The sequence below is a fragment of the Lithobates pipiens genome, unplaced genomic scaffold, assembly GCF_037356315.1.
Source record: "Lithobates pipiens isolate NorthernLeopardFrog02 unplaced genomic scaffold, aLitPip1_a1.2 Scaffold_10, whole genome shotgun sequence".
Taxonomy (NCBI): Eukaryota; Metazoa; Chordata; class Amphibia; order Anura; family Ranidae; genus Lithobates; species Lithobates pipiens.
The window spans coordinates 77771551-77915729 of record NW_027507686.1 but is presented as its reverse complement, the minus strand read 5'-3'; the positions used below and the strand labels follow the sequence as shown (position 1 = coordinate 77915729).

General features: G+C 44.2%; 1 pseudogene across 1 annotated transcript; it reads left to right on the top strand.

Moving 5' to 3' along the window:
* Positions 1–58974: 58974 nt before the first annotated feature.
* LOC143933056 (cathepsin W-like) lies at positions 58975–140131 on the top strand (annotated as a pseudogene). The gene is made up of 11 exons (XR_013262988.1): positions 58975–59055; positions 59205–59259; positions 83930–84043; positions 84146–84288; positions 93004–93096; positions 94341–94421; positions 110956–111075; positions 120707–120771; positions 125741–125828; positions 135599–135660; positions 137967–140131. The product of XR_013262988.1 is annotated as a cathepsin W-like (transcript).
* The last annotated feature ends 4048 nt before the right edge of the window (positions 140132–144179 follow it).

The window sequence follows — 144179 nt, the reverse complement described above, 5'->3', positions numbered from 1 at the left end:
CGAACGCGGACCGCGGACGCGGCCGATAGTTCGCGAACCGTAACGTTCGCGGCGGGCCCCATTGACTTCAATGGGAGGCGAACTTTGCAAACCTACAGGTCAAATTTGCAGCCACAAAACAATTACTAGCTGTGCAAACATAGTCCCACCACATGGCCAATGACATAACACATGTATGAGGTGAATCTGGGATCGACAACTACAAGCATTCTTTTTTTATATGTGAAATTGTTGTGACAATTCAGGACTATGGAGCGCATGAAGGCAATGGAGGAGAGGGAAGGTCAGGGTAGGCAAAGAAGAGGGTGTAGGAGATGATCACCAGCAGCGTGACATACAGCAATGACACCTGCACCGTGATAGAGTCATCTGACAACAGCACCGTGATAGAGAGCACTGACATCAGCAGCGTGACATACAGCAATGACACCTGCACCATGATAGAGTGATCTGACACCAGCACCGTGATAGAGAGCACTGACATAAGCAGCGTGACATAAAGCACTAACACCTGCACCGTGATATACAGCACTGACAGCAGCACCGTGCAGCAGCACCGTGATAGAGAGCATGGACATCAGCAGCGTGACATACAGCAATGACACCTGCACCGTGATAGAGTCATCTGACAACAGCACCGTGATAGAGAGCACTGACATCAGCAGCGTGACATTAAGCACTCACACCAGCACCGTGATATACAGCGCTGACACCAGCACCGTGATAGAGAGTACTGACATCAGCAGCGTGACATACAGCAATGACACCTGCACCGTGATAGAGTCATCTGACACCAGCACCGTGATAGAGAGCACTGACATCAGCAGCGTGACATTAAGCACTCACACCAGCAGCGTGACATAAAGCACTCACACCAGCACCGTGATATACAGCACTGACACCAGCACCGTGATAGAGAGCACTGACATCAGCAGCGTGACATTAAGCACTCACACCAGCAGCGTGACATAAAGCACTCACACCAGCACCGTGATATACAGCACTGACACCAGCACCGTGATATACAGCACTGACACCTGCACCGTAAGCAGCCCCAGGAGGAAGTCAGCATAGCACAGGGATGGTGGGAGCCCCTCATAATGAGCATAGCACAGGGATGGTGGGAGCCCCTCATAATGAGCATAGCACAGGCATGGTGGGAGCCCCTCATAATATGCACAGCAGAGGTACAGCCCCAGGAGGAAGTCAGCACAGCACAGGGATGGTGGGAGCCCCTCATAATAAGCAGCCCCAGTAGAAATATGACACCGCTCAACCTCTTCAAACAGGAGGGTACGGGCATATATTACGGTGTGCTTTTTTTGGACAAGGAAGTGAGCCAAATGAAGAAAGAAGGTCTGTGTGCTGGTTTAAAAAAATTGTTTATACTACTACTGGTCACATGTGTTAAATTCCTCCGAGATCCATGCCTCATTCATTTTTAGACATGTGAGGTAGTTAACACTGTCGTGAGCTAGGCAAGTACGCTTATCAGTCACAATCCCCCCTGCTGCGCTGAACGTCCTTTCGGACAGGACACTGGACGAGGGGCAAGCCAACAGTTCGATTGCAAATTGGGCAAGCTCTGGCCAGAGGTCAAGCCTGCCCACCCAGTAGTCCAGGGGTTCATCACTCCTCAGAGCGTCCACATCGGCCGGTAACCCGATGTAGTCGGACACCTGACGATCTAGGCGTTCCCTGATGCTGGATCCGGATGACACCTGTCGATGGGTCGGCTGAAAGAATGACCTCATATCCGAAGTCACCAACACATCTTCAAACCGGCCTCTTCTTGCAGGCGCTGTTGGATTGGTACCCGCAACTCCTTCTCTGGGAGTGGGAATTGCTCCTCTGCCAGCGCATGCAAAAGCAGAATGCAGCATTTCTCAAAGCAAGGCCTGTAAGTGCTCCATTCTGACAGCCCTCTGTGACGGCGGTAACATTTCCGCCATTTTGTGTTTGTACCAGGGGTCTAAGTACGTTGCCACCCAGTACTGGTCCTTGACCCTTATGCTTTTTATACGGGGGTCCCTATTAAAACACTGGAGCATGAAGGCCCCCATTTGCATTAAATTGGAAGCAGTGTGGTGGCCTGGCTCCTGCTTATCATCCAGGGTAATGTTGTCCTCTTCATTCTCCTCTCCCCATCCACGCACAACAACAGGGATCCCAGAAAGGTTTAAATCATGCTCTTCTTGCTCCTCCTCATCCGCCCCGGCACCATCCTCCTCTGACTCCTCTTCAGACTCCTGTTGTTCACTTGTCTCAGATAGAGTAGCCCCCCCTGGGAATTCATCCAGCATTGAGTCTTCCTCATCTTCCCGCTCCTGCTCCTCCACAGCTTGATCAATGACACGACGCAATGCACGCTCCATAAAGAAGGCATAAGGTACCATGTCACTGATAGCACCATGGCTGCGACTGACCAGTTTGGTGATCTCCTCAAATGGCCGCAGAAGTCTGCATGCGTCGCGCATGAGCAGCCACATTTTTCCATCAACGTTGTTTTATTTGTCTTATACTGATTGACACATTGTTTTGGCATTTCTATTTGTTATCTGATGGTTGATGCACCATTTTTTAGCACTAGTGCCTAGGGTGTTTGTGATATTTTTCTCCCCCGGTGTTTTTTTCATTTTATTAATTTACACGGATTGCACATTGCACTTTAGTGCCACCTATTTTTCCATGGTTTTATTTATCTATTTTTACTTTAGGTACATTTATTTGTCATATTAGGTAGTGACATAATTTGTTGGAATCACATATATATATTTTGAAGTGGTAGGGAGATTTTTGGGGGATTTTTCTCTCTCCCCCTAGGATCACCTTGCTGTATTTAGCTTGCTTGTTTGCACACTTTGCACATAGCACTTTAGGCCTTTTAGGTGGAATATTGATTCCAGCGCAACACTACTAATTAGTATTTATTTATATTGGTGACTGACCAAGTTTAAGTGTTTGCAGCTGTTTTCATTTAGGCACATTCCACTTAGTATCCATATTTGCTATTCTCAGAAATCAACATACTAGTTCTCAGAAATATGAGTATACTCAATTCCAGTAGTGAGTTGGCTCTATCTAATTATATATGTAGCTTCCTGCTGTCAAGTAAGACATGAATGTAAAAAAAAATACATATAGGTGAAACAAAGTCATTAGTACACTTCTGGTTTATTGTGTAGCTAGGTATAAATGGCAGGATTGTTTTAGGCATTAAGGGCAAAATTATTTTATGTTGAAGTAGTGTATAGTGATGGACGAAACTTCCGACGGGACGTTTCGCGAACGCGGACCGCGGACGCGGCCGATAGTTCGCGAACCGTAACGTTCGCGGCGGGCCCCATTGACTTCAATGGGAGGCGAACTTTGCAAACCTACAGGTCAAATTTGCAGCCACAAAACAATTACTAGCTGTGCAAACATAGTCCCACCACATGGCCAATGACATAACACATGTATGAGGTGAATCTGGGATCGACAACTACAAGCATTCTTTTTTTATATGTGAAATTGTTGTGACAATTCAGGACTATGGAGCGCATGAAGGCAATGGAGGAGAGGGAAGGTCAGGGTAGGCAAAGAAGAGGGTGTAGGAGATGATCACCAGCAGCGTGACATACAGCAATGACACCTGCACTGTGATAGAGTCATCTGACAACAGCACCGTGATAGAGAGCACTGACATCAGCAGCGTGACATACAGCAATGACACCTGCACCATGATAGAGTGATCTGACACCAGCACCGTGATAGAGAGCACTGACATAAGCAGCGTGACATAAAGCACTAACACCTGCACCGTGATATACAGCACTGACAGCAGCACCGTGATAGAGAGCATGGACATCAGCAGCGTGACATACAGCAATGACACCTGCACCGTGATAGAGTCATCTGACAACAGCACCGTGATAGAGAGCACTGACATCAGCAGCGTGACATAAAGCACTAACACCAGCACCGTGATATACAGCGCTGACACCAGCACCGTGATAGAGAGTACTGACATCAGCAGCGTGACATACAGCAATGACACCTGCACCGTGATAGAGTCATCTGACACCAGCACCGTGATAGAGAGCACTGACATCAGCAGCGTGACATTAAGCACTCACACCAGCAGCGTGACATAAAGCACTCACACCAGCACCGTGATATACAGCACTGACACCAGCACCGTGATAGAGAGCACTGACATCAGCAGCGTGACATTAAGCACTCACACCAGCAGCGTGACATAAAGCACTCACACCAGCACCGTGATATACAGCACTGACACCAGCACCGTGATATACAGCACTGACACCTGCACCGTAAATAGCCCCAGGAGGAAGTCAGCATAGCACAGGGATGGTGGGAGCCCCTCATAATGAGAATAGCACAGGGATGGTGGGAGCCCCTCATAATGAGCATAGCACAGGGATGGTGGGAGCCCCTCATAATGAGCATAGCACAGGCATGGTGGGAGCCCCTCATAATATGCACAGCAGAGGTACAGCCCCAGGAGGAAGTCAGCACAGCACAGGGATGGTGGGAGCCCCTCATAATAAGCAGCCCCAGTAGAAATATGACACCGCTCAACCTCTTCAAACAGGAGGGTACGGGCATATATTACGGTGTGCTTTTTTTGGACAAGGAAGTGAGCCAAATGAAGAAAGAAGGTCTGCGTGCTGGTTTAAAAAAATTGTTTATACTACTACTGGTCACATGTGTTAAATTCCTCCGAGATCCATGCCTCATTCATTTTTAGAAATGTGAGGTAGTTAACACTGTCGTGAGCTAGGCAAGTACGCTTATCAGTCACAATCCCCCCTGCTGCGCTGAACGTCCTTTCGGACAGGACACTGGACGAGGGGCAAGCCAACAGTTCGATTGCAAATTGGGCAAGCTCTGGCCAGAGGTCAAGCCTGCCCACCCAGTAGTCCAGGGGTTCATCACTCCTCAGAGCGTCCACATCGGCCGGTAACCCGATGTAGTCGGACACCTGACGGTCTAGGCGTTCCCTGATGCTGGATCCGGATGACACCTGTCGATGGGTCGGCTGAAAGAATGACCTCATATCCGAAGTCACCAACACATCTTCAAACCAGCCTCTTCTTGCAGGCGCTGTTGGATTGGTACCCGCAACTCCTTCTCTGGGAGTGGGAATTGCTCCTCTGCCAGCGCATGCAAAAGCAGAATGCAGCATTTCTCAAAGCAAGGCCTGTAAGTGCTCCATTCTGACAGCCCTCTGTGACGGCGGTAACATTTCCGCCATTTTGTGTTTGTACCAGGGGTCTAAGTACGTTGCCACCCAGTACTGGTCCTTGACCCTTATGCTTTTTATACGGGGGTCCCTATTAAAACACTGGAGCATGAAGGCCCCCATTTGCATTAAATTGGAAGCGGTGTGGTGGCCTGGCTCCTGCTTATCATCCAGGGTAATGTTGTCCTCTTCATTCTCCTCTCCCCATCCACGCACAACAACAGGGATCCCAGAAAGGTTTAAAGCATGCTCTTCTTGCTCCTCCTCATCCGCCCCGGCACCATCCTCCTCTGACTCCTCTTCAGACTCCTGTTGTTCACTTGTCTCAGATAGAGTAGCCCCCCCGGGAATTCATCCAGCATTGAGTCTTCCTCATCTTCCCGCTCCTGCTCCTCCACAGCTTGATCAATGACACGACGCAATGCACGCTCCATAAAGAAGGCATAAGGTACCATGTCACTGATAGCGCCATGGCTGCGACTGACCAGTTTGGTGATCTCCTCAAATGGCCGCAGAAGTCTGCATGCGTCGCGCATGAGCAGCCACTGGCGCAGTGAAAAAAAACCCAGCTCCCCAGAACCTGTTCTGCCGCCGAGTTCATACAGGTAGACGTTAACTGCACGTTTCTGCTGGAGCAGCCTATCAAGCATATAGAACGTTGAGTTCCATCGCGTCGAGCAATCGCAAATAAGACGTCTGACCGGCAGATTGTGTCGCCGCTGAATGTCAGCAAGGCGAGCCATGGCCGTGTAAGATCTTCTGAAATGGGCTGAGATTTTCCTTGCCTGCCGCAAGATGTCCTGGACCGCAGGGTCTTTGACAACGAATCGCTGCACGACGAAGTTTAAGACGTGTGCCATGCATGGCACGTGCGTAATTTTGCCCTGTTTCAATGCGCTAAGCAGATTGGCACCGTTGTCACACACCACTTTACCAACTGTCAAATTGAGCGGTGTTAGCCACTGATCTGCCTGTGAACGCAAAGCTGAAAGGAGTGCCGGGCCAGTGTGGCGCTTGGCTTCCAGGCACAACAGACGCAGCATGGCATGGCAACGTCTCACCTGGTATGTTGAATAGGTTCTGGGGAGCTTGGGCGGCGCAGCAGAAGAGACGCTAGCAGCGGAAAAGGAGGAGTCAGCCGAGGAGGAGAGGGAGGAGGATGGAGTAGGAGGAGGAGGAGAAGAAGAGCCAGGCCTGCATGCAATCCATGGCGGTAAAACCAAATCTACACGGGTGCCACGGGTTATATGCTTGACGGCCGTCAGAAGGTTCACCCAGTGGGCAGTAAAAGTGATATACCTTCCCTGCCCGTGTTTGCTAGACCACGTGTCTGTGGTCAGATGTATCTTGGCACCGACACTGTGTGCCAGGGATACATTCACTTGCCGCTGAACATGGCCATATAGCTCTGGGATGCCCTTCTCTGAGAAATACTTTCTTCCTGGGACCTTCCATTGTGGTGTTCCAATGGCCACAAATTTGCGAAAGGCCTCCGAGTCCACCAGTTTATATGGCAGTAGTTGGCGGGCTATGAGTTCTGACAAGCCAGCCGTCAACCGTTGGGCAAGAGGGTTATCCGGCGTCATCATTTTTTTACGCTCGAACATTAGGCCCACAGAAGCCTGCCTTTTTGCAGAAAAACGTGAGCTTGGCGTGATGGAAGGTGGAGTGGAGGACAATTGTGAGGAGAGAGGAGAAGGAGAAGTAGAAGACGAGGCTGGACGGTGAGAGCCTTGAGTGTGGCTTTGTGTGTTCCGTTGCTCCCACTGGGCTCGGTGATGGCTGCTCATGTGCCTTCTTAAGGCAGTTGTCCCTAGGTGAGTGTTGGGCTTACCGCGACTAATGCGTTGACTGCAAAGATTGCAGATGGCAAAGCTATTGTCAGTAGCGGACACGTTAAAAAAAGCCCACACTGCGGAGCCATGTGTCGGTGTCCTGGGAGCGCCAGATGTGACCGTACATGGTCGATGACTCGCTCCTGATACTTTTGCAGTCTGCTTTGTCCCTCCTGTGCAATGTAAGTTATTCCTGTTTCTCCTCCCTATCTGCTGGTCCATATCTCCCTCTGAACTCCCCTCCTCTTCCTCTCTTGTGGGCACCCACGTGACATCACTAGACACGTCATCATCGACGTCACCTTCCCCACCTCTATAAGTAGAGATCTCGGAGTAGGCAGCAACACCGGGGGCCAACCTCCTCCTTTGGCTGATCTGGGTAGTGGTTGTTGCTACCTCCTCTTCCTGATCCAATACCAAGAGTGGCTGCGCATCAGAAATGTCTTGATATGGATCGGAAAATAATTCCTGTGACTCAAGCGGAAGGTATGTGGTGGTGGTGGTGGTGTTGTTGGTGGTAGTGTCTTTGGGGGTGCACATAGCAGAGAGTGAAGAAGAGGGTGCAGATCGAGAGGATGAGGAGGGTGCAGAAGAGTAAGGCTGAGTGAGCCACTCAACCAAGTCTGGTGCGTCCTTTAAAGTAATTGAACGCACCTTCTGCAACTTCCCACTTTGGCTCAAGCCTGTTGCTCCTGCCCTACCCCTACCACCTGCGGAAGGGCCTGCCTCTTCCTCTGCCTGTCATTTTTTAAATGACCCTGTGACAAAACTCTCAGTCCCTATACTGATAAAGGACTGCTGCAGTATAGGGCAGCAGTCAGACTCAGCAGTAGTGCACCTCAACCCTATGTATTGTGGACCTATACCAGTCCTTAAGGAATAGCAGACTATACCTCACTCAACCCTATGTACTGTAGTACCCTAGACCTTACCAGTCCTTATAAGGACCTATGTGGAACAAGTAGGTTGTGAATGATTAGCAGACTGTACCTCAGTCCCTATACTGATAAAGGACTACTGCAGCAGTAGGGCAGCAGTCAGCAGTAGTGCACCTCAACCCTATGTTTTGTGGACCTATACCAGTCCTTAAGGAATAGCAGACTGTACCTCACTCAACCCTATGTACTGTAGTACCCTATACCTTACCAGTCCTTATAAGGACCTTTGTGGAACAAGTAGGTTGTGAATGATTAGCAGACTGTACATCAGTCCCTATACTGATAAAGGACTACTGCAGCAGTAAGGCAGCAGTCAACAGTAGTGCACCTCAACCCTATGTATTGTGGACCTATACCAGTCCTTAACCACTTCAATACAGGGCACTTTCGCCCCCTTCCTTCCCAGCCCAATTTTCAGCTTTCATCGCTCTAGCGCTTTCAGTGACAATTGCGTGGTCATGCTACACTGTGCCCAAATTACATTTTTATCATTTTGTTCGCACAAATAGAGCTTTATTTTGGTGTTATTTATTCACGACTCCGTTTTTTATTTTTTGCGATATAAGCGCAAAAAAATTGGAAATTTGAAAAAAAAACAATATTTTATTTTTTCTATTTTAAAAGGAATCCAATAAAATCTAATTTTGTCACAAATTTAAGCCAAAATGTATTCTGCTACATGTTTTTGGTAAAAAAAAATCCGTTAAGTGTATAATAATTGGTTTGTGTGATCACGGACATATGTACGCAAATTATCATGTACATATGTGGGCAGCTGATCACGTACATATGTGTGTAGATAATCATTGGGACATGTGATTTTAGTGGGACATATGTGGGGGACATGTTTTTATTATTAGGGACATGTGTTTTTATTATTTGGGGACATGTATGTTTTGGGGACATGTGTGTTTTGGGGACATATGTGGGGACATTGTGTTTATACTGTGTGGTGTGTTGTGTGTTTACACTAGACTGATGATCAGTGAGCAAAAAGCTGTAAAAAACAGCTCATACTCACTGATCATCAGCCGGCTGCAGCGATCTGCTCTCCTCTCCTCAGCGATGACTTGTGTGTGAGGAGAGGAGGAGCCGATTGCCTAGCAACCGGCTATTTGTTTACATCACATGATGGCCGTGATTGGACACGGCCGTCATGTGATCAGGAGGGCCAATCACAGAGCCCTCCTGCCGATCTGAGATGCGCCGTGTCCGGGTGACACGAGCACATCGGGATCACGCCGCTGCGAGGGCACGCGCGCGCGTGATCCCGCTCCTTCTGAAGGACGTTCCTGAACGTCCTATCAGAAGTAGACGGCTCCCACCCGGCTGTATATGTGCATTGGCCAGGTGGGAAGTGGTTAAGGAATAGCAGACTGTACCTCACTCAACCCTATGTACTGTAGTACCCTATACCTTACCAGTCCTTATAAAGGACCTTTGTGGAACAAGTAGGTTGTGAATGATTAGCAGACTGTACCTCAGTCCCTATACTGATAAAGGACTACTGCAGCAGTAGGGCAGCGGTCAGCAGTAGTGCACCTCAACCCTATGTATTGTGGACCTATACCAGTCCTTATAGAATGGCAGACTGTACCTCACTCAACCCTATGTACTGTAGTACCCTAGACCTTACCAGTCCTTATAAGGACTTTTGTGGAACAAGTAGGTTGTGAATGATTAGCAGACTGTACCTCAGTCCCTATACTGATAAAGGACTACTGCAGCAGACGGGCAGCAGTCAAGTATAATATTCTTTCTATATTTGGAAGAAAGAATATTATACGTGTACAAGCCTATTACCATACCAGTCCTGAAAAGAACCTTTGTGGACCTAATAGTAACAGCTACTGATTAAACTGACTGTCCCTCACTGCCTCACACACAGCTTCCTGCCTGCCCCTATTTAAACTGACAAAACAGAGGCTGCTGGAACAATAACTTGAATAGCACTTTTGTGGACCTAATAGTAACAGCTAATGATTAAACTGACTGTCCCTGCAGCACACAGCGTCCTGTCCATTTCTCTACACTGACAAAAGACACTCAGGCTGCTGCAACAATGACTTGAATAGCAATGCCTCAAACCTATATCCTGAACTACACCTAACACCTATACCATGATACCAGTCCTTAAAAGAACTTTTGTGGACCTAATAGATAGCGATTTGGGTCACTGAATTCTCTCCCTGCTCCACACAGCAACCTCTCCCTATAGTGACAGAAGAAAGAATGTAAAATGGCCGCCGGATCGGGTCTATTTATAAGTTAGGGGGAATGTCCAAGTGTCCATGTGCTGTAATGTCTCAATTGGCTGTCCTGTACCCCATGATGGATGTGTCATCATAGGTCAAAGTTCTTTTACACAGTAAACACGGAAGTCCGCCGGGCGAACGGCGGCAATAGTCCACCGATCGTGCGAAACGACCGCCGGGCGAACCGTTCGGCCATCCCTAGTAGTGTACATGTAGGCATTTCATGGAGAGTAAGCATGCTGCAGGATATTGAAAAGTGGCACTTCCTGGGGCCTGAATACATTTGTATTACTTTACAGAGTTCCCTGATATCCCAAAAAGATGGTTTGTTTTATGGACCACACCTATCAAAGTCACGCTGTCACCCACCCTCCCCTCTCAACCCTTGTTCCTACAGTGGTATCCAGTGATTCTACAATTTATTTGTCACAGTTTACTTTATGGCCAACTTTGAGAAAAGTTGGCTCCAGTGAGACCATTTGGTAGTTTAAAAATGTGTTTATTGAACATTGGTTTAAAAAATGTACTCTTGTATAGGCAGTTGGCCAGTGTGCCATTCCACTCTGTTTGGGGTGTAACAAGTGTGAGTTTATCTCTCTTTTTTCTTGGTTTTCAGAAGGTATTTTTATCTTGTGGTTTAGGTGTGAATTCATGATTCATAATCTTATCTTTCTGTTTTTTTTCGATTCATGCCCTTGCCCATACTATTAACAGAACTATCATGCAGTAGATTTTATCAATAATTTTTTTTTTCTCACATTAGCTTTCCATTTATTTGAAATGTGGAGGAGAAATTGACATTTCAGGCATATATAAAAAAGTAACAAAAATTCCTTTATTTATACATATCGAAGACACACTAATCCAACAATACAAGGACATAACACGTTAAAAAAAGGATGTACAAAGAACCCATGAGTTGACCCAGACAAACAAGGCAAAATCACTAAAGAATACTTCCTGTGGGGTATTGATATTAATTCAAGACAAAAACTCCCACTGGGATGTGACAAATTGCTGGGGTGTTCATGGGTCCCGGTGATGATAAAAACATAGATGGATGCTTGACATGTTTTGCGATTACATACTATCGCTTCCTCAGGAGCGTCTGTTTGATTGAAAAGAAGATCTTTTTAAGAAACTATAAACTACAATGTAATTGTCACATTGCATTCCGTTTATAGTATTTTTTGTTTGTGTTCCAGCACTACAAGCCTTTTACCGTCAATACTTTCTGTTGTCAAAACAATTAAAGGGGTTGTAAACCCAGAGTGGAATGTTTTTTTCTCTGGAGTTACGCTTTAAGTTCTTGCTTTTTGATGTAGAAAAATAAAGCATGATCAATTACATGATAATCTTATAAATACAAACTTTGCATTATTGAAAAGTATCATTGATTATACAAAACAAGGTTAATATAAGTTGTTGCTCAAACATTTGTTTTTAAACATTAAAAGTGAAACTTTTTATAGTGTGTGAGTCTTTACTTGAGATTTATCCGCTTTCTGCCCATTCCATGAGGTTGGTGATTGCTGTCTCCAACAGATAAATGGAGGGTATTGATGTAATTAATGCCACTCTTGACTCAACTGATATATACAGTATATAGTGGTGTCCTTAAAGGTCTCTATGGTGAACTGTCCATGTGGGGGCTAAATGAAGACCCCTAAACTCATGTTCATTGATTATGTAATAATTTACCTCTTTCCTCTGATTCTGCAGGCAATGGAACTTGTGGAGTTAACATTTCACCTTGTGGAAAGATCACAGATCATCTGCTGTAAGGCAAGGTCACTAGCTGGTGTTTCATGTTGTAGGATCTTTGGAAGCATGAGTTGAGACTCCTGACCAGGGCCAATTCTTCCTGCAGACCTGGATACTTCATGTGAAATATTTGCACAGTTAAGTTTAGAAGACGGGCAAAGTATATTAGGAGTATTAGGAGTAGGCAAGCAATACACCATGATGTCAACAAATTCATCCAATGAACCGTGTGAAAGTGTGCAGTGTCCTTGATCATGGGTGCTTCACATGTCTAGCATTTCTGTAAATTTTCAAGCCATGGCAAAAAAAAAGTTTTCCCTATTTTTTTCCCAGGAAATATTAAAGTTTTTGGAAATTTTTAAAAAAATTCAGCGTGGAGTATTTTTACAAATTCAAAGTCAATTTGTAACATTGAGAAGGTGAAATGCAGTGTACATAAACGTATTATGCTTGAAATAAGAGTTCAGCATATTCAGTAAATAAATTACATTTTTAATAGTTTTTTTTATTACAAATATAATAACACGAACTGTATATGTTAAGAACATTTCACCTATACATGTGAACAGGTAACCACTTGCCTTTCGCTCATAATAATAATAATAATAAATAATAATTTATAAGCTTCCTGCCAATATGCATTTTCAGTTATTGACAATCCTTATCCAGAAAGCATACTGTATATTGCTTTTGCAAGAGTGTGATCAATTTTATCCTGATTTTCAGGTGTAATTTTCTCTATAAATGAAGGGATTGTGCATTTTTGGGAGGCCGTGGTTTGCAATACTTCCTAGATGCTGCTGGTGAAGAAACACTATGGGGCTGATTTACTAAGATGAATTCGCTGCGCAGGTTCATACCTTAATTTGTGCACTAGATAAATTATTAAGTGAGCGTATGAACCAGCGCACGCATTAACGCAACAGATAATATGCAGGCCAGTGGCGGCGGGTGAAGTTTTAGGATGGGGGGGCGCCAGACCCTGCCCTTCCTTTTTTTACCCCTCCCACTTGGTGAAAATGGGCGTGGTTTCAGTGAAATAGCAGGCGTGGCTCTAAGGTGGTTTGGTTAGTGTCTGAGATAAACGAGGTACGGAGGGAGAGGGAGAGAGGGATGGAGGGACAGCAGGGACAGATCACAAAAATAGAAATATGTGTATTCTAGAAAGTTTAACAATCAGCAGATAAAGATATTCCAAACATCTGGTGTTAACACTTCAATCATCCCGGCACCATGTTATGGTGTCAGGATGATTGAAGCTCATTATTTCTATTATAGCATTGTAATATAAAATAAAATCATTCAAATCACCATAATGCAGAATGAGTGAGAGCCCTGAGCATGTCACTAGACATGTCGCCTGCCATCAGGTGTCCCCAACGAAGTCCCTCCTTACATGCAGCCTGTGTCCCACCAAATGCAGCCTTTGTCATCACCAAATTGCAGCAGCCTGTGTCACCATCAAATTGCAGCAGCATGTGTCACCATCAATTGCAACAGCATGTGTCACCATCAATTACAGCAGCATGTGTCACCACCAGATTGCAGCAGCAGGTGTCACCATCAATTGCAGCAGCACGTGTCACCATCAATTGCAGCAGCACGTGTCACCACCAAATTGCAGCAGCATGTGTCACCACCAAATTGCAGCAGCATGTGTCACCATCAAATTGCAGCAGCATGTGTCACCACCAAATTGCAGCAGCATGTGTCCCACCAAATTGCAGCAGCATGTGTCACCATCAATTTCAGCAGCATGTGTCACCATCAATTTCAGCAGCATGTGTCACCACCAAATTGCAGCAACATGTGTCACACCAAGTTGCAGCAGAATGTGTCACCAAGTTGCAGCAGCATGTGTCCTACCAAGTCGCAGCAGCATGTGTCCTACCAAGTCGCAGCAGCATGTGTCCCACCAAGTCGCAGCAGCATGTGTCCCACCAAGTCCCAGCAGCATGTGTCCCACCAAGTTGCAGCAGCATGTGTCCCACCAAGTTGCAGCAGCATGTGTCACCAAGTTGCAGCAGCATGTGTCCCACCAAGTCACAGCAGCATGTGTCACCAAGTTGCAGCAGCATGTGTCCCACCAAGTCGCAGCAGCATGTGTCCCACCAAGTTGCAGCAGCATCATGTGTCACCAAGTTGCAGCAGCATCATGTGTCACCAAGTTGCAGCAGCATCATGTTTTACCAAGTTGCAGCAGCATGTGTCCCACCAAGTTGCAGCAGCATGTGTCCCACCAAGTTGCAGCAGCATGTGTCACCAAGTTGCAGCATCATGTGTCACCAAGTTGCAGCAGCATGTGTCCCACCAAGCTGCAGCAGCATGTGTCCCACCAAGTTGCAGCAGAATGTGTCACCAAGTTAGAGCAGCATGTGTCACCAAGTTAGAGCATCATGTGTCACCAAGTTGCAGCAGCATCATGTGTCACCAAGTTGCAGCAGCATCATGTGTCACCAAGTTGCAGCAGCATCATGTTTTACCAAGTTGCAGCAGCATGTGTCCCACCAAGTTGCAGCAGCATGTGTCCCACCAAGTTGCAGCAGCATGTGTCACCAAGTTGCAGCATCATGTGTCACCAAGTTGCAGCAGCATGTGTCCCACCAAGCTGCAGCAGCATGTGTCCCACCAAGTTGCAGCAGAATGTGTCACCAAGTTAGAGCAGCATGTGTCACCAAGTTAGAGCAGCATGTGTCACCAAGTTGCAGCAGAATGTGTCACCAAGTTGCAGCAGAATGTGTCACCACGTTAGAGCAGCATGTGTCACCAAGTTGTAGCAGAATGTGTCACCAAGTTAGAGCAGCATGTGTCACCAAGTTGCAGCAGAATGTGTCACCAAGTTAGAGCAGCGTGTGTCACCAATTTGCAGCAGAATTTGTCACCAAGTTGCAGCAGAATGTGCCACCAAGTTGCAGCAGCATGTGTCCCACCAATTTGCAGCAGCCTCACATCAAACCCCCCTTACTTACCTTGCAGTGTGTTGTCCACTCCAGCAATGTCTCCTCATACTTCCTGGTTCCTCTCTCCTGGGCGCATTTGTAGAGAGAAAACAGGAAGTCATCATCTCAGATGTCAATCAAACCGCCCGGTCGTAGTAATATATAATACGAACGGGCAGAAGCTACTCAGTGCTTCACAACGCCCCGCAAGGCGGGCTAAGCGCCCGCAAATGAAGTGCCACGTCTGCAATCTCGTGAGTGCATAGACGTGGCACTTCCCATAGGTGCAATATGTCCGGCGTCCGAACACAGTACACTTAAGGACTTTTTTTCCTCTTCTTCTTGCTCCGGTGTTCTCGACCGGCATCTTCCTCCACGGCGTCTCTTCATCCTCGCTTCGTTCTCGGGCCGCTCCGCCCAATGAGAGGCTCCCGCTGTGTGACGCTTCTCTTCTTCTGACACTTATATAACGTAACCGTGCGTCAGAGGGGGCGGGGTCACCGGGTGGCCTTGCCCTCCGTTATATAAGAACTGACAGAAGAAGAGAAGCGCCACACAGCGGGAGCCTCCCATTGCGCGGAGCGGGCCAAGAACGATGCCAGGAAGAACAGATGCCGTGGAGAAAGGTGCCGGATGAGAACACCAAAGCAAGAAGCAGAGGATCGGAGGAAGAAGAAGATGGAGGAAGAAACCGAAGGATGAAGTAAAGAAAAAAGAAGAAGACCAGAAGAAAGAAGATGTAAGAAGAAAAATTTAATAAAGGAATTGTCAAAAACTGTCTCTTGTCATTTTTAACACTTTTGTCACACAGGGGGGAGGCCGGGATCTGGGGGTTCCCTTGTTAAAGGGACCTTCCAGATTCCGATAAGCCCCCCGCCCGCAGACCCCCACAACCACCGGCCAGGGTTGTGGGGATGAGGCCCTTGTCCTCAACAACATGGGGACAAGGTGCTTTGGGGAGCTACCCCCAAAGCACCATGAGGGCATGTGGCCTGGTACAGTTCAGGAGGGGGGGCGCTCTCTCATCCCCCCTCTTTTCCTGCGGCCTGTCAGGTTGCATGCTCGGATAAGGGTCTGGTATGGATTTTGAGGGGGACCCCACGCCATTTTTTTTTGGCGCGGGGTTCCCCTTAATATCCATACCAGACCTGAAGGGCCTGGTATGGAATTTCGGGGGACATTTTTTTTTCTTAATTTTTTTTCTTTTCTTAATGCCAACATGACCTGTGGGCAAATAGCCTTAAAAAAACCCATAGAAGTGAACCAGCGGAAAAAAATAAAAATAAATCAAGTTGAGAGGTGCGCCTGTTAAACTTATGCAAATGCATCTACATGGCTTGACATTTTCTAACATTTTGCCGGCGCAGTGAACCAAAGCACTTGAACATGCGCAAATGCCACTTGCGCATGCGCAGTGCATGACTTGACCTCATGCAGTTCCAAGTGTATTTGCAGGCGCAGCACCTTGTTCACAGAAAGATACTTTTCCGTTCTATTTTGGGCATATTTGTTACTTGGACAGTTATAACTATACTTCCTCACATCACACACATCACCCCCATAATATTGGCACTTCCACCTTCTTTTAATTCTGAGTTGAATAATGCGAGTGCCAGGTCTATAACGGCGCACCTATCACCGCCTCCCGTGCGCCGGCATGTTGATAGTAAATGGGGAATTGCGCTGTTACAGGAGCAAATGCTTTGTGAATACGAAAACAACCGTTGCGCATTTGTTTGCCGCAACTCATGGCGCAAAGCGTTTGTAATTCAGCCCCTTTGTGCTGATCCAGAAGCAGCAGAAAGAGTATTTCTGGAATGAGAACTCTGGAGGGAAAGTTACTTGCACTTTCATTCTGGTCCTCATAATTTCATTCCATAAAATATTTTTAATGAATTTAGGGTACCCCTGGCATGAAGGGTGTGATTTGTCATCCTTGAAGCATTTGAAAAATAATATTTCTTCTCAAAATATTTACAAATTGTAGCTTTGCTCTCAGTAGAAATCTTTCCAAATTCTAGATGATGGCCTCATCATTTTACTGACTGGAGGAAAAGAAAAAACAATTTACTGACCAGACTATAGGTAAATATTATGCTGTGATGATGGAGAACATAAATGGTAATCATGTAAAGCAGTGGCGGCTGGTGCTCAAAATTGTTTTTTTTTAGGGGGGGAGGCGCAAACTGAAAAATTTAACTTTAAGTAATGCAGGGCTGTAATAGCTATTTATCAGGTGATTATGTATCATTACTGCTAGGTAAAACTGTGGCCATCAATTGCAGCCTCACTATGCCCGTTATGAGGGGTTCCCACCATTCCTGTACTGCGTTCCCAGGTTTGTACACCTGCTGTGCTCATTGTGAGGGGTTCCCACCATCCCTGTGCCAAATTCCAGGGTCTGTACACCTGCGGTGCCCATTATGAAGGGTTTCCACCATCCCTGTACTGAGTTCTCGGGTCTGTACACCCACTGTGCCCATTATGAGGGTTCCCACCATCCCTGTACTAAGTTTCCGGGTCTGTACATCTACTGTGCCCACTATGAGGGTTCCCACCATCACTGTGCCAAGTTCCCAGATCTGTAATCTGATGTGCCTATCATGAGGGGTTCCCACCATCCCTGTGCTGAGTTCCCGGGTCTGTAAGCTGATGTGCCCATTATGAGGGGTTCCCACCATCCCTGTGCTGAGTTCCCTGGTCTGTAACCTGCTGTGCTCATTATGAGGGGTTCCCACCATCCCTGTGCCAAATTCCAGGATCTGTACACCTGTGGTGCCCATTATGAGGGGTTCCCACCATCCCTGTACTGAGTTCCCGGGTCTGTACACCTACTGTGCCCATTATGAGGGGTTCATTTTGTTTATTGAAAATCTTACAAACAACAACTTATATACAATAAAACCATAATAAATAAATAAAACATATTTACTAAATAATTGAATATGACTATACAAAACAAGAACATAATAAATGGTGCAAACCAAAATGCGTACAACATAATCCCTACGGGAGAGCCAGACTAAGGGCCGGTTCACACTGCGGGCGATTCGAGGCGACACCGACTTGCCTCGCCGCGACCTGCCGCGACCTCAGCGGCGACTTGCAAATGACTTCTGTATAGAAGTCAATGCAAGTCGCCCCGAGGTCACCCAAAAGTAGTACAGGAACCTTTTTTCTGAGTCGGAGCGACTCGAGTCGCTCCTCTCAGAACGGTTCCATTGTACAGAACGGGGGCGACTTGTCAGATCGCGGCGAGGCAAGTCGTGTCGCCTCGCATCGCCCGCAGTGTGAACCGGCCCTTAGGAACATCACCGTCACCATGCATGAAGCCTTTTATAAAAACAGAGTGGGAACTGCCATTAGGGTAGCTGAGGCAGACGTTTCTTAGCCTGACTACTCCCTCTGCCTGGAGAATCAGCATGCTTCGTTGCACCCTTGCACTCATTATCCATAGAGGACGCTGAACTGAACGAGTCCCAATCATCAACATCATCTGACAGGACCTTAAACTTATTTTCTAAAGGCAGAACCTTAGGACTTAAGGTAACTGTACCTCTTTTTTTCCTTCCTTTTATCCTCCAACCACTCCATATCATCCTTGGACAAAACGGAGTCAACAGCCTCCCCACACCTATCCTCCCCTTCACCATCCTCCCCACTCCTCTGCACCCCATGACCCGTAACAGAGACCCTGCAGTGTCGGGGAGGGGGACTGGCACCGCACTTAATGCACCTGCCTCAGCACCTCTTGCTGCCTCTGCAATTTTAGAAGACATAGACACAGAAGGATTGGACACATTCTTAGCAACTGAAACCTTACCTACAGACTGAGGAGACACATACACATTGGGTAATGGCACAGAATGGGGAGACAAAGACACATTGGGTATTGGCACAGACTGGGGCACCACAGACTGGGGAGACACAGACACATTGGGTATTGACACAGACTGGGAAGACAGAGACACATTGAGTATTGGCACAGACACATTGGGTATTGGCACAGACTGGGGAGACACAGACACATTGGGTATTGGCACAGACTGGGGAGACACAGACACATTGGGTATTGGCACAGACTGGGGAGACACAGACACATTGGGTATTGGCACAGACTGGGGAGACACAGACACATTGGGTATTGGCAGGGATCAAGTCCTGGGGAAAAAAGTGTGGGAACTCCCACCCAAGATCCACTTCCCCACCAAAAAAAGTAAAAAAATGATACGCTCATATGCACGAATGCTTCAAAAGTGATATTTTTCATCCAGTTTTTGTATTGTGTGTATGAAGCTTAACTGTTAGTACATAAAATAAATAAAAAAATCCTCAATAAACATAAATACGGTAATTCTCTGAATAATCCGCATTCATTCAATTGTGCTTCCATGCAAATGTGAACATCATGTTCTGATCTTTATTGGGGAATGTTATTTGTATATAGAGTGTTTATGTGGTGAGTTTACACTTTTCATTGAACAGAGTTTGGATAACACAGGGTTAAATGGAAAGGTCATAAATTAACTGCACATTATCTGGACAGAATCCTTGGAGAGATAGTGATGTGTTCCTGCTTAGGAGATGTATGTTAGCTTGGGGGGCTGCAAACTCTGCAGGGCTCCAACACACACTCGCTGCTATTCCAACCCTTCACATATTTCCACATAAACTTTGCCAAGTATTGTGCTCAGCTTACCACCCCAAACTGATGTTCCTCCCTTAGCTCAACTCTCTCCCTGCATGTCCTGTGAGCAGAATAGCTGATCTACCCATCAGCTAGCTGTGAATGACAGGTAGATTGAAGCGGAAGCTGTCATTGGGCCCCCTACTGACAATGCCTGAATGGTCAGACATTGACCATTCAGGTGCACTTACTATTGCAAGCTGTGTCAGCAGCTGCTGGTGTAGCACCTACCACACAGCTCTCATACTTCAAAGTCTTGCAGGAGACAGCTGCTAACGGGAACTGAGTTCCTGTTGTGGAAAAAGTACAGGAACTCTGTTCCCATGCGTTCCAGCAGGACTTGAGCCCTGGGTATTGGCAAAGACACTGATGGACTCACAGGCCCTCCAGCTGCTGAGCTCTGAGCATCCTCCATGTCCAGACGAAAAATAACTCTCATGAGCTCCGGCTTGTTGTGCATTGCCTCAGGACACTGACTGTAAGGATGTCCCACCGCATTGCACAGATTAGATCTTATAGTATTACAGTCCTTTGCCAAATGCCCTATACCCTGACACAGAGAGCACTTCATCACTGGACAGGAGGATGCAAGATGCCCTTTTATCTCCACAGTTGTTGCAGAGCTTTGGCTGGCCTGGGTAGAAGATGGTCAGCCTGTCCCTCCTCAGGAAAGCTGAGGATGGCAGATGCTGGACAACATTGTCAATGACCTTAAGGCCTCATGCACACGGACGTTTTTACAGCCGCTTTTTTGAGCGTTTTTTGCAGCTTAAAAACGCCTGTCCATGTTAGTCTATGGCTTCATGCCCACCTAGTTTTTGAGCTGCAAATGGCATAGGCGTTTTTAAGCTGTAAAAAAAAAAACAGGACCAGTGCGTTCCGTGGTGCGGAGTTAGAGCTGTAAGAATGCGAATCGCGGGAAAACGCGCAAAACCGCGCACAAACGCGTAACATATTTTCTTTGTTTTCTGAGTGCTATAGCCAAGAGATGTGTTTCTTTAAAAACGCTACTTAACGCTAACGTTAAAAAACGTGCAAAAACGCACAAAAACGCCAATGCAAAACGCGGTAAAAATCACGTTTTTAACGCCGATTTTTCCAGGCGTCGGAGCTAGCTTTGCAGCCAGTTTTTTAAAACGTCTGTGTGCATGAGCACTTAATTTTAGCTGCACAGACCATACCCCTGTCCATATTCCCCGATCGTCCAAAATCTTTTTTAGGGGCCTCAGGACGTCCCCATACCTCAACCATACAGTTAAATCCCCTTGTGGTATGAATTCATTACGGACAAGAATTGTCACCATTTTAATGAGGGGCTGGCGTGATATAAGCTTGGGGATGAGCCCTTTCCAGTCCGGCAGGCCCCTACACACGTGTTCATACTTCTCCCAAAATATTTCTAAAGACTCCGGATGGATAAAGGACAAATCATACTCATAGGAACCTGCCGGACTGATCAGGGCGAAGATATCTGCAGGCCTAAGCCCCATCTGCAGGATTTTATCCACCACTGTCCTCCTATGTGGGGGGTTTCCATCGCCTTCCCATTTTAACTGGACAACATTCCTCCTTTTAAACAGGGAGGAAGATAGAACGTTCCCATGCTCCTTCTCTGCTTGCTCCCCCTTCCCAGAACCTGTGGCAGCAACACTAGCATAAGTTTTTCTTCCACCACCAGCATTTGCAGTCTTGTCCTTGGACACATTAAAACCTGCTGGCAGAGAGTCTGAATCAGCTGGGATAGCAGTCTACTGATTAGCAGAGGCAGAAGCCACCCTCCCCCCCCACCAACACTAAGCTTCAATCCTGGGATCCATCACAGACTTGGCTGCTGTAGACTCCTGGAGAGTTGTAACACTACTGCCCCCAGCATCTCCTCCACCAGAGGTTCTGTTTCGGCAGTCCTCCCGGGGAAAGGAGGTCTTCCGGTTTCGTCCGGGGACCACTTGTTGAGTCTGGTACCTCAGTCCCCGTCTGGAGCCTAACGCCCCGGGGGATCAGGGTATGGTCCTTCTTTTGGAGGACATCAGGCACCTGTCTGCACTTTTTAGTGTTCACTCTTTATGTGTGTGCACTTTTTTTATGCACCGGGTGGAAGTTTTTTGGGTGTGTTTGCACGCCATGGGCTTTTTCAATAAAAAATTCACAGGAACAGCTGCTGTGCCTGGTCCAGGCAAAGTCTCTGTATTGTCCATGGACCTCTCTGCAGACTGAAGCTGACAGTTATTAGCAGATGTTATTGCTTGCTGTATATTGTCTATGGGTCTGGGCTGACTGTCTGTAGTACTACAACCCTCAGCAGGCCCTTGTCATTAAAATTCACACCATCCTGCACACACACTCTACCTGCACCTGCTCTCTCTACATGTCTTTCTTCCACAGGGCTAGGAAAGGTGTCCATCTTCTCCTTACCATCCTGGGGAGCTGAATCTGGAGTGGACTCCAGTCTATTGATCAAATCCAGCATGTCAGAACCTTCAATCTCCTGCTCAGATGTTCCACATTGCTGGGGAGGGAAGGGGACAGACACCTCCGCCATTGAGGGCTCAGCAGATGTCTGAGGTGTTGCAGAGCTGGGCTCATCCTCCGGGCCCACTTTCTCACTCTCTGCTGAGTCTGTCGATACCGGTATCTCCTCATTGATGAGGTCACTTTCCATGCAGGAAGCGGCTCCTCTCCTCATGCGATTAAATCGCTCCTCATTCCTATATTTTTCTTTAATTATGCCACTATTATCCTTCAGAGAGCTCACCAACTCCTTCTGCTTCTTAACAGCTTGCTCCAAGTCTTTTAACTCAGGCCTCAGAGCCGGCCTCTTCTTGCTGTATAATTTGGCACAAACTTGTTTTTTCTTCCTAAATTCAGCCATCAAAATCAACAATTTCTCCTCTTCTTTCTCAATCCGCCAGTACCTGCATCGCCTCACTGGTTGGGTCACCTTCCATGCAGGAAGCGGCTACTCTTCTCATGCGATTAAATCGCTCCTCATTCCTATATTTTTCTTTAAATATGCCACTGTTCTCCTTCAGAGAGCTCAGGAGCAAAGGAACTAGCAACCTCACACCTCACTGTCAAGGAGCGGAATGGCAGTTTTCCACCATCCCTGTGCTGAGTTCCCCAGTCTGTACACCTACTGTACCCATTATGAGGGATCCCAACATCCCTGTGTCAAGTTTCCAGGTCTGTAACGTGATGTGCCTATTATGAGGGGTTCCCACCATCCCTGTACTGAGTTCCCGGGTCTGTAAGCTGATGTGCCCATTATGAGGGGTTCCCACCATCCCTGTACTGAGTTCCCGGGTCTGTAAGCTGATGTGCCCATTATGAGGGGTTCCCACCATCTCTGTGCCAAGTTCCTAGGTCTGTAACCTGATGTGCCTATTATAAGGAGTTCCCACCATCCCTGTGCCAAGTTCCCGGGTCTGTAACCCGATGTGCCTATTATGGGGGTTCCCACCATCCCTGTGCCAAGTTCCCGGGTCTGTAACATGATGTGCCTATTATGGGGGGTTTCCACCATCCATATGCTGAGTTCTTCTTTACAAGTGTGGTCTCAGATCTCGGCATTCCTCTTTAGGGGACCAATCACTGACTGACACCCTTTCCTTCCGAGATTACTTTTGATCTCTTCCAGACTGTTGAGCAGCTCAGTACATTCTCTGCACTCATTTAAGGTTTAGATCAGGAGTGTCCAAACTTTTTTCAAAGAGGGCCAGATTTGATGAAGTGAACGTGCTTGAGGGCCGATTATTTTGCCTGATATTCTTTGAACCAAAATTAAAATCCGGTCTAAGTGTGTCCGTCCGAGCAGTAATACACAGCCCAACAAGAATTCTCTTGCCTTTGTCACGCTCATTCCCGACACACACACGAATGCTCTGCTCTTTAGAGGTACCATTAATTCTTAATGGTACCCCACACATTGCAAAACATGGCGTGCTTTTGGTGCAGTGCAATTTAAAAAAAAAAAAAAAAAGCTTGACTTCTTTCCCTGCATTTTTGTGGGTAGGACAACCATTCATTGAAATGAATGGGCTGCCCTCCACACAGCACGCAGCCACACAGATGTGAACCATGTCAGGTTGGAGGGGCAGTAAAAGCACATAGTTACCGTATATACTCGAGTATAGGCCGACCCGAATATAAGCCGAGGCCCCCAATTTACCCCCAAAAAAACTGGCAAACTTATTGACTCGTGTATAAGCCGAGGGTGAGACATGCCTGTCCATCCCTGTGTGTGTGTCCGTCCATCCCTGTGTGTCCGTCCATCCCTGTGTGTCCGTCCATCCATCCCTGTGTGTGTGTGTGTCCATCCATCCATCCATCCCTGTGTGTGTGTGTCTCCATCCATCCATCCATCCATCCCTGTGTGTGTGTGTCTCCATCCATCCATCCCTGTGTGTGTGTGTCTCCATCCATCCCTGTGTGTGTGTGTATCCATCCGTGTGTGTGTGTGTGTGTGTGTGTGTGTGTGTGTGTCCAGCCTACCTGTGTCCCGAGCCTTTGTCCCGAGCCTCCGTCCCGTGCCTTGCCTCCTTGCCTCCGTCCCGTGCCGTGCCTTGCATCCGTCCCGTGTCGTGCCTTGCCTTGCCTCCGTCCCGTCCCGTCCCGTCCCGTCCCGTCCCGTGCCGTGCCGTGCCTTGCCTTGCCTCCGTCCCGTGCCCTCTTCGTCGGCGGCCATTGTAAAATTCAAAAGCTGCGCCGCCGCCTTCGCCTGTGATAGGCGGAACACTGAATTTCCCAGCAGCCTGTGTTCCGCCTATCACGGACATCGTATCATCCTCGTCCGTAGTACGAGGATGATACGATGTCCGTGATAGGCGGAACACAGGCTGCTGGGAAATTCAGTGTTCCGCCTATCACAGGCGAAGGCGGAGCCGGAGGCGCGGCTTTTGAATTACAGAATGGCCGCTGTCTGTCTGCTCGACACGCTGATCGAGCGGGCAGACAGCGATGACTCGAGTATAAGCCGAGGGGGGCACTTTCAGCCTCAAAAAAGAGGCTGAAAATCTCGGCTTATACTCGAGTATATACGGTAAGCTGTTTTTACTACCCCCAACTTCTCCCCCTTTAGCCGCAGAGGGAGCAGCTGGGGGTGTACACATGCTATGGTTGCAGCTGGAGGTATACCCAGGGTGAATGGGCCTGCACTGCAACTACTCCGCAACTGTGTGGATTGCACAGTTGCGGTATAGGGATGCTGCATTTACAGGCTTAAAACAGGTGGTGAGGAGGCAACATAATGCCTCTTTACTGCCTTTCAAATGCCTCTGAAAAGCGATCTGTGTATGGATTGCTTTTCAGAGGGGCAGCAGTCCTGGCTGCTATCACATACAAGCCCTACAAAAGCAGTTCTGATGGTACAAGAATGGGGGGGGTCCGGATTAAAAGTAACATACACACAGACACATACACACACATGTAGGCACACACACATACAGACAAATGCACACACACACATACAGACATACATACACATACAGACACACGCATACACATACATACAGATGCATACAGACATATGCATACACATACATACAGGCACGTGCATACACATACAGGCACATGCATACACATACATACATACAGACACATACATACAAGCACACACACACACACACACATATGAATAAAGCCCTTTTATCACTAATTTAGCTTGTAGCATAGTACTGTACCTTTCCAGCTTCCTCATTCAGCCGGGTACTGCACTGTAGGGGGAAGCAGGGAGCACAGCACACTCCTCTACACTTTACTTTTACTTTAGAAGCTGACGGAGCTTCTGATACTCTCACAGTGTCGGCCGGGGATCGGGCTCATCTGACAGCCCTGATCCCGCGGCACACTGGTTGAAGAGGCTGGTTAGATAGCTAGGCAGGCCAACCGGCCTGTGGGCCAGACTTTGGACATGATACACAAATAACGTCTTTTGACGCTGGAATGAGCAGACTATATCCGATCAAATTCAGATCATATTGGAGTGTCAATATAAATATTGAGTCTCTAGTGCAGCTGCCAGCCACTTAGGAAGAAATGGGTAAAACAAAAAATAAATAAAAGCAGTGCTCTAAAAACCTATATAACAAATGTCCAAATCAATATGTTCTGACAAATAGATTTATTAAATACTTGAAAAAGAGTATTGAATCTAAAATCATATATAGTTATCCATAAGACCAATCTTCTCAACATGCTACACCAGTCATTGTGTAAAAGAAAACACTTTAACATCAATTGCATACGATACCGTCTCCCGGGTGTCTCTTGTTTGTAGCCTCTGTGTCTAAGATGGTGTCTCAATCACGATATGAGTGATGACTTATGACTAAGCACCTAGAAGGGACCACCTATATTACCCATACCACCTGATTGCTGGAAGTATTATCTGCTGTCTACCTTACAGCAGTGAGGTAAGGTAGTCATTGCACCTTTTTATATTTTTTATTATTTTTCTTTACTTGATGCACTTTATGGATTGAATCATAATTTTTGATCCTTATCACAAATATTTTAGTTTGGCTATATTTATGGACACTGGATGCACTTTACTGTTTATTGTCACTTGATGCACTTTAGTCTAAAATGATCCAACCATCATATTGTATGTGATTGGATACTATTTAGATGGCACTTATTCACTGTTTGGAACTACTAGTTTAATCAGCCACATGCAGCTATTTCATAATTATTCGTGTATTATATATTAAGATATATATCTATATTTAAAAATTTATTTTTTGTGTGGAGCGCAACACCATTCAACACACATACAGCATATCTATTTAGGGGAGGGTTTGAGCCCCTGTTGGTGTTTTGCTGCAAACATAATTTCTTTCTTTATTTGTTTAAACATTGTGGCGCGAGGATAATTTATAGCTATTAGCCGGAAAAGAGGCTGTTTTTTTCAGGCAGCCTTAAACGGAGGTTCCCTTTTGAGACGGATGCAGGATGCGGTTCACTCAGGGACCCCATGGACAAGAGGGGAGATGTACTGCTTAAGAGGGCTTTGGATGCCTCTTCAATTGGGCTTAAACCAGCCCTAGCAGCCACCTATGTGGCCAGGAATTTATAGTGTTGGCTTCACAATTGCAGTCGCATATTTCAGCGGGCACTTCCAGGCAACAACTGTTGAAGTCCTTCCCGTTACTGTTCAAGGCAGTGGGGTTTTTGCCCGACGCCTCTGCAGAGTCAGTCAAATTAGCCACTAGGTCTGCTGCGTTAGTGAATGCAGCCAGAAGGGCCGTATGGCTTAAGACCTGGACGGGGGACGCAGCTTCGAAATTAAGGCTGTGCGGATTACCTTTTTCAGGGGACCACTTGTTCGGGCCTGGCCTGCAAGAGGCATTAGAGTGCACGCAGGATAAGAAGAAAGCTTTCGTAGAGAAGAAAAGGAAGGCTGAAGGAAAGCGTTTTTTTTCCAAGCTCTAGGCAGCAGAACCTGCAGAAAAAGGGAGGTTCGCCCCAAAAAACATTGGTCGGGTCACAAGGGGAGGGGCAGAGGAGGAATCTTATTCAATCCTTCTTAACCCTCCTCTAAAACCTAGTGACTCCTGTGTCCCGGTGGGGGGAAGGCAGGGGAAGTTCCCCCTACAATGGGTTGCTTCAACCGAAAGTCCGTTCATACGAGATGTAATAAGGAACGGCTACAGGTTGGAGTTTGGTTCAGTTCCTCTACCGAATTTTCAGGAAACCAGGTTACCAAGGGACCAAGAGAAGGCGAAGGCTCTGGGTCTTCTTTTGGGAGACTTGGTAGACCAAGAGGTACTGGTACAGGTACCCCTGGAGGAACGAAGCTTGGGGGTTTACTCCCACGTCTTTGTGGTAAAGAAGCCTTCAGTTAAATTCAAGTTGATCCTGAATCTTCGCCCACAGGTTCATGAAATACCAACGGTTCCGGATGGAGTCAATCTTTTCGGTAACCAAGTTTATGTTTCGGGGTTGTTACATGGCCACGGTGGACCTCAGGGATGCATATTTTCACATCCCGATTCATCTGGAGTCCCAGAGGTTTCTTAGGTTAGCAGTCCAGACAAGCACAGGAGTGGTACACCTCCAGTTCTGAGCTCTTCCTTTCAGGCTCTCGGCCTCACCAAGGATCTTTATGAAGGTACTGGCAGAGGCGCTGGCTCCGTTAAGGCTCAGGGCTATAACAGTGATTCCATATCTGGACGATCTACTGTTTATAGCCTAGTCGGCCCAACAGCTGGAGAAAGACGTGCAGGAGGCATTGGTTTCCTGCGTTCACTGGGGTGGTTGATCAACCAGGAAAAATCCCAGTTGACCCCCTCACAGTAGGTCCTGTATCTAAGATACAGGATCTCTTCAGTGGAGATGAGGGTGTTTCTTCCGGCGTAGAAGATCAGGAAGTTAGAGCAGGCGGTAGCCCAGCTTCAATCAGGTCGGGAAGCCCAGATCAGGGAGGTTATAAGAGTCCTGGCGCTGATGACATCATGTTTTCCAGCGGTGGCCTGGGCAAGGCATCATCAGCGCCCATTGCAGAGCCTTATTCTCCATTATTGGGACGGCAAGGAGCAGAGCCTGGATCAGGTTATACCCCTATCCTCCATCGTCAGGAGGTCTCTGTGGTGGTGGCGGGCCCAGGTCAACCTGGACAAGGGTCTTCCCTGGTCTCGACAGGCCGTGGTGGTGATCACGACTGATGCCAGTGCGTTTGGTTGGGGTGCCCACCTAGAGGGCGTCTCAGGGGACCTGGTCGAAAGTGGAGGCAGGTCGTTCCTCAAACCAGAAGGAGCTTCTGGTGATTTTGAAAGCGATAGAAGCCTTCCAGTTCCAGATACAGGGCAAGGATCTGCAGGTTTGGTCAGCAGTAGCTTATCTGAACAAGCAGGGGGGAACCAGAAGCCTCGCGCTGCAGGCTATTGCAGACAGAATTTTCTGTTGGGCCGAGAGGAACTTGTCCACGATATCAGCGATTCATCTAAAGGGCGCTCAGAATTCGCTGGCCGATTTTCTCAGTTTGCAGAAGGTAGGCCAGGACGAGTGGTCCCTCAACAGGGAGGTGTTCGAGGAGATTGTGGCATGCTGGGAACGGCCAGAAATAGACCTATTTGCAGCAGAAGGCAACAGGAAGGTGACACAGTTTTTTTCCATTCACCCGCAGGATCAGGCCAGGGGGATAGATGCCTTTGCCAATCCATGGCAATTCAGTCTGTGTTATGCCTTCCCTCCTGTAAGGATGGTTGCGGAGGTTCTGCAGAAGTTCCTGACGGAAGCTACGGACCTCATCTTAGTGGCTCCTTTTTGGCCAAGGAGACCCTGGTTTGCCAGTCTGAAGAGGTTGTCCGTTCACCCTCCGCTGTTGCTTCCGGTCAGTCACATGGGTTGATGTCACATGGCGACAGTCCCAGCATCCTTCGGGACTGTGACATCATAAGGGGGCGGGGTCACCATGTGACATGAACCCATGTGACATCCACCGAAGACCCCGCCCCTTATCCCTATATAAGTCGCCGTGTGCCCGTTCCCTGTCATTGTGAGCGGAGGACTCGGCGAGGCAACATCTGAAGAAGAAGAAGAGAAGAACAGAAGAACGGAAGGCGGCGGCGACAGAAGACCGAAGAGGGGGACAAGACCCCCGAAGTCGGAAGAAGAGGGCGGCGGCGAGGAAGAAAGCCGGACTCCTCCGCTAGCAAAAGAGCTACAAGAAGATAGCGGAGGAGTCCGGCAAGAAGACCCCCGAAGACGGAAGACCCCCGGAGCTGTGCAATAAAGTATTTTATCTCGTGTGTTGTGTTTTTTTTTTACATTTTTTTTTTACAGGTGAATGGGTAGGGGTACATTGTACCCCATACTCATTCACATAGGGTGGGGGGCCGGTATCCGGGGGCCCCCTTATTAAAGGGGGCTCCCGGATTCCGATAAGCTCCCTGCCAGCAGACCCCGACAACCAACGGCCAGGGTTGTCGGGAAGAGGCCCTTGTCCTCATCAACATGGGGACAATGTGCTTTGGGGTGGGGGGGCCGCGCGGCCCCCCTTCCCCAAGGCACCCCCCATGTTGAGGGCACGGCCTGGTACGGCTCAGGAGGGGGGGGCGCTCGCTCGCCCCCCCTCTCCTGGCCGGCCGGGTAGCGTGCTCGGACAAGGGTCTGTTGTGGACTTGGGCGGGACCCCCACACCGATTTTTTTCGGCGTTGGGTTTCCCCTTTAAGTCCATACCAGGCGACGGGGCCGGCGACGTCTCCTTCGCGGGCCCCGCCTACCTGGAGACGCGCTCGAAATGAGCGGACTTTCCTCCGCGTGTGTGGGCGAGTCCGTTCATTTCAAAAGTAGGGCGGATAGTACGGCGGACTTAGTACGCCGTATTAGTCCGCTGAAAAAGTGCCATGTGTGGGCAAGTAGCCCGTTCGGAAAGTCCGACTGACAGTCTGGCGGGAAGTCCGCCAGACTAAGTACGTCAGACAGACGGCTACGTGTGTACGCGGCTTTATAAATAAATGTCAACAAACATCCACTTCTTCAGCGGGTGGTCCACTACAAGATAAAAGTGGTCCCTGCAGCAGATTCGCCACAAAATCACTTTTATCGGTGGCGGGAGAGGGCCCCCCTTCCCACCGCGATCTGGTGCCTTTCGCCGCTTACCGGAGCTGTCGCCAGCAGCAGAGGCGATCGCGTCCTCTCAATGGCTCAGTATGGAGACGAGTGAGGGGAAGATGGCCCCCACCCGTCTCCATACAATTGTTGGGCAGAAGGGATGTCAAAACGTCGCTTCCGCCCATAGCTCTTAAAGGGACAATTTTTTTGTGTGATTTTTTTTAAATTACAATTTTTTCTTTTCTTTTTTTTTTTTTATGCATTTTAAATATGAGATCTGAGGACTTTTTGACCTCAGATCTCATATTTAAGAGGACCTGCCATGTTTTTTTTTCTATTACAAGGGATGTTTACATTCCTTGTAATAGGAATAAAAGTGACATTTTTTTTTTTAAACAGTGTAAAAATAAAAGATAAAATAAATAGTAATAATACATTTTTTTTTAAACGTGCACAGTCCCACCGAGCTCACGTGCAGAAGCGAACGCATACTTTTGTAGCGTCCGCATATGAAAATTTTGTTCAAACCACACATGTGAGGGATCACCGCAATCGGTAGAGTGAGAGCAATAATTCTAGCCCTAGACCTCCTCCGTAACGCCAAACATGCAACCTGTAGAATTTTTTAAACGTCGTCTATGGAGATTTTTAAGGGTAAGCTTTTGTCGCCATTCCACGAGCGGGCACAATTTTGAAGCATGACATGTTGGGTATCAATTTACTCGGCATAACATTATCTTTCACAATATAAAAAAATTGGGTTAATTTTACTGCTTTCTTATTTTTTTTATTCAAAAAAGTGAATTTAGAGAGTAGCAAAACTTTAAAGCGATATTAAACCCAAAACCAAAAGGTAATATTTAACAGCTTACAAATCATTAAATTTGGTGGCTGCATTAAGTTTTCTTTTTAAGCCTTTTTTCCTTCTGTTTTTACTTGGTGATCTGGCCAGTAACACATGTATTAGATTGCCCCTACTCGGGGGGTAGGAGTAGGAGTATAGGGGCACATTTTGACAGCAGCTTGTCAGTCTGGGGGGGTGTTAGACATACCAGCAGATTTAAATACACCAACAAATTAAAGCTAAACTCCAGCTATTTTACAAACTTGTTTTTCCTTTTGGGATAAAGGTTTTACATAAATAAATAAAAGCTGACCATTGTAAGCATCCCTGTTAGTGTTACATGGCTTGTCTAATCTCTGTAACTGATACAACAGCGAGAGAGCTTGTCCTTTTTGAAAAAAAATAGACCTACTGGCAGGATCACCGGCTGAAAATGGAAGAAAGAAAGCCTAAAAAAAAAACAAATGCCTTCCTAACTTCAGCATTGTCTCTGTCCACTGGATTCAGTAGGGCATCTCCCACATTTTGGATCTATACAGGGGCAACGCCCTCAAAACTTTCCTCACATTATGTGTGGAATATGCACTTCCACAAACTAAACAATTCAATAATGGACGCATGGCATCTCTACTACTGTACATAAAACTCCTGATATCAAATGTAGAGTACCTTCGAAGATAGCTCGATTTCTCAGACCCAGTACTAGTTCAACAGGGGGATATCTCTCTGTTCTATGTTACTATCAATAACAAGGCGATATTCTCCAAATCTCCCTAATTTCAAGCTTGGGAAAGAGATCTCGAGCTATCTTTTACACCAGACCAATGGCAGAAAGCACTATCCACGACTTATGCAGCAACTAAATGTGTTGGGCTATGTCAATGAACACACAAGCTCATACAGATTGGCAACTTATACCACAACTTCTGGCCTTGTAGTAAACTCTCTAAGCTATAAGCAGTCTTTGAAATGATCTAAAAAAATCCCAGGCTTTAAGTTTAACCTCTCACCAAGCCTGGCGATTTTGAACATGGAGGACATCCCTCCGAATTTTAGAACAGTTATAACTCATGTTCTCCTTTCCACTAGACTTTGTATTGCCAGATTATGGAAATCACAATCTGTACCTTCAATAACTGAGATATCCAATGAATCCAAATACATTATAGCAATGAAGTTTGATTTGTACACACACAAGGCAGATGAGACTGTCAGTGATCTTTGGTTTCCCTTGACGACCTGGTATTCAAAGAACAACCTGGTCCTGTAATGTCGTTCAAGTATCCATTTCGATAAGTATGCTCCAGTATCTTATCTTCCCAGCTGCGTTTAAACAATGAATAGTCTATCATTTATTTCTCATGCTCATTGTATATCACTGTTATTGTTCTACTTACAGTTAGGGCCATAAATATTTGGACAGTGACACAATTTTCGCAAGTTGGGCTCTGCATGCCACCGCATTGGATTTGAAATGAAACCTCTACAACAGAATTCAAGTGCAGATTGTAACGTTTAATTTGAAGGGTTGAGCAAAAATACCTGATAGAAAATGTAGGAATTGTACACATTTCTTTACAAACACTCCACATTTTAGGAGCTCAAAAGTAATTGGACAAATAAACATAACCCAAACAAAATATTTATTTATTCAATATTTTGTTGCAAATCCTTTGGAGGCAATCACTGCCTTAAGTCTGGAACCCATGGACATCACCAAACGCTGGGTTTCCTCCTTCTTAATGCTTTGCCAGGCCTTTCCAGCCGCAGCCTTCAGGTCTTGCTTGTTTGTGGGTCTTTCCGTCTTAAGTCTGGATTTGAGCAAGTGAAATGCATGCTCAATTGGGTTAAGATCTGGTGATTGACTTGGCCATTGCAGAATGTTCCACTTTTTTGCACTCATGAACTCCTGGGTAGCTTTGGCTGTATGCTTGGGGTCATTGTCCATCTGTACTATGAAGCGCCGTCCGATCAACTTTGCACCATTTGGCTGAATCTGGGCTGAAAGTATATCCCGGTACACTTCAGAATTCATCCGGCTACTCTTGTCTGCTGTTATGTCATCAATAAACACAAGTGACCCAGTGCCATTGAAAGCCATGCATGCCCATGCCATCACGTTGCCTCCACCATGTTTTACAGAGGATGTGGTGTGCCTTGGATCATGTGCCGTTCCCTTTCTTCTCCAAACTTTTTTCTTCCCATCATTCTGGTACAGGTTGATCTTTGTCTCATCTGTCCATAGAATACTTTTCCAGAACTGAGCTGGCTTCTTGAGGTGTTTTTGGCCAAATTTAACTCTGACCTGTCTATTTTTGGAATTGATGAATGGTTTGCATCTACATGTGAACCCTTTGTATTTACTTTCATGGAGTCTTCTCTTTACTGTTGACTTAGAGACAGATACACCTACTTCCCTGAGAGTGTTCTGGACTTCAGTTGATGTTGTGAACGGGTTCTTCTTCACCAAAGAAAGTATGCGGCGATCATCCACCACTGTTGTCTTCCGTGGACGCCCAGCCCTTTTTGAGTTCCCAAGCTCACCAGTCAATTCCTTTTTTCTCAGAATGTACCCGACTGTTGATTTTGCTACTCCAAGCATGTCTGCTATCTCTCTGATGGATTTTTTCTTTTTTTTCAGCCTCAGGATGTTCTGCTTCACCTCAATTGAGAGTTCCTTTGACCGCATGTTGTCTGGTCACAGCAACAGCTTCCAAATGCAAAACCACACACCTGGAATCAACCCCAGACCTTTTAACTACTTCATTGATTACAGGTTAACGAGGGAGACGCCTTCAGAGTTAATTGCAGCCCTTAGAGTCCATTGTCCAATTACTTTTGGTCCCTTGAAAAAGAGGAGGCTATGCATTACAGAGCTATGATTCCTAAACCCTTTCTCCGATTTGGATGTGGAAACTCTCATATTGCAGCTGGGAGTGTGCACTTTCAGCCCATATTATATATATAATTGTATTTCTGAACATGTTTTTGTAAACAGCTAAAATAACAAAACTTGTGTCACTGTCCAAATATTTATGGCCCTAACTGTATAACTTGTTTGTATTTTGTTACTATGTTAATTGAAATTAAGCCAGGGTCTGGCTGCGTTGCTTCCTACCCTAAGACACAGTTTAATCCCAGTGGGGTGTGTGGGGATGGGGGGGTGGCGCTCCTGCCATTAGACTATTATTGACACTGCATCCAATGGTTGAGTTCTATTATGATTCTTGTTTTCTCATTGTAACCACATTAGTAACCATTCATTATATGTTTTATTTTATCACAGAAAGTACCAAACTTTTTCTTTTATATATATAGATCTTTGTACTCTTCATTATGAAAAAAACTCAATAATTGGTAAGCTGCAATATAATAAATGTTTGCTTTTTGGTTTATTACCACTTTATTGCAGCCCTGTAAACATTAGTACACCATCAAATGTATCTTTAAGGGCAAACGGTGTAGGCTCCTGAATCAACCTGGCACCTTTTGCAGTCTCTATACAGCAGGGCTAGAGGGTATGAGTAAGAAGTAGTACAAGTGGCCAATCTGTTCATGTTCTGAGAAGAAGCTTGCTGATAGGAAGAGAAAGCAGAGTGACTGAGAGATGAGCTCATCACAGTGCTGTGTCTCCATTCACAGTCTAATTAAAGAGTTTATATTCATTATATATGTAGCACCCTCTAGTGTGTGTGCTATATGTAGCATAGGTTGGCAGACTGTACCTCACTCAACCCTATGTACTGTAGTACCCTAGACCTTACCAGTCCTTATAAGGACTTTTGTGGAACAAGTAGGTTGTGAATGATTAGCAGACTGTACCTCAGTCCCTATACTGATAAAGGACTACTGCAGCAGACGGGCAGCAGTCAAGTATAATATTCTTTCTATATTTGGAAGAAAGAATATTATACGTGTACAAGCCTATTACCATACCAGTCCTGAAAAGAACCTTTGTGGACCTAATAGTAACAGCTACTGATTAAACTGACTGTCCCTCACTGCCTCACACACAGCTTCCTGCCTGCCCCTATTTAAACTGACAAAACAGAGGCTGCTGGAACAATAACTTGAATAGCACTTTTGTGGACCTAATAGTAACAGCTAATGATTAAACTGACTGTCCCTGCAGCACACAGCGTCCTGTCCATTTCTCTACACTGACAAAAGACACTCAGGCTGCTGCAACAATGACTTGAATAGCAGTGCCTCAAACCTATATCCTGAACTACACCTAACACCTATACCATGATACCAGTCCTTAAAAGAACTTTTGTGGACCTAATAGATAGCGATTTGGGTCACTGAATTCTCTCCCTGCTCCACACAGCAACCTCTCCCTATAGTGACAGAAGAAAGAATGTAAAATGGCCGCCGGATCGGGTCTATTTATAAGTTAGGGGGAATGTCCAAGTGTCCATGTGCTGTAATGTCTCAATTGGCTGTCCTGTACCCTATGATGGATGTGTCATCATAGGTCAAAGTTCTTTTACACAGTAAACACGGAAGTCCGCCGGGCGAACGGTGGCAATAGTCCACCGATCGTGCGAAACGACCGCCGGGCGAACCGTTCGGCCATCCCTAGTAGTGTACATGTAGGCATTTCATGGAGAGTAAGCATGCTGTAGGATATTGAAAAGTGGCACTTCCTGGGGCCTGAATACATTTGTATTACTTTACAGAGTTCCCTGATATCCCAAAAAGATGGTTTGTTTTATGGACCACACCTATCAAAGTCACGCTGTCACCCACCCTCCCCTCTCAACCCTTGTTCCTACAGTGGTATCCAGTGATTCTACAATTTATTTGTCACAGTTTACTTTATGGCCAACTTTGAGAAAAGTTGGCTCCAGTGAGACCCTTTGGTAGTTTAAAAATGTGTTTATTGAACATTGGTTTAAAAAATGTACTCTTGTATAGGCAGTTGGCCAGTGTGCCATTCCACTCTGTTTGGGGTGTAACAAGTGTGAGTTTATCTCTCTTTTTTCTTGGTTTTCAGAAGGTATTTTTATCTTGTGGTTTAGGTGTGAATTCCTGATTCATAATCTTATCTTTCTGTTTTTTTTCGATTCATGCCCTTGCCCATACTATTAACAGAACTATCATGCAGTAGATTTTATCAATAATTTTTTTTTTTTCACATTAGCTTTCCATTTATTTGAAATGTGGAGGAGAAATTGACATTTCAGGCATATATAAAAAAAGTAACAAAAATTCCTTTATTTATACATATCGAAGACACACTAATCCAACAATACAAGGACATAACACGTTAAAAAAAGGATGTACAAAGAACCCATGAGTTGACCCAGACAAACAAGGCAAAATCACTAAAGAATACTTCCTGTGGGGTATTGATATTAATTCAAGACAAAAACTCCCACTGGGATGTGACATAAATTGCTGGGGTGTTCATGGGTCCCGGTGATGATAAAAACATAGATGGATGCTTGACATGTTTTGCGATTACATACTATCGCTTCCTCAGGAGCGTCTGTTTGATTGAAAAGAAGATCTTTTTAAGAAACTATAAACTACAATGTAATTGTCACATTGCATTCCGTTTATAGTATTTTTTGTTTGTGTTCCAGCACTACAAGCCTTTTACCGTCAATACTTTCTGTTGTCAAAACAATTAAAGGGGTTGTAAACCCAGAGGGGAATGTTTTTTTCTCTGGAGTTACGCTTTAAGTTCTTGCTTTTTGATGTAGAAAAATAAAGCATGATCAATTACATGATAATCTTATAAATACAAACTTTGCATTATTGAAAAGTATCATTGATTATACAAAACAAGGTTAATATAAGTTGTTGCTCAAACATTTGTTTTTAAACATTAAAAGTGAAACTTTTTATAGTGTGTGAGTCTTTACTTGAGATTTATCCGCTTTCTGCCCATTCCATGAGGTTGGTGATTGCTGTCTCCAACAGATAAATGGAGGGTATTGATGTAATTAATGCCACTCTTGACTCAACTGATATATACAGTATATAGTGGTGTCCTTAAAGGTCTCCATGGTGAACTGTCCATGTGGGGGCTAAATGAAGACCCCTAAACTCATGTTCATTGATTATGTAATAATTTACCTCTTTCCTCTGATTCTGCAGGCAATGGAACTTGTGGAGTTAACATTTCACCTTGTGGAAAGATCACAGATCATCTGCTGTAAGGCAAGGTCACTAGCTGGTGTTTCATGTTGTAGGATCTTTGGAAGCATGAGTTGAGACTCCTGACCAGGGCCAATTCTTCCTGCAGACCTGGATACTTCATGTGAAATCTTTGCAGTTAAGTTTAGAAGATGGGCAAAGTATATTAAGTCTCCCAGGAGTAGGCAAGCAATACACCATGATTGTTGTCAACAAATTCATCCAATGAACCGTGTGAAAGTGTGCAGTGTCCTTGATCATGGGTGCTTCACATGTCTAGCATTTCTGTAAATTTTCAAGCCATGGCAAAAAAAAAGTTTTCCCTATTTTTTTCCCAGGAAATATTAAAGTTTTTGGAAATTTTTAAAAAATTCAGCGTGGAGTATTTTTACAAATTCAAAGTCAATTTGTAACATTGAGAAGGTGAAATGCAGTGTACATAAACGTATTATGCTTGAAATAAGAGTTCAGCATATTCAGTAAATAAATTACATTTTTAATAGTTTTTTTTATTACAAATATAATAACAAGAACTGTATATGTTAAGAACATTTCACCTATACATGTGAACAGGTAACCACTTGCCTTTCGCTCATAATAATAATAATAATAATAAATAATAATTTATAAGCTTCCTGCCAATATGCATTTTCAGTTATTGACAATCCTTATCCAGAAAGCATACTGTATATTGCTTTTGCAAGAGTGTGATAAATTTTATCCTGATTTTCAGGTGTAATTTTCTCTATAAATGAAGGGATTGTGCATTTTTGGGAGGCCGTGGTTTGCAATACTTCCTAGATGCTGCTGGTGAAGAAACACTATGGGGCTGATTTACTAAGATGAATGCGCTGCGCAGGTTCATACCTTAATTTGTGCACTAGATAAATTATTAAGTGAGCGTATGAACCAGCGCACGCATTAACGCAACAGATAATATGCAGGCCAGTGGCGGCGGGTGAAGTTTTAGGATGGGGCGCCAGACCCTGCCCTTCCTTTTTTTACCCCTCCCACTTGGTGAAAATGGGCGTGGTTTCAGTGAAATAGTAGGCGTGGCTCTAAGGTGGTTTGGTTAGTGTCTGAGATGAACGAGGTACGGAGGGAGAGGGAGAGAGGGATGGAGGGACAGCAGGGACAGATCACAAAAATAGAAATATGTGTATTCTAGAAAGTTTAACAATCAGCAGATAAAGATATGTCACTAGACATGTCGCCTGCCATCAGGTGTCCCCAACGAAGTCCCTCCTTACATGCAGCCTGTGTCCCACCAAATGCAGCCTTTGTCATCACCAAATTGCAGCAGCCTGTGTCACCATCAAATTGCAGCAGCATGTGTCACCATCAATTGCAACAGCATGTGTCACCATCAATTACAGCAGCATGTGTCACCACCAGATTGCAGCAGCATGTGTCACCATCAAATTGCAGCAACATGTGTCACACCAAGTTGCAGCAGAATGTGTCACCAAGTTGCAGCAGCATGTGTCCTACCAAGTTGCAGCAGCATGTGTCCTACCAAGTCGACGCAGCATGTGTCCTACCAAGTCGCAGCAGCATGTGTCCCACCAAGTCGCAGCAGCATGTGTCCCACCAAGTTGCAGCAGCATGTGTCCCACCAAGTTGCAGCAGCATGTGTCACCAAGTTGCAGCAGCATGTGTCCCACCAAGTCGCAGCAGCATGTGTCCCACCAAGTCGCAGCAGCATGTGTCCCACCAAGTCGCAGCAGCATGTGTCCCACCAAGTCGCAGCAGCATGTGTCCCACCAAGTCGCAGTAGCATGTGTCCCACCAAGTCGCAGCAGCATGTGTCCCACCAAGTCGCAGCAGCATGTGTCCCACCAAGTTGCAGCAGCATGTGTCCCACCAAATTGCAGCAGCATGTGTCACCAAGTTGCAGCATCATGTGTCACCAAGTTGCAGCAGCATGTGTCCCACCAAGCTGCAGCAGCATGTGTGTCACCGAGTTAGAGCAGCATGTGTCACCGAGTTAGAGCAGCATGTGTCACCAAGTTAGAGCAGCAGAATGTGTCACCAAGTTGCAGCAGAATGTGTCACCAAGTTGCAGCAGAATGTGTCACCACGTTAGAGCAGCATGTGTCACCGAGTTAGAGCAGCATGTGTCACCAAGTTAGAGCAGCAGAATGTGTCACCAAGTTGCAGCAGAATGTGTCACCAAGTTGCAGCAGAATGTGTCACCACGTTAGAGCAGCATGTGTCACCAAGTTGTAGCAGAATGTGTCACCAAGTTAGAGCAGCATGTGTCACCAAGTTGCAGCAGAATGTGTCACCAAGTTGCAGCAGAATGTGTCACCAAGTTGCAGCAGAATGTGTCACCAAGTTAGAGCAGAATGTGTCACCAAGTTAGAGCAGAATGTGTCACCAAGTTGCAGCAGAATGTGTCACCAAGTTAGAGCAGCGTGTGTCACCAATTTGCAGCAGAATTTGTCACCAAGTTGCAGCAGAATGTGTCACCAAGTTGCAGCAGCATGTGTCCCACCAATTTGCAGCAGCCTCACATCAAACCCCCCTTACTTACCTTGCAGTGTGTTGTCCACTCCAGCAATGTCTCCTCATACTTCCTGGTTCCTCTCTCCTGGGCGCATTTGTAGAGAGAAAACAGGAAGTCATCATCTCAGATGTCAATCAAACCGCCCGGTCGTAATATAATATATAATACGAACGGGCAGAAGCTACTCAGTGCTTCACAACGCCCCGCAAATGAAGTGCCACGTCTGCAATCTCGTGAGTGCATAGACGTTGCACTTCCCATAGGTGCAATATGTCCGGCGTCCGAACACAGTACACTTAAGGACTTTTTTTCCTCTTCTTCTTGCTCCGGTGTTCTCGACCGGCATCTTACTCCACGGCGTCTCTTCATCCTCGCTTCGTTCTCGGGCCGCCCCGCCCAATGAGAGGCTCCCGCTGTGTGACGCTTCTCTTCTTCTGACACTTATATAACGTAACTGTGCGTCAGAGGGGGCGGGGTCACCGGGTGGCCCCGCCCTCCGTTATATAAGAACTGACAGAAGAAGAGAAGCGCCACACAGCGGGAGCCTCCCATTGCGCGGAGCGGGCCAAGAACGATGCCAGGAAGAAGAGATGCCGTGGAGAAGGGTGTCGGATGAGAACACCAAAGCAAGAAGCAGAGGATCGGAGGAAGAAGAAGATGGAGGAAGAAACCGAAGGATGAAGTAAAGAAAAAAGAAGAAGACCAGAAGAAAGAAGATGTAAGAAGAAAAATTTAATAAAGGAATTGTCAAAAACTGTCTCTTGTCATTTTTAACACTTTTGTCACACAGGGGGGAGGCCGGGATCTGGGGGTTCCCTTGTTAAAGGGACCTTCCAGATTCCGATAAGCCCCCCGCCCGCAGACCCCCACAACCACCGGCCAGGGTTGTGGGGATGAGGCCCTTGTCCTCAACAACATGGGGACAAGGTGCTTTAGGGAGCTACCCCCAAAGCACCATGAGGGCATGTGGCCTGGTACAGTTCAGGAGGGGGGCGCTCTCTCATCCCCCCTCTTTTCCTTTTTCAACCTGACTAACTATGTAACTATGTAACCGTTGCGCATTTGTTTGCCGCAACTCATGGCGCAAAGCGTTTGTAATTCAGCCCCTTTGTGCTGATCCAGAAGCAGCAGAAAGAGTATTTCTGGAATGAGAACTCTGGAGGGAAAGTTACTTGCACTTTTATTCTGGTCCTCATAATTTCATTCCATAAAGTATTTTTAATGAATTTAGGGTACCCCTGGCATGAAGGGTGTGATTTGTCATCCTTGAAGCATTTGAAAAATAATATTTCTTCTCAAAATATTTACAAATTGTAGCTTTGCTCTCAGTAGAAATCTTTCCAAATTCTAGATGATGGCCTCATCATTTTACTGACTGGAGGAAAAGAAAAAACAATTTACTGACCAGACTATAGGTAAATATTATGCTGTGATGATGGAGAACATAAATGGTAATCATGTAAAGCAGTGGCGGCTGGTGCTCAAAATTGTTTTTTTTTAGGGGGGGAGGCGCAAACTGAAAAATTAAACTTTAAGTAATGCAGGGCTGTAATAGCTATTTATCAGGTGATTATGTATCATTACTGCTAGGTAAAACTGTGGCCATCAATTGCAGCCTCACTATGCCCATTATGAGGGGTTCCCACCATTCCTGTACTGCGTTCCCGGGTTTGTACACCTGCTGTGCTCATTGTGAGGGGTTCCCGCCATCCCTGTGCCAAATTCCAGGGTCTGTACACCTGCGGTGCCCATTATGAAGGGTTTCCACCATCCCTGTACTGAGTTCTCGGGTCTGTACACCCACTGTGCCCATTATGAGGGTTCCCACCATCCCTGTACTAAGTTTCCAGGTCTGTACATCTAATGTGCCCACTATGAGGGTTCCCACCATCACTGTGCCAAGTTCCCAGGTCTGTAATCTGATGTGCCTATCATGAGGGGTTCCCACCATCCCTGTGCTGGGTTTCCGGGGTCTGTAAGCTGATGTGCCCATTATGAGGGGTTCCCACCATCCCTGTGCTGAGTTCCCTGGTCTGTAACCTGCTGTGCTCATTATGAGGGGTTCCCACCATCCCTGTGCCAAATTCCAGGATCTGTACACCTGTGGTGCCCATTATGAGGGGTTCCCACCATCCTTGTACTGAGTTCCCGGGTCTGTACACCTACTGTGCCCATTATGAGGGGTTCATTTTGTTTATTGAAAATCTTACAAACAACAACTTATATACAATAAAACCATAATAAATAAATAAAACATATTTACTAAATAATTGAATATGACTATACAAAACAAGAACATAATAAATGGTGCAAACCAAAATGCGTACAACATAATCCCTACGGGAGAGCCAGACTAAGGAACATCACCGTCACCATGCATGAAGCCTTTTATAAAAACAGAGTGGGAACTGCCATTAGGGTAGCTGAGGCAGACGTTTCTTAGCCTGACTAGTCCCTCTGCCTGGAGAATCAGCATGCTTCGTTGCACCCTTGCACTCATTATCCATAGAGGACGCTGAACTGAACGAGTCCCAATCATCAACATCATCTGACAGGACCTTAAACTTATTTTCTAAAGGCAGAACCTTAGGACTTAAGGTAACTGTACCTCTTTTTTTTTCCTTCCTTTTATCCTCCAACCACTCCATATCATCCTTGGACAAAACGGAGTCAACAGCCTCCCCACACCTATCCTCCCCTTCACCATCCTCCCCACTCCTCTGCACCCCATGACCCGTAACAGAGACCCTGCAGTGTCGGGGAGGGGGACTGGCACCGCACTTAATGCACCTGCCTCAGCACCTCTTGCTGCCTCTGCAATTTTAGAAGACATAGACACAGAAGGATTGGACACATTCTTAGCAACTGAAACCTTACCTACAGACTGAGGAGACACATACACATTGGGTAATGGCACAGAATGGGGAGACAGAGACACATTGGGTATTGGCACAGACTGGGGCACCACAGACTGGGGAGACACAGACACATTGGGTATTGGCACAGACACATTGGGTATTGGCACAGACTGGGGAGACACAGACACATTGGGTATTGGCACAGACTGGGGAGACACAGACACATTGGGTATTGGCACAGACTGGGGAGACACAGACACATTGGGTATTGGCACAGACTGGGGAGACACAGACACATTGGGTATTGGCAGGGATCAAGTCCTGGGGAAAAAAGTGTGGGAACTCCCACCCAAGATCCACTTCCCCACCAAAAAAAGTAAAAAAATGATACGCTCATATGCACGAATGCTTCAAAAGTGATATTTTTCATCCAGTTTTTGTATAGTGTGTATGAAGCTTAACTGTTAGTACATAAAATAAATAAAAAAATCCTCAATAAACATAAATACGGTAATTCTCTGATTAATCCGCATTCATTCAATTGTGCTTCCATGCAAATGTGAACATCATGTTCTGATCTTTATTGGGGAATGTTATTTGTATATAGAGTGTTTATGTGGTGAGTTTACACTTTTCATTGAACAGAGTTTGGATAACACAGGGTTAAATGGAAAGGTCATAAATTAACTGCACATTATCTGGACAGAATCCTTGGAGAGATAGTGATGTGTTCCTGCTTAGGAGATGTATGTTAGCTTGGGGGGCTGCAAACTCTGCAGGGCTCCAACACACACTCGCTGCTATTCCAACCCTTCACATATTTCCACATAAACTTTGCCAAGTATTGTGCTCAGCTTACCACCCCAAACTGATGTTCCTCCCTTAGCTCAACTCTCTCCCTGCATGTCCTGTGAGCAGAATAACTGATCTACCCATCAGCTAGCTGTGAATGACAGGTAGATTGAGGCGGAAGCTGTCATGGGGCCCCCTACTGGCAATGCCTGAATGGTCAGACATTGACCATTCAGGTGCACTTACTATTGCAAGCTGTGTCGGCAGCTGCTGGTGTAGCACCTACCACACAGCTCTCATACTTCAAAGTCTTGCAGGAGACAGCTGCTAACGGGAACTGAGTTCCTGTTGTGGAAAAAGTACAGGAACTCTGTTCCCATGCGTTCCAGCAGGACTTGAGCCCTGGGTATTGGCACAGACACTGATGGACTCACAGGCCCTCCAGCTGCTGAGCTCTGAGCATCCTCCATGTCCAGACGAAAAATAACTCTCTCATGAGCTCCGGCTTGTTGTGCATTGCCTCAGGACACTGACTGTAAGGATGTCCCACCGCATTGCACAGATTAGATCTTATAGTATTACAGTCCTTTGCCAAATGCCCTATACCCTGACACAGAGAGCACTTCATCACTGGACAGGAGGATGAAAGATGCCCTTTATCTCCACAGTTGTTGCAGAGCTTTGGCTGGCCTGGGTAGAAGATGGTCAGCCTGTCCCTCCTCAGGAAAGCTGAGGATGGCAGATGCTGGACAACATTGTCAATGACTTTAAGGCCTCATGCACACGGACGTTTTTACAGCCGCTTTTTTGAGCGTTTTTTGCAGCTTAAAAACGCCTGTCCATGTTAGTCTATGGCTTCATGCTAACCTAGGCGTTTTTGAGCTGCAAATGGCATAGGCGTTTTTAAGCTGTAAAAAAAACCCAGGACCAGTGCGTTCCGTGGCGCGGAGTTAGAGCTGTAAGAACGCGAATCGCGGGAAAACGCGCAAAACCGCGCACAAACGTGCACAAACGCGTAACATATTTTCTTTGTTTTCTGAGTGCTATAGCCAAGAGATGTGTTTCTTTAAAAACGCTACTTAACGCTAACGTTAAAAAATGTGCAAAAACGCACAAAAACGCCAATGCAAAACGCGGTAAAAATCGCGTTTTTAACGCCGATTTTTCCAGGCGTCGGAGCTAGCTTTGCAGCCAGTTTTTTAAAACGTCTGTGTGCATGAGCACTTAATTTTAGCTGCACAGACCATACCCCTGTCCATATTCCCCGATCGTCCAAAATCTTTTTTAGGGGCCTCAGGACGTCCCCATACCTCAACCATACAGTTAAATCCCCTTGTGGTAGGAATTCATTACGGACAAGAATTGTCACCATTTTAATGAGGGGCTGGCGTGATATAAGCTTGGGGATGAGCCCTTTCCAGTCCGGCAGGCCCCTACACACGTGTTCATACTTCTCCCAAAATATTTCTAAAGACTCCGGATGGATAAAGGACAAATCATACTCATAGGAACCTGCCGGACTGATCAGGGCGAAGATATCTGCAGGCCTAAGCCCCATCTGCAGGATTTTATCCACCACTGTCCTCCTATGTGGGGGGTTTCCATCGCCTTCCCATTTTAACTGGACAACATTCCTCCTTTTGAACAGGGAGGAAGATAGAACGTTCCCATGCTCCTTCTCTGCTTGCTCCCCCTTCCCAGAACCTGTGGCAGCAACACTAGCATAAGTTTTTCTTCCACCACCAGCATTTGCAGTCTTGTCCTTGGACACATTCAAACCTGCTGGCAGAGAGTCTGAATCAGTTGGGATAGCAGTCTACTGATTAGCAGAGGCAGAAGCCACCCCCCCCCCCCCCCCAACACTAAGCTTCAATCCTGGGATCCATCACAGACTTGGCTGCTGTAGACTCCTGGAGAGTTGTAACATTACTGCCCCCAGCATCTCCTCCACCATTCACAGGAACAGCTGCTGTGCCTGGTCCAGGCAAAGCCTCTGTATTGTCCATGGACCTCTCTGCAGACTGAAGCATGTCAGTTATTAGCAGATGTTATTGCTTGCTGTATATTGTCTATGGGTCTGGGCTGACTGTCTGTAGTACTACAACCCTCAGCAGGCCCTTGTCATTAAAATTCACACCATCCTGCACACACACTGTACCTGCACCTGCTCTCTCTACATGTCTTTCTTCCACAGGGCTAGGAAAGGTGTCCATCTTCTCCTTACCATCCTGGGGAGCTGAATCTGGAGTGGACTCCAGTCTATTGATCAAATCCAGCATGTCAGAACCTTCAATCTCCTGCTCAGATGTTCCACATTGCTGGGGAGGGAAGGGGACAGACACCTCCGCCATTGAGGGCTCAGCAGATGTCTGAGGTGTTGCAGAGCTGGGCTCATCCTCCAGGCCCACTTTCTCACTCTCTGCTGAGTCTTTCGATACCGGTATCTCCTCATTGATGAGGTCACTTTCCATGCAGGAAGCGGCTCCTCTCCTCATGCGATTAAATCGCTCCTCATTCCTATATTTTTCTTTAATTATGCCACTATTATCCTTCAGAGAGCTCACCAACTCCTTCTGCTTCTTAACAGCTTGCTCCAAGTCTTTCAACTCAGGCCTCAGAGCCGGCCTCTTCTTGCTGTATAATTTGGCACAAACTTGTTTTTTCTTCCTAAATTCAGCCATCAAAATCAACAATTTCTCCTATTCTTTCTCAATCCGCCAGTACCTGCATCGCCTCACTGGTTGGGTCACCTTCCATGCAGGAAGCGGCTCCTCTTCTCATGCGATTAAATCGCTCCTCATTCCTATATTTTTCTTTAAATATGCCACTGTTCTCCTTCAGAGAGCTCAGGAGCAAAGGAACTAGCAACCTCACACCTCGCTGTCAAGGAGCGGAATGGCAGTTTTCCACCATCCCTGTGCTGAGTTCCCCAGTCTGTACACCTACTGTACCCATTATGAGGGATCCCACCATCCCTGTGTCAAGTTTCCAGGTCTGTAACGTGATGTGCCTATTATGAGGGGTTCCCACCATCCCTGTACTGAGTTCCCGGGTCTGTAAGCTGATGTGCCCATTATGAGGGGTTCCCACCATCTCTGTGCCAAGTTCCTAGGTCTGTAACCTGATGTGCCTATTATAAGGAGTTCCCACCATCCCTGTGCCAAGTTCCCGGGTCTGTAACCCGATGTGCCTATTATGGGGGTTCCCACCATCCCTGTGCCAAGTTCCCGGGTCTGTAACATGATGTGCCTATTATGGGGGGTTTCCACCATCCATATGCTGAGTTCTTCTTTACAAGTGTGGTCTCAGATCTCGGCATTCCTCTTTAGGGGACCAATCACTGACTGACACCCTTTCCTTCTGAGATTACTTTTGATCTCTTCCAGATTGTTGAGCAGCTCAGTACATTCTCTGCACTCATTTAAGGTTTAGATCAGGAGTGTCCAAACTTTTTTCAAAGAGGGCCAGATTTGATGAAGTGAACGTGCTTGAGGGCCGATCATTTTGCCTGATATTCTTTGAACCAAAATTAAAATCCGGTCTAAGTGTGTCCATCCGAGCAGTAATACACAGCCCAACAAGAATTCTCTTGCCTTTGTCACGCTCATTCCCGACACACACACGAATGCTTTGCTCTTTAGAGGTACCATTAATTCTTAATGGTACCCCACACATTGCAAAACATGGCGTGCTTTTGGTGCAGTGCAATTTAAAAAAAAAAAAAAAAAGCTCGACTTCTTTCCCTGCATTTTTGTGGGTAGGACAACCATTCATTGAAATGAATGGGCTGCCCTCCACACAGCACGCAGCCACACAGATGTGAACCATGTCAGGTTGGAGGGGCAGTAAAAGCACATAGTTAAGCTGTTTTTACTACCCCCAACTTCTCCCCCTTTAGCTGCAGAGGGAGCAGCTGGGGGTGTACACATGCTGTGGTTGCAGCTGGAGGTATACCCAGGGTGAATGGGCCTGCACTGCAACTACTCCGCAACTGTGTGGATTGCACAGTTGCGGTATAGGGATGCTGCATTTACAGGCTTAAAACAGGTGGTGAGGAGGCAACATAATGCCTCTTTACTGCCTTTCAAATGCCTCTGAAAAGCGATCTGTGTATGGATTGCTTTTCAGAGGGGCAGCAGTCCTGGCTGCTATCACATACAAGCCCTACAAAAGCAGTTCTGATGGTACAAGAATGGGGGGGGGGGGTCCGGATTAAAAGTAACATACACACAGACACATACACACACATGTAGGCACACACACATACAGACAAATGCACACACACACATACAGACATACATACACATACAGACACACGCATACACATACATACAGATGCATACAGACATATGCATACACATACATACAGGCACATGCACACACATACAGTCACATGCATACACATACATACAGACACATACATACAAGCACACACATACATACACATACATACACATACATACAGACACACGCATACACATACACACACACACACACACACACACACACACACGAATAAAGCCCTTTTATCACTAATTTAGCTTGTAGCATAGTACTGTACCTTTCCAGCTTCCTCATTCAGCCGGGTACTGCACTGTAGGGGGAAGCAGGGAGCACAGCACACTCCTCTACACTTTACTTTTACTTTAGAAGCTGACGGAGCTTCTGATACTCTCACAGTGTCGGCCGGGGATCGGGCTCATCTGACAGCCCTGATCCCGCGGCACACTGGTTGAAGAGGCTGGTTAGATAGCTAGGCAGGCCGTTCAAAACCGGCCTGTGGGCCGGACTTTGGACATGATACACAAATAACGTCTTTTGGCGCTGGAATGAGCAGACTATATCCGATCAAATTCAGATCATATTGGAGTGTCAATATAAATATTGAGTCTCTAGTGCAGCTGCCAGCCACTTAGGAAGAAATGGGTAAAACAATAAATAAATAAAAACAGTGCTCTAAAAACCTATATAACAAATGTCCAAATCAATATGTTCTGACAAATAGATTTATTAAATACTTGAAAAAGAGTATTGAATCTAAAATCATATATAGTTATCCATAAGACCAATCTTCTCAACATGCTACACCAGTCATTGTGTAAAAGAAAACACTTTAACATCAATTGCATACGATACCGTCTCCCGGGTGTCTCTTGTTTGTAGCCTCTGTGTCTAAGATGGTGTCTCAATCACGATATGAGTGATGACTTATGACTAAGCACCTAGAAGGGACCACCTATATTACCCATACCACCTGATTGCTGGAAGTATTATCTGCTGTCTACCTTACAGCAGTGAGGTAAGGTAGTCATTGCACCTAGTGTGCACCTAGTGTGGACACCGATTGTTTGGAGATTCACAAGATCACCGGTGGAGTTTTACTTTGTGGTCACGGAGTCATTATATGTTTATGACACAGAGTGGATTCACATAGTGCACGTTTAAATACGGACTATTGTTTTTGTTATAGAAAGAGACATTGCCACTGCTATTGGATACTAATCATATGATTGCACTTTATTGGAAATTGACTATTTAATGTTTTGCTAATATTTGTTTATACATAATTCTATTTTTTTTTTTCATTTTTATATTTTTTATTATTTTTCTTCACTTGATGCACTTTATGGATTGAATCATAATTTTTGATCCTTATCACAAATATTTTAGTTTGGCTATATTTATGGACACTGGATGCACTTTACTGTTTATTGTCACTTCATGCACTTTAGTCTAAAACGATCCAACCATCATATTGTATGTGATTGGATACTATTTAGATGGCACTTATTCACTGTTTGGAACTACTAGTTTAATCAGCCACATGCAGCTATTTCATAATTATTCGTGTATTATATATTAAGATATATATCTATATTTAAAAATTCATTTTTTGTGTGGAGCGCAACACCATTCAACACACATACAGCATATCTATTTAGGGGAGGGTTTGAGCCCCTGTTGGTGTTTTGCTGCAACCATAACTTCTTTCTTTATTTGTTTAAACATTGTGGCGCGAGGATAATTTATAGCTATTAGCCGGAAAAGAGGCTGTTTTTTTCAGGCAGCCTTAAACGGAGGTTCCCTTTTGAGACGGATGCAGGATGCGGTTCACTCAGGGACCCCATGGATAAGAGGGGAGATGTACTGCTTAAGAGCTTAAGAGGGCTTGGGATGCCTCTTCAATTGGGCTTAAACCAGCCCTAGCAGCCACCTATGTGGCCAGGAATTTAGAGTGTTGGCTTCACAATTGCAGTCGCATATTTCAGCAGGCACTTCCAGGCAACAACTGTTGAAGTCCTTCCCATTACTGTTCAAGGCAGTGGGGTTTTTGCCCGACGCCTCCGCAGAGTCAGTCAAATTAGCCACTAGGTCTGCTGCGTTAGTAAATGCAGACAGAAGGGCCGTATGGCTTAAGACCTGGACGGGGGACGCAGCTTCGAAATTAAGGCTGTGCGGATTACCTTTTTCAGGGGACCACTTGTTCGGGCCTGGCCTGCAAGAGGCATTAGAGTGCACGCAGGATAAGAAGAAAGCTTTCGTAGAGAAGAAAAGGAAGGCTGAAGGAAAGCGTTTTTTTTCCAAGCTCTAGGCAGCAGAACCTGCAGGAAAGGGAGGTTCGCCCCAAAAAACATTGGTCGGGTCACAAGGGGAGGGGCAGAGGAGGAATCTTATTCAATCCTCCTTAACCCTCCTCTAAAACCTAGTGACTCCTGTGTCCCGGGGGGGGAAGGCTGGGGAAGTTCCCCCCACAATGGGTTGCTTCAACCGAAAGTCTGTTCATACGAGATGTAATAAGGAACGGCTACAGGTTGGAGTTTGGTTCAGTTCCCCTACCGAATTTTCAGGAAACCAGGTTACCAAGGGACCAAGAGAAGGCGAAGGCTCTGGGTCTTCTTTTGGGAGACTTGGTAGACCAAGAGGTACTGGTACAGGTACCCCTGGAGGAACAAAGCTTGGGGGTTTACTCCCACGTCTTTGTGGTAAAGAAGCCTTCAGGGAAATTTAGGTTGATCCTGAATCTTCGCCCACAGGTTCATGAAATACAAACGGTTCCGGATGGAGTCAATCTTTTCGGTAACCAAGTTTATGTTTCGGGGTTGTTACATAGCCACGGTGGACCTCAGGGATGCATATTTTCACATCCCGATTCATCCGGAATCCCAGAGGTTTCTCAGGTTAGCAGTCCAGACAAGCACAGGAGTGGTACACCTCCAGTTCTGAGCTCTTCCTTTCAGGCTCTCGGCCTCACCAAGGATCTTTATGAAGGTACTGGCAGAGGCGCTGGCTCCGTTAAGGCTCAGGGCTATAACAGTGATTCCATATCTGGACGATCTACTGTTTATAGCCTAGTCGGCCCAACAGCTGGAGAAAGACGTGCAGGAGGCATTGGTTTTCCTGCGTTCACTGGGGTGGTTGATCAACCAGGAAAAATCCCAGTTGACCCCCTCACAGTAGGTCCTCTATCTAAGATACAGGATCTCTTCAGTGGAGATGAGGGTGTTTCTTCCGGCGTAGAAGATCAGGAAGTTAGAGCAGGCGGTAGCCCAGCTTCAATCAGGTCGGGAAGCCCAGATCAGGGAGGTTATGAGAGTCCTGGCGCTGATGACATCATGTTTTCCAGCGGTGGCCTGGGCAAGGCATCATCAGCGCCCATTGCAGAGCCTTATGCTCCATTATTGGGACGGCAAGGAGCAGAGCCTGGATCAGGTTATACCCCTATCCTCCATCGTCAGGAGGTCTCTGTGGTGGTGGCGGGCCCAGGTCAACCTGGACAAGGGTCTTCCCTGGTCCCGACAGGCCGTGGTGGTGGTCACGACCGATGCCAGTGCGTTTGGTTGGGGTGCCCACCTAGAGGGCGTCTTAGCTCAGGGGACCTGGTCGAAAGTGGAGGCAGGTCGTTCCTCAAACCAGAAGGAGCTTCTGGTGATTTTGAAAGCGATAGAAGCCTTCCAGTTCCAGATATAGGGCCAGGATCTGCAGGTTTGGTCAGCAGTAGCTTATCTGAACAAGCAGGGGGGAACCAGAAGCCTCGCGCTGCAGGATATTGCAGACAGAATTTTCTGTTGGGCCGAGAGGAAATTGTCCTCGATATCAGCGATTCATCTAAAGGGTGCTCAGAATTCGCTGGCCGATTTTCTCAGTTTGCAGAAGGTAGGCCAGGACGAGTGGTCCCTCAACAGGGAGGTGTTCGAGGAGATTGTGGCATGCTGGGAACGGCCAGAAATAGACCTATTTGCAGCAGAAGGCAACAGGAAGGTGACACAGTTTTTTTTCCATTCACCCGCAGGATCAGGCCAGGGGGATAGATGCCTTTGCCAATCCATGGCAATTCAGTCTGTGTTATGCCTTCCCTCCTGTAAGGATGGTTGCGGAGGTTCTGCAGAAGTTCCTGACGGAAGCTACGGACCTCATCTTAGTGGCTCCTTTTTGGCCAAGGAGACCCTGGTTTGCCAGTCTGAAGAGGTTGGCCGTTCACCCTCCGCTGTTGCTTCCGGTCAGTCACATGGGTTGATGTCACATGGCGACAGTCCCAGCATCCTTCGGGACTGTGACATCATAAGGGGGCGGGGTCACCATGTGACATGAACCCATGTGACATCCACCGAAGACCCCGCCCCTTATCCCTATATAAGTCGCCGTGTGCCCGTTCCCTGTCATTGTGAGCGGAGGACTCGGCGAAGCAACATCTGAAGAAGAAGAAGAGAAGAACAGAAGAACGGAAGGCGGCGGCGGCGGCGACAGAAGACCGAAGAGGGGGACAAGACCCCCGAAGTCGGAAGAAGAGGGCGGCGGCGAGGAAGAAAGCCGGACTCCTCCGCTAGAAAAAGAGCTACAAGAAGATAGCGGAGGAGTCCGGCAAGAAGACCCCCGAAGACGGAAGACCCCCGGAGCTGTGCAATAAAGTATTTTATCTTGTGTGTTGTGTTTTTTTTTACTTTTATTTTACAGGTGAATGGGTAGGGGTACATTGTACCCCATACTCATTCACATAGGGTGGGGGGCCGGTATCCGGGGGCCCCCTTATTAAAGGGGGCTCCCGGATTCCGATAAGCTCCCCGCCAGCAGACCCCGACAACCAACGGCCAGGGTTGTCGGGAAGAGGCCCTTGTCCTCATCAACATGGGGACAATGTGCTTTGGGGTGGAGGGGCCGCGCGGCCCCCCTTCCCCAAGGCACCCCCCATGTTGAGGGCATGCGGCCTGGTACGGCTCAGGAGGGGGGGGCTCGCTCGCCCCCCCTCTCCTGGCCGGCCGGGTAGCGTGCTCGGACAAGGGTCTGTTGTGGACTTGGGGGGGACCCCCACGCCGATTTTTTTCGGCATTGGGTTTCCCCTTTAAGTCCATACCAGGCGGCGGGGCCGGCGACATCTCCTTCGCCCGGCCCCGCCTACCTGGAGACGCGCTCGAAATGAGCGGACTTTCCTCCGCGTGTGTGGGCGAGTCCGTTCATTTCAAAAGTAGGGCGGATAGTACGGCGGACTTAGTACGCCGTATTAGTCCGCTGAAAAAGTGCCGTGTGTGGGCAAGTAGCCCGTTCGGAAAGTCCGACTGACAGTCTGGCGGGAAGTCCGCCAGACTAAGTACGTCGGACAGACGGCTACGTGTGTCTGCGGCTTTATAAATAAATGTCAACAAACATCCCCTTCTTCAGCGGGTGGTCCACTACAAGATAAAAGTGGTCCCTGCAGCAGATTCGCCACAAAATCACTTTTATCGGTGGCGGGAGAGGGCCCCCCTTCCCACCGCGATCTGGTGCCTTTCGCCGCTTACCGGAGCTGTCGCCAGCAGCAGAGGCGATCGCGTCCTCTCAATGGCTCAGTATGGAGACGAGTGATGGGAAGATGGCCCCCACCCGTCTCCATACAATTGTTGGGCAGAAGGGATGTCAAAACGTCGCTTCCGCCCATAGCTCTTAAAGGGACAATTTTTTTGTGTGATTTTTTAAAATTACAATTTTTTCTTTTCTTTTTTTTTTTTTTAATGCATTTTAAATATGAGATCTGAGGACTTTTTGACCTCAGATCTCATATTTAAGAGGACCTGCCATGTTTTTTTTTCTATTACAAGGGATGTTTACATTCCTTGTAATAGGAATAAAAGTGACATTTTTTTTTTAAACAGTGTAAAAATAAAAGATAAAATAAATAGTAATAATACATTTTTTTTTAAACGCGCACAGTCCCACCGAGCTCACGTGCAGAAGCGAACGCATACTTTTGTAGCGTCCGCATATGAAAATTTTGTTCAAACCACACATGTGAGGGATCACCGCAATCGGTAGAGTGAGAGCAATAATTCTAGCCCTAGACCTCCTCCGTAACGCCAAACATGCAACCTGTAGAATTTTTTAAACATCGTCTATGGAGATTTTTAAGGGTTAGCGTTTGTCGCCATTCCACGAGCGGGCACAATTTTGAAGCATGACATGTTGGGTATCAATTTACTCGGCATAACATTATCTTTCACAATATAAAAAAATTGGGTTAATTTTACTGCTTTCTTATTTTTTTTTATTCAAAAAAGTGAATTTAGAGAGTAGCAAAACTTTAAAGCGATATTAAACCCAAAACCAAAAGGTAATATTTAACAGCTTACAAATCATTAAATTTGGTGGCTGCATTAAGTTTTCTTTTTAAGCCTTTTTTCCTTCTGTTTTTACTTGGTGATCTGGCCAGTAACACCTGTATTAGATTGCCCCTACTCGGGGGGGGGGGGGGGGGGGGGGTAGGAGTAGGAGTATAGGGGCTAGAGGTCGACCGATATGGGTTTTTCTCTGGCCGATGCCGATGCCGATATTTAGAAATCATGGCGGCCGATAGCCGATATATGATGCCGATTTTTTTGGGCCGATATGTTAGGCCGATTTTATTTTATTTATTTATTTTTAATCCCCCTTGATCTAACACACCTTTCCCACTGGGGCGTTTTAAGGCGCTTTTGGGCTAAAAATAGCGCCTGTAAAGTGCCTGTAAAATGGCTCCCCTGCAGTCTGTGTGAAAGACAGAGTGCTTTCACACTGAGGCGATGCGCTGGCAGGATCTTAAAAAAAGTCCTGCAAGCAGTACGTTTGGAGTGGTGTATACCGCTCCTCCACCACTCCTGCCCATTGATATGAATGGGCACCACTGCCGAAGCGCATGCAATGCGATTTGGCAGCGGTGCTTCATGGGCGCATTTAACCTCTTCCTTGGCCGCTAGCTGGGTTATATGTGCCCCACTAGCAGCCAAATAGCACCGCTAAAATGATGGTAAAGAGCCGCTAAAACTTGCGTTTTACCATCAACGTCTGTCCGCTCCAGTGTGAAAGCAGCCTTCATACGTGATACAGAAAATTTCTTACACTTAAACATTTATTAAACAAAACAAACCTCCAATCAGTTTACTTGTATGTATGATTTAGATAAAAAAAAAAAAAAATATATATATATATATATATATATATATATATATATATATATATATATATTAAATAAAAACAGGTAGTCAAAACTTTTGGACAAAAAAAAAAAAATGGGCTAACTTTACTGTTTTTATTTTATTTTTATTTTTTAAATGGTGTATTTTTTTCCCAAAAAAATGCATTTGAAAGACCTCTGTGCAAATGCCGTGTGACATAAAATATTGCAACAACCGCTATTTTATTCCCTAGGATCTCTGCTAAAAAAATATATATCCTTTTTGGGGGGGTCTAAGTGATTTTCTGGCAGAAAATACAGGATTTTTTACTTGTAAGCAAGTGTCAGAAAAGATTTAGTCTTTAAATGGTTAAACTGAGAACTTCTACACACAGATGACTTAATTCATTCAAGTGTAAACATTGTATCATTCTGTTCTTTTCTTGGCAGCCTGCCCAGAGTGGAGGAAAGGGTTGCTATGACGACTCAGTCAACTTAGGGCCGGTTCACACTGCGAGCCGCGGCGAGGCGTCTCCGACTTCCTCGCCGCGACTTGCAGGGGGGGTCAGCGGCGACTTGCAGAGGACTTCTGCATAGAAGTCAATGCAAGTCGCCCCCGAAGTCGCCCCGAAGTAGTACAGGAACCTTTTTTCTGAGTCGGAGCGACTCGAGTCGCTCCTCTCAGAACGGTTCCATAGTACTGAATGGGGGCGACTTGCGGGAGCGAGGCGAGGCGAGCCGTGTCGCCTCGCCTCGCCTCGCAGTGTGAACCGGCCCTTAGACCATTCTATACAGAAGTCATTTCAAAGTCCCGCTGTAGTTCTAAATCGGCTTTTTATCAGCACAAATCGGCCGATGCCGATTATTTAAAAAACGGCAAATATCGGCCGATATATCGGCCGGCCGATATATCGGTCGACCTCTAATAGGGGCACATTTTGACAGCAGCTTGTCAGTCTGGGGGGTGTTAGACATACCAGCAGATTTAAATACACCAACAAATTGAAGCTAAACTCCAGCTATTTTACAAACTTGTTTTTCCTTTTGGGATAAAGGTTTTACATAAATAAATAAAAGCTGACCATTGTAAGCATCCCTGTTAGTGTTACATGGCTTGTCTAATCTCTGTAACTGATACAACAGCGAGAGAGCTTGTCCTTTTTGAAAGAAAATAGACCTACTGGCAGGATCACCGGCTGAAAATGGAAGAAAGAAAGCCTAAAAAAAACAAATGCCTTCCTTAGTTCAGCATTGTCTCTGTCCACTGGATTCAGTAGGGCATCTCCCACATTTTGGATCTATACAGGGGCAACGCCCTCAAAACTTTCCTCACATTATGTGTGGAATATGCACTTCCACAAACTGAACAATTCAATAATGGACGCATGGCATCTCTACTACTGTACATACAACTCCTGATATCAAAAGATAGCTCGATTTCTCAGACCCAGTACTAGTTCAACAGGGGGATATCTCTCTGTTCTATGTTACTATCAATAACAAGGCGATATTCTCCAAATCTCCCTAATTTCAAGCTTGGGAAAGAGATCTCGAGCTATCTTTTACACCAGACCAATGGCAGAAAGCACTATCCACGACTTATGCAGCAACTAAATGTGTTGGGCTATGTCAATGAACACACAAGCTCATACAGATTGGCAACTTATACCACAACTTCTGGCCTTGTAGTAAACTCTCTAAGCTGTAAGCAGTCTGAAATGATCTAAAAAAATCCCAGGCTTTAAGTTGAACCTCTCACCAAGCCTGGCGATTTTGAACATGGAGGACATCCCTCCGAATTTTAGAACAGTTATAACTCATGTTCTCCTTTCCACTAGGCTTTGTATTGCCAGATTATGGAAATCACAATCTGTACCTTCAATAACTGAGATATCCAATGAATCCAAATACATTATAGCAATGAAGTTTGATTTGTACACACACAAGGCAGATGAGACTGTCAGTGATCTTTGGTTTCCCTTGACGACCTGGTATTCAAAGAACAACCTGGTCCTGTAATGTCGCTCAAGTATCCTTTTCGATAAGTATGCTCCAGTATCTTATCTTCCCAGCTGCGTTTAAACAATGAATAGTCTATCATTTCTTTCTCATGCTCATTGTATATCACTGTTATTGTTCTACTTATAACTTCTTTGTATTTTGTTACTATGTTAATTGAAATTAAGCCAGGGTCTGGCTGCGTTGCTTCCTACCCTAAGACACAGTTTAATCCCAGTGGGGTGTGTGGGGATGGGGGGGCGGCGCTCCTGCCATTAGACTATTATTGACACTGCATCCAATGGTTGAGTTCTATTATGATTCTTGTTTTCTCATTGTAACCACATTAGTAACCATTCGTTATATGTTTTATTTTATCACAGAAAGTACCAAACTTTTTATTTTATATATATAGATCTTTGTACTCTTCATTATGAAAAAAACTCAATAATTGGTAAGCTGCAATATAATAAATGTTTGCTTTTTGGTTTATTACCACTTTATTGCAGCCCTGTAAACATTAGTACACCATCAAATGTATCTTTAAGGGCAAACGGTGTAGGCTCCTGAATCAACCTGGCACCTTTTGCAGTCTCTATACAGCAGGGCTAGAGGGTATGAGTAAGAAGTAGTACAAGTGGCCAATCTGTTCATGTTCTGAGAAGAAGCTTGCTGATAGGAAGAGAAAGCAGAGTGACTGAGAGATGAGCTCATCACAGTGCTGTGTCTCCATTCACAGTCTAATTAAAGAGTTTATATTCATTATATATGTAGCACCCTCTAGTGTGTGTGCTATATGTAGCATAGGTTTTGTTGTGTAGGTAAATTTATTTGGCTCAAGGCTAATCTTGAGCTGTGAATCTGGGTCAAGGTTCAGTGGCTCAGGGCTGGGTGACTTATCCTGACAACTCCTCTGGTGCCTCCCCCTGTTTCTGGTACATTGGAGAATGTTCTATAGCTAGTGGGCAAGAGAAAATTGGCAATGCCTGCAACATTTATGAGGCCTCGGCCAATCTCCAGGAGTGGGCAGGCAGGGGGCAGAGCTTACTTCATAAACAAGCAGGAGTCATGCCAGCAGGTGCAGGCGGGTGGAAGATGGAGATATAGTGCTGAGGAGGCTGTCTGTGGCCGTCAGGGGTTCCCCCTAGTCTGGGGGGTGACCTTGAGCTGGGGCTCTGGTGCTGGAAGGATCCTGCCACAACATAAAGAGGAAGCCCTTCCTGGAGGCATGGGAGCAAGAGCGAGGACAGTGTGACTAGAGACCTACTGGGAACTTACCAGGGGGGAGACTGCTACATGTAGCCAGTCCCCCTGAAGTCTTCAGCCTTCCCCGGGAGATCTCCTGCAGAGTCAGCTGGATAGGCTGGTGAGAATCAGTTGGGTGGGCTGGTGAAGAGTTAATCTGGAGGACTGGAGAGGAAACTTAGCCTGGATGGCTAGAGAAAGGGGCAGCTGCAGCCAGGTGGTGCTGGGATCAGTAGCTACAAGAGGAGAAGTACAAGCTGATTACTATATTCTGATACACAACAAGGGGCTTCAAGTTCCTGCCTGCAAAGGAACATTTCTTAAATCTGAATGAGAATTTGTTAGATCCATTAACAGTGATTCAGATGGAGACTGAAATCAAGTGAAGTGCAGGAGGAGTGTAAAGGAGACTGTATTTATAGCAAATATATAGGAAGATGTCCCTGAAGCTGTTTTGTTGAAGCCAAGTGGGCATCACCTAACCTCCCATCCCTATCCAATTTGAAATCCCCTAATAAAACACAAATATCAAAGTCATGGACTGTTCCCTGTCTCTGGAGTGCATGTGAAGATGTGGTGTGCTGGATGTGCAGGAGTGGGGGATCCAGTTTATCATGCTCCTTAGGGGGTGCACTACCTATAAAGTATATAACACTATTAGAATAGTTTTACCAATTCTCTGCTGAAAAAGGAGAATGTTGTGGGATAGAGTTTGAGTTGAGCAAGGAGAAAAGTTGTTACATTTTGGTGAAAGGTGTCAGAATTTTTTTTTTTTATAATTCTTCAGAAAAGATGGTACTCCTACTTCCTTTTTTGGCTATATATATATATATATATATATATATATATATATATATATATATATATATACTGTATATGCAAGATTTCTTGTTATCTCTTAGTTCCCTATTTTATTCCCTATAAAAGGAGTAATCACAGTTGTATTAGCAATTAGTTGTATCTACCAATTAGTTAAGATGGCACTGTTGTGTTTTCTAACTTTTGTCATAGTGTTTTCGCTAGACACTGTCTCAGGGACCTTGTATCAGGTAATTTATTCCATTGATCTTTTCTGTCTGTGTTTTCTGTTCCCTTATTATTCTGATTCCTTAAAATGTTGTTTGCATATGTGTGTAAATATAGATATTGTATAGCATTTCATTTGGATGTCCTATTGGTTTGACCTCTTGCTTTCTAGGCACAGTTTGAGAACTTTATCCAGGAATTCAGTAAGAACTATCAGAGCAAAAAAGGTGAGCACTTCATCAATATGTTCATGTATTTTATTTTTGAAAATTAACATCACTTTTGTTACTGGAAACATATTATCTAGAACTTTGACTTATTTCAGATTGCTTATGTTACATTAAATCCCATTTCCAGTCAATATTAAAGTGATATTAAAATAGAAGTTTAGGATTTAAAGAAAATAAACATTTATACTTACCTAGGTGGATGCTGCATCTGTCTCCTGCCAGCTCTGCAGTGAGAGAACTGAGCAATGAAACACCACTGATTGCTCACTTCTCCCCCTCCGCTCTGAGCAGAGAGTGACTATCAGTCAGTGGTCACTGGAGCACTGAGCTGTGGAAGAGGCAGGGGGGCTAGCTCAGGTTCTCAGTGAATTGCTGAGAGGCTGAGCCAAGTCCAGGTCCAAGCTTCTGGGCAGATACTGACCATATGGTTAGGATCTTTTCAGAAAAACCTGCACTCCTGTGCTCCACAAGAGAGGTAGAGTCAAAAAAGCTTCAGATTTTTTAAGCAATCAGATTTTTTTAAGCACTTTCAGCAGCTGATTAAATCACTTACTGAGTATGCCGGTTATCTTTGAGGCTGGATTACACTTGGGAACGCAACGGCTCACAGCAGGGGTTTGGCGGGTCTCCATTCATCGTTTCAGGTCTGATTTCAGCCTGAAATGGACCAAATTGTCCAAAAGATGCACAGGGCTCCTGTGCAATTCGCACAGGAGCCGCTGTGCAGATGTGTGAACCGGCTCCATAGAGAGCCAGTCACAATCTCCTGCTGTACGAATTGGACATGGGGAAACCGCATCCAATTCATAATAGTGTGAACCCAGCCTTAATCTTTAGGTCTGTCTGTCTTCCAGCTTATGCTGATGCCATAATGGCTGCCCCAGGTTTCCTTTTCAGTGTGGTTTCTTTCTTTTACAACACCATATGAAGCCACCGTGGCATGCACTCTCACCCTAGCCTGCTCCTTTCTCTTCCCTCACCTTTCTCCAAGCTAACTTGAGACTGCACTGTCCACTGTTAAAGGGCTTGTAAACCCTCAGGGTTTTTCACCATAATGAATTCTATGCATTAAGGTGAAAAACCTTTTGTGCTGCAGCAGCCCCCCCAGACCCCCCCTTTTAGTAACGCATTATTTTTTACTTTTTGTTATAATAAATATCCCCCAAAAATATATAAAAAAACATTTTTTTCCCTCAGTTTAGGCCGATACGTATTCTTCTACATATTTTTGGTAAAAAAAAAAAAATCGCAATAAGCGATTATTGATTGGTTTGCGCAAAAGTTATAGCGTTTACAAAATAGGGATAGTTTTATAGCATTTTTATTAATAATTTTTTATTATTTTTTTTTTACTAGTAATGGCGGCGATCAGCAATTTTTATTGTGACTGCGAAATTGTGGGGGACCCATCGGACATTTTTGACACATTTGTGGGACCATTGTCATTTATACAGTAATCACTGCTATATAAATGCAGTGATTCCTGTGTAAATGACACTGGCAGTGAAAGGGTTAACCAGTGGGTGGCAGTGTAGGGGTTAAGTGTTCCTAGGAGTGTGTTACTAACTGTGGGGGGGTTGGGCTTTCATTTAGTGAACACTGATCTCTGCTCCAATCACATGGAGCAGAGATCAGCGTCACTAGTTGCTAGGCAGAATGGAGAAATGCTGTTTACACGGCATTTCCTCCATTCAGCCGTCCCGTGAGACTATCGCGGGTATGCCTGCGGCGATCGAGTCCGCGGGTCCCGCGACCGGACTCACGGGGGTCCCGACCAGTGCGGGAGCGCGCCGCCGGCGGCGCGCTCCCGATGGCAGGGCGGCATTGAAGATTGGACGTAAATGTACGCCAATATGCCTGCCCGTGCCATTCTGTCGACGTACATTGTCGTGCGCTGGTCGGGAAGTGGTTAAAAAAAACAAAAAAAAAACAAAGGGGTGATTTACTAAGAAGAAGGCACTGCACCAGTTCATACATTAATTTGTATGTCGGAAAAGTCATTACTCGAACGTGCGAACCGGCGCACACTGAAGGGCAAATAGCGATAAGAAATACCCGCATATGTAAACTGCGGTTTTCTCATTGATAATAGCACACGTCCAATACAATTGGTTAATTTAATCTCATTGGCTGTGTCTTGTTAGGCAATTAGTAGGTGTTCTCAGTTAATTAACCCTTTTGATGCTAATCTCATTCCTATCACTTCTAATATATCTTTGAAATGTGTTTTTTTTCTTTTTTTACCCAAATCTTTCAATACATTACAAATTACAGAGAAGTGTTTCTAAAATTAATATTTTCATATCTTGATCTTTAAAGGGGACCATATACTGCAATCAGTTAGTTCTTAAATCAATTCGATTTAGTGCAAGAGACTGTTTGATTTGATATAATTTGAATTAATTGTTCAAGTGCATCCTCCTATTACCAATTTTGCCTAAATATTGAGTTGTACAGAGATTGGCCAATCAGATTGCATAGTGCATGACCATCTTAAGTGCCAAATTTGGAACGTAGATGTGCCATGACCCACTTGTATTTTCTAAACGATATTTCTTGGGAATTTTACAAGACACATAAAAAAACACCTTTTTTCAAGACATGCTAGAGTGATCAGAAATCTTCAAACTACGGCTCTCCAGCTGTTGCGGAACTGCACATTCCATGAGGCATTGTAAAACTCTGACATTCACAGACACAACTAGTTAAGATGTAGTTTCTGAACAACTGGAGGGCCATAGTTTGAAGACCACTGTGCTAGACCATTATTATGCTTCAGATTTGGGAGTGTGGCATCTACCCAACTTCTCTCTGCTGGTGGACACAAGAACCTACATCATACAAACACCACCCCATGTAAAAATAAATACAAAAGTATCTTAATTTACAAATAAGGATTATCTCTTCCTCAGAGAACAGTGAGCAGGGCATGGTGGTGGGAAGAAATTAGCAGCAGTACAAGCAACTTCCTGGAGGGGAGTGATGTCATTCCTGTGTGCTGGCAATCGCTTCTGAGAACCAGTTATGCGCCACGGGTACATACCTCCGCGCACACAGCAGTTGCACATCTCACATATACAGCGGCCGCGCATCTAGATGCATTTGGCACATCTAGCTGCAGGAACCTAATTTTTATGTAAATTAATAGTAAAGCAGATGCAGATTTCCGGGACTGGATAACAAATGTTTATAGTGAAAGGCAACTGGTGTTTTATATTGAACAAGGTCTAAATGGGCCATTGACATGCATCACAGTTGAATTTAAGAATATGTCTTTGCAAAGTTAAACTAAATGAAATCCTTTCTTATTTTTGCTTGGGGATTGAGTGCAGAGGGATTAGAAGTCTTGTCAGTTTTTAGGGATGTCTGCACCCCCGATAGGGTGAAGACACCTCCCAAATTTTGCCAGGTTCTCCTTAAAATTTATTCACTTCCTGTCACATAGCCAAACAGGAAGTGAGGGTAAAACCCTACCAATGACTTCAGGTATATTGCACTCTGCTGTGCACACCCCACTTTGCTGTGTACACCCCAAATTATTAGGTATCTTGGACTTTGGAGTTTATTTACTAATGGCAAATCCACTTTGCACTTGGAAGTGCGGTTGCTGGAGATCTGAGGGGGACATGCAAGGAAAATAAAAAAAAACAGCATCTTTGCTTCTACATGATTGAGTGATAAATGGCTATGTGACAGGAAAGGTTTTTTTGATCATGGATCTATCAACTTAGTTTTGGCACCACATCCCTGAAATTGGTAAATGAACAGGAGGGATATAAGGGATTATTTAGGTACAGAATAAATTGCAAAAATATCAAATATAATATCTAAAAAAAAATTTTTTTTTTATTTTGAAAACCAAAATAAAAAATTGTTAAAAGGTATAGCAATTAGCAAGTACAATGTAACACAATGTTATCAAGTCAGCACTGTAAGATGGACTTCCCAACATGTTCCACCCATATGTCGGGCTTCGTCAGGGGATGCTGTCCAGGTTTGAGGTACAAGCCTATCTCCTATATATCTCCTATAGTAGATCCAAAAACTGCCACAATTTCAGATGGTTGTCTGCATCAAGGGGAAAATAAGTGACAGGCGACCGCAGGGGGCATAAAAAAATAAATAAAAAACTTTTAAATATTATATTTTATATTTTTGCAATTTATTCTGCACCTAAAAAGTCCCTTATATCTCTCCTGTTCATTTATCTATGTGACAGGATGTCAAGGCAATTTTCAGAAAAGGGACACAAAGCCCAACCTAAAAAAAGACAAGCAGGGGTTCTAACACACACTTGGTTTCCCTCAAATGCCTACAATTAGAATAGGATTTTCTTGAGCTAGATTTTAGTGATTCTCAACACTGTCCTCAAGTACCCCTAAAAGTTCACGTTTGCAGGTTTTTCTTCATCTTGCACAGGTGCTTTAAATCACAGTGAATGGCTTGGTATTTTGGACAGCTATTTTAGCTAAGATAAATTCCCAAAACATGTCCTGTCGGGGGTACTTGAGGACTGAGGCTGAGAACCACTGCACTAAAATGGAAAATGTAATACTTACATCTCCGTAATTTTCCTTTCCTGGTGCCTATCCATGACAGCATAGGCATACTATGCTACCATGAAGGCACCAGGGAAGTAGCTTTTAGACAAATCACACCTTTTTTTGTTTTGCCATACCAATGAGCCTAGTTAACCTGCAGCTGGGAAATCTGTTGCATGAAAATTGTTTAGGGAGGGAGAGAGTGTAGAATGCATTACTTGGATTGAACATGCATCGGCAAAACAAATTATTAACAAAAAAACTAAATTTGCTACAAATTTTATTGGTCAACAAAACAGGACTTGGAAAAGGGTAAGGAAAGCAAAAAACACATGTCTGTTAATTTGAGACACCAACACAATATGGTTTTGAGGTCTGACCATTTTGCAGAGGAGTTAACAGGAAATGAACAGCTTGAGAAAGATTTTGCAAAATAATGCAGCACAGACAATTAAACCAAAGTCAAACTAATAATCTACAAACAACACAGATTGACAACATCAAAAATATTTTAGTGAAAAATATCCCCCCCCCCCAAGAAAAAGTCAAAAATACTTGCCCTTAAACACATCTGTTTTGCAAAGACCTAACAAAATACAAAGAGAAAATACCTGTGTTACAAACTCCATAAGGATACCCAAATGTACTCTCTTGACACACACACACACACACACACACACACTTGGCTGGCTTATATTCTAGTTATTGGCCTTAAAATAGGTATGGGGGCCCAGGTCTCACCCTGAGGGACATAAATCAATGTTACCAATTTGGACAACCCCCAAAAACGAAACAAGGATAAGTGCCTTTAAAAATGCATAATTGCTTAAAAGCTAGTAACTTGGGGGGCTTACTCTGCCTGTAAAGTGGTGCATCTATAGCATGTATCCAAAATGCTGCTTCAAAGATGTATTGCTTTAGAGAAGACTTCCAAATCTACACTGCAGCTGCAAGATTTTAACCCAAGACAAAAAAAAACCTGCCGTAATACATACTAGGCCATTTGGGTCTGTTAAGGCTTAAAATGAGAACCCTGTGTGAAAAATACCACTCCAAACTAAAAAAATATTGTGCCCCTCCCACACACTAACAAACCCCTAACCAAACACAGCAAGCCAGCCCATGAAAGGTGGGTGGATGCTTGGGGGAAGGAGAGGCTCGGGCACCACAAAAGTCAACCACCTTGTTCCCATATTGGGACAATGGCCTCTTCCAAACAAACCTAGGATGCAGACAGTGGGCTTTACAGAATGTGGAAAACCCTTTTAAACTAGTGGGTACAAGGTGCTTTGTGGTTGGTATTGGGCTGAGTCCAACATGCCTCAAAGGCAGCCAGCTATGTTGAGTGCATGTGGCCTTGTATGGTTCAGGAGGGGGTTGGGCAATCGCTCTTCTCGCCCCTTTCCTAGCTGGCCCTGTTGTATGCTCTGAAAAAGGATGTGGTTTGGATTGGTGAAGGCAGCTCACAGCCTTTTGCAAATAAAGTGGAGTGTGGAGTTCCCCTTTAAAAGTAAAAGTTAGCCCATGGAAATCCAAGGGGGTAGAGGGGGGAGACAAGAGCATTGGAGACTGGAGTGTGGGGTTCCCCTTTAAAAGCAAAAGTTAGCCCAGCGAAATCCAAGGGATTTGGGGGGGGGGGGGAGACAAGAGCATTTTGAGAATGGAATGTGTATTTCCCCTTTAAAAGCAAACGTTAGCCCATAGAAATCCAAGGGATTAGAAGGGGAAGACAAGAGCATTGGAGAATGGAGTGTGGAGTTCCTCTTTAAAAGCAAAAGTTAGCCCTTGGAAATCATATGTATTAGAGGGGAAGGTTAGGAAGGGGGAAGGTGCCCTTTTAGGAGCTAGAGGAGCGAGAGTCTTTTTACATAATTTTAACAAGATGTATGTCACATGTTGGCAACATAACATGCTAACATGACCTGTGCGCAAATCTCCTTTAAAAAATACATAACGGTGAACCAGCGTAAACAAAAAATTGTGACGTTTAGATGTGCGCCCGTTCAACCCATGCAATTGCATGTACGTTGTTAACATTTACTAAAATTTTGGCTGTGGAGTGAACAAACGATGTGATTGAGCACAACAGCCACTTGCGCAAGCGCACTGCTTACATTGATCTCATGCAGTTCTAAACGTACTTGCGGGCATAGCTGAATGATGGCTACAGCGTGGCTCAATAACTCTGGGAGGGTGTACTATGACTTCCTCCCAGAATCGCACTCCCGCGTGCTACCAGGGGCACGCACATGCGAGTTTCCGTGACCGCCATTTACCACGTGATTGCTCCGCCAAATGACAAAGTGATCACTTGTAAACAATCTGGTGTCATGTCTGTTTCCTCTCTCCCCTCTCTGTATCGATTGGTACAGTGTTAACGGATAGGGGAGAGATCAGGTGCAACATCGCTATGGGCTGGATCTGTAGTGCCCACAGCACTGCTTGGTGCCCATTGCAGCCTCATCCATCCATGCTCAGCCATCTATCCATACTCAGCCATTCATCCATGCTCAGCCATGCAATCCATACTTAGCCATGCCATCCATACTTAGCCATCCATATTCAGCAATACCCAGTCATGCTTAGCCATCCTCAGCAACACCCAGCCATACCCAGCAATATTCAGCCATACTCAGCCATACCTATAAATACCCAGCCATACGTAGCAAAACCCAGCCATACTCGGCCATACCCGGCAATATTCAGCCATACCCGGCAATATTCAGCCATACCCGGCAATACTCGGCCATACCCGGCAATACTCGGCCATACCCGGCAATACTCGGCAATACTCGGCCATACTCGGCAATACTCGGCCATACTCGGCAATACTCGGCCATACTCGGCAATACTCGGCCATACTCGGCAATACTCGGCAATACTCGGCCATACTCAACCATACTCAACCATACTCAACCATACCCAGAAATACCCAGAAATATCCAGCCATACTCAGCCATACCTAGCAATACTCAGTCATACCCAGCCATACTTAGCCATACTCAACAATACCCAGCCATACTCAGCCATGCCTCATCCATGTAACATCCATGTAACTATAGTGCCCATCAGTTTCTCAAAAAAGTGTAATGGGTAATCAAATTAGATTTGACATTTATGCCCCTAGAACACCTGATCCTGCTCCTTGCATGGTGAGCCTCTGTATGTGGCCAGGCTGTGGAAAAGTCTCCCACATGTGGTATTGTCGTTCTCAGTAGGAGTATATTTTGGGGTGTAATTTTTGTTATGTACATGCTATGTGTTAGAAATATTGTATAACTGGACAACTTTGTGTGAAAAAAAATGCCTTTTCTTTTCACATTTTCCAAAACTTGTAGAAAAAAATGACATGTTCAAAAGACCCAATATGCCTCAAAGATTATACGTTGGGGTGTTTTCTTTCCAAAACGGGGTAATTTTTGGGGCGTTTCCATTGTCCTGGTGCTCCAGAGCCTTCAAAAGTGTAAGAGGTAGTCAAGAAATGATATGTGTAATTTATACTCCTAGAACGCCTGGAAGTGCTCCCTGTATGTTGGGCCTCTGTATGAGGCCAGGCTGTGTAAAAGTCTCACACATGTAGTATTGTCATACTCAGGAGAAGTAATAGAATGTGTTTTTGGGTGTAATTTGTGGTATGCATATGCTGTGTGTGACACACAACCTGCTAATATGACAATTTTGTGAAAAAAAGAAAAAAGAAATCTTGATTTTGCAAAGAATTGTGGGAAAAAATGACAACTTCAAAAAACTCACCATGCCTCTTACTAAATACATTAGAATGTATTTTTACTTTCCTGGCTTGTTAGGGTCTCAAGAAAAGAGATAGCCGTCAGTACTTCAGGTGTGATCAAGTTTCAGAGATTGGCACCATAGCTTGTGGACTCTAGGGTAAGGAAAGCAAAAAACACATGTCTGTTAATTTGAGACACCAACATAATATGGTTTTGAGGTCTGACCATTTTGCAGAGGAGTTAACAGGAAATGAACAGCTTGAGGAAGATTTTGCAAAATAATGCAGCACAGACAATTAAACCAAAGTCAAACTAATAATCTACAAACAACACAGATTGACAACATCAAAAATATTTTAGTGAAAAATATCCCCCCCCCCCCAAGAAAAAGTCAAAAATACTTGCTCTAAAACACATCTGTTTTGCAAAGACCTAACAAAATACAAAGAGAAAATACCTGTGTTACAAACTCCATAAGGATACCCAAATGTACTCTCTTGACACACACACACACACACACACACACACTTGGCTGGCTTATATTCTAGTTATTGGCCTTAAAATAGGTATGGGGGCCCAGGTCCCACCCTGAGGGACATAAATCAATGTTACCAATTTGGACAACCCCCAAAAACGAAACAAGGATAAGTGCCTTTAAAAATGCATAATTGCTTAAAAGCTAGTAACTTGGGGGGCTTACTCTGCCTGTAAAGTGGTGCATCTATAGCATGTATCCAAAATGCTGCTTCAAAGATGTATTGCTTTAGAGAAGACTTCCAAATCTACATTGCAGCTGCAAGATTTTAACCCACGACAAAAAAAAACCTGCCGTAATACATACTAGGCCATTTGGGTCTGTTAAGGCTTAAAATGAGAACCCTGTGTGAAAAATACCACTCCAAACTAAAAAAAATATTGTGCCCCTCCCACACACTAACAAACCCCTAACCAAACACAGCAAGCCAGCCCATGAAAGGTGGGTGGATGCTTGGGGGAAGGAGAGGCTCGGGCACCACAAAAGTCAACCACCTTGTTCCCATATTGGGACAATGGCCTCTTCCAAACAAACCTAGGATGCAGACAGTGGGCTTTACAGAATGTGGAAAACCCACAGGTATAGAGCAAAAAACTCACCATGCCTCTTACTAAATACATTAGAATGTATTTTTACTTTCCTGGCTTGTTAGGGTCTCAAGAAAAGAGATAGCCATCAGTACTTCAGGTGTGATCAAGTTTCAGAGATTGGCACCATAGCTTGTGGACTCTATAACTTTTACACAGATCAAAATATATACACCAATTTGGGTTATTTTTACCAAAGATATGTAGCAATATACATTTTGGCAAAAATTCATGAATACAAATAACTAATTTGCTAAATTTTATAACAGAAACAAAGAAAAGTTCATTTTTTTTTTACAGAATTTTTGGTCTTTTTTCTTTTATAGTGCAAAAATGAAAAACCCATTGGTGATTAGATACCACCAAAAGAAAGCTCTATTTGTGTGAGAAAAAGGACAAAAATTTCATATGGGTACAATGTTGCATGACTGAGTAATTGTCATTCAAAATGTGAGAGCACCGAAAGCTGAAAATTGGTCTGGTTAGGAAGGGAGTTTAAGTGCCAATGGCAAGTGGTTAAAGTACTAACCCAAAAAACACTCTCTGAGCATGCCCAGAGAAATCCAGAAAAAAGTGCTGTTCACACACAAAAAGCGCAAAAAAAAGCATGCCCTGACTGGTTATCCAGCCCTTCACTCTGTGCCCTCCACTGGCCAGTCTTCTCATAGTAAAGTCATTAGGATGCTTCAGTTGTCCAGAGGAAACCCTGCAGCTAGACATCTAAAGTGTCTGTGTCAACCAGGCAGCAATGCAGAGACCTAAAGGAGAACCTTCCAACTATTTACTCCAGTGCAGCACATGGACATTGATTTAGGTAAGTAATATGGGCCATTTAGATTTGATGTTTTTGTGCATTTCTGTTTTTGTGCATTTCTGATTAGTTAGAAGGGATATTGTTTGGGTGGATGTGTTGCTTGGGTAAAACAGTGGGGTACCTAACTGATGTGGGGCTTTAGAAAGTAAATATGCAGTGTTACCACAACTGTGTCTGGAACCTTAAAGTGTCTGTAAAGGTTTTTAATCTTAATGTATTCTATACATTAAGATGAAAAGCCTTCTGCTTGCAGCAGTCAACCTCAGCCCCCCAATACTCACCTGAGTCCCATATCCAGCGATGTTGCACAAGAGACTTGGCTGCCTGTGACTCTCCCTCCTCATTGCTGAGACAGCAGCGTGGCACCATTGGCTCCCGCTGCTGTCAACCAAAGTCAGTGAGCCAATGAGGAAAGAAAGGGGGCCCCCATAGCAAGGTGAAGGAGGGGCCAGGAGCACCGAGGAGGGACCCCAGAAGAGGAGGATCGGGCCTGCTCTGTGCAAAGCCACTGCATAGAGCAGGTAAGTATAACATGTTTGTTATTATGAGACATTTCAGTATCATTTTAAACCCCAGATCGCCAGATATTCTACAGAAGAGGGGGTGAAATGTGAATCTTAGAATCAAATGGCTCCCCCTGCTATCAAACTGCGCGGTGAGGAAGGACAGAGTTGGGAGAGACACAGCTCTCTTTCACATTTAATCTTTAGCTCTCACAGCACCCCCCCCCCCCCTCCACAGCTCTCATCTCTCACAGTTCCCTCTCCACAGCTCTTACCTCTCAGAGCCCCTTCTCCACAGCTCTCACCTTTTACAGCCCCCTCCACAGCTCTCACAGCCCCCCTTATCTACAGCTCTCACCTCTCACAGCTCTCCTCCACGGCTCTCACCTCTCACAGCCCTCCTCCACAGCTCTCACCTCTCACAGCCCCCCTTCACAGCTCTTACCTCTCACAGCCCCCCTCCACAGCTCTCACAGCCCCCCTCCACAGCTCTCACCTCTCGCAGCCCCCCTACCTTCACTGCTCTCATAGCCCCCTCTCCACAGCTGTAACAGCTCCAGCTCCTCTAAATCTCTCACCTCTCACAGCCCTCCCTCTACAGCTCTCATAACCCCTCTCCACAGCTCTCACCTCTCACAGCCCCCCTCCACAGCTCTCACCTCTCACAGCCCCCCTCCACAGCTCTCACAACCTCCCTCTTCTACAGCTCTCACCTCACACAGTCCTCCCTCTACAGCTCTCAGTTCTCACAGTCCCCCCTATACAGCCTCTACAGCCCCCTCCTCTACAGCTCTCACCTCTCACAGCCCCCTCTCCATAGTTTTCGCAGCCCCCTCCACAGCTCCCATCTCTCACAGCCCCCTCCACAGCTCTTACAACCCCCCTCTTCTACAGCACTCACCTCACACAGTCCTCCCTCTACAGCTCTCAGTTCTCACAGTCCCCCCTATACAGCCTCTACAGCCCCCTCCTCTACAGCTCTCACCTCTCACAGCCCCCTCTCCATAGTTTTCGCAGCCCCCTCCACAGCTCCCATCTCTCACAGCCCCCTCCACAGCTCTTACAACCCCCCTCTTCTACAGCACTCACCTCACACAGCCCTCCCTCTACAGCTCTCAGTTCTCACAGTCCTTTATCCACAGCTCTTACCTCTCACAGCCTCCTCTCCACAGCTCTCACCTTTTACAGCCCCCTCCACAGCTCACAGCCCCCCTCCACAGCTCTCACAGCCCCCTTCTCTACAGCTCTCACCTCCCACAGCCCACCCTCTACATCTCTCAGCTCTCACCGCTCCCCTCCACAGCTCTCACCTCTCACAGTCCCCCCTATACAGCCCCCAGAGCCCCCCTCCTCTACAGCTCTCACCTCTCACAGCCCCCTCTCCACAGCTCCCACAGCCCCCTCCACAGCTTCCACTGATCACAGCCCCCCTACAGCTCTCACAGCACCCCCTCCTCTACAGCTCTCACCTCTCACAGCCCTCCTTCTACAGCTCTCACTGCCCTCTCCACAGCTCTCCCCTCTCACAGCCCCCATCCACAGCTCACACAGCACCCCCCCTCTACAGCTCTCACCTCTCACAGCCCTCCCTCTACAGCTCTCACAGCCCCCTCTACAGCTCTCACGTCTCACAACCCCTCTACAGCTCTCACCTCTCACAGCCCCCCTCCACAGCTCTCACAACCCCCCTCTTTTACAGCTCTCACTTCACACAGACCTCCCTCTAAAGCTCTCAGTTCTCACAGCCCCCCCTCCACAACTCTTACCTCTCACAGGCCCCTCTCCACAGCTTTCACCTCTCACCTTTTACAGCCCCCTCCACAGCTCTCACAGCCCCCCTTCTCTAAAGCTCTCACCTCTCACAGCCCTCCCTCTACAGCCCACAGCTCCCCTCCACAGCTCTCACCTCTCACACTCCCCCCTATACATCCCCCACAGCCCCCCCTCCTCTACAGCTCTCACCTCTCACACCCTCCTCTCCACAGCTCTCATAGCCCCCCTCCACAGCTTCCATCTCTCACAGCCCCCTCCACAGCTCTCACAACCCCCCTCTTCTACAGCACTCACCTCACACAGCCCTCCCTCTACAGCTCTCAGTTCTCACAGTCCTTTCTCCACAGCTCTTACCTCTCACAGCCCCCTCTCCACAGCTCTCACCTTTTACAGCCCCCTCCACAGCTCACAGCCCCCCTCCACAGCTCTCACAGCCCCCTTCTCTACAGCTCTCACCTCCCACAGCCCACCCTCTACATCTCTCAGCTCTCACCGCTCCCCTCTACAACTCTCACCTCTCACAGCCCCTCTCCACAGCTCCCACAGCCACCTCCACAGCTTCCACCGATCACAGCCCACCTACAGCTCTCACGGCACCCCCTCCTCTACAGCTCTCACCTCTCACAGCCCTCCTTCTACAGCTCTCACTGCCCTCTCCACAGCTCTCCCCTCTCACAGCCCCCATCCACAGCTCACACAGCACCCCCCTCTACAGCTCTCACAGCCCTCCCTCTACAGCTCTCACATCCCCCTCTACAGCTCTCACCTCTCACAGCCCCCCTCCACAGCTCTCACAACCCCCCTCTTCTACAGCTCTTACCTCACACAGACCTCCCTCTAAAGCTCTCAGTTCTCACAGACCCCCCTCCACAACTCTTACCTCTCACAGGCCCCTCTCCACAGCTTTCACCTCTCACCTTTTACAGCCCCCTCCACAGCTCTCGCAGCCCCCCTTCTCTAAAGCTCTCACCTCTCACAGCCCTCCCTCTACAGGTCACAGCTCCCCTCCACAGCTCTCACCTCTCACACTCCCCCCTATACATCCCCCACAGCCCCCCCCCTCCTCTACAGCTCTCACCTCTCACACCCTCCTCTCCACAGCTCTCATAGCCCCACTCCACAGCTCCCACCTCGTACACCCCCCTCTACAGCTCTCACAGCACCCCCCCTCCACAGCTCTCATCTCTCACAGTCCCCTCTCCCCAGCTCTTACCTCTCAGAGCCCCTTCTCCACAGCTCTCACCTTTTACAGCCCCCTCCACAGCTCTCACAGCCCCCCTTATCTACCGCTCTCACCTCTGATAGCCCTCACTCTACAGATCTCAGCTCTCACAGCTCCCCTCCACAGCTCTCACCTCTCACAGCCCCCCTCCTCTACAGCTCTCATCTCTCACAGCCCCCCTCCACAGCTTCCAACTCGCACAGCCCCCCTCCACGGCTCTCACAACACCCCCCTCCTCTACAGCTCTCTCACCTCTCACAGCCCTCCTTCTACAGCTCTCAGCTCTCACAGCCCCCCTCTACAGCTCTCCCCTCTCACAGCCCCCTCCGCAGCTTTCACAGCCCCCCTCCTCTACAGCTCTTACCTCTCACAGCCCTCCCTCTACTGCTCTAATTTCTCACAGCCCTCCTCCACAGCTCTTACCTCTCACAGCCCCCCTCCACAGCTCTCACAGCCCCCTCTTCTACAGCTCTCACCTCTCACAGCCCTCCCTCTACAGATCTCAGCTCTCACAACCCCCCTCCACAGCTCTCCCTTCTCACAGCCCCCCTCAACAGCTCTCAGTTTTCACAGCCCCCCTCCACAGCTCTCCCCTCTCACAGCCTCCCTCCACAGCTCTCACAGCCCCCTCCACAGCTCTCATCTCTCACAGCCCCCCTCCACAGTTCTCACAGCCCCCCTCCACAGCTCCCACAGCCCCCTCTAAAGCTCTCACTGACTAGAGGCTGCAGTAGTGTGTCTTGGCTGTCAGTGCAGCCCTGCACCCCTCGGTGATGGAGTGACTGTGGCTGTGGCTGGAGATGTAGTCCTCCGGCTCCCACTGTAGCTGTGCATGGAGGTGACTGGCAGAGGATCCCATAAACCGGGGGATCGGCACAGTGTCTAATATTATAGAGAAGGATTAAATGCCAGTGACTGTCTAGTGGCCCAGACAGGGTTCAGTGATCTCTTGCTGCTGCCCCTACCACTATGGGGAAGCCCTACCAGGTGCGCCAGCATTCGGCATCCTGGTCCAGAGCTTCCACTCTTCTCTCATGGTCCTGGAGCTGCTCTTGCAGAGTTTTGAAGAGGCGGTGGTAAATCAACCCATTTGAGTCGCTAATGAACCTCAGCTTAAAAACTGGCAAAGTTCTGCTTTAACTGTCCCCTAACACTTAATCTGACTATACCCTAAACTAAATTAACTTTACCCTAACATTAACTGAAATGGATATTTTGATGATAGGCAACTCCTATCCTCATATTGATTAGTGGTTCCAAATTAATAACTACTGCAGTAGGGAACAGACACAAAAGATACGCTCAGCATCTTTCCAAATAACCGTTCTCCTCTATTATGACGCATTTGAAGGCTTTTATACACATGATTACGTAGGTATCACATTAATATTACAATTGTACATTTATGGTAACAAGGGGCGTTACATAGGCAGGCTTATTCTAATCAGAACTCGAAAGAATGCAAAACATGTACTGAAAACATTATTAGTGCCGTGTGCACAGTGAGGGCATTGTGCAATACATATAAAATAGAATACAATTATATACAGAACCTACAAATTTCCATTACAGTCTCCTCTCTTTTGATCAATATTTTGATCACTAACCATACCTGCTATCACCTTTAACCTGGAACCTCCACACGCTTAGGTGGAGGTAGTCCTGGCCAAAGAGGCAAAAACTCCATTGTGGAGAAAATAATAGCTGAGCAGCTTTTTTCATTACAAAACGACTTTTCACTGTGAAAAACAAATGATTGATAAGACATATTTACAGAGTACTGGCTGTACACTCCTGTGGCCAGAATGGCCTTCTAGCTTAATTGTTGGTATGCTGACTTATCAGCACATGTAAACACAGACAATTCTACATAAAATGGAAGAGGTACAAAAGACAAATATGACTTCAACATGGCTAAACTACTTTTCAAATATATATATCCCTTACAATTAAAGTAATTGAATCAAAAATTGCCCTAGACTGTGATCGCAAGAGGGAAACAAATCAAACACAGAGATTTCTTTCATTTAGACATTTTTTCACTGTCTGGTGTAGATCCAGGTCACTTTTCCTTCAAGTTTTGCAAAACTGTACATGAAATAGATGCTGTATTGAGTCTCCAAACATCTCCTTATATATAAATGTCTCTTAACAATCCACAAGTCAACTGGCTTTAGTTTTAGATCCTTCCAAACTTTTAGGATCTGGAATTGGGGAGAAAACACATAAATGAGTTTGTCAAAAACCTTAAAAGCAACATTCTCTGTGAGATCCGAAAGGAGGACTTCAGCTGCTGAGACCAAATATAAGCAAATCCCATAGGGAGAGAGTCCAACATCCCCCTACGGGCTTGATAAAATATAATAAAACATTCAGGCAAAAGTTTTCTAGTTTCTTACTCTACTTTGTCCGCTACATTGTAGACAGTAGGGGGTGTAAAAAATAAAACCTCAAAACTTCTAATAAGGACTCTCCTATAAAAATGATTTCCTCTGTTACTCTCTGTAGATTCTGCACTCTGTACTTACAAACTACTTCTGATAACACTTTTTTACTGTGGCCTTTGCAGTAGCATTTGCCACTGGACATCCAGAAAACATGTCCATACAAACAAAATACATACTCGTAACATCCTGACTTGGGCATTTGGATATATCTTTTTGCTATCTCTGGAAGGGATGTTCAGCTTTTGGTAACACCTTTGGTAACAGGTAAAACAAGAAGTGGTATGTTATAAAAACAACTGTGTAGAACCCTGGCTCTATCCCACGCTCATTTACTAAGGCAGCCATAACTACTTGTGACTGATGACACGGTCCATGTGTCAAGCTGAAGGGAAAAGAGTGTCTGGCAGACATAAATGATCACCTTTTCCAAAGTCTTGTTTCGTAAGAAGTTGCCCTCTGTGGACCACTTGTGCTTCTCGTTCTGGGGTCCTTAAAGTTGAATTATTAATCCCAGCTATACTGGGCCAGAACTCGGGTGGAATCTGTGAGTTGCACAGACCCAGCAAGTGTCCGGGGCTGTAAATGTAGCATCCTTAGAGTCACCTGGTCTGCTTCCATATGTGAGTTTTACTGTTAGTATGGCTACCTCAGCAAGAACCTGGAAGGCTGAAAACAGCCGATCAAATTAACTTGGCATGCTTGATTGGTTTACCTGCCGAAGTAAAAACAAACTTCTGGCCCTTCAAATGGAACCAAAAGCTCTCTATATCTCGACTATCTATATAAATATATACTCTTTTTATAGCTCACGGGCTTTTCTAAAACATGGAGCTCTGCTTCTTGAGCTGGGGAAAAAGGATCCAATGACTCTGAATACAGGGAATCCTTCTGGGTGATAAACTTCATCCTCGGTATAAAACCAGGAATAACACTACAAAAAAGTAAATACTCGGGACTTCAGAGAGTGTGTCCTGCACTGGGCTCACAGCAGCTGATTCCCACGTCATCAATTTAACACATGTGCTTTTTTTTTTGTCTCCAGCCTCCTCCAATAGAGGCAATAAGGTGGCTGGATTCAAATGTACACATTTTTCATTGTTAGATTTGTACATAAACACACAAAACAAATTCACATTTTGAACCTTTCATTAGACAAACACTTAGTTATATATTTGCTGTGCAGAATGTCGGACCATTAAAAATTAAATATTCAACCAAAATAATATCTGTAACTTTGTCTAATAGCAACTTTGCATAAAGCTACAGCTCTGATATATCAGAGTGAACCCTTCATTACTGGGTCCAGCTTGCATAAACAATGGCTTGTTTTCTATCATGCTGTTTGTGTAAGAACTCCAGTTTCATGTTTCAAAAAGACAACTTTTTCCTGGCAATATTATAATAAATGATAACAATACTCTGCAGTCATACAGAGATGTCCATAAATCCTAAATATTCTTCTACTTATACCCACTGCACTTACAAGGAAAAGGGGCACATCATTTCACAATTCACACATTCTGCTTTGGATTTCAAAAATAAAAATACATAAAAACAAAAGGACCAACAATATGTATGATGGACCAGAAAGCACTTGGCCATCAAAAACTATAAACCAACTGGCTGCAGGCATCAGCTATCCTAACAGGGAGTGTGGACTTGATGTGATGGGTCTGCTATATTTAAATGTTATTATTACTCTCACATCATGGACCACACATTAAGTTATTATCAGACTTTAAGATTTCATTTTTGTAGAAAAACTTCCTATGTATCCCATTCATCTTGGCTTTGTTAAACATTATTGCAGCTGTATTCAAATTAACAACTTCATCTTAAACTTTTTTTCTTTCCACTCAATAAATGTAAAATTACAAAATTGTTATCTTAATCTAAACTAATTCCATTTTTACCAATTTTCCCATTAACCTGTATTTCATTTCCAACCAAAGTTTGTCTAAACCAGTTTCAATATATCTATATTTATTAATAAAATTGTTAAACTCATATTAGAAATTAATACTCATATGATAATTTCAATATCACACACTAATATATATGCACAGATAAATGTCCTTAAAGGGGGACATATTACTTAATTTTACTCAATTTCTCTCTCTTTTTTTTTTTAATGCACTGTTTCCACTATCATAGGACATTCAATTAGTGTAAGACATGGTTAAATGTAACCTTGATTTTACCATGTTTGGAAAACAGATTCAAAAATAATTGTGATCACATTGTTTATCATTAGATTCGTTAACCCAGCACATTTTGTTATACATGTTTTGTCTAAAAAACTGAAATTGCCATGGTGTCCTCCAGCTTATCACCAATCTCTCATGCCAGCTACATTCTTTCAGGAGAGCACAAAGGAGGGGGTCACATTTGCGTGCATGACACAAGCGAGCGAACTAAAGGTTCCAGCATTCACAAACATACTCAAATATATCTCTAAAATTGCTTACATTATTCCCATTTGTACACAACACATGCATATCATTCTCTCACTTTCTTTTAACGCTTTTTAATACTTCCTTGCTTAAATTTCTGCTTTCTTTATTTTGTTCTGATATCCTTTGCATCCAATGTATTGTAATTCCATACTTCACTTACTGTACCTTCTATGATCAGACGGGCAGCCATAGTGCTCATCCCATCTTCCCTCTCTGACAACATACAAAGCATTCTGTTTTAACTCTCATTACTGTTTCTTGACTTTACTAGTTGTAGTGCCTGACCCCAAATTCATCCCACAACTTAACATCAAAAAGTCCCTTTCTGTCTAGTGTTAATGTCACTCTTGATCCATCCTGCTCACATAAATAGCTGTTTCTCTAGCTGTATACTCTGCATGATTCTTTGTCCCTATGGACTTTGGTGGTAACCCAGTTACCCTTTGTGGATCCCTGTCCACTTTAACCATTAATCTAGGGGCTCAGTATAGGCGGAACCGCACCTTCGGTTCATATATAGCGCTCCTCTTGCGCTGGGCATTTTTGAGGGTCTCTTACCCTTCATTCCCTTACTTAATTTAATGCCCATAATGACTGGCCAGTCTTCTCTACGTGTGCCTATACCCTCTTGCCTCTAAACTACTTTATCTAGCAGATGTACTACATTATACTCTGTGAACAGCACTATTCTTCTCTTTCTCTATAACACTCTGATGGACAGTAGACAGTGACAACATAACATATAACCACTAATCAATACAGTTCGATTAAGGGGAGTAAAATAGGTTCCCTTTGTCCCGAAAATGCCTTACCGATCAAGGAAGTCTGATAACTCAAATGTAAGCAAAAGGCTTACCTCAGCCGGCTGATTATCAGAAATTCCCGGATCGTCTCAAGCTCCTAGTTTCGGATACTCAGGGTCACCTGATAACCCCTGCTGGGCTGGCTTCGCCACCTGAAATGGATATTTTGATGATAGGCAACTCCTATCCTCATATTGATTAGTGGTTCCAAATTAATAACTACTGCAGTAGGGAACAGACACAAAAGATACGCTCAGCATCTTTCCAAATAACCGTTCTCCTCTATTATGACGCATTTGAAGGCTTTTATACACATGATTACGTAGGTATCACATTAATATTACAATTGTACATTTATGGTAACAAGGGGCGTTACATAGGCAGGCTTATTCTAATCAGAACTCGAAAGAATGCAAAACATGTACTGAAAACATTATTAGTGCCGTGTGCACAGTGAGGGCATTGTGCAATACATATAAAATAGAATACAATTATATACAGAACCTACAAATTTTACTGTTTAACTGTTTAACTTATCTCTAAAAAAATTATTGCTAACACTCAACCTTAACATTAAAACTTAAGGTGTACATGGAAAAAATACTTGTTTTTAGTTTGCATAGAGTCCCATCAGTTGTCACCAGAGCAGGAGACCCCATTGTTCCTGTAACAACAAAATTCAAAAATTTTGAATACCCATCACTTTCTGTACTGGAAACAATAGTAACCAAGAGCAATAATGTGTGTGAATTTCCCCAGCAAGGACAAAGAAAGCAATAAAAACCTGACTAAAACCATAAATAACAGTTTCACTTTACAATTACTTTAACTTAATGCTTAACTCCCTTAAAACCCAACACTAACCTTATCCTTAATCTAATCTCCAACTTAACTCTAACCTCCAAACTGCTGTAATTTTATGAACTTGTAATTGTAAGATGGAAAATGCTTTCTCATACCATACATATGTTTTTATTTTTGACAGTTTTAATTAGGGATGCACTGATATCAGTATTGGTGCCGATACCAGGCATTTGAGCTAGTATCGGTATTTGTCCAAATGCTGCCGGTACGAAACCCATACTTTGTGGTGCGATTTGTGTCAATATGAAATTAATGGGCGCAAATTGCACTGCAAAGAATCATATTACAATTTAAACAGGAATGTGGTGCGATTGATGTCCGAACCTCATGCTATTCCCCCCACTGCTGTTGTGCATGTGTGTGTGTAGAAATGTATTAAAGTGTAATCTAGCGGGCAGTTTAGAACTCCCAGTACATACAGTAGCTCACAAAAGTGAGTACACCCCTCACATTTTTGTAAATATTTTATTATATCTTTTCATGTGACAACACTAAACAAATGACACTTTGCTACAATGTAAAGTAGTGACTGTGCAGCTTGAATATCAGCGTAAATTTGCTGTCCCCTCAAAATAACTCAACACACAGCCATTAATGTCTAAACTGCTGGCAACAAAAGTGAGTACACCCCTAAGTGAAAATGTCCAAATTGGGCCAAAAGTGTCAATATTTTGTGTGGCCGCCCTTATTTTAAAGCACTGCCTTAACCCTCTTGGGCATGGAGTTCACCAGAGCTTCACAGGTTGCCACTGGAGTCCTCTTCCACTCCTCCATGATGACATCACGGAGCAGGTGTATGTTAGAGAGCTTGTGCTCCTTCACCTTCCATTTGAGGGTAGCGATGACCCAGCCGGGTTGCTACGTGTTACAGCATCCACACATTTCACCCTGCTCTCAGACATCCATTAGACACACTTCTCATTCAATAAACTCTTGCTTGTTTTTGTTGTTTTATTAGGAGATTGAACTTGTTTGGGGAAAAGGGACATGGGATGCCCATAGGATGAATTGTACTTTATAGAATAAAAGTAATTGTGTCACACTTCTCAGCAGGACAAGATAGCTGACCCTAAACTTGACAGACTTTTAGCTCAGAACACTTATTCCAGCACACTTCCTCCAGCACACTACGACTCTGTCCAATTTTAGTAATCCTGTCACACCATCAGAACATGACTAGGCCTCACTCTGAATAAGTTCCAGTGCCTTTACTTGATGGTCCTTTGTAGGCCGGGGCCTGCAGTACCTCTTTGTGGTAACAACCAATTTAGAGAAGAATAAATGTAGAAGGACTACTGATCCCAGCAAGTCCGACTTGCAAATCCTGCCCGCCCTCCTAGCTGCAGCAACTTGACACAAACTCCCACAATCTCTCCCTCTGGCTCTACATCCAGCTCCCCTGGCATGTCTCTTCCAGAGCTTTCGACTCACCAACACCTGCCCTGGATCCTTCCTGAATGACCTTACTCTGGACGTGCGTACCAACTGTCTCCTCCAGCTCCTGTTCCAGGACACCTCTCCATGACCGTGTAAGGAGAGACTCTCTCTTAGCTCCCAAGCTTCCCCCCTGAGGTACATCCCCCAGAAAGGGGGTCCCCTCAGACACAACAGTCTAATACTCTATAATCCAGTTCATCCAGTTGACAACTCCTCCCCCAGCAGGCTGACCATGGGTATATGTATGATGCCTGCCCCCTGCCAATCCTAGTTGGGGATTGGTCAGAGCTCCTCACATGCATTCCATGTTACTCCAGCTCTCTGCCCTGCCCCTTTTCCAGAACATTCTCCCTGGAAACAGAGGAGACACCCAAGAGCTGAAGTACATGTCAGTCACTTACTGCTATACTAAACCACTCCCCTGCCCCCAGATCAAAAAACAGGCCTAGCTCACAGCATAGGCCTGCTTAAATTTACCTGCGCTGACAGCTTACACAAAAACCTACACTAGTACCTACCTACCTAACTACACTTGGAGACATGCTTGACCAGTTCATCACCTTTACGCTCAGCTTCTTTAGCAAGGCAGTGGTCGTCTTGGAGGTGTGTTTGGGGTTGTTATCATGTTGGAATACTGCCCTGCGGCTCAGTCTCCAAAGGGTGCGGATCATGCTCTGCTTTAGTATGTCACAGTACATGTTGACATTCATGGTTCCCTCAATGAACTGTAGCTCCCCAGTCCCAGCAGCACTCATGCAGCCCCAGACCATGACACTTTCACCACCATGCTTGACTGTAGGCAAGACACACTTGTCTTTGTACTCCTTACCTGGTTGCCTCCACACACACTTGGCACCATCTGAACCAAATAAGTTTATCTTGGTCTCATGAGACCACAGGACATGGTTCCAGTAATCCATGTCCTTAGTCTGCTTGTCTTCAGCAAACTGTTTGCGGGCTTTCTTGTGTATCAAGAGGCTTCCTTGTGGGATGACAACCATTCAGACCAATTTGATGCAGTGTGCATCGTGTTGTCTGAGTACTGACAGGCTGACTCCCCACCCCATCAATCTCTGCAGCAATGCTGGCAGTACGTCTATTTCCCAAAGATAACCTCTGGATATGACGCTGAGCACATGCACTCAACTTCTTTGGCCGACCATAGCAAAGCCTGTTATGAGTGAAACCTATCCTGTTAAACCACTGTATGGCCTTGGCCATCGTGCTGCAGCTCAGTTTTAGGGTCTTGGCAATATTCTTATAGCCTAGGCCAACTTTATGTAAAGCAACAATTCTTTTTTTCAGATCCTCAGAGAGTTGTTTGCCATGAGGAGCCATGTTGAACTTCCAGTGACCAGTATGAGAGAGAGCGATAACACCAAATTTAACACACCTTCTTCCCATTCACACCTGAGACCTTGTACATTTTCACTTAGTGGTGTACTTACTTTTGTTGCCAGCGGTTTAGACATTAATGGCTGTGTGTTGCGTTATTTTGAGGGTACAGAAAATTGACACTGTTATACAAGCTGTCCACTCACTACTTTACATTGTAGCGAAGTGTAATTTCCTCAGTGTTGTCACATAAAAAGATATAATAAAATATTTACAAAAATGTGAGGGGGTGTACTCACTTTTGTGAGATACTACCATATTTATCGGTGTATAACACGCACCCCAAGTTTAGGAGGGCAATTTAAGGAAAAAAAGTTTTAGGAGGGAAGTTTAAGGGAAAAAAAACTTACATTTAAATGCCCATCAATGCAGCCTTATCAGTGTGCATCTGCAGCCTTGTCCATCATTGCAGAATGATCAGTGTCATTTGCAGCTTGCCCAGCATGGTTTTCAGCCATGCCCAGTGTCATTTTCAGCTTGCCAGTGTCATTTTCAGCTTGCACAGCGCCATTTGCAGCCTTGCCCATGTTTAAATTTCCCTCCGCCGAGACAGACCAAGCGAGCACCGCCGAAAAATACCAAGCGCCGCCGAAAAAGGGCGAGCCGACTGCTCGGCTTCGCTCACAGTCCCGCCTCCCTGCTGTTTCTGGAGCGAGCGCTGCCGAAAAAGACCGAGCCGACTATACTGTGTACTCGACTCAGCTCCGCTCGCAGTCCCGCCCAGACTGGAGAGACAGTCCACCCCCAAGCTGACATCACTTCTGCCCTATACCCATTATATTCCTGGAACTTATCCAGCCCTGTGAGAACCTCCAGTGGCCCTGATTTTCTACCAGATATGTACTGTGAGTTTTAACATTGAATTGACTAGATGGCCCTTTAATCCTTTTAAAGGATCCAGGCAGGAATGGATAAGGTAAGTGGATTTTCAAATCATTTATTGTATGCGGGTTCCCAACTTGCTTAGTAAATCTGCCCAAATTTTTAATGAGTAGATGGTTGAACATAAACACAAGTAAGCTGGGTTGTGTGAAAGGTGATGCCATCAACCCAGAATGTGTATTGAGGTGAATTGTGAAACCTAACTAGGCTTGTGTTATGATAGGTCGGGAGATGTGAGCAATGCTAGTGCTGTGTATTAGCTGTATTGTATAATGACTAATGATTGCCGAGTCTTCTATTATTATACACCCCAGTGTTGTATCAGGCTGTTAAAAAAACATTTAGTCTGCATAATAAGCAATGTGTATTCAGTACAGAAAGAGAGGTTGGGAACGGTCAGGAATGGGCAAAAAAGTGGAATCTCCTCTATATTACATTGCCCAGCTCAGGGGCTGCAGTGCCAGTGATTTATAGTTTGCAGCACAAAGTATTGGTACTTTGTATCGGCAAGTACCCAACCGAAAGTATGGGTACTCGTACTCACCGATAAAAAAACAGTATCAGTGCAACCCTAGTTATAATAGCTAAGGGACTTAATTTAGGTTTAGTTTTTTCTTTATAGACCGAATTTCCAATACTGTATATTAGGCAGCACTGTTGACCTACCTTTGTTACAGAGTTTCAATATCGACTATCAATATTCTCCAAAAACCTGAAAGAGGCAAAACTTTTACAGAAGGAGGAACTGGGGACAGCAGAGTATGGTGTCACAAAATTTAGTGACCTCACAGGTGATTTTGTTTTTATAGCCATTGCTGTTTAACATTTTTTTTCTGCTAAATCATCATCTCTTCATTGAACCTCTTTTTTTTTTATTTGTTATGTACTTACAGATGAAGAATTTGCAAGATACCATTTAAATCTAGTTGATGCACTGCCTCCAGACAATTTGAGAGAGTACAAAATAGAGGCCCCACCAAAACAAAAATCATGTGACTGGCGCAAAGCAGGTGTCATTTCAGAAGTCAAATACCAGGTTAGAAATACCCAAACCATATCAAAAGGCATGCTTTGTCAGAATACTTAGTAAATAGTGATGGGTGTGTTCGGATCAAGTCCACCAAGAAACCGTCACTACACACCGCCAATCAAAGGCAGTGAGGCATTTCCTGACTGGCAGCTGCACACACACACACACACACACACACACACACACACACACACACACAGCTTATGATTGGAGGTGTGCAGTGCCAGCTTCCTGGTGGGCTCGATCCGAACATGCCCAAGCCCATCACTATTAGTGAGCAATTGTTTCAACAATGTCATTCACTGACTGTATAAACATGAACAATGATCTGTGTGGTGGTAATGTACCACGGTTATCTGTGTAGCAGCGGCTCCTGAAGAGCACACGCTATGCGTTTTTCAAAGTTAAACTTTGCCTAAACTGCAGTTTGTTTTGGGTTTATTTGTCTAAATTGGACCTCTGCATCAGTCTGACTGGACTGTGAGGTGTTCAGCCTGGCCACAGGAGGCACTGTCTCTTGTGGCAGGCGTGGAACTATGGTCTGGTTAGGTGCTTAAGTTACTCTCTTTCGGAGCCAGGTCAGTGGGAGTGGCCCTCTCGCTGTGCCCTCTGGGAGAGGGTATTTAAGATGCAGACGTGACATGGTTCGGGGTTCCGGTCCATTATGATGTGCTGACTTCATGGTCCTGGTCCTCCTGACCAGCCCCCAGGAAGGCTATGGCCTGGGGTGCGGATCCACCGGACTTTAATATCTCGGGGCTGGCTAGCCCGAGGCAAGGAAACTAAAGGAGGATTCTGAAGTGGTTGGGTGCCGTCTCTTCGGGAGAGGCCCAGTGTACTTCGAGCATTCCAGGGGAGGACTCTTTAGAAGAACACCATGCACGGGTTTGTTTTCTTGACAAGAGCCTGGAAGGGCTGAAGTAACCGAGAGAATCCGGTCTTGTGGATATCGCCAAGCAGGCTGAAAGATCCAGGTATCCTACAAGTGTTTCAAGTTTAGTTTCCCTACATGTTCTACAACAATGTCTGTGGCAGAGACATTATTTTGTACGTTCTACAACAACATCTGTAGCAGAGACTTGTTCCTGAGTAAGCACCTTGTTGGCTGCTAGGCCTTGTGAGAGAGGGACTGTCCAACCTGAGTGATCATCCAGCTGCGAATGGCTATTCTCTGGATGCAGTCAAATTAAGCAAGTTCTTCAACGTTTTTTTTACTTTGACACCAAGAGTACATGAACTTCCTTCCCAACACTCTGATCCCAAGTTGAAAGACTGTTCAATTGACTGAGTTTTGCAAATAAAATCCATTCAAGTGGATCTGTTGTCATTCTCGAGTTACTGGGCTATTTACCACGGGACATCCCCTAGACGTGCCACAAGGAGAACAGAAGGTAACGGTAAGCCCAAAAATAACCAGCAGCTCCTTCAGGGGTTAGTGCTACATCTGTACCATTTTTTAGAATGTAAAATGAAAAATATGAAAATTACCAACATATGTTTACATTTTATTAGATTGCCAACTAAGCTTTCTGGAGGCAATGATAATCCACCGTGATGCATATGAAGGCTCAGCAATACAATATTGAGATAGATTATCGGGGTTGAAGTCAGTAAATGATTAATCCAATATAATATATTTTTCTGATGTTCACAAGATACCCCCTAACATGAAGTCTAAGCCCCCGTACACACAGTCGGACATTCCGACCACAAAATCCGTCGGATAATTTCCAACGGATTTTATCCGAAACTGGTGTTGCATACACACGGTTGGACAAAGTTGTCGGAAAATCCGATAGTTCGGAACGTGATGACGGTCGTTCGTTACGACGGTACTACGTTCAGGCTAGTAGGCAATAGCTTTGGTCTCGTCATTTGATCTGAGCATGCGTGGCACTTTGTCCGTTTGGAACTCTCTACAAACGATCGGATAAAGTTCAATCGAATTGTTGTCGGAAAATTTGAGATCCTGCCGATAGAGCCAACACACGATGGATTTTCAGACAACATGATCCGATCAGACCTTTTCCATCGGAAAATCCGACCGTGTGTACGGGGCATATGTCATCTGATCCTCGTGTAACTTTTATACTTTTAATATCTTTTGAATCTTTACTTATGTTTGAAACTGTTACAAAATGAATTGTATGTTAAATCAAAGGCTATCCTGTCTATTTCTTTCCTCTCAATACATTTTCTTTTTAGGGTTATTGTTCTTTTCATACCAAGTAGGCCAATCTTGTTCCCAGAACAAAACTTTTTCTGTTCTACTATATACCTGCACCTAATATATGTTTGAACCTCTGTTGGGTATAGATCCCACATCCCAGGGTTTAAATCTTGTTATAACCCTAAGCGCACCCTAATTTACTATTGTTGGGAGTGGACTCTACTTTACTATTATATCACATTATAAGCTTTTTTTAAGCACTACTCCCCATTCATGCTAAATTGTATTTGTTTGGTCTCTATGATTTTGGAAAAACCATAATCAACTAATTTGTTATTAAATCTATTAACCCCTATCCATACCATGTGACACACAAAGGTTGCTGCTAGGACACAAATAGCCAGCTTTCCTTTGAACAGCAAAAGTACAGGAATAAGATTTAATACTTTCACATAAACTATTGTGTGTTATTCTGGTTTCATTATTCTCCTATCGAATTGCTAACTTCCCATGATTCCATTGTTGCATGTGTAATGCATACACTATATTACCAGAAGTATTGGGACACCTGCCTTTACATGCACATGAACTTTAATGGCATCCAAGTCTTAGTCCATAGGGTTCCATATTGAGTTGGCCCACCCTTTGCAGCTATAACAGCTTCAACTCTTTTGGGAAGGCTGCCCACAAGGTTTAAGAGTGTCTTTGGGGAATATTTGACCATTCTTCCAGAAGCGTATTTGTGAGGTCAGGCACTGATGTGGACAAGAAGGTCTGGCTCACAGTCTCCCCAAACTTGCTCATCCATGCTTTTATGGACCTTGTTTGTGCACTGGTGTGCAGTCATGTTGGAACAGGAAGGGGCTATTCCCAAACTGTTCCCACAAAGTTGGGAGCATGAAATTGTCCAAAATGTCTTGGTATGCTGATGCCTTAAGAATTCTCTTCACTTGAACTAGGAGACAAAGCCCAACCCCTGAAAAACAAACCCCCACCATAATCCCTACTTCACCAAATGATTTGGACCAGTGCACAAACAAGGTCCATAAAAACATGGATGAGGGAGTTTGGGGTGGAGGAACTTGACTGGCCTGCACAGAGTGTTGACCTTAACCCAATAGAACACCTTTGGGATGAATTTGTATGGAGACTGCGAGCCAGGCCTTCTCATGCAACATCAGTGCCTGACCTCACGAATGCACTTCTGGAAGAATGGTCAAACATTCCCATCAGGGCCGGATTAACATAGGGGCTATTGGAGCTGCAGCTCCAGGACCCTTTCTCAAGATAGGCCCATTTGCCCCAAAAAAAAAAAAAATCAAAAAAAAAAGATCGACTTCGAGAATTGTAGGTCGGTGATCAGGAGTCACAGAGACCCCACCTTTTGGGGGGTAGGTAGCTAAAGATCCACTCCAGCACTGGTTCAAATATGGGGCTGCCATCATCTATGGTTCTGGAGATACGGGGCTCCTTGCACAGCCTGTCAGAAGCTACATACAGAGCGGTCAGTATAAATACAAGCTGGAACACTCTGCAGCAGACTGAGAGGATGAACTCACAGTGCTTATAATAATTATTTGTATATTACTTATGATAATTAACCCCTTGCTACCCAGGCCCATTCTGAGACTTCTCTCCTACATGTAAAAATCATCATTTTTTTATGCTAGAAAATTACTCAGAACCCTCAAACATTATATATTGTTTTAGCAGACACCCTATGGAATAAAATGGTGGTCTTTGCAACTTCTTATGTTACACGATATTTGCGCAGCAATTTTTCAAACTTTTTTTTGGAAAGAAACTTTCATTTATAAAAAAGCACGATTTTGCTTTACATTTTTTTACAGATTACTTTTAGAGTTACAGAGGAGGTCTAGTGCTAGAATTATTGTTCTCGCTCTAACAATCGTGGCATATGGAACCTGTGTGTATCTGACTCTGATACTAACCAGAGCCTACCCAGGGACTGACTAGTATCTCTCCCCAGCCTGTCCCCACACACCCTCTCACCCGCTGACCTGTGAATGGGGCGATCACTCCCGCAGTATTATCGTGTTCTGCCAGTGAATACAATGATTAGTGTTGCCAACTATAGCTGGCAGCACTGATTGTTTTGGGGAAAACCTGACAGGCTGGTTGTACTCAAGTCGGTTAATAGGTTGGCTTGTGTAAAACCAGCTAGCCCATACATAGATTGACTATGGGTGGTCTCTGCTTAATTGGTGTAATTTCAATCCATGTCTGGCCTGCTTAACCACTACGCAGTCCCTAAACATCCTTCCACAAACCTTTACATTTTTCCTTCCCAGATTACTTCATCCTCCTCTCCTATACATAGTGCCCACTGTCATACTCTCTACACTTCTCTCCTATACATAGTGCCCACTGTTATACTCGCCACACTTCTCTCCTATACATAGTGCCCACTGTCATACTCTCTACACTTCTCTCCTGTACATAGTGCCCACTGTCCTACTCTCCACACTTCTCTCCTATACATAGTGCCCACTGTTATACTCGCCACACTTCTCTCCTATACATAGTGCCCACTGTCATACTCTCCACACTTCTCTCCTGTACATATTGCCCACTGTCATACTCGTCACACTTCTCTCCTATAAATAGTGCCCACTGTCATACTCTCTACACTTCTCTCCTATACATAGTGCCCACTGTCATACTCTCCACACTTCTCTCCTGTACATAGTGCCCACTGTCATACTCTCTACACTTCTCTCCTGTACATAGTACCCACTGTCATACTCTCCACACTTCTCTCCTATACATAGTGCCCACTGTCATACTCTCCACACTTCTCTACTATACATAGTGCCCACTGTCATACTCTCCACACTTCTCTCCTATACATAGTGCCCACTGTCATACTCTCTACACTTCTCTCCTATACATAGTGCCCGCTGTCATACTCTCCACACTTCTCTCCTGTACATACTGCTCACTGTCATACCCTCCACACTTCTCTCCTATACATAACGCCCGCTGTCATATCCTACACACTCCTCCTCTCTTGTAAATAGTGCCCACTGTCATACACTTCTCTCCTGTACATATTGCCCACTGTCATACCCTCCATACTCCTCTCCTATACATAGTGCCCACTGTCATACCACCAACACTCCTCTCCTATACATAGTGCCCACTGTCATACCCTCCACACTCCTCTCCTGTACATACTACTCACTGTCATACCCTCCATACTCCTCTCCTATACATAGTGCCCACTGTCATACCGCAAACACTCCTCTCCTATACATAGTGCCCACCGTCATACCCTCCACACTCCTCTCCTGTACATACTACTCACTGTCATACCCTCCATACTCCTCTCCTATACATAGTGCCCACTGTCATACTCTCTACACTTCTCTCCTATACATAGTGCCCACTGTTATACTCGCCACACTTCTCTCCTATACATAGTGCCCACTGTCATACTCTCCACACTCCTCTCCTGTACATAGTGCCCACTGTCATACTCTCTACACTTCTCTCCTGTACATAGTGCCCACTGTCATACTCTCCACACTTCTCTCCTATACATAGTGCCCACTGTTATACTCGCCACACTTCTCTCCTATACATAGTGCCCACTGTCATACTCTCCACACTTCTCTCCTGTACATAGTGCCCACTGTCATACTCTCCACACTTCTCTCCTATACATAGTGCCCACTGTCATACTCTCTACACTTCTCTCCTATACATAGTGCCCGCTGTCATACTCTCCACACTTCTCTCCTGTACATACTGCTCACTGTCATACCCTCCACACTTCTCTCCTATACATAGTGCCCACTGTCATACTCTCCACACTCCTCTCCTGTACATAGTGCCCACTGTCATACTCTCTACACTTCTCTCCTGTACATAGTGCCCACTGTCATACTCTCTACACTTCTCTCCTGTACATAGTACCCACTGTCATACTCTCCACACTTCTCTCCTATACATATTGCCCACTGTCATACTCTCCACACTTCTCTCCTATACATAGTACCCACTGTCATACTCTCCACACTTCTCTCCTGTACATAGTGCCCACTGTCATACTCTCCACACTTCTCTCCTATACATAGTGCCCACTGTCATACTCTCCACACTTCTCTCCTATACATAGTGCCCACTGTCATACTCTCCACACTTCTCTCCTATACATAGTGCCCACTGTCATACTCTCTACACTTCTCTCCTATACATAGTGCCCGCTGTCATACTCTCCACACTTCTCTCCTGTATATACTGCTCACTGTCATACCCTCCACACTTCTCTCCTATACATAACGCCCGCTGTCATATCCTACACACTCCTCCTCTCTTGTAAATAGTGCCCACTGTCATACACTTCTCTCCTGTACATATTGCCCACTGTCATACCCTCCATACTCCTCTCCTATACATAGTGCCCACTGTCATACCACCAACACTCCTCTCCTATACATAGTGCCCACCGTCATACCCTCCACACTCCTCTCCTGTACATACTACTCACTGTCATACCCTCCATACTCCTCTCCTATACATAGTGCCCACTGTCATACCGCCAACACTCCTCTCCTATACATAGTGCCCACCGTCATACCCTCCACACTCCTCTCCTGTACATACTACTCACTGTCATACCCTCCATACTCCTCTCCTATACATAGTGCCCACTGTCATACCTCCAACACTTCTCTCCTATGTATAGCACCCACTGTCATACCCTCCGCACTCCTCTCCTGTACATACTACCCACTGTAATACCCTCCGCACTTCTCTCCTGTACATACTACCCACTGTCATACCCTCCATACTTCTCTCCTATACATAGTGCCCACTGTCATATCTCCAACACTTCTCTCCTATACATAACGCCCACTGTCATACTCTCCACACTCCTCTCCTGTACATACTACTCACTGTCATACCCTCCATACTCCTCTCCTATACATAGTGCCCACTGTCATACCCTCCATACTCCTCTCCTATACATAGTGCCCACTGTCATACCTCCAACACTTCTCTCCTATACATAGCGCCCACTGTCATACCCTGCACACTCCTCTCCTGTACATACTACTCACTGTCATACCCTCCATACTCCTCTCCTATACATAGTGCCCACATCATACCCTCCCTCCACACTCTTCTCCTGTAATTACTGCTTACTGTCCTACTCTCCACACTTCTCTCCTGTACATAGTGCCCACTGTCATGCCCTCCACACTCCTGTATATATTGTTCACTGTCATACACTCCACACTCTTCTCTTATACATAGTGCCCAATGTCATACCCTCTACACTTCTCTGCTGTGCAGACTGCCCACTGCCATACCCTTCACACTCCTCTCCTGTACATATTGCCTTCTGCCATACCCTCTGCACTCCTCTCGTGTACATACTGCCCACTGTTAGACCCTCCACATTCCTCTCCCTCACCTGCACATACTTCCCACTTTTATACCATCCATACTCCTCTCCTATGCCTCTTACCCACAAAAACTGTTCTTTAAAATTATACTGAATATCCTCAATGTTACCAGCTCTAGAATGGGCACTTTTGTCAGTCCACCTAAAGGAAATCTCACAGTCCTCATATTTGTTCTGCCCCATTATTAGTACTTATTTAATTTTGTAATTACTATTGTGATGTATAGAGGAACATGGGGGATGTCATCTACTCTAAATATAGCACTTGTAAAAAAAAAGCGTACCTGAAAATATTTTTGAAATGTTGACAACTCTGCACTTAGGCACTGCCCAAGGGCCACAGGGTCAGTAGGGGCCCCATGAGAGGCTCGTGATATTAAAGCGGTAGTAAACTTTTCTAACATTACTACTTTTTAGAGGCCCTGGGGTAGGTTATGCCATAATGTACAAGTATGCACAGCATACACTTAAATTGTCAGACTGAGCCCTCCAGTGCTGTGCTGTGATCAATCCGGCGGGGCCCGGGCACTTCCATCTTTACCCGGTCTTCCTTCTGGTTTCTGTGCCTTCGGTCACTTGCCTTGGCCCCCCCCCTTTCTCTCACATCCTCCCTCCCTCACCCCTCACACCTCTTTCACCCCCTTTCTCTCTCTCTCTCTCTCTCTCTCTCATCCTCCCTCTCTCTCTTTAATTTAATTTGTTATAACAAAAAATAGTTTGCATTTTTATTTATTTATTGTTTATAAAAGGCCCCACCAAAATCCTCAGCACCAGGCCCGTGATGTTCTTAATCTGGCCCTGATTCCCATAGACACATTCCTAAACCTTGTGGACAACCTTCCCAGAAGAGTTGAAGCTGTTATAGCTGCAGAGGGTGGGCCAACTCAATATTGAACCCTACGTATAGTCTAAGACTGGGATGCCATTAAAGTTCATGTGCAGGTAAAGACAGGCGTTCCAATATTTTTGGTAATATAGTGTATACTGTTCACTGTTCACTATTTGCTAATTTGTCAGTTTTAAACAACATCTTACTACTTCCTGAATATGGATTGGTTTGTTATTTCACATAATTTCCCAATTAAGTTTAAGTTTCTTTTTTAATATATACCTGCAGGGCAATTGTGGTTCATGTTGGGCATTGCTTCTACTGGAAACATTGAGGCACTGTGGGGAATTCGTGGAAATCCAATGAATTTGTCAGTTCAACGTAAGTCTTATAGTGAAGAACTTTCACTTAAATATTTACTATCTTTAATCTGTCTGTACCTGGTGCATGCAAGAAATAGACATTGTTGTGCAGGGTGATTCACTCCCTCAGGAGTGGGTGGGCCTGCTGGGTCCCTACCACAGTTCTGCTGTCTGTACAAGCTATGTGCAGCACAGTGATGATGTCACTGCTACTTAGTATCTAGGTTTGCTAAGGCATTTGGGCACACATAATGGAGTTTGTATGCTACAGTGATTACGGAATATATTTCAATGAATTTTCTTATGTCCATGGTTAGATTTTAAATATTCAAAATGAATGTATATTTGCCTTAATGCAAAAAAAAATATTTAGTCACCGAAGTGTAGTATATTTCATTGGGGAAATGCTTTATCATCCTAGAATCGGACTATAATGTAGTTTAACAATTTATTGCTAAATGTAGAAAAAATGTAGGGTTGTTTCTTTTGATGTAATTTATAACACAAGTAATATGCGTGATTAAGTACCATTCATTAGCCATAATATTTTAATCACCAGTGTTTCTGAATAAGGTCCACAAGGGGTGGGGTTTGGTTTATACAGGGTAAAAATGAAAAGCCACTTCTACCAAAGCTGTCTTTTCTTTTGACTAGTTTCTAGTGCGTTACATCAATGGTTGTCATGGGCTGTGGTTGAGAGACAGACAGAAACATTGGGGTTATTTACGAAAGGCAATTCACTTTGCACTACACGTGCACTTGGAAGTAAAGTCACTGTAAATCCGAGGGGGACATGCAAGGAAAATAAAAAGCAGCATTTTAACTTGCACACAATTGGATGATAAAATCAGCAGAGCTTCCCCTCATTTCAGATCTACCCCTCAGATTTATAGCGACTGCACTTCTAAGTGCACTTGTAGTACAAAGTGGATTTGCCTTTCGTAAATAACCCCCATTGTGTCAATCTGTGAAAGCGTGGTACCTTCCCTCCTTGTGGGAGAAATTTCAGCTCGGAAGTTTCCCAGTGCGATATCAAGCAAACAAAATATCTAACTGAGGCCCAATCTAAATAAAAAGATGAGATTTACATAGAATTCATTAATAATATGTCATTGTGTGTATTTATGAAAATCTAAATATTATGTAATGGAGGATGTTTTTTATTTCTTTGTAGTGGTCTTATCCATGCTCTTGCCCTCTGGCATAACTTCCTTGGACACATTTTTTTCACATGTTTTAATTCCGTTAATTTTCTACTTCCAGAAATTATAGATTGCGGTCCATGTAATACTGGATGTACTGGAGGGTTTGCCTGGGATGCATTTACAGTTGTATTACGTGAAGGTGAGACTTAAATATATTTTCTACTTTTATAAAAAAAAATCTTACTAGTCATTAGGGATGAGGTTTGGGTTTGTGGTTACCGTATATAGGATTCTCGCTGAACTCTGCATGCTTAGAATTTGCTAACCGGGCAAACTAAATAGCTAAAATTTACCTTTTCACCCATGCGAACCTTGGCTGTTGCTGCAACCGAAAGTCATTCATTTGGAGGCAGTAGTACTACCACTACTAAATGACAACTTTCTGCTGTGCTGTGTGTGTCCTATAAACTAAGGATACTATGTAGGCTGACCGGTGTTCTGCCTAATAGAGTCCGCCCATGAAATGGTGTCCGCTCCGTACTGCGCATGCGCAGTACGGAGCAGACGAAGCTTCGGAAAAACTCCGAAGCTGAACGGCGCCTGCGCCGTGAGTGGAGGTGGTAGCCCCACCATCCAAGCGGACATAGGGTTGTGAATTTTAGAGGGCCCCTCGCGGGAGAGCTTCACTCGGCATGCTTCGGGCTCAGCCTCGCTCCGCTCGGCTCTTTTTTATTCTAACTCTATGTCTACTTGGATAGTGGGGATAGAACCTGGACTCACGGCGCAGGCGCCGTTTATCCTCGGCAATTTTCGGAATCTGTGTTCCTGTGTACTGCGCATGCGCAGTACGCAGGGGACACTATCTGATGGAGGACACTATTTTACAAGACACCGGCCTGCCTGCATCCTAGCAACTGATGTCATGGGTTGCCAGCACACGGGTCATTGGTTGTTATGATGTAGTATGTTCTCTGTAATGTAAACGTCATTTCTGCGATCCTCTCTGCATTTTTGCGTTCAATTTTTTCAAATTTTTGAAAATTATCTTTTGTCATTGAGTTTAAGACTCTGAGGTAGTTATTTAATTTTAATACGATTTTAAATTTGGCCTCTTATGGATTGTACGCATATATGAATGCGTTTGAGATGTGTATATATATATATGCGTTTTTAAATGCGTTTTTACATATATTTTTTAATTCCTTTTTTCTGCGGTTTTATTATTAAGCTGGACTCATGGCGCCGCTTTGATTTAAAATGAGGAATATTTTCCATTTTTAATGTAGTTTTTAACCTAGTTTTTTCTTTCCCCTCAATACATCGTTTACAACCATAATAATGGCCGCCTCCGTGCTAGCCCTGAATAAGATACTAACCACCAGAATAATGGCTGCCTATCTATTTTGGAAAGACTCCAAGGAAATGGCCGCCATTAGAGCTCTGCATTTTAAACTGGCCCCGTTTAAGACATGACAATATATATATAAACAGTGTAGCATAGGAATGTTAGCTTCTGGTGGAATCTAGTGTTATTGTTTTGGGCAGGGGGTTTCTTTTTGCTCATCTTTTCCCCGCTGTTTGTTTTTCCCTGCCCGCTCTGTGTATTACATGTCTCGAGCGTGGTGGGAGGCGAACTGTATTCGGGACACACCCGCTTGTCCTGATTGGTCTATTCTCGCTTGTGACATTTCTTGTATGCAGCGAAGTATGCAAATAGAGGGCGGAACATACCCGCCCAGTACTCTCAAAAGCCACTTCCGGTCACCTTAGAAACATCCCAGTCGAAGTCATTGGATGACGTAACGCGTAGGAAACCGGAAGTGGCGTTTACATCCGAGCAAGGCGCTCGCCGGTCTATTGTTATAGCTGTGTACTTTTCCGTTTTTCTTGTGAGTAGACAAGTTTTATCTTAAATAAAAGTGTTGGTTTTGAAATACTACACCATGGTGGATCTTTCTGACTTATCCCTTTGAGCTTGCCTGTCATTTTAACCCACGAGGAAATTGGAGGAGTTTGTGGTATCTCCAGAAGTCCGCTCCGCAGCCATCCCCTTGACCATTCTCTGTAATATAATTGCTTTGTTTCTCGCTGCATACCTTGCAGCTGCGAGGTAATTATATAGCATAATCATCACTGGCACGGAATATCACCAGAAGAGAGTTGGTTTGGCACATTGCACTTGAATTTTTTGGATTGTGATTATTGCATCCAAATTGCACGATTGGACTATGTATGGGACACTTTAGTGTGATTCACTGCATCGTAACTCACTTATTTGCTGCTATTGATTCCTGTTGGAATTAGTCTATTTTTTGTGTGTTGTAATCAATTTTATACACATTGTAATCTTACACCGTTTGTTTTCTATTTGGTTATATGCGTTCTATTGCATTTAGCAAATGTACCCTGAATTTTTGACACTTGAATGATGCAGAGACACTTTTATATAGTCAATTTATGTATAAATGCACGTATGCACTTTTCATACAACTCATAAGCACTTGGCACTGTTTTATTTTATAATCACAGTTGCACATATATTCGTTTTTTGCTAGTACTAATTATTTATTTTTATATTTTCATATTATTTGTTTTTTTAAGGTAGCGCAGCACAACCCCCCCCTGTTTTAAGTGTATATAGCATTGAGAGCCAACTCATACAGTGATTGCTGCTCCTGTTGAAATATAATTTTACCTTCTGACCTTATTGGCCATAGAGCGCGGAAGCCTCTTGATATACATACCCAGTATTTAAAACCTTTTTACTTCTGCTGCAAATATGGAGGTTTTTCCTTTTTAGAAAAAAGAAAAATTAATTTGGAAGAAGTGTTTAATGCCACTAATATAGAGACTAAAAATAAGAATAATAATGTAGAACACCTGGCAAAAAAACTCAGGTATAACATGGAAAAAAGGGTGAGCTTATGGTGGGACACCACCACCTTTGAACAATACCTGAAAGATGGTCTAGTTCCTAGACGACTGAGGTGGGATGTCCCACCAAATGATGGCCTGATGGATCAAGATTCAATAGATGAGTGGTTCAGATTTTTTAATGAGAAAGGTTTAGAGTTACTGCAATTTTTATTAAAAAGAAAACAGAGAAAAATAAAAATAGTTGAACAAAATATAGAGCAAATTAAAAGTGATTTGGAGATACATAAAGAGTCTGCGGAATTTCTCACGTTGACCACACAGTTAAATAAAGACCTAGTAAATAAAGACAAGGAAGTCCAAACTAGAAAGAGTAAAATATATACCAGAGACATGGGAGATTTTAAAAATGATCAGGTTTTCAGATGGCAGAGTCAATTGGGACGTATAGACCCGATTTCCACCTACTCTACACCTGAGAGACCTGCGAGACTGGAGACAGCTGCACTTCCAGTCAACCCTGTCGCTGTGTCATATAAGTTACCTTCAACCAACGAACAAAGGAGGAATAAGATGAGCGAGTCCCCAAGGACAAGTAAACCTAATGATGGGCAGAATTTCCCGAAACAATCAACACCTCAATATTCAGAGAGGAGACCCTCACAAAACCCGCATACACCAAAAAAGGGATGGAAGAAACCCCATTGGAAAAAAAACAATAATAAGAAGGGTAATCATGGTGATAATTGGCACCATCCCCCCTATGAACAACCTCGAGGCCCATATCACCCTCCATATGTAAGGAACCCTGCTCCCTATTATGAGTATAATCGCAGAGAAAGACGATTGGGGACCATCACAATCTTATCAACGACCATATGATCAATATTCAGTCCCTACGTATATCGAGATGACGAAAGGGAAGATCATTACTACCAGACCTACTATCCCGACCCATATGAAAATAAAGCTTTTTTAGGGAGAGGTCTGGATCATCATCCTCCGAGGGCGAGAGATGCACATGGAGAAAGAGAGCTAAGTCCAAAAAGAAGAGAGGCAGAAGAGTGGGAGCGAGAGAACAAGCGAAAAAGAGAATAAAAGGGGAAGGGGTGTTCAATTTAAGTGGCACCCCTTTAACAACAGAGGAGATAGCTGTATTAGACAGGGGTCTGAAATTTGCCCCTAAAAAGAACTTGGACAAATTTCAGACCTATGTAAATATCCAGAAGTACATAAGGGGCCTTAATATGAAGAAATATTTTATTAATAACCCCAGAAATACTTATGCCCCCGTGTCGAATGACATTATGCATAGCACCTTAAAAAACAAGTCATAAATAAATTCGTAGATGTTTTTAAAAAAATTGTTGTAGAAGACCTTAAAAGCTTGGATACCAGGAAGCAGGCAGAACCAAACTATATGAAATGTGGAATGAAGCGTCTAAGTGAGCGTAAAGATATAGTGATTCACCCAGCTGATAAAGGAGGAGGAATTATAATATTGTCCAAGACCCAGTATAATGAGAATATGCTAAAATTGCTAAATGACACTAAAACCTATAAACCATTACCAAAAAATCCGGTTTTTAGAGGAAGAAAGGAGCTCAAGTTGATAGTACATTTGGGTTTAAAAAAATCAGTCCTGAATAAAAAGGAAGCTCAATTTCTTATACCAGAATCAGTAAGGACACCAATTATTTACTATCTACCGAAAATCCATAAGGACAAAATTAATCCTCCCCCTAGGCCTATAGTAAATGGCATAGACTCACTCACTTCAAGGATAGGATCCTATATAGACAATTTTTTACAGACAGTAGTTCAAAGGACGAAAGCTTATCTCCGAGACACAAAGCATATCTTGCAGATCCTAGATGAGTTTGCGTACGATGGACCGTTTATTCTTGCAACGGCTGACGTAACCTCACTTTACACTAATCCCTCACCATGAGGCTTGCGAGGCTGTCAAGTGGGGTTTGAGAGAATGTTCACAAATAAAATTTATAGTCAAATGTCTTGATTTCTGTTTAGAAAACAATTATTTCTGGTTTAATCTGAAGTTTTACCATCAAACAACGGGCGTCGCAATGGGTGCTAAATTTGCCCCTACCGTCGCCGGATTGTTTATGGCCAGATGGGAAGAAAACGCAGTCTTCTCTGATACACCCAAAGAATTGGTGATGTATAGGCGATATATTGACGATATCATAATTCTGTGGAAAGGGAGTAGTACTAGCCTTAATGAATTCCAACAGAAGTTGAATGTGAATAACATGAATATCATATTGACATGGAACACAGATAAAAAAGAAATAATCTTCCTTGATTTGGTGATTACACAAGAAGATGGGGGATTACAGACAAAAACGCACTTTAAAAGCGTTGATAAAAATAGCTATCTCCCAGTAACAAGCTGTCACCATCAGAACTGGCTTTTTAACATTCCTAAAGGGCAGTTCATGAGACTGTGTAGAAATTGCAGTAAAAATGAAGTTTTTCTAGAACAAGCGGGTTCTATGGGACAGAGATTTTATGAGAAAGGTTATGTCAAAGGTACAATCCTAGAGAAAATAACAGAAGTAGAGAAGATGGACCGCCAAGATCTCCTCAAAGAAAAGGACACACAATCAAGTAAAATTAAAAACAAGAAATCAAAAGAAGGAGCAATAATTCTTGACTATAATAGTCAATATAAAAGTATAGAAAAAATAATTAAAAGACATTGGCACATTTTGTTGAACGACAGAGATTTACATGAGGTCTTACCACCTAGACCAAAATTTATATACAGACGTGCCCCCAGTCTAAGGGATATGTTAGTGAAACATATACCGGACCCTCCCATGAACAACTATACGTTCTTCACGGGAAAAGGGTTCCAACCCTGCAAGAGGTGCTTTGCATGCACAAGAGCAAGCAAACCCAACAAAGTTTTTAAATTTTTGTCCACAAGTACTGGTAATACACATAAAGTTAAAGATTTTATATGTTGCAACACAGAAGGTGCCGTATATGTTCTAGAATGTAGCTGCGGTCTACAGTATGTAGGCCGCACAAAGAGGCCTTTGAGGATTAGGCTCAAGGAACATATACAAAATATTCAAAAGGGGTACGACAAACATAGCGTCTCCAAGCATTTCGCTATCCATCATAATAGAGACCCTAGGGATTTGAAATTTTGGGGCATTGTCCCCTACGTTAAACACTGGAGAGGGGGGCACAAAGTGAGGACTTTGAGCCAAATAGAGTCTAAGTGGATATTTACCCTCGACACTTTTGCCCCTAGGGGATTGAATGTGGAGTTCGATTTGAACTGTTTTATTAGTGATTTTTAGCGTCTTTTATTCTCTTATTACCCTCCTCCCCTGTTAGTTAACTATGCCAGGTATATTTTTATGTATGTAAATTCTGCTTCTAATATTTCTATCTATTACGAGAATTTTTGTTACACGAAAAGTTTGACGTTTTTTGATCATTCATATGTTCTCTGTAATGTAAACGTCATTTCTGCGATCATCTCTGCATTTTTGCGTTCAATTTTTTAAAATTATCTTTTGTCATTGAGTTTAAGACTCTGAGGTAGTTATTTAATTTTAATACGATTTTAAATTTGGCCTCTTATGGATTGTACGCATGTATGCATGCGTTTGAGATGTGTATATATATATATATATATGCGTTTTTAAATGCGTTTTTACATATATTTTTTAATTCCTTTTTTCTGCGGTTTTATTACTAAGCTGGACTCATGGCGCCGCTTTGATTTAAAATGAGGAATATTTTCCATTTTTAATGTAGTTTTTAACCTTGTTTTTTCTTTCCCCTCAATACATCGTTTACTACCATAATAATGGCCTCCTCCGTGCTAGCCCTGAATAAGATACTAACCACCAGAATAATGGCTGCCTATCTATTTTGGAAAGACTCCAAGGAAATGGCCGCCGTTAGAGCTCTGCATTTTAAACTGGCCCCGTTTAAGACATGACAATATATATATAAACAGTGTAGCATAGGAATGTTAGCTTCTGGTGGAATCTAGTGTTATTGTTTTGGGCAGGGGGTTTCTTTTTGCTCATCTTTTCCCCGCCGTTTGTTTTTCCCTGCCCGCTCTGTGTATTACATGTCTCGAGCGTGGTGGGAGGCGAACTGTATTCGGGACACACCCGCTTGTCCTGATTGGTCTATTCTCGCTTGTGACATTTCTTGTATGCAGCGAAGTATGCAAATAGAGGGCGGAACATACCCGCCCAGTACTCTCAAAAGCCACTTCCGGTCACCTTAGAAACATCCCAGTCGAAGTCATTGGATGACGTAACGCGTAGGAAACCGGAAGTGACGTTTACATCCGAGCAAGGCCTCGCCGGTCTATTGTTATAGCTGTGTACTTTTCCGTTTTTTTTGTGAGTAGACAAGTTTTATCTTAAATAAAAGTGTTGGTTTTGAAATACTACACCATGGTGGATCTTTCTGACTTATCCCTTTGAGCTTGCCTGTCATTTTAACCCACGAGGAAATCGGAGGAGTTTGTGGTATCACCAGAAGTCCGCTCCGCAGCCATCCCCTTGACCATTCTCTGTAATATAGTTGCTTTGTTTCTCGCTGCATACCTTGCAGCTGCGAGGTAATTATATAGCATAATCATCACTGGCACGGAATATCACCAGAAGAGAGTTGGTTTGGCACATTGCACTTAAATTTTTTGGATTGTGATTATTGCATCCAAATTGCACGATTGGACTATGTATGGGACACTTTAGTGTGATTCACTGCATCGTAACTCACTTATTTGCTGCTATTGATTCCTGTTGGAATTAGTCTATTTTTTGTGTGTTTTAATTAATTTTATACACATTGTAATCTTACACCGTTTGTTTTCTATTTGGTTATATGCGTTCTATTGCATTTAGCAAATGTACCCTGAATTTTTGACACTTGAATGATGCACAGAGACACTTTTATATAGTCAATTTATGTATAAATGCACGTATGCACTTTTCATACAACTCATAAGCACTTGGCACTGTTTTATTTTATAATCACAGTTGCACATATATTCGTTTTTTGCTAGTACTAATTATTTATTTTTATATTTTCATATCATTTTCATATCATTTGGTTTTTTAAGGTAGCGCAGCACAACCCCCCCTGTTTTAAGTGAATATAGCATTGAGAGCCAACTCATACAGTGATTGCTGCTCCTGTTGAAATATAATTTTACCTTCTGACCTTATTGGCCATAGAGCGCGGAAGCCTCTTGATATACATATGATGTAGTATAACAACCAAGGACACTGTGCTATAAAAAAAAACAAGGTTCCCCCAAAAACCATGCAAACAAAAAAAAAACCCACAAAAAAACTTGCTTTCTCTCTTAAAATCCATACCATACCGTATAAGGCTAGGTTCACACTATTGCGATGCGGGAACGCCGCGAATCCGCGGCGTTTTCCCGCATCGCATACCTCCCGCCGGCAGTTCACACTGCCCTATGCGGACGGCTGGGGGTGTCAATGTTATGTTAATGACACCCCCAGATCCGTCGGCATATCGCAGTGCGATCTGCCGACTCGCACAGGAATCGGATCGCATGGTGTGAACCCCCATGCGATCCGATTCCGTTGCGGACCCAAAAAAGGGTCCTGTGCGAGTTTGCTGCGGGACAGCTGCGAGTTCAGCCATACTATCTGTATGGCTGAACTCGCAGTGCTACGGAGATCGGATGTGATTTGCTGTGCGAATCACATCCGGATCTCCCCCCGCAGCAGTGTGAACCCAGCCTTAAGGATAAGGGTGTGGTATGGTTTTTCACATAACCCCACACTGTTTTTTTTTTCAACATAATTGTGTAAATAAAGAAAAAAAAAGGCATGATCCCCCCTCCCCCTTTTAAAATCTATAGCAGACCCTCATCTGAGCATGCAAGCTGGCAGTCCAGGAAAGGGAGGGGCAGCAAGTATACGCCAACCCCTCCTAAACAATACCATGTCACATGCCCTCAACCTGGTGATGGTACCTTGCCAGGGGGACAAGGGCCTGTTTTCCACATCCCTGGTCCAGTGAATGTGGAGGTCTGCATGGAGGACTTATCAGAATATAAAAATAAGGGGCCCACAGTTATCCAGCCCCCCTACAAGAATAAGTAAGGAGAACAGGAAAATAGACAGACCACACATTTATAAAAAAAACATGTCCTACAGTGTAAATCCATCACCAATAATGTTGAACAGCAATATAGATATATGTCAACCATGATGAATGACAACTGCTGACAAAACACTCTGGTACAATGCAGTTCCAACAGACTCTCACCAGAAATTACATTCTCACCTTGGCATCAAACTGCAAACAAAAAAGTGGGGAATCCCCTGTGATGTCTTTGACCAAATATGGCCGTGGACGCTACTTTTTTTCCCTGTTCCTACTTAGTAGGAACAAGCCATATGTCTCCTCTCCCCTGACAGAACAGGGATTTGTATGCTTACACACACAAATCCCCGTGCTGGCTCTCTTGCACATGATCGCGCAAGGCCGTCAGTGATCACACCTGGCAGCCACGAGCATCGGGTTCCCCGCCATGCAGCGGGCGCACACACCCTCTGGCGGCTCTTAAAGGGGAAGACATACCCGTACGGGGTTTTGCCCAGCCGTGCCATTCTGCCACAGTATATCTGCGTGAGGCGCCTTTTAGCGGTTAAAATCCATACAGGACCCTGATCAAGAATAAGAGTCTGATATAGACTATTAGGGGGAACCCTACTTAATTTTTTTGGTCTTTTCTTATCTAGGATAAGGTCTGGTATGGCTGTTGAAGGGAACCTTGGCTATTTTGTTCACAAACAGAACAAGCGGTCCGGAATTGTCATTTATTTAGTAGCAATTCAAATGATATTTTTTTAAATGGTACTTTTTCCACGGTATATATGTTACTTTTCCTTTAGTACATCATAGAGCATTCTCCACACGTTCACGATGTTTAAAATACAGTCAAGCCCTGCCTCACCCTGCTCTGCGCATGCTCAGTTGCTATCTATTCTCTGCACTGTGCCTAAAATCAATGTCACTAGAGGCTGATCAGCTGGCAGCTTTAAGATTTACTGTTGCTAAAGGGGAAAGAAAGCAACTGCAATGATAGACTGTGATGGGGGACCACAGGTTAGGGAGGGAGAAAAGAAAAGCAGAGAGGTGATAGGACAAACTCTACTGCCAGGGAGGCACAAAAGAGTTAAACTTAGATTGATAGTATCATATCTTTAGCTCCCTGATAGCCCTTCCTTTTGGCAGCCTGTGAATTTCAGCACAGTAAAGCCTCTGTTAAACTTCCTCTCTAATTGAGCTATACATACAATCAAGGCTGGAAATGTACATATTTTATATGAAGAAAGTTATATTATAGTTTTTAAAACCAAAGAGAGGGATAGAGTTTTCAATAAGGAAGTGACTGCTCTGGGCTTTAACAAAATATTCTCCAGCTCCACTTTAAAGAAAAAAATATTTAATTGGTACATGTCCCCCCTGGCAGTGCCCAACTCCCCAAGCCTTTTGTTTAATAATCCTTTACTTATTAGCCTTGAAAATGGAGAGAATGGAATGTCTTATTTCAACTCTCTTTGATTTCAATGGGGTTCATATTAAAGTTTGTAGAGATAATGTATGATCCTGCACCATGGAATGTACAAGGCACATAGAAAATATGATAAACGAAAGAAAGAAAAATGCATAAGAGAGAATTGCTGCCCCTACATATTACTACCACCTAGATGAAGTAAGGTAAATTAATTGAGAAGGTTGTGGGTGTGGCGCCATTCCTCTTAAGAGACCTAATTAGGGTGTTCAAAAAATGGTGTTCAATAAAATATATGACAGTAAAATCATGCAGTGAATTTGTGCTAATAGTATTGCACCAGCTGCAAGGTGCTGCTTAACCACTTAAGGACCGCTGTATTGCCATTGTACGTCATCGCAATGGCACAGGCAGGCACAAGCACGTAGATGTACGTGCCTGCCTTCCAGCGGGTGGGGGGTCCGATCGGACCCCCTCCCGCGGGATACGGCGGTCCGTTTCCCTCCAGGAGCGATCCGTGATGAGGGGATGGCCGTTGGTTTCTGGCCACCCCCTCTGGATCGCTCCTGACCAATGACGAACTTCCTCCCACTGTGTATTGTTTACACAGGAAGGAGGAAGTGATGTCATTCTCCTCGGGGCGGTCTTTTTGACCGGACTACGAGGAGAAGACTAAAAGTAAGTGCACCAAAACACTACACTGACACATAGGTACACATAGGTACACAACCCCCCCCCGATCGCCCCCCGATCCCCCTCCCCCCCCAGTCACAGTGTCACTGATTGCATTGATCATTTCTTTACTGATCAATGCATTCAGTGTCAGTTGTAACAGTTAAAACTGTCAGGGCAGTTAGTGTTAGGTCCAGGGTAGCCCCCTATCACCCCCCAATAAAGATTTAACCCCCTGATTGCCCCTAGAGTTAACCCTTTCACCCCCTTTTGCCAGTGTCACTAAGCGATCATTTTTCTGATCGCTGCATCAGTGTCGCTACTGTCGCTAGGTAACTAGTTATTTTTTTAGGTTCACCGCCAGGTTTTTATATCGCTAGGTACCCCGATATACTACCCAATAATGGTTTTAACCCCCTGATTGCTCCTAGTTAACCCTTTCACCCCCTTTTGCCAGTGTCACTAAGCGATCATTTTTCTGATCGCTGCATTAGTGTCGCTAGTGTCGCTAGGTAGCTAGTTTTTTTTTTAGGTTCACCGCCAGGTTTTTATAGCGCTAGGTACCCCGATATACTACCCAATAATGGTTTTAACCCCTTGATTGCCCCTAGTTAACCCTTTCACCCCCTTTTGCCACTGTCACTAAGCGATCATTTTTCTGATCGCTGCATTAGTGTCGCTAGGTAGCTAGTTATTTTTTTAGGTTCACCGCCAGGTTTTTATAGCGCTAGGTACCCCGATATACTACCCAATAATGGTTTTAACCCCCTGATTGCCCCTAGTTAACCCTTTCACCCCCTTTTGCCACTGTCACTAAGCGATCATTTTTCTGATCGCTGCATTAGTGTCACTAGTGTCGCTAGGTAGCTAGTTTTTTTTTAGGTTCACCGCCAGGTTTTTATAGCGCTAGGCACCCCGATATACTACCCAATAATGGTTTTAACCCCCTGATTGCCCCTAGTTAACCCTTTCACCCCCTTTTGCCAGTGTCACTAAGCGATCGTTTTTCTGATCGCTGCATTAGTGTCACTAGTGTCGTTAGGTAGCTAGTTATTTTTTTAGGTTCACCGCCAGGTTTTTATAGCGTTAGGTACCCCCATATACTACCCAATAATGGTTTTAACCCCCTGATTGCTCCTAGTTAACCCTTTCACCCCCTTTTGCCAGTGTCACTAAGCGATCATTTTTCTGATCGCTGCATTAGTGTCGCTAGTGTCGCTAGGTAGCTAGTTTTTTTTTTAGGTTCACCGCCAGGTTTTTATAGCGCTAGGTACCCCGATATACTACCCAATAATGGTTTTAACCCCCTGATTGCCCCTAGTTAACCCTTTCACCCCCTTTTGCCACTGTCACTAAGCGATCATTTTTCTGATCGCTGCATTAGTGTCGCTAGGTAGCTAGTTATTTTTTTAGGTTCACCGCCAGGTTTTTATAGCGCTAGGTACCCCGATATACTACCCAATAATGGTTTTAACCCCCTGATTGCCCCTAGTTAACCCTTTCACCCCCTTTTGCCACTGTCACTAAGCGATCATTTTTCTGATCGCTGCATTAGTGTCGCTAGGTAGCTAGTTTTTTTTTAGGTTCACCGCCAGGTTTTTATAGCGCTAGGCACCCCGATATACTACCCAATAATGGTTTTAACCCCCTGATTGCCCCTAGTTAACCCTTTCACCCCCTTTTGCCAGTGTCACTAAGCGATCGTTTTTCTGATCGCTGCATTAGTGTCACTAGTGTCGTTAGGTAGCTAGTTATTTTTTTAGGTTCACCGCCAGGTTTTTATAGCGTTAGGTACCCCCATATACTACCCAATAATGGTTTTAACCCCCTGATTGCCCCTAGTTAACCCTTTCACCAGCGATCACAGTATAAGTGTCACTGGTGACGCTGGTTAGCCAGTTAGTTATTTAGGTTCCCAGTCAGGTTTTTATATAGTGCCAGGGACCCCCATATACTACCTAATAAAAATTTGAACCCCCTGATTGCCCCTAGTTAACCCTTTCACCACTGATCACCGTATAAGTGTTACGGGTGACTCTGGTTAGTTTGCTTTTTATAGCATCGGGGCACCCACCATTTATTACCCAATAAAGGTTTAACCCCCTGATCCCCCGGCGGGTGATATCAATTAGGTTTTAGGGTCAGGGTCTGCGTCGCCCCAGGCAGCGCTATGTTAGTGCCAGTACCGCTAACACCCACACGCAAAGCATAAACCTCCTGTAGTGGTATAGAATCTGAACAGATCAATATCTGATCAGATCTATACTAGCGTCCCCAGCAGTTCAGGGTTCCAAAAAACGCATTGTTAGCGGGATCAGCCCAGATACCTGCTAGCACCTGCGTTTTGCCCCTCTGCCCAGCCCACCCAAGTGCAGTATCGATCGATCACTGTCACTTACAAAACACTAAACACATAACTGCAGCGATCGCAGTCAGGCCTAATCCCTGCGATCGCTAACAGTTTTTTTAGTAGCATTTTATATTTAAATCCGGAAGGCAGTGCTTGGTTTTTGGGGTCCCGTACGTGGCTAGGCTCCCAAAAAGTCCCACACATGTGGTATCCCTGTACTCAGGAGAAGCAGCAGAATGTATTTTGGGGTGTCATTTCACATATGCCCATAGCATGTGTGAGCAATATATCATTTAGTGACAACTTCGTGCAAAAAAAAAAAAGTTTGTAATATTCCCGCAACTTGTGGCAAAATATAAAACATTCCATGGACTCAACATGCCTCTCAGTAAATAGCTTGGGGTGTCTACTTTCCAAAATGGGGTCATTTTGGGGGGTTTTGTGCTATTTTGGGATTTTATGGCCTTCGAAACTGTGATAGGTAGTGAGGAGTCAAATCAAAAATTTGCACCCTTAGAAATCCTGAAGGTGATGATTGGTTTTCGGGGTGCCGTGCGCGACTAGACTCCCAAAAAGTCCCACACATGTGGTATCCTCATACTCGGGAGAAGTAGCGGAATATATTTTGGGGTGCAATTCCACATATAACCATGGCATGTGTGAGCAATATATCATTTAGTGACAACTTTTTGTAAAAAAAAAATTTATTTTTATTTTTTGTCATTATTCAATCCCTTGGGACAAAAAAAAAATATGCAATGGTCTCAACATGGCCCTCAGCAAATAGCTTGGGGTGTCTACTTTCCAAAATGGGGTCATTTGGGGGGGTTTTGTGCCATCTTGGCATTTTATGGCCTTCAAAACTGTGATAGGTAGTGATAGGTAGTGAGGAGTAAAATAAAAAATGTATGCCCTTAGAAATCCTGAAGGCGGTGCTTGGATTTCGGGGTCCCGTACGCGGCTAGGCTCCCAAAAAGTCCCACACATGTGGTATCCCTGTACTCAGGAGAAGCAGCAGAATGTATTTTGGGGTATCATTTCACATATGCCCATAGCATGTGTGAGCAATATATCATTTAGTGACAACTTTGTGCAAAAAAAAAAAGTTTGTAATATTCCCGCAACTTGTGGCAAAATATAAAATATTCCATGGACTCAACATGCCTCTCAGTAAATAGCTAGGGGTGTCTACTTTCCGAAATGGGGTCATTTTGGGGGGTTTTGTGCTATTTTGGCATTTTATGGCCTTCGAAACTGTGATAGGTAGTGAGGAGTCAAATCAAAAATTTGCACCCTTAGAAATCCTGAAGGTGGTGATTGGATTTCGGGGTGCCGTGCGCGAATAGACTCCCAAAAAGTCCCACACATGTGGTATCCCCATACTCGGGAGAAGTAGCGGAATATATTTTGGGGTGCAATTCCACATATAACCATGGCATGTGTGAGCAATATATCATTTAGTGACAACTTTTTGTAAAATTTTTTTTTTTTTTTGTCATTATTCAATCCCTTAGGACAAAAAAAATAAATATTCAATGGGCTCAACATACCCATCAGCAATTTCCTTGGGGTGTCTACTTTCCAAAATGGGGTCATTTGGGGGGGGGTTTGTACTGCCCTGCCATTTTAGCACCTCAAGAAATGAGATAGGCAGGCATAAATTAAAAGCTGTGTAAATTCCAGAAAATGTACACTAGTTTGTAGACGCTATAACTTTTGCGCAAACCAAAAAATATATGCTTATTGACATTTTTTTTACTAAAGACATGTGGCTGAATAAATTTTGCCCTCAATGTATGACTAAAATTTAGTTTATTCGATTTTTCTTATAACAAAAAGAAGAAAATATATTTTTTTTTCAAAATTTTCGCTCTTTTTCCATTTATATCGCAAAAAATAAAAATCGCAGAGGCAATCAAATACCATCAAAAGAAAAACTATTTGTGGGAAGAAAAGGACGCAAATTTCGTTTGGGTGCAATATTGCATGACCGCGCAATTACCAGTTAAAGCAGCGCAGTGCGAAATTGGAAAAAGACCTCTGGTCCTTAAGGTGTTTATTGGTCCGGGGCTGTAGTGGTTAAATACCCATGAAATTGATGGAGGATATAAACATATAAAAAAATATAATAAATATACAAAAAATATCAGATGGAAAAGAGAGGAAGAAATATACCACTGTGAAAGAAAAATATACCAAAATAAACTGAAAATATTATTATAGCATTTGATACAACAGTAAACAAAATGACTCGTGCTCTCAAAAAGCATCCAGTGTTAGCAGGGTTAATACTGCTTGTTATCCTTTTGAGTGATGGTAGTGCTGGTGATTAGGGATGAGCTCAGGCGTGTACTCATGGTCCACGTGCAGAGCCCGCCAGGAAGTCTCTGCAGCCACACATCGGGGGAATGTCTCACTGCCCGTGATTAGCTCAGCACTGTGCCGACTTCCTGGCGGGCTCTGCACGTGGACCATGCGAACACGCCTGAGCTCATCCTTACTGGTGATCTTATCCGTGCTATTAATGTAATAGCACTCACCAGATGCCCTTTTGCATTTTTTGTATATTTATTATATTTTTTTATATGTTTATTTTATTAGGATGTTGTAACAGAGAGTCAAACACCTGTTTTTTTTTTCCCACATAAGGGATAAATTAGTAAGCGTATGAGAGCGTAGGAATATTATTTTCATACACGCTAACAGCACTAGCACCAATTTCATTATTCACTTTTTGAAGGCATTTATCTAAGGCTTCACTTTACAGAGGGTGTAACACACAAGCACTTATCACTTTAACTAATGTCCTCCATCAACTTCATGGGTATTTAAGCAGCACCTTGCAGCTAGTGCAATACTATTAGCGCAAATTTACCACATGATTTTACTGTCATATATTTTATTGAACACCATTTTTTGAACACATTTACAGCACCTTAATAAGGTCTCTTAAGAGGAATAGAGCCACACCTACACCCTTCTTAATTAATTCATATTAAAGTTTGCAGTTTGTAGATTTTGCAGGCCATATTTTGGGTACTTGCAACAGAGTCACCTTAACATGGATTAGTTAGATTAATGGGCAGCAGTGGTTTTGAACAGAATTATCTAGATAAGATTGGATTACATATCTGCAAATATCTTTACCTATTTAAAATAATGGTACATGGGTAAGTAGAGGCCTGGCACATATAACTATGCTCCAGTGTCAGTGACCAAGCTACTTAAATTACCACTTACCTATATTTATTATCGCTCCTTTTTTTTTTTGTAAAGGAGGACTGGTAACCGAAAATCTTTACCCATATCAGGGATCAAGGGGGCAGTGTAAAAGTTACTTTTTTAAGAAAGTTGGAAGGATTGATGATTTTGTAAAACTGCCTACAGATGAAGGAGGTAAGGATAATGCATATGGAAGACATGTGTGCTCTGCAGAGAATTGTCATATAACATCCATCAAAATATTAGGAATGTAATGTATTCTACTTTATATAATAAAATGTTCTTGCTTTTTTTACAGTTACGAAAAACACCTAAACAAACAATAAACACAATTATAAAAAATATCAAACTCAGATCTCCTTCTACTTCACACAGGGGAGGTATTAGAGGTCACCTCGTATTTTATTAAAAAGGGACCCGTCATCACCATCACTTCTATATACTGTACGCAGGGAGTTTTTCACCCCCCCCCCATAGTAATAATAAAGAGAAATATAAATTTAAATGTATACTTTATTATAATTTCAATTAAAATAGAATTTTAAATCTATATTTAAATTGACCCTGTTTCCAGAGCAATCACTGTTAACAACAAGCTTCCTATGTGCTTTTTAGGCATGTTATTTACTATAAAAAGCATTCCTCTTGTAGATATCCAAAAACCCTGACCCTGCTTTTGGGCACCGCTACTTTGGGTGTGACGTCAGCAGCACCAGCTGTCATTCAAGTGACAATTTATTGTATTCTACTTTACTCATCCTCCAACAGCTACAAAACAGTTTATGTAGAGAGGTTAGGAGTAGCTCGACCTGCAGAGACAGTAATTAGACACAGTAAAGCCTGATTCACATCTATGCAGATTGAAGTTTGCATATTGCAGATGCATTTTGCGTTTTTTCAGGCTTGATTCTCATTTACGCATGTCGCTTTTGAGCGTTTTTACCGCAATTTGCGTTTTTGTGCCAGCTAAAAAAAAATAATCAAGAGAAACTATGGCATGGGGTTCCTCCCCCCCAGGTCCATACCAGGCCCTTGGGTCTAGTATGGATTCAGAGGGGACCCCCACGCCAAAAGAAAATAAAAAATGGCGTGGGAATCTCCCAAAATCCATACCAGACCCTTATCCGAGCACATAGCCCGGCAGGTCAGGAAAGGGAGGGGACAAGCGAGCACACCCCCCCGAACCATACCAGGCCGCATGCCCTCCACATGGCAGATGGGTGCTTTGGGGCAGGGGGATCTGCGCCCCCCACCCAAAAGCACCTTGTCCCCATGTTGATGAGGACAAGGGCCTCTTCCCGACAACCCTGGCCGTTGGTTGTCGGGGTCTGCGGGTGGGGGGCTTATTGAAAATCCAGGAGCCCCCTTTACTAAGGGGGCCCCCAGGTCCCGGCCCCCCACCCTTTGTGAATGAGTATGGGGTACATCGTACCCCTACCCATTCACCTGGAAAAAAAAGTATTTTTTGACAAGTCTTTTATTAAAAATCTTCTTTGCCACTTCTTCCTCCATCTTCTCCCGCATCTTCATCCTCCGGTCTTCTCATTCTTCTGCTCTTCTTTGTTGGGTGTTCTTCTTCCTCTGCCGCCACCGCCGCCACTGCTGCTGCTCCCACCGATGATCCTCCTCCGATGTTGTGTCCCGCAGATCTGTCGGCGCCGATGTCCTGCATTCTGTAAATAACGAGGGGGCATGGCAATTGGATTATGTCACCCAGAGGTCACGCCCCCTTGTGACATCACCGCCCGGGGCATTATGGGTCCATGACGTCACAGGGGGTGTGACCTCCAGGTGACGTAATTCGATTGCCGCGGCCCCCTTATTATTTAAGGAATGCCGGACATCAGCGCCGACAGATCAGCCAGACGCAGCATCGGAGGAGACCAGAGGATGAAGATGCGGGAGAAGATGGAGGAAGAAGCGGCGAAGAAGATTTTGAAGAAGACTTGTCAAAAACTGTCCACTGTATTTTTTAACACTACACTACACTACTTTTTTTCCAGGTGAATGAGTAGGGGTACATCGTACATCGTACTTCTCATTCACATAGGTTGGGGGCCGGGATCCCTTATTAAAGGGGGCTCCCGGATTCCGATAAGCCCCCCGCCTGCAGACCCCAACAACCAACGTCCAGGGTTGTCAGGAAGAGGCCCTTTTCCTCATCAACATGGGGACAAGGTGCTTTGGGGTGCCCCAAAGCACCCATCCCCCCATGTTGAGGGCATGAGGCCCGGTATGGTTCAGGAGGGGGGGCGGTCGGTCATCACCTCCCTTTCCTCACCTGCCGGGCTGTATGCTTGGATAAGGGTCTGGTATAGATTTTGGGGGGACTCCCACGCCATTTTATTTATTTTTTTTTACATTTTAGCGTGGGAGCCCCCTCCGAATCCATACTAGACCCAAGGGCCTGGTATGGACCTGGGGGGACCCAAACAAAAACCCACAAATAATTTCAGGTGAAATACAGGACTCTCTAAAAACATGTGTTGTGGCTTCAAGATGCACAATAAGAAGGCACTTGAAGAAATATGGGCTGCATGGTCGAGTCACCAGAAGAAAGCAATTACTATGTAAATGCCACAAGTATCCCACTTACAATATGCCAAACAGCACAGAGACAAGCCTCAAACCTTTTGGCACAAAGGCTTTTGAAGTGATGAGACCAAAATTTTGCTTTTTGGCCACAACCATAAACACTACATTTGGAGAGGAGTCAACAAGGCCTATGATGAAAGGTACACTATTCTTACTGTGAAACATGGAGGTGGATCGCTGATGTTTTGGGATGTGTAAGCTTCAAAGGCACATGAAATTTGGTAAAAATTGATGGCAAGATGAATGCAGTATATTATCAAAAAATGCTGGAGTAACATTTGCATTCATCAGCCAGGAAGCCGCTTATGGGATGTACTTGGACATTCCAACATGACAATGATCCAAAACACAAGGCCAAGTTGACCTGTCATTGGCTACAGCAGAATAAAGTGAAGGTTCTGGAGTGGCCATCTCAGTCTCCTGATCTCAGTATCATTGAGCCACTCTGGAGACATCTCAAACATGCAGTTCATGCAAGACAGCCAAAGAATTTACAGGAACTGGAGGCTTTTTGCCAAGAGGAATGGGCAGGTTTACCATCTGAGTAGATAAAGAGCCTCATTCACAAATACCACAAAAGACTTCAAGCTGTTATATATGTTAAATGGGGCAATACACAGTATTAAAAACTGGGGTATGTAAACTTTTGATCAGCGTCATTTGGGTAGTTTATGTTGTCATTATGATTTAAAAAGAGTAAACACAGTTGATTGATTATAAATGGCTTCAGCCAAACACTAACCATGAGTGAAAGAAAAGTTTTTGTGTTATCATTCATATTCTCTGAAAAAAAATGGCCAAGAAATCATAAATTCTGCCAGGGTATGTAAACTTATGAGCACAACTGTATTTTAAAAAGGCTATGTCACTTAAAAAAGTGCAGGTTAAAGCACAAAAAAATCAAGTATTTTCAAAGCTTGTTTCCTCTTTCCATAAACTTCTTTTTTTTTTATTGAATTGCAATGTGGCTCTGAGCCAGTTCATACATCTGTGCATCGGCTCCGGTACAAATTTGCACAGGAGCCATGTGCATCTTTTGGTCTGTTTCAAGTCCGCATTCAGCCCAAAAATTTGGGCTGGAATCAGACCTGAAACAGTAAACAGAGATGCACCGGACTCCTGCTGTGAGCCACATGCGAAGATGGCAAGAACACAGCCTGAAGGATGAGCTGTCTATTTCCTTTTACTTAACTACCATTCTCCTGTATTTCCCAGCTACATGCTTATAATGCATTCTGTACAAAATAAAGCAATGTTTCCTTCTTATCTCTTTTCCTATCTTATATTTGTAGTTTTGGAGTCTTACTGTTATCTTTAACATCTAGCATCCTAAAAACTATGGCTGGATTCACACCTAGGCATTTTTAGTGCTTTTTGCATTTTGCAGATTTGCACTACAGTCCATTTAACATGGTGTCCTATGGAACACGTTCTGTAGTGCAAATCTGCAAGATGCAAAAAGCACTAAAAATGCATATGTCATGGTTATGCATTAGAGTTGTTCTCCTTACCTGTCTGCATGTGTTCATTTCTAGAGACCAGCCGCGCTTCACCTGACTGCTTTTATTTCCTTCCTCTGGAATGGCTCCACCCTAGCCCCTATCAGACTACACTATATTAACCTTTGCACTGCTAGCCTATCCTGCTGATCAACCTTTGTGTATTAGCTTCCTGTTTCCTGTTGTGTGCTCTGCTTCTGATTTCCGTTACCGACCTTGGCGTGTTCTGACCATCCCTGCTTGCCTGTGACCCTGACCTATTGGCGTGTACCCGACTATTCTGTTCTGCTTGTGGCCCCGACCTTGGCTTTGTCCCTCACCATCCCTATCCTCCTGTTACCTACTGTGGGTGTGAGCTGGGGGACCCTGGGGGTCGCGACCTGGAGCCAGTTGCAGCCAAGACCATCTTCACCACTCGAAGCTCTGGTGAACACCAGCTGGCTCTTAGACTCCGCGCCCCGGGGAATCTTACGCTCTTACCCCAGTGGGATCTGTCCCCCGTCTGCAGCCGTCAGCCGTAGGGTCCACAGCCTTGCGGTCCATCCCCAACCCTACGGTGTGCACCTGTCACCTGGGCTCTAGGTGACCTGACAGTTTGATCAGCCATGGACCCGGCTGACGTGCCGCTCCCTGCAGTCGATCCATTGCAGGGCATAGTGCGGAGACTCGAGACCCAGGAATCTAATCAGACTCAGGTGATGCGATTCCTCCAGGATCTGGCTTCTCGCTTCGAGCAGCTACAGGCTTCCTTGGGAACCCCGAACCCGCAGCCTCAAGTACAGTCTGCGACTGCACCTATCGCACCAGTCGCATCCACGCATTCATTAGTACTGCCTGCTCCGTTCCGTTTCTCTGGGGACTCCAAGGCCTGCAGGGGCTTCCTCAGCCAATGCACCATTCATTTTGAGCTCCAGCCTCAAAACTTTCTATCCGATCGGGCAAAGGTAGCCTATATAATTTCCCTCCTCTCCGGTGAAGCTTTAGCCTGGGCTGCCCCCCTGTGGGAGAAAAATGATCCAGTGGTTTCCAGCCTGTCCGACTTCTTGAAGCTCTTTCGTAACATCTTTGAGGAGCCAGCTCGGGTTTCTTCTGCGGCTAGTGCCCTTTACGCCTTCGCCAAGAATCTGGTTCAGTGGGCCAATATGCACTTCAGTTCCGTATCCTTATAGCGGAATTGAGCTGGAACAATGAGGCCCTGGTCGCAACCTTTTTACATGGCCTCTCAGACCGAGTGAAGGACGAATTAGCAGGAAGAGCTATCCCCGCCGGTCTAGACGAAGTCATTTCCCTATGTAATCAAATTGACATTCGCTTCCAGGAGAGGTCCTTAGAAAAAAGACGCCAGCACCCCCCAGGTTCTAGTCAGGCTGAGCTTTTTCCCCGTCGCCCTGTGGAGCATCCTCCGTCTGCTGAGGAGCCCATGCAGCTGGGCCGGACCAGACTAACCCCCGAAGAACGTGCTAGACGCAGAACTCTGGGCTTGTGTCTTTATTGTGGGGGAAAGGGTCATTTTCGTGACTCCTGCTCGCTCCGTCCGGGAAACGCTCGGGTCTAATACATTTGGAAGGTGGAGTATTGGACCCAGAAACATCACCTTCTCGTCTCCTTCTTCCGGTGTTCCTCCATGTAGGCACTTCTCCCCAATCAGTCCTAGCATATCTGGACTCCGGGGCTGCCGGCAATTTTATGGACTGGAGAACTGCCTCTTCTATGAAGCTTACCCTTTCTCCCCTCGCTACTCCACTAGTAGTCTCGGCAATTGATGGCACTGTGCTCCCAGGGGGTCCTATCCGTTTCCAGACGCTACCTATTAGGATGTCGGTAGGGATACTCCACCAGGAGTGGATCTCCTTCCTCATCCTACCCAAGGCCTCTACCCCCATTGTATTGGGTCTTCCTTGGCTGCAGCTCCACTCGCCACATGTGGACTGGGTATCTGGGCAGATCCTGGCCTGGGGTCCTTCGTGTTTCTCGTCTTGTCTTTCCAAGGTGACCCCCAAGAGGAAACTTCCCATTGCTACCACATCTGTCTCGTCCGATCTTCCTGCGGCTTATAGCGATTTCCGGGATGTGTTCTGTAAGAAGTCTGCTGAGGTACTTCCTCCTCACAGATCTTTTGACTGTGCTATTGACCTTGTCCCTGGAGCAACCCTGCCCAGGGGTCGTACCTACCCTTTATCCATTCCAGAGACCCAAGCCATGTCTGAGTATGTCGCTGAGAATTTGGAGAGAGGTTTCATCCGGAAATCCTCATCGCCTGCAGGAGCAGGGTTCTTTTTCGTTGCCAAAAAGGATGGCACCCTCAGGCCCTGCATTGACTATAGAGGTTTAAACGCTGTGACTATTAAAAACCGTTACCCCTTACCTCTAATATCTGAGCTATTTGACAGGTTGAAGGGGGCTTCCATTTTCACTAAATTGGATCTCAGAGGTGCATACAATCTCATTCGAATACGAGAAGGTGACGAATGGAAGACCGCATTTAACACTAGGGACGGGCATTACGAGTACTTGGTTATGCCTTTTGGTTTGTGTAATGCTCCAGCTGTGTTCCAGAACTTTGTCAACGAAATATTCAGGGATCTACTGTACCAGTTTGTTGTCATCTATCTGGATGACATTCTCATCTTTTCCCAAAATCTGCCTGCTCACAGAAACCATGTACGCACCGTACTTCAGCGCCTTAGAGAGAACAATCTCTATGCCAAGATGGAGAAATGTTCCTTTGAATGTTCCGAGGTCCTGTTTCTGGGATGTTTTGTTTCTAGTGAGGGTCTTCGCATGGATCCCGGAAAGGTCTCTGCCATTACCAACTGGCCCCTTCCTGCTAGCCTCAAGGCCACACAGCGCTTCCTTGGCTTCACAAATTATTATAGGCAGTTCATAAGGAATTACTCTTCCATTGCTGCGCCTATTATCGCTTTGACCAAGAAGGGTGCTAATGCCAAAGACTGGTCTTCCGAGGCTGTCTCTGCGTTTCACGATCTGAAACAGGCCTTTGTCTCTGGACCCCTCTTGAGGAGACCAAATCCTGAAGACCCATTTTTTATTGAAGTAGACGCTTCTTCGATGGGGGTGGGAGCTGTGCTTCTTCAGGACTTTGAGAAGAAACATCAACCATGTGCGTTCTTCTCCAAAAAAATTTCTCAGGCAGAGAGAAATTATGCCATTGGTGATCGGGAACTTCTCGCAATTAAATTGGCGTTGGAGGAGTGGCGTCATCTCTTGGAAGGTTCCCCTCACTCCATAACGATCTTTACTGATCATAAGAATCTACAGTACCTACAGAATGCTAAACGTCTGAACCCCAGACAGGCCAGGTGGAGTCTCTTCTTTTCTCGTTTTAAATTCACGATTACGTACAAACCTGGTTCCTGCAACGGTCGAGCTGATGCGCTCTCTAGGTCATTTGACACCTTGGACGAGGAGTCCAACCCTGATCCTGAGCCGATCATTCCTACCTCTTGCATTGTTGCCCATTCTACCACCCTGGAATCAAAGATTCCTCCTGGTAAGACCTTTGTTCCCACGGAGCTAAGAACCAAGATCCTTCGTTGGGGACATGATTCCAAGATGGCAGGTCATGCTGGGTTCCTCCGATCCTTCCTGCTTATCAGTCGTCACTACTGGTGGCCTAATCTCCGCTCGGATGTTAAAGACTATGTTAAGGCTTGTCACGTCTGTGCTCAGTCTAAATCTTCCACTCAAGCCCCTGCTGGTCTTCTCATGCCCTTGCCCATTCCTAAGGAGCCCTGGTCTCATATCGCCATGGATTTTATCACTGATCTTCCACTATCGGAGAATAATATGGCCATTTGGGTAGTAATCGATCGGTTCTCCAAGATGGCTCATTTTGTTCCTCTTCCTGGTCTCCCTTCTGCCCCTGCCTTGGTTCCCATTTTTGTACGAGAGATTTTCCGCCTTCATGGTGTTCCTTCGCATGTCGTCTCGGACAGGGGTGTGCAATTTACTTCTCGTTTTTGGGGAGCCTTTTGCAAATCCCTCGACATTACCTTGGATTTTACCTCTTCTTATCATCCCCAATCCAATGGCCAGACTGAGAGAGTTAATCAGGAGTTAGAGGTCTTTCTCCGTACCTTGGTCTCTGCCCATCATGATGATTGCTCATCACTATTACCGTGGGCTGAGTTCTCCCACAATAATGTTAACGTCAGTTCTCAGAAAACACCCTTCCTCACTGTTTATGGAAGACATCCTCAACTTCCCCTTCCTATGATTTGTTCTTCTGACATTCCAGCTTTGGCTACTGTTCAGGAATCATTCAATTCCATGTGGGCTGACGTTCATGATTCCCTCCAGAAAGCTGCCAACAAATTCAAGAGTTTTGCTGACCGCCGCAGGCGTAAGCCACCCTCTTTTCAGCCAGGAGACAAAGTCTGGCTCTCCACCAGGAACATCAAACTCCGGGTTCCTTCCCTCAAATTTGCCCCAAGATTCATTGGTCCATACACCATAATTTCTAAACTGAATCCGGTTTGTTTCAAGCTCCAGATTCCCAAAAGCCTCAATCTCTAACTCCTTCCATGTTGCCCTTCTAAAGCCGTTAGTCCTCAATAAGTTCTCTCGTCCTTCCCCTACCATAGCACCGGTCTCTGAGGATGATCAGGAGTACGAGGTTAGCCAAATTTTGGATTCCCGACTCTGTAGAGGCATTCTCCAGTACCTCGTGCACTGGAAAGGTTTTGGTCCTGAGGAGAGGTCGTGGATTTCGGCTTCCGAGGTCTTTGCACCTCGTCTGTTGAGGAAGTTTCATTTGAAGTTCCCCTCTAAACCTGGTCCCAGGCAGGGGAGGGGGAGGCCTCGTAAGAGGGGGGGTACTGTCATGGTTATGCATTAGAGTTGTTCTCCTTACCTGTCTGCATGTGTTCATTTCTAGAGACCAGCCGAGCTTCACCTGACTGCTTTTATTTCCTTCCTCTGGAATGGCTCCACCCTAGCCCCTATCAGACTACACTATATTAACCTTTGCACTGCTAGCCTATCCTGCTGATCAACCTTTGTGTATTAGCTTCCTGTTTCCTGTCGTGTGCTCTGCTTCTGATTTCCGTTACCGACCTTGGCGTGTTCTGACCATCCCTGCTTGCCTGTGACCCTGACCTATTGGCGTGTACCCGACTATTCTGTTCTGCTTGTGGCCCCGACCTTGGCTTTGTCCCTCACCATCCCTATCCTCCTGTTACCTACTGTGGGTGTGAGCTGGGGGACCCTGGGGGTCGCGACCTGGAGCCAGTTGCAGCCAAGACCATCTTCACCACTCAAAGCTCTGGTGAACACCAGCTGGCTCTTAGACTCCGCGCCCCGGGGAATCTTACGCTCTTACCCCAGTGGGATCTGTCCCCCGTCTGCAGCCATCAGCCGTAGGGTCCACAGCCTTGCGGTGCATCCCCAACCCTACGGTGTGCACCTGTCACCTGGGCTCTAGGTGACCTGACAGCATAGGTGTGAATCCAGTCTATGAGGGACTGTATTAGGTCTCCAAAAATATAAGCATGCAATTCGAGGGAGCCACGTGTGGAATTTTTTACACTGGTTTTAACCTTTGACTGGATATTTGTAAACTCATTGCAGCGTCCAAAAGCAAAAGCAGACAGGCTAAATATACACATTTAAATGACTGATTTTGCAACTAAGATAATGAAGGATTTACTTGGAGTTTGAAAGTGACTTTTCTTTGTCAATTTATTTAACAGCAATGGCTTCTTTTGTTGGCAAGGAAGGAACCCTCACTGTCTGCCTTAATGTTACTGCGCTCCAGGTGAGTCAGTTTTGATCCGAGGTTTGCAAAATAATATTAATTAAGCAGCAGTGGGGTAAATGATGGTGCAATGCCATTTTTTATTGTGAAACTTGCTTTTTTTTAACAAAATATAGACATTTTATTTCTAAATGATAACAGGGTTCCACTTTAATATATAGTACACTGTGTATAATATAGTAACAGTAGTGTTTTTTTTCAGTTTTTTGTTTTATTTATTTATTTATTTATTTTTTACATTAAATGCTTCTCAGCAGGTACAGTTATGCATATTTTATACTCACTCTTCCAAAACTCAATCAGTCATTCTCCAAAATGTCCTGTTCCAAATGTAAGTAGTTTATTTAGTCCCCCACTCAATAGTCTTCTAAAAGTTGGTCTCCATCCTCCTCAGTTATCCTTCTAAAATCCTTCTAATTTGTCTTTTTAATTGCTTAAGGCCTGCCTCCTACACATTTACGTCGGCAGAATGTCACGGCTGGACACATCAACGTACAGGTACGTTGCTCTTTAAGTGCCCAGCCATGGCACGCTCGCGACCCGGTCCTGAGCTCCGTGACCGTGGTCGCGGGACACGCAGACCCGATAGTCGCTGATGTCCCACGATCAGGTCAGAAAGCTGAAGAACGAGGAGAGGTCTCTGTAAACAAACCTCTCCCTGTGCTTCCTAGTGTGGCTCTCACTGTTCGTCTGCTCCCTGTTATAGGGAAAGACGATCAGTGATGTCACATGCCAAGCCACGCCCCCAACAGTAAAAAAACACACACATCACACTTAACCCCTCCCCGCCCCCTAGTGGTTAACTCCTTCACTGCCAGTGTCATTTACACAGGAATCAGTGCATTTAAATAGCACTGATTGCTGTATAAATTACAACGGTCCCAAAAATGTGTCAAAAATGTCCGATGTGTCTGCCATAATGTAGCAGTCACAATAAAAATCGCTGATCGCCGCCATTACAAGTAAAAAAAAAAAAATATTAATAAAAATGCTATAAAACTATCCCCTATTTTATAAACACTATAACTTTTGCGCAAACCAATCAATAATCACTAATTGTTATTTTTTTACCAAAAATATGTAGAAGTATACGTATCGGCCTAAATTGAGGAAAAAAAACTTTTTTTATATATTTTTGGGGGATATTTATTATAGCAAAAAGTAAAAAATATTGCATTATTTTTAAAATTGTCGCTCTATTTTTGTTTATAACGCAAAAAATAAAAACCGCAGAGGTGATCAAATACCACCAAAAGAAAGCTCTATTTGTGGGAAAAAAAGGACGCCAATTGTCAGTTAAAGCGACGCAGTGCCGACTCGCAAAAAGGGGCCTGGTTCTTTGCCTGCAAATTGGTCTGGGGCTTAAGTGGTTAAGTTGTAGTTTTCAACTGGCAGTCAATCATCTTTGTCATGAGTAGTAGAGGATTACTGGTTGTATTTCGGGTTATGAGCGGTTTCTGGAAAACAGGAACCAACTGAATAGAACATAGTGGATATCCATAGATATGTTTTCATCGTATCAGAAAATGGTGGATTGCTGCCACATCCCTGTTGCATAGGAAAAAAAGACCCCCCTTAGTGGGATTTTAAAGGCAGCAACACCACTAACATAGAGTAAAAGACGTTTATAAATGATATAAAATTAGATCATTTTGCACATGAGATGATCAGTTAAAGAGGAAGTAAATCCTGATGAGTTTACTTCCTCTTTGATTTCCTGCAAAGGTAAAGCATAATGGATCGCATATGACGCATAACGGATAAGCATCGCATAGTAGTCCATTATGTGTCACTTACCTGACACAGGAGCCAGTGAAGTCACCCCTGTCCCCTGTAGTCCGGAGCATCCATCTTCTCGGTGGGTCTCGCTGCTCCGCCGCTGTCATTCGGCATATCGCCGTTGACAGTGGTGCGCTCAGTGCGCCTGCGCGCCGCTGTCTACGGCGCATGCGCCATAGACAGCGGTGCCTGTCTGTCAGCAAATATCTCCTAAACCGTGTAGGTTTAGGAGATATTTCTTGGACCTACAGGTAAGCCTTAATCTAGGCTTACCTGTAGGTCAAAGTGGTTTGTAAGGGTTTACAACCACTTTAAAGAGCATGTTTTGTTATGCTTTTTAACTGATCATCTTGTGCGAAATTATCTAATTTTATATAATTAATAAACGTCTTTTATTTTATGTTAGTGGTGTTGCTGCCAATCCCACTAAGGGGGGGAGGGGGGGGGGTCTTTTCTTTTTTCATATTGGATATCCACGGCAGAGCAGAAAAAGATATTGAGTGTACAGGATCCAAGCAAAATCTTGTGTAGTGTCTTTATTCACTTTTTATACTTTTTTTGTGGTAAATGGGTATAATACTCATTCACATAGGGGGAGCCAGGATCTGGGGGCCCCTTGTTAAAGGAGGCTTATAGATTCAGATCAGCCCCCTGCTCGCAGACCCCCACAACTACAGCCCAGGGTTGTGGGGAAGAAGTCCTTGATCCCATTAACAGGAGGACAAGGTGCTTTGGGGTGGGGGGGCAGAGCCCCTCGCCCCAAAGCACCCCCCATGTTGAGGGCATTTAGCTTGGTATGGTTCAGGAGGGGGGGGCACTTGCTCTTCCCCCCTATTCCTAACCTGACAGGCTGCATGCTCAGATAAGGATCTAGTATGAATTTTGGGGGGACCCCATGCCATTTTTTTATTTTGGCATGGGGTTCCCCTTAAAATTTATAGCAGATCTGTAGGTATGGATTGGGGGGACCCCACAATATTTTTTTCCTGAATTTTCTATTGCCAGCATTCTTTCAGCTCTCAATAGGGAAGCCTAAAGACAGCTGATAAGTCATCGATTGTTAAGTACACAGCGACTGGCTATCCTGCTTCTTAACAACCAACTATTCTTCACACAGAATTCTAATCGGTCAATCATTTTTTGACCAATCCGAATTTGAATTGTTTTCCGAAAATTTGGAATTCGTTAAAAAATGAATAAACAAAACAAAATTAAACTAAACTAAATGAATTCCAAAATTAACCAAACTAATTAAATTAGTAACATATCGAATCTATCCAAAACAAAATTCATTTTTTCGTTCTGCACATGTTTATAATATTTTGCACTAAGCTCAGAAGACGAATTAGTACAGACTGATGAGGGCAGAGTTCCTAAGAAACCTCAAGTACAAAGCAGAATAGACACAGACGAGATGGAAGTGAAGACCAGATCTAGATACATATAAACAGTTGACAAGAAAGAGGTACAGAGTGCCAGAATAACTTACTGGTAAGGAAACTTTGGCCAGAACTGTGAGAATCTGCCTCATTTGCTAGTTTAGTCATCTGAGTTACTTTATCTCATTATGGGATTTAACCTGCAGAAAGCATAGAGTAAAGGAGGAGCACTAATCACTTGGCTACACTTTAACAAATCTTTTTTGTTTTGCTTATATATGGCACCCCCTTCTCCTTGTCAAGCACACAAATGTTACTATTTCATAGTATACACTGCAACAGTTTTTAAGTTGAATATACATTCTTTTTTATACTTTCAAAACACAGGTTATCATTCAAGTAACAAAATTAAAACTGACAGCCAATTACAAAAGTGGGAGCTAAACTGATTAATTTTCTGTGCTTCTTGGGGGGTCTCTCCAAAAAGCATAGGTATTGTGAAAGTAAGCCAATTCTTTATACTCTAAAGCCTGGTACCTAGCGAGCTTAAAATTAAAATGCGGAGCTTGCAAGCAAGTCTCTGTGTTAACCATGCAATTTTAGTACAGCAATCACCTGCTGAGCTATTGTGTTCTGACAGGGGGACGGTCCCCCCACCAGAACACACCGGTCAGTGCTCTCAGCCATTGCTTGAGAACGCTGATCGGATGCTGATCAGCAGACCTTTTTCAGTCATGCCCCTTTGACAGACACCAAACATTTGGTCGGCTTCTGTCGGACTGCCTGCCATATACACTGGCTGAAGGTCAGCCGGTCTCTATTGAACCTGCTGATACCACCCAATATTCAGCCCATGTGTACAGGGTTTAAGTCTAACAACTGAGAATGGCATGGAAAGCAGATGATTAAGAATGACAAAGCTGATAGTGAAGATAAGGGAGGCTGATGATTTCAGCAGGGTTAAGTGAGAGTTATAACAACTGAATGTCATTAAACTGACAACTGTAGATGACAACTGAGACTTATAACAAGCTCATGACTCAAAATTATGAGTGAGGGGGGTCATTGAGTAAAAAAGAATGGAACAGCTAAAGAGAATGAGTGAGAATGACCATAATTTAGATCTAACAAGTGATCAAAGACTATAGGAAAACTGAGGTGGAAAACTGCTAAAAAAATGATGTTTGAAGGAAGGGCCAAGTGAGAAGCTGCAGAAGGAATAGGAAGAACTAATGGCTGATGTCTAGAGCAGGAGTGACCTTGATTTCAGGGAAAACTAACTAAGAATTTGAAGGGGAGTGTCTAATTTTTGAAGAAAGATGGACCAGAGTTTTGCAAGAGGAATAATAAGCATGCTGGAGTAGCAGGCTGCTGATAAGGTGGTAGCACCTGCACTTCTGTATTGGGCCCATGCCTCATAAGAGAGCCCTTCCTGTTCATTTACTCTGCAGTTGAGGTTGCAGAGAAAGGATTGAGGAATCTGTGTCCTCAACCTCTTTCTGTGTACGGAGCCCCAAGATTTTTAACAGCAGCTCTGCTTGGGTGCACCTGAAAATGGACAATGTTAACTATATTTTTAGAATTTAAAATTACAACATATGCTCTTTCAGATGGGCCCCTAACCAGCCCCTAACCAGGTCCCTAAAACAGTACTTGGGAGATGCGTGCAGCTGCAGGCATCACCCCTTGATGCCTAAGGTCGCATATTTGCGCTACGTCGGCGTGAAGGGTTTAAAAAAAAATACAATATGTTTCTATAAAATATTTATGCAGATACTGTATCTAATTAAATCTTTTTTGGGTCTTTATAGCATTACCGAAATGGAGTACTTTATCCAAAACCTGGAAACTGTCGCCCAAGCACTGACCATATGGTTTTACTAGTTGGATATACCAAAGGTACAGTTAAATCTTTAACTATGCCCTGCATTTTTCTTAATTTTGTATATTGCCATTTATTTCGGGGAAAAAATGTATCGAAAGGTCATCTTCTTTTTTTCAATATAATCTCTGCCTGATCATCTGATTTTACTTTATAATAAATATTGCACACATTTTAATTGCTCATTCCGAGCCCCTCTAAATGTGTGATATGATAATGTAACAGTGTATTTCAATGGCTCAATAATACTGCTTCTAATTCTAACTAAACATGTGGCAAGTTGAGCCAAATTAAAGTATATCTCCTTATCTACAGTATATAATTGTTGATAGTTACTTAGTTGCATTGGGGGGGTTATTTACTAAGGGAAAATCCACTTTGCACTGCAAGTGCACTTGAAAGTAAAGTCGCAGTAGATCCGAGGGGGACATGCAAGGAAAATAAAAAACAGCATTTTAGCTTGCACATGATTGGATGATAAAATCAGCAGAGCTTCCACTCATTTCAGATCTACCCCTTAGATTTAGAGCAACTGCACTTCCTAGTGCACTTGCAGTGCAAAGTGGATTTGCCTTTCCTAAATAACCCCATTGCTCGATTGAAAAAAGATGCTACTCCATCTAGTTCACCCACTAGAAAAAAAATAAACAAATAGAAAATCTCTGTATACTCTATCCTATAGCCACAATTAATTCAGAGGAAGGTAAAAAAACATAACAAAACAATAAAGCACTATCTAATTCACTCCAGTGGGGGAAACCATTATTTTCTGATTCCCCCAGGAGGCAATTGGATATTCCCTGGATCAACTATCCCTGGTGTTATTACCAGGGCAGGACTTAGAGTGGTGGGGGCCCCTGGGTCCTCTCGGCAGTGTAACGACATATTCGGTGACCCATCGCAATTTACTTTGGAAGTGACGTTCTGTCGCCGCCATCTTGGTACACCCCACACTCGTCCACAGTAAGGATACACTAAGAAGGGATAAAGCGGACATGTTGTTACACCCACCGGAGTTTTGCATTTTACACATATTTATAACAGTAAAGTCAGTTTATATAGTGAAATACAGGACTTAGAACTCTGTCTGACTACTTAGATCTTGAATTTTAAAAGCATCATCTCACAGGTTTGCTAATCTGATGGAAGTTCGCTACTTTTAAAATTCAACATCTAAGTAGTCAGACGGAGTTGTAAGTACTGTATTTCACTATATACTAACTTTAATGTTATAAATACGTCTAAAATGCAAAAGTCCGGTGGGTGTAACAACATGTCCACTTTACCCCTTCTTAGTGTATCCTTACTGTGGACGAGTGTGGGGCGTAGCAAGATGGCAGCGACGGAACATCACTTCAGTAGCAAACTGCGATGGGTTGCTGAATATGTCGTTACAGCGGCTCTCGGGTCCTCTTGCAGTCCCGAGCAAAGCCGAGAGTAGCCAAGTGTACTCGGCGTGACTTACAGTCACGCCCAGTCCCTGTGTTATGTCCATAATAGGGTGGGACTGGGCGTGACTGTGAGCGGAGCTGAGCCGAGTACACTCAGCTATGTATCTTGGTGGGGCCCCCTATTGGGTGAGGCCCATGGGCTTAAGCCCAGTCAAGCCCAATGGTAAGTCCTGCCCTGGTTATTACCTTTAACCACTTGAGACCCGCGCTATAGCCGAATGACGGCTACAGCGCGGATCTCCTTTTCCGGGGTGCCCACTTGCCCCCTGCCAGTAAAACATTAATAAAAAGTTAGTGCCCCCTGTCAGTGCCACCCAGCAGTGCACACAGTGCCACCCAGCAGTGCCCACAGTGCCACCCAGCAGTGCCCACAGTGCCACCCAGCAGTGCCACCCAGCAGTGCCCACAGTGCCACCCAGCAGTGCCCACAATCTGCCTCAACAAAGGTGCTGCACCCCAGTGCCACATATCCGTGCCCATCAGTGTCATCTACCAGTGCCCAGCAGTGCCGCCTATCAGTGCCACCTATCAGTGCCCATCAGTCCCATCTATCAGTGGTACCTATCAGTGCCCATCCGTGCCGCCCATCCGTGCCGCCCATCCGTGCCGCCCATCTGTGCCACCCATCCGTGCCCATCTTTGCCCATCAGTGCCGCCTTATCTGTGCCCATCGGTGCCGCCTTATCTGTGCCTATTAGTGCCGCCTTAACTATGCCTATCAGTGCCCACCAGTGCAGCCTATCAGTGCCCACCAATGCAGCCTATCAGTGCCCACCAATGCAGCCCATCAGTGCCCACCAGTGCAGCCTATCAGTGCCGCCTCATCAGCGCACTTCAATGAAGGAGAAAAATGACCCATTTGCAAAATTTTATAACAAACTATTAAACATGTTTTTTTTTTTTTGTTTGTTTAGCAAAAAATAAAACTCCGAGCTGTAATTAAATACCACCAAAAGAAAGCTCTATTTGTGGGAAAAAAATGATAAAAATTTCATTTGGGTACAGTGTTGTATGCCCGCGCAATTGTCATTCAAAGTGCATCAGCGCTGAAAGCTGAAAATTGGTCTGGGACTGAGGGGGGTTTAAGTGCCCAGTAAGCAAGTGGTTAAATGTTAGTATCCAGTTATATTTGTGCATTTATGAATGCATCCAGCTCTTTTTTTAAACATTTTATTGAGCTGGCCAGAACTATAGTAGTTCTTGAGGGAGTCCATTTCACATTTTCACAGCTCATACTGTGAGGAAGCTTTTCTAATACGTGAAGGTTAAGTTCACTATATGGACCTTTTATGTATGCATATATGGTGATTAGTGTTGGACGAACAGTTTGAGTCGAGCAAACGTTCAACCCAAACATTGGCTGCTTGCCTGTTCGGCGAACTCCTGAATTGTCAGTACATTTGACCATTTGTTTGGCCCGTCAAATGCCCCACAATGCACTGCACACAGCACAGTGCATTCTAAACCCTGATTGGCTGAAGCAATGAAGGCTTTGCCCAATCAGGGCACAGAGCACTGTCAAAGCCATGACTGGAGAAAGTAATGATGACTGTACCCAATCATGGCTCATTGCTCATAGACCCACCCCACACTATAAAGGGTTCCTTCTCAGAGGAGCCATTTGCAGTGTGATGTTGGAGTGGAGATAGTTAGAACAGGGCTCTTTTCATTGCTGCAAGCGAGTGTGCTCTATTGTGATTCTATTGTGAGTAGGGATGAGCTTGATGTTCTACTCAAATGTCAGGTGTTCACCCGTTTTTATGAACAGCGAACATTATGGAGCGGCGCAGAACGCCCCATAACGCACTGCGAGAGGGCGGTGCATTTCTGTATGATGATTGACCAAAGCATGCACCTGACCTGCATGCTTTGGGCAATCACAGCGTGCTCTGCTGAGATAGCCATAATTGGCCAAAGGCAAATCATGGCTCAGGGGGACTACGTCCATGCCCCACACTATATAGGGCTGCTTACATAGTGGCCGCGTGTAGTGTTGTTGGCATGGACGGAGAGAAATCTTGAATTAGATTAAGCCAGCAGGATATATATATATATACTCTCTGCATTCATTGTAGCCTGTATATACAGTGCATTCAGTGATGTATAGTTTGTAATACACTTCAGGCGGTGTACACAGTATATAATATAGGGTGTACAGTTTGTTTCAATCGTTTTTTTATTAAATCTTGATGGAATAGTATTGGTGGCAATAATGCCTCTTACTCAAATTGTGCGATAATTAAGGCACTTGTAACTATCGCCATTGTAACTATCCCGTATGAGGGATCAAATTCCCCAAAGAGTGCCCAGAATAGTCTGGGTTACTAAAAAGGGGACTACACACCCACAATGCCAAGTTTGGCTAGGAATAGTAAAAGGAATAGAAAGGAAGGAAAATCCATATGAGATCCTCCCGCCAGTCAATTTAAGAAATATATCTATGCATTAGGGGCCTGCAAGTAGGCAAGCCAAGGGAACCATGTTTTATCGAATATGGATCGTATGTCACGTAGAACACTCACTATTTTTTCGTTCAACATGATCCTCTTAAGCTTACGTTTCATTATTGCCATGTCTATAACATTTACCCGTCTCTATTGTATTTTGGTAATAAGCCCCCCCATGATGTCTGGGAGGCCACCAAGGAGAAGCAGACATTCCAATACCACTGAGGGGGCCAGCAGTGTCTGTGTCAACAGGCAAAGGTGGACTTGGTCCTCAGGCAGGGCACCATTTTCTCTGTTTAGCGATGTTGCCCTTGCTATCCAGCCACAGCATTCAAAGGAGGTGGTGGCCTGGCTTACTCCTTGCTCATCCTCCTCATCCTCTATCACATAAGCAGAGATTAGTGCGCAATCCACCACAACAGCCAAAGTGGCTTATTCTGCCTCCTTGTCCACAGATGCTCATGATTTAGCCCCAGCATCATGCATGGAGGAGTCAGCTGAGTTATTTGAACACAGCATCAGCCACTTGCTCCTTTACATGAATTACTTGATTCGGATGTTGGTTCTGACTCTCAGGTTGAGGAACACAGACACAGAGCCTGCTTGCCCTCTTTTATCGGCTCGCGCCTGTCTGCCTCTCCTTGCTGGCCTTCCAGACATGGTAATGGCCTGAAGGGAGTTGGGAAAACCAGCAATTGGGTAGTGTATATTGTGCTGGAGGCACACACAACTTCCACTAACTCCTGCAGATGGCAGATGGCTCAAATAGAGAAGAGCTATGTAGGTGGATATAGCGGGGTATACTGGGTTTAGAGCATGCAGACAGCACGCACAAGCTCCTACCGCTGACTCCAAGCTCTATTTAAAACGAGCAAGATAGTTTGCTATATAGGTGGATATAGCGGTATATACTGGGTTCAGAGCATGCAGACAGCACGCACAAGCTCCTACCGCTGACTGCAAGCTCTATTTAAAACGAGCAAGATAGTTTGCTATATAGGTGGATATAGCGGTGTATACTGGGTTCAGAGCACGCAGACAGCACGCACAAGCTCCTACCGCTGACTGCAAGCTCTATTTAAAACGAGCAAGATAGTTTGCTATATAGGTGGATATAGCGGTGTATACTGGGTTCAGAGCACGCAGACAGCACGCACAAGCTCCTACCGCTGACTGCAAGCTCTATTTAAAACTAGCAAGATAGTTTGCTATATAGGTGGATATAGCGGTGTATACTGGGTTCAGAGCATGCAGACAGCACGCACAAGCTCCTACTGCTGACTGCAAGCTCTATTTAAAACGAGCAAGAGATTGTTTGCTAAATAGGTGGATATAGCGGTGTATACTGGGTTCAGAGCACGCAGACAGCACGCACAAGCTCCTACCGCTGACTGCAAGCTCTATTTAAAACGAGCAAGATAGTTTGCTATATAGGTGGATAGAGCGGTGTATACTGGGTTCAGAGCACGCAGACAGCACGCACAAGCTCCTACTGCTGACTGTAAGCTCTATTTAAAATGAGCAAGATAGTTTGCTATATAGGTGGATATAGCGGTGTATACTGGGTTCAGAGCACGCAGACAGCACGCACAAGCTCCTAACACTGACTGCAAGCTCTATTATAAAAGATAGATATATCGCTAGCTATATAGGTGAATATAGCAGTGTATACTGCGGTCAGGGCACGCAGACAACAACCACTACAGAAGAGCAAGAACGAAAAATCGCCCGATAACGATTGGTGTATACTGTGTTGAAGGTACACAGAACATCCACTAACTGCTTCAGACGCCAACACACTACACAAGGCCGCCGCGTTGGCGGCCTTATAGTGTGGGGCATGTACTACACAGCCTGAGCTATGATTGGCCACAGGCGTCCTGCCTGTGGCCAATCATGGCTCTCCTCGCTGCCGGCGCTGTGATTGGGCAAGCATGCAGGGTCACAGTGCATGCTTGGCCAATCATGAGCCAGCAATGCACTGAGCCATCGCAGTGCATTGTGGGCCGTGAGCGCCACACAAATTTGGCGCGAACGGCCCATAACGTTCGGAATTCGCCGAACGGGCGAACAGCCGATGTTCGAGTCGAACGTATGTTCGACTCGAACGCGAAGCTCAACCCTAATGAAGAGATCACTGAGGTGACTTGGGTGCCAAAAGGAGCAGAGGAGGAAAGTGAGGGTGAGGCACAACCCCAACAAGGCAGGATGTCCTCCAGAGGCAGCCGTCATGGAAGAATAGAGAGCGGTCACCATATTCCATCAGATTGTGGAGCTATTATCTCTCTTTTTTAGCACATGTGTGGCTGATTGCACTGTTGCAATTTGCAAACTTTGCCTAAAGCCCCATACACACTATCAGAGTTTTTCCTTCAGATTTACCAAAACCATGTAGTACAAGGGCCTGCCTGATTGCATACACATTGAAACTCCAAAGGTTTGACCTCATATTATATGGTTTTGGTAAATCTGAAGGAAAAATTCAGCAGAAAATCTGATAGTGTGTATGGGGCTTTAGGCAGATCAAGTGTGGCAAAAACATCAGCCATTTGGGTACCACATGCTTGACAAAGCATTTAACCTCCCACCACTGGCAACAGCACCTGTAAGTCACACAAAAGGATCACAATTCTTCTACTCCTCAGCTTTCAGGTCTACCCCCCACTACATCTCATGACCTCTCACCAACCTCCACTGAAAGGAATGTTGGTATAGCAAAGGGTGTCACAGGCCCTTGGAGCATGTTTGCCTGCAGAACACCACCAGCTGCAAAGTCTAGCAAATTTCTTTGCCCCAACTGTTGCGACAAAAAAAATACAGTCCCTGCCACCCACATGCCCAGAGTCTAAATTCAAGCTTGTGAAATATGCTAGCTTTACAACTCCTGCCTTTCTGTGAATTTGCAGAATATGCTGTACCACAATGGCAGGTTCCCAGTTGCTATTTCTTTGCACATAAGGCCTTTCAAGCTCTGTACCAACATGTGGAAGGCGTTGTTGGACAAGGCAGTCATCAGCAAAGTTAACGTTACTGCTGACACGTAGTACAGCAAGCATGGTCAGGGATGCTATATTTCATTGACAGCACACTGGGTAACTCTGCTTGCAACTAGGAAGGATGCAGAAGAGGGCTCAGTGCTGGAGCTTGTTTTGCCGCCATACAGCTGTTGGTAATAATGTGGGATTTGTCAGCCCCACTCCCTCCTCCTCCATGTCCTCCTCTGCTGAATTGTCCTATGAATCTCCAGTACCCCCTAAGCGTTCAAGGAGCTTTTTAGGCTAAAAGATGCCATGCAATGCTTCAGCTGGTCTGCCTAGGGGACAGGAGCCACACTGGAGCAGAGATTCTTTCAGCTCTGTAGGGGCATGCCCAGCTGAGCCAAGAATGGGTGTGTGCGATAATGGCACTAACCTCCTGTCAGCCCTTCGACAGGGAAAGTTGACACATGTGCCATGCCTGGCACATGTCCTCAATCTGGTGGTGCAGAATTTCTTTAACAGGTACCCAGGGTTGCAAGATCTTTTAAAGCGGGCAAAAGAGTCTGTAGTCATTTCAGGTGGTCATACACAGCCAGAACTTGTTTGGCTGAAACTCAGCGGGAATTCCACTTGCCCATAAAACGCCAGATCGGTGACATGCCCACCAGGTGGAACTCGACTTGGGCAATGCTGCGGTGGGCCTTCAAGGAATACCTGTGCAAGAATGGCACAACGACAGGCTCAGTGCTACTCAGCTTCCCCCCCCCCAGCCAGAGCTTGTTTGGCTGAAACTCAGCGGGAATTCCACTTGCCCATAAAACGCCAGATCGGTGACATGCCCACCAGGTGGAACTCGACTTGGGCAATGCTGCGGTGGGCCTTCAAGGAATACCTGTGCAAGAATGGCACAACGACAGGCTCAGTGCTACTCAGCTCCCCCCCCCCCCCCCACACCAATGGCTGCTGTTAAAGGATGCACACTGTACTGTCACTAATTGAGGAGGCGACAAGGATGGTAACCTGTGACAATGCATGCATCAGTGACACAATCCATTTTGTGTTCCTGCTGGAGCAGACTCTGCATGGCATTATGGACAGGGCACTCGAGGCAGAGCAGTGGGAAAAAGAGGAGGACTTAATTTCCTCTCAAGGCTCACTTTATGCAGACATCATTCTTGCATTGTGATGCGTGAACCCTTGCTGTTAAAAACGAAAAACATATACAGTCCTAATACCTTAGGGTTGTGAACTTTACCGCAAATACAATATAGATAGGTAAAATCAATCTTATATAAAGACAGTTTTACATTTTTTTAAAGTTCAACTTATATGTGGTGTTGATAAGTGAATCAATGAATAAGGCCTTCAACATGCTGTTTTTGTCTTTATATTTTGGTGCCAATAGTGAGAATAAAGTGCTGTGCTCCCCTCCTCCTGTGCCCTCACTTACCAACTTTCAGTGAATGCAGCACCCGTGAGGGAACTAGTAGTCCTCAAATTATTTAAGATAGATGGTCCACTTTTCCTTCTTAGACTCCAACAGGCTAAACAGGTTCCTGACATGTGTTGTTATGAAAAGAGGAGAAATCCATAGTGTAATTCCATTTTATTAAAATATCATTTTAAAAGCTGATTGAACACTTACAAAATCCTTTCCTGCTTAAAAGCATGTAAAACGCCACAGTGTCTGCGGTTTGCACTTCAAATGTCAGAGGTGACATCACCAGAAGTTCCTGCCTGTTTTATACATTTCGCTCTGCCCAGGAAGCGCCATCAGAGCCTCTTTAGCCCTATGAATAAATGGAACCTTGTTAAAAAATGTTACAAACACTATGTATTTGGATATATGTTTTTGTAATTTTTTATTTAGAATTTTTCACATTTTATAACACAGAGAGAGACAGTTACACATTAAAAGTACATAAATCAAAAGTAATAACAGTGCAGGTTCCCAGGTGGGTTACATCTTAAGAAGACAGAGCAGCTGAGCCTTAAAAATAAGCTCAACCACACCCCTAACTAATGTCCTTCTACTCTCAGAGAAAACCGAAAGTGGGAGGATGTCGGGTGAGCAGATAGCAAGTGGATATATTTTTAAAATATTTTAGATGATGCTATATCAGTACTTTTGACAGGCTCTATGTATGCTGCTGAAAGATTATCTGGACGGTCATGCATGTACAGTTTTCTTAGCAATTGTCCTCTGTAGTTGCAAGAATGCTTGTCATTCCACTAAGAGATATACCATACATCCAAAAGATGTATGGGAATTGGTGAAATCTCCACCATGCTATTGTGACATTTAGGAGCTACATACTATCTACCGTATTAATAAAATACAAGTTTCATATGGATTTCACAGTACTTGATACTTATTTACAACAAAATAGGTTGACTTGTTTTGGTCAATGGTCTGTTCATTTAAAATGCATGTGAATATTTACAAGGATGCCATTTATATTGATTGCTTAGCTATCTTTAGTTATTGTATATTACCATTGTGTAGCATTGTGTATTGTATATTCGTATCCTAGATATATGTTTGGAAATGCCACCTTCATTTTTTAACTTGTGTTTACTTACCCTGTTTCCCCCGAAAATAAGACCTAGAGTGATTGTCGGTGATGGCTGCAATATAAGCCCTATCCCCCAAATAAGCCCTACCCTGTTTCCCCGAGAATAAGCCCCACCCTGAAAATAAGACCTACAAGGATTTTAACTACAGTTTATTTGTGGGGTAGGGCTTATATTGCAGCCATCACTGACAATCACGCTAGGTCTTATTTTCGGGGAAACATGGTAACTCATTTTGATACTATTCTGTAGTAGTCACAACCCTGGTAGGTGTTTTACAATATATTTTGGAAAATACATTTCTGCACTTGTCTTAGTTTGTTTCTTTACTGACCAGATTACTATAATTACCCATACTGGATTGCAAAAAACAGCTGGGGAAATAACTGGGGAGAAAATGTAAGTACTATTAGTGCATAGTAGCTTAATTATTTTCACCTTTTTATGTGATAGTGTGCATGAACACATTCTGTAAAAACTGTAATGTATGGTGCCCATTAATCACACAAGTCTGCTTTCAAAGTTAAAAGTGTGGTTATAGTAGGAAAAATTTAACTCTTCTGCACTGTTGCTTATAATCCCCCCCCCATGCTCATCATAATGCTCCAACACCCCTACTCTGTTGATTGAGCAGAGGACATACATACTAATTTCACAAGACCATGCTAAAATGTGGAGATGATCGCCACTTGCTTGAGTACAGTTTTTGAAAATATAGTAAATTATCTTAAAAACAATATATAATAATTATTTGTATATCACTTACTTATGGTAATTAACCCCTTGCCACTCAGGCCAATTCTGACACTTCTCTCCTACATGTAAAAATGAATTTTTTTTGCTAGAAAATTACTCAGAACCCCCAAACATTACATATATTGTTTTATCAGACATCCTAGGGAATAAAATAGTGGTCATTGCAACTTTTTATGTTACACAGTATTTGCACAGCAATTTTTCAAACGTTTTTTTTTTGGAAAGAAACTGTTTCATGAATAAAAAAATAAATAAAGTTAGTCCAATTTTTGTATACTATGAAAGATGATGTTACGCCGATAGATAGATACCTAAGATGTCATGCTTTAAAATTGAGCACACTTGTGGAATGGCGCCAAACTTCAGAATTTAACAATCTCCATAGGAGACGCTTTCAATTTTTTTAATAGTTTACATGTTTAGAGTTACAGAGGAGGTCTAGTGCTAGAAATATTGCTCTCGCTCTAACGTTTGTGGCGTATGTAACCTGTGTGTATCTAGGTAGTGCCTCATCAGCCACTGACTTCACCGCGCGTCCCTGTTGTACACGGTAGTTTAGATTAAGCCCTCATGCACACTGGACGTTATAGAAACACCAGTAGCATTAGGTGTAGAAAGCCGTAGAATGAGTTTCTCAGCGTTTTTTAGCTGTAGCGCTTTTTAGCTTTTTTAGCTTTTTTTAGCAAAACTATACTCCCACAAAAGCCCATGGCTCAAAAATGCTGATAAATGCCAAATAGCCTTTTTAATAATTTATCAGAGTTAGAGTGTTTTTACAGCTGAAAAACTCCTCTCAAAACCCACCCACTAGATCTGGGGGTTTTTTTCCAGCCAGAAAATGCCACTCCCAAAAATTGCTGATAACAGCCTATGTGTACATGGATACATAGGATAACATGCTGGGGAGTTTATTGGCTGCAGAAAAAAAAAACATCTGAAGCCAAAAACAGCAGCTATAAAAACATCCAGTGTGCATGGGGCCTAAGAGTAAGGGATTAAGATAAGGGTGATCATAAGTGATCATGTTAATTCATTTGATAGGGGTTAAGGGTTAAAGGGAATGTGAAGTAGTTCTTAAAATATTTTTTCAGTATAGTGGTCAGAACTGTAAAATAAAAAATGTTAAAATACTTATCTTTAGTAATGGTAAATATGAAATGTATGCATTTTAACATGTTGCATTTTTTAGTCAGCAGGTGGAGCTCTCAGCTCCTTTTAACATACATACTGGCTCCCTTAGCCACTTTGATGAAAATCATTTTCTTTACAAAATTCCATCAATAAAATCAAAGATTGTTTAAATATGGTTAATAAAAATAAAATAAAAGCAATAAAACAGTTTAAAAAAAATATATAATCTAAAAAGGGGCTAATAAAGTTGACCAAAGTTAAGTATTTAGTTTAGTTAGGTGTTAGGTTAATGTTAGAGTCAGTGCAAGGATAATGGGTAAATGGGTAGACCCCTCTTCCCCCCCACAATAAAAAAACCTGTTTAACTAATTAGTGCAGTTCAGTATAGCTGATGAGACAATAGATCAGACAAAGCCTGTTAGACAGAGTCAGAAGTTGGTTTGGGGGGTTTAATCAATATGTGGAAAACTTTGCAACCCTAGGCCTGGAGGCAGCAAGTCTGTTGGGGGGAAATGCCAAATAAACAGAGACTGTCTGATTTTTATTTTTATTTTTTGGGTAAATGTGTTTAGAAGCTTCTCCCTCCCCCTTCTTGTCAAGCTTCCATAGTAGTTACATGGACTGTAAAGGCAATAATTATAAAAGTACTAATGAAAGTCGGCTGCCACAGAGATATCTGTAGGAAAACTGGTTCTGTTCTCTTGCCAGTGATAGGAATCCTATAGGTCAATAGGGTGAAAAAATGTGTTCATCTCTTCTTTCTGCATTTAGGGCACAGCAGTTTGACCACAATAATAATTGTGTTTTCAATTCCTTAGGGCTATTTCAGAATTTTCCGTGGGGAAAATGTCTGTGGTATCGCTAAATATGCAGTAAGCGCTGTCATTAACGATCCAGAAAGAAGAAAAATTGCTTGTCCTCCATGATCTTGTGGTAACTAATACTTCGTATTTGAAGGAAAACAGAACATACAAAACCTGCAATAACAGTCACACTTGGATTTACTTTTCAAAAACATTTTGTTATTTTAAAATGAATGTGATTGGGAGTATTCAATAAAATATTTCCTTACATTAACAATCAAAACATTTAGAAAAAAACATACTGATACGGTGATAGAAACACAAAACTATACCCCCCAAATGACCCATTTTTGGAAAGTACACAGTCTAATGCCCCATACACACGGTCGGAAATTCCGACAAGAAAAAGTCTGATCAGATTATGTTGTTGGAAAATCGTGTGTGGGCTCTATCGGACTTTTTCTGTCGGAATTTCTGACTGAAAAAGTTTGAGAGTTGGATCTAAAATTTTCCGACAACAAAATCCAATCAGACCTTTTCCGATTGTGTTTAGAGAATTCCGATGCACAAAGTGCCACGCATGCTCAGAAAAAATTAGCAGACAAAAGCTATTGGCTACTGGCCTCTATGTTGTCACCTTGTATGTTTTGTACATCACCTTGTTCTGAACGATCGGATTTTCTGACATCTTTGTGCGACCATGTTTATGCAAGACAAGTTTCAGCCAAAATCCGTCGGAAAAAATCCGATGGATTTTGTGGTCGGAATGTCCGACCGTGTGTATGGGGCATTAGGCAATTAGTAAGAGGAACAAAGTCCCAAAAAGATTCCTTTGAATAATCCAATAAAAACTAAAATAAAAATTCCTCCTTTGTGGATCATACAATGAAAAATTAAGTTTGGATGTACACTCACCAGATGTTGTAGATCCCCCTGCATTATGACAGGAAGGATCATATAGGACTTATGGGGTCTCCCCAACCTCCTTTGGTCTTCTAAATGAATCCTCTGATATCCTCCTCATCCGGGTAGGACATAACTTCAAACGGGATGTCACCAGTGGTAGAGGTAAGCAAAAAGAGAGGACGAACTCCTCATAGTGTGAAACCGTAGCGGTAATTTATTAAAAGCATCAAATGGCTATAGCAAATGACAGATTAAAACAATCTGTGGACCTCCTATGCAACCAACCACAATGAACAGTGGAGGCTGTGGAAAACTGCAAGACCCACTTCAGAGTCAGCGTGCGTTCCACCAGAACGTGACATAGCGCAACGTGCGTTCCATCCTTGTGTGTTTCATCATCAATGTGACATCATCAAAAGCTTTTAGCATGTTTAGCAATTCACTTAAAAGGTTTGGAATAGCTGCTGCCATCTATTTTAATTGAATAGTTTATTTTGGCGTGGGTGTATTGATTCACATATTTAGTAAGAGGCATGGCAAGTTTTTTGAAGTTGTAATTTTTTTGTCACAATTTTTTGAAAAATTAAAAAATGAATTCATTTTTTTCACGATTGTTTTTTTTACATACTTTTACTTTTTTAAATATTTTTTTTATTTTATTTTTTACATACCATAGTAACACTGTACCACTTTTTTCTTGTTAGAATAATGATCATTGTAATAGCAATGTTTTCAACTATCATGAATGGGTTACATTCATGATACCTATGATTACTAGCAATCTGTGATTGACTACAGATAATCACATGGTACAGGGTGCTGTGATTGGCACAGGTACTATGTTATACTGGTGGGACAATCACAGCTCATTGGTATGGGAAGCAGAGCTGTCATGAATGAGATTAATTTATAACAGCTTTGTTGACAATGAGATCATATAGTGGCCGGGTGCCAGGATCCACAATCCGCTGTGTACAGTGGACAGAGAGGTCGTGGGGGGGGGGGGGTTTGCGCACTGCGTACTACCAGGCACAATCATGTACATGATTGTGCTTCTACATGCCGTCTTGCTGCAGTATAATTACTGTGCCGGGTCGGCAAATGGTTAAACCATTACGATTCATTAGATATGGTGGCTGCATTCGTTTTCTTTTTTTAGGCTTTTTTCCTTCTTTTTTCACCTGGTGATCTGGTCAGTAAAGCACCTCCTGTATTAGGTGAAGGAGCATATGGGGTGCTTTTGTACAGCAGCTTTTTCAGTCGGGGGGGGGGGGGGGGGTGGAGTGATAGATTCACTAGCAGATTTAGATATACTAACAAACTGAAGTGGATTTACAGCTCACACCCTATAAGCAGTTACAATAACAGTTTTTTTCTATTTAAGATAAAGGTTTTACATCAGAAAAATGCAATCATTGTAAGCACCTCTGTCAGTGATACATGGTTTGGCTGTAACTGCAACATCTGCAAGAGAGTTTGTTCTTTTGAAAGATACTGGCCAGATCACCAGGTGAAAATAAGGTAAAGAAAGCCTAAAAAAGAAAATGAATGCAGCCATCACATCTAAGAATTAGTAAGCTGAAATATAATACATGCTTAATTTTGGGTTTAATACCACTGTAAGTCTTTTATGTATGTTCTATACACTTTGTGACTCGTATTGCTTCTATCTATTTTGCTTTTGCTCTCTAAGTACACACTATGGCAAGTGTACTAAAATATAATTAATATATAATGGTCAGTATTTTGCCCCAGTTCATACCAGCCCATAGCACTTCTTACTAGTCTAGACATGTTTTCCTTTTCATGCTAAGGCCCTTAGTACAACCGTGTTATTTTGGACCCCAAATCTCAAGTTACTTTATGCCAAAATGTAAGAATACTGTATAAGCCAATGTACAATAGGGTTTTGCATGCTTTCTATCACTGGCTGTGGGGTTTGTGTTGCTGAATGTGTCACCACTGTATGAACTGGGAAATGCTCTACTCTCTTATTGCTCACAATATTTTTAAGCTTGGTACTTGTATATCATATCATTGTCTAGGTTCTTAAAAAGCATGTATTCAATTTCTTGCATTATAAATAAACTACTAATTGTGACTTTTCTGTGAATATTTTGTACTATTTTTTTTTTTTTTATATAGATAAAACATATTCAATCAAAAAAAAAGTAAAGCACCATTTTCTTTGTATAACTCTACTATTGTTGCAGTAGAAAAACATGGCAATATAAGGCAAAAATAAACAAGTAAGCTAATAAAAAGTTTTATATGGAATGGTGTCTGGTGTTTATAAGAGGGTCTATAAGCAGGATTTGATTGCCCACAAATCTTTGATGGCTTGTCTACAATATCTGTGTGAGGACCAAGGGCGTCTTAAAATGACAAAGTTAAGCAGAACTAAGCCCATTGATTTTAAGTGGTTGTAAGCCCTTCTATCAGAAAAAAGGAAGGTGGGACTTTAAATGAAGCACACAGTCATATAACGAGTCAAAAAAGTAGATATTTATATATGTCGGCATAAAAATAGTAATACATATTAAAGATTAATAACTCAATAATTCATCTATATACATACATATGAAAACATAATGACACATATCAATGTAGAAAGATTATGGGTACATTATCTGTTGACTTCCCATCAATTGTAAGAATGAATGCCATAGTTTACAAGAAAGTCATATTTGATTACAAAGGATAAACGATTCTGATAAAAGATGATGATAAACACACGATCGATTGAAAACATGGTGAGTACAAAATCTCAACGCGTTTCATGGAATTTTATCCACTCTTAAGGAACAAATGTGTACATCTGTAACAAACAAAAAAAAAATTCTTAAATAACCATCTTTTGCGGAAAAAATTACCCCATTGGATATAGAGTACTCACAAAATCTCTGTGTATAGAAAGTGCAACGCTGAGAACTGGAAGCCCCCGTGAAAGGGCATCGTGCATCATGTTCCCTTAAGTGTATCGAGGGACTTCTGAAGAAAATTTAAATTTGTATATTAGCATGTATTACAAGGTCCTGTAATCAGAGAACAGGATACGTAGAAATATAACCATATTAATGTCAGTGAAGTCCAAACAAGAAAGACTGGAGATTGTGAAAATATAGTGACAAATGGCAAAAAAATGCTAAAACAAACCCTTGCATATACCCAGTGATGTGACTAGCCTCTGATAATAGACAGAGATGAAACAAATTATCCTGCATAATTTGTATCTGTTTATCAACATTTCCCATTTATAGCCTTCTACAACATACAGATGAAAGGATTTTTCTCTACAGCAGAAAGCATAGGGCATGTATCTGAGGTCACACATACTACAGAGCTACAGTACAGAAAAGTGTAATCTGAGAGCTGATTGGAGGTAAGTGACCCCCCCCCCCCCCACCCTCACCCCTCCAGTGGCTCTGAATAACATAGAGCAGTGGGTACGAGTCATCTGCTGTGTGCTGGGGGGCATACACACGAGGCTGTGGTGTCATCTTAATCTATTAGAAGTAAAACTGTTTTATTAAAGGCATGCCATGAATGATAACTGTTACAGTTGATTGGCCTGTCAACCAAGCTGTCAAACCATTAAATAGCTGGTGTCTGAACTGATTAGATGGGAAAAATTCCACATTCACAGAAAACTAAATTTTCAGTCACCACATCTAAGGTATATAGAAAGAAACAAACCCATAGGGAATGGGACTTTGAGAAGTGACTGAAAACACGAAAATATAAAAAAAGTCTTTATTAAATACAAACAATTATGGTTAAAATACTTTTGTTTAGATCATGTAAAATATACAAATCCATATAATTGTAGGTGGATGTAGATACATATGAAACAACTCTCTTTACTCGACCCAATGTTTCTGGCTTAATGCCCTTCTTCAGAGGTTTTATTCAAGCATATAGAGTCAGAAGTCTAGGAAAGTGTATATATATCACGTATTAGTATATGAATAGTAAAGTTGTGTTCATTGTAATAAAACATATAGAAACAGTAAAATTTACGCATACAAACAAGGTATCTTACATCAATGGAATCCACTTGATATCCCACGTGATCACTGAAAAAGTAGCTGAACAGCAGATAGATGTTGTAAAAGGTTTTCCAACCCTCACTCCCAGGTATTACCAGCGAGGATCTCGCAAAATCCTCCAGTTTTTGAGACCTCGATGTAAACTAATTTGAAATTTTAAGAAATTAGAAAAAATATTGTCCCCAAGAAAAAGGAGCGTTTTTATAAAAACGCACAAAAAAGTTCATACCAAAATTAGAGTGACTAGATAAAACAAGAGGAATATATATAACCCAGGAGGGTCGTTTCCCCAATCTGTATTACGGAAGATGAGGGGATATGTTTAATCCTCCAATCTATGAAGTATGCTTGTGTAAGTAACAGATAAAAAAAAAACATGAAAACAAAATAGTCTTCAAGGGTAAAAACTAGTCACAAAAACAGAGAAAGAGAGGTGCCATTATTTATAATTAATACCTGTCTGTAAAGTTGGCTTGGTGTGCCGTTCGTATCTCCTGGGGACAGAGCCGTAGCAGCTGTATGTGTCTAGCCCACTAACGGCTCTGATATAGTGAAAAAGAGGATGCCCACGCATACGCAGAGACCAACATGCATTCTGGGGCACTATGACCATAGTATTGATGGTCGCATACCAAAAGCGTAACGGCGCAATAATGTAAATATTCCAGTGGCATAGGTCACCAAGCATGCACCTAAAGACTGAGGGAAAACGAGATCCAAAGTTGTTCAAAGAGCGCAGGGCACAGCCCCCCGAAGAAAACACGGCGGAGCCCTGCACTGGGTGAACACTGGATGCAGATTCACTGCAAAAACAGTGAAATATAGACGGGCTCGCCCAACATATTCATGTCGGAACACTCCCCCCCTCTCTGGGTGGGAAAACCTGGGGCGAATGGAGTAAATTGCTAAAATAATAAAAAACATGAACTGATCAGATGTGCAGAAACTGGGGATCAAACTAAGGCTAAGATGGCAGCTTTCCTGGTAAAGGATAGGAGGGTTTAGTTCTGCTTTAAGAACCTTAAAAAATGTATATAGATGGTACAACCTGCATCTAAGTAGGGCGTTTGAAAATAGAGCTAATATGAGGACCTTTTTAAAGCAATGTATACTCAAGCTGAGCCTAAACTTGTCTATTCAGAATTAGTACCATTCACTATTTCAGAATGACACTATGGGGGTAATTTACTATAGCGCCAATATGCGATCTCACAGCCCATGAAAATAGCGCCAATTAAGACTTTAATTAGGCGGACATACAAATGGAAAATCA